The sequence below is a fragment of the Adiantum capillus-veneris genome, chromosome 2 (assembly GCF_014529385.1).
Source record: "Adiantum capillus-veneris isolate H3 chromosome 2, ASM1452938v2, whole genome shotgun sequence".
NCBI classification, from domain to species: domain Eukaryota; kingdom Viridiplantae; phylum Streptophyta; class Polypodiopsida; order Polypodiales; family Pteridaceae; genus Adiantum; species Adiantum capillus-veneris.
In genome coordinates, this window is record NC_140932.1 from 141,802,180 (window position 1) to 141,946,358 (window position 144,179).

Here is a 144,179-nt window from a genome sequence, read left to right on the forward strand (position 1 = left end):
AATAGGAAATGAGCTCATATGGAAAAATTAAATATACATTGATGATCAGAAGGACAAGGCGAACATGCACAAAAAAATTCATTCAAATTGGCAGATGGAAGCGGGAAGCTTAAATTAAACGACCAGGCCTACTTTTGCAAAATTCTTGTAGAATGAGCTACAGGAGTCCGATTGGAGAAATTTTTGAGTCTAACACAGATTTCACGGCCTAGTAGGAATAACAGGGAAATTTGGGGAAAAATGGTTCGGGAAGGCTGAGTATAGATATCCAGGGTAGTTTAAAATCACCTCATTTCCACTTATCGCCTTTGGAGAAAGAGCTTTCAAACTTCTTCGCGCACATTTTTCGGAGTCCATAGCCTGCCGTTTACAGCGCCCGTCTCACACGAGATATGAGGGGTAAGTTCTATACTTATCAATGATCCATTCAGTACGGCCGGTAGCTAGTCTAAACCCCAGAAAAAAAACCCTAGAATCAGAGCAGTGCATGAAGTCCTACGACCAAAAATTGACCATAGCGGCCTGCCAGCTCAACCAAATCGGACGAGACTTAAACTGTAGCATACCCCTACATAATAGAACACTTCTATATCAACAATTGACCATTCGATAGGGGTCGAGAGGGTCCCAAGTAGAAAAGCTAGGTTTTTGGCAGATGCCAGAATTGGATTCTGACTCCACAGACAGCTTATAGACTAGGTCTATATACAATGTATATGTTGGTTTCATAAAGTCAATCAAGGCAAGCCCTCGGAAAGCAGAAAACTGCTCGAAGGCTACAAAGCGTCAAGTTTAGCATACGAAGTCAAACTGACTCGAAATGGGCCAAAAATGGATGAGTTGCTTCAGGACTATGTAGCGGATAAGTCCATAGCCTCAAAAGTGACTAACCAACTCCACAGGCCTTGTAGTCACAAAATTCGGTGATTTCAGAGTCGACAAAGCACGAAGTGATTCCGGCAAGACTAAACTTTACCAAATTCAATTTAGGACTTGTTTTAGGTGTATTGAATATGTTTAGATCAAAATTTTCAAGTTTTGCAAAAAAAGTTGACTGGTGTAAATAATCGCGATTATTTACTTTTGTAATTTTTTGGCTTGAAAATGGTATCATCACCTCACTATCACTTGTGCACACCTATTACATGCCACATTTCAAGTATGAGCCAAAATGATCAATGATAACTTAGAAAATTGTCAAAAAACGCAAAGAAGTCCTTCCAATGCAGATTTTGAGTTATCAATCACATTTTTTGATCCAAATCACCTCATATCTCATACACAGGGTCTACATCATGCCTAGAACCAATTTTCATCAAAAAAATGTTCATTTTGATGAAAAAGTTAATAATCGCGATTATTTACTTTTTTGCCAAGATGGGGAAAAATTGCAACTTTGCCTTCATGGATCCAAAGCACATGATGTCCTAAGCCCACTAACCAAGATTGAACAAATTTGGAGCTCAAAATCTCAAAATCCCTTTAAATCTACTGTTTCAGAGGATGAAAGCCTAAATGTGGCACCATTTTCACCCTGTGCACTCAAATGAACCCATATTTCAATCAGAGTACCTAATTGATATGTATTTCAACCTTACGATGCCAAAATTGCAAAAATTTGAAAAAATTCATCAGCTGTAACTAATAGCGATTATTTACTTTTGTTGCAAATTTTTGCTTGGACTTTATGATTTTGATCTTTACATGTATTTATGCATCTATGCATGTTCAAAAATTGATTTGAAGCAAATTGGACTCAATTTGTCAGCAATTTAGACTGAAGGACATTTCAGAGCGAAATCTGCCAAATATTCTAACTTTGGCACTCTATTCACTTAATAGGAGCAATGCAAGTTGTGGAGAAGGCTAAGAAGAGGGTATCCCAAAAAGAGAAGCTGCAAGAGCTGCCACCCTACCAACTGGACACCAGTTCAGTAAAGACAACCAAGGCAACATATCTGTCCAAAGAGCAGCTTGAAGAGAACAACACCACAATTGGCAGGTTTAAAAGTGAAGAGGGACACCATGTAGAGCTGCAGCTCTTGCCAAAATAAATCTATGTGTCGCGGCAAAGCCTGACACAAAAGAAGCCAATAGAAGGCTCGGACTCAGAGAATTCTACGACCAAGAACCGTGTGGAGTAGACTTCTAGAAAGCCTATGAGCTCTTGTCTACAATCAAGGAAGACGGATCAACACAAATAACTGACCAACAAGGGCAGAAGGTAGAAGTGATAATAACAAAAGAAATTGTGGCCGAGGCTGTCAAGTTGCCAATAGAGGGGATGACAATGAGGGCCAGAGACAGAAAGACAAAAAATACCTTCACCAAGGAGACTGTTGCAACAACATTTACTGATCTCATTCAGAAACAAGTGGAAGAAGTAGCACGGTTGTATCACCAACACTTCCATTTTCTAGCAAAGAGACCGCCAAGGTACACAACACCCAATCACGTAGTTGCGACTGCCTTCACACAAGTGTTGAAATCGACAACCAGGCTGTTAGGAAATAAGACGTAGCTATATAGATAATTGAGTAGATTACTTAATGGAGAGAGACAAATTTACATACACGAGATTATAGAGTAGAGAGAGAGAGAGAGAGAGAGAGAGAGAGAGAGAGAGAGAGAGAGAGAGAGAGAGACAGAGAGTACACAGGATATACGTGGTTCACCCAATGTGGGCTACGTCCACGGGAAAGCAGCCACTCAATGGCTTTAGTACTTCAAAACAAGAAGTAGTTTACAAAGGGATTATACCCTTAATGGAGCTCCCGCCTTGCTTCACTCTCACCACCTCACACTCACCTTGTTGCATCAACTTCACACTATGAAATGTATGTAGAAATGGTCTCATTTTATAGGGCAAAAGGGCTGCCCTCTCTCATGAGAGGCAACCATGTGTAGCTGCCCTTGTGTAGATAAGTCCAAATTGGACCCTTCAATCCGCCCATGTGTGGCTGCCCTGGAGAAGACAAGTCCGCTTTTGAATTCGGCCACCGGCCATTGGCCATTGATTTCCGACCCCCGGCCACCGACCATTGACTACCGGCGACCGGCCAACCAACCGGTTGTTTTCCGACCACTTTTCGACCGCCGTCCGGCCATAATATTCCGGCAAAAAAGGAATATTCCGACGAGGGAAAAAAAAGGAATATTCCCCTAAAGTTGTCCCTGATGTTTGGCTGTGAAAATTTTGGTTTTCGACGAGTGATTTTCCTTCACGCACGATGGCTTCTCCTCATAATGGGGGCCTTACAAATGTGCGCTTTTACCACAGAAGATTACAAGGTAAAATCAGGCTCCATACTTAACACAGGCAACCCATTGATCACGCACAATATGTGCTATCCACGCTGAAGGGTACCAAGAAAGAGGGCAAGATCACTTACCTGAGGGCACCTGAGGAAGAGGTTCTCATATAGAAATGGAGTTTTTGGGTTATCATGTAGGTTTTCCTTTAGTTGTCCAACTTCCCTTGCATGAGATTTAAAGTGTTTGCATGAGATATTGGAGGTGTTTTTGTCATCCTTCCTCTCCCTTAGTGAAGTGGGCATAAGAATTATCTTCTAAATCATTTAGGATGCTGCCTTCTGAATAAGGGAGGACGTGAAGTGAAAGTTGGGGGCAGCCTTTTCTCCACTATTTGGGACTCGCAAAGATCTATTTTCTCTTGTGATTACATGCCATGTGGATCTTCTTGGTTGCTATTGACTTGCCACGCTTCTCTGGCTACGCATGTTCCTTTTTGAATTGGTTTTACAACTTTGATATTTGTTATGTTGTTGTTTTCTCTCCATTATTGCAATCAAAAGCCATACCTGGAACACTTGGGCAAGCCCTTGTGAAGTTTTCAAATCCATTGCATTTAAAGCATGCACCAGAAAAGGTGCCAAACTTAGGTGGAATTATGTTCATCAAGCCAACCTCAACATTTACTATATTAGGAAGGGAATGGGGTATATGAGGGCCTCTTTATTTGGTAGGTTAAGGAAATATTTAAAACTTAATCAAGCTTTGACCAAGGGCTAGAATGGTGGGGTAGATAGCCTAGACATGCCTATATAAAAATACTTTTGCTTATTTCCTTGGAGAATATATGCAGATTTTACTAGATCTGGTTGGAGTTATTCTCCCCCCAAAAGCAACTTTTCAATGTTCAAATATTAAAAGTTTCCCTCTCTTGTCCCCTCTTTGTCTTCTCTCTCTTCTTGTTTCTCCCCCTCCAAAAGTTTCCCAAGCTCTCTTTCTCTCCCCTCAGCTGCTGAAAAGTGCAGATATGCAATCTTTATCCCCACTCTCTCTCTAAAATGCCCCGACATCTGTCTCTCCTCCTCTTTTGATGCTAGGGCATCTTTTTGTAAAGTAGCCTACCATACATCATTCTACCTCTGTAACATCCCTTTCTAGATTTGCAACCTCCTCCTCCATAGCTACAACATCTCCTTCTAAACCTGCAACCTCTTCCTCTATAGCTACATCATCTCCTTGTAAACCTCCACCTCTTTCTCCATAGCTACAACATCTCCTTCTAGATCTGTAACCTCTTTCTCCACAGCTCCAACATTTCCTCCCAGATCTGCAACCTCTTTCTCCATAGCTCCAACATCTTCTCTTTTAGATCTACAACCTCTTTCTCCATAACTCCAACATCTCATTCTAAATCTGCAATTTCTATCTCCATAGCTCCAGGTTCCCAATCCACTTTTGCTCTCTTCCCAAGCTTTCATCTCTTTTTTGAGTTCCTTAACCTCTTTCTTGCTGTGCAACATCAACTTTCATACTCTAGCTCCCTATCTCTTTTCAAAAACCTTTTCACAGTTGTTGCAACATCTCCTTCTTTACCGTGTGTATGTGTGTGTGTGAATTATGCACTATGCAAGTAATTTCTAGCAAGAGTGTACTTGCTCATGGCTACCCGGCAAAGGATTACAATGCTGTAGAGATCTACTATACATGGTGCCAATGTAGCAGAATGCAAGGGGTGTATGTAAGGCTTATGAAGGGTCACAAGTTTTCAATGTTGGAAAGGATCCTAACGTAAGTGTCAGTTCCTGCAAAGCATGTGTGGTTAGTGTATTTTTTCCATGAATAACTTATTGGAGCTCTTTTTTCTTTGAAATTAGAAGTATTCTTTATTAATCATCTCTTGTTTTAGCAGATTCTCCTATATTCAAAAACATTGAAAACTGGTACTGGTGCCTCCAAAAGATTTATTTGAAAGCTGCTAGTCAATGGTTGGAAAACTTGACTCCAATGCATTTTAGCACTGTAGGCCACAATATGGGTTGGTCTAAAGTCAACAATGTTCAAATACTTTCTCTTGGAAGAGGTAAAGTTTTGAATGTTATATTGCAATCAAATTCAACTATGGATTTAAGAAACTCACATTGTATTTAGCTTCTGATATTGTAGATCTATGTGTTTATGTGTTCATATTTTATATGTAGAAGGTTTATCGCAAAAGTTAATAACGTGGAATTTCTTGCCCTAGGGAGATGTAATCAGTCACATTGTGGCTCAATTGCAGACCAAGAACTAACCAAGCCAAGATGGACATTCAAGTGTGGAACCAAATCTCAACAACCAAGAATCGGTTGAAAGTGTCTGCTGAACTTACAGCTACAAAGAAAGGTGTTGCAAATGGAAGGCAAGATGAAGGGGCCAAAAGACGGAGCAATAGAGTGGTAGTGAGAGAGAAAGAGTCTAGATTTGTTCTCATTTACGGAACACTGAAGTACACAACTCATATGCTAAGCCAGTGGGCTCATGTAAATGATTAATGCAATACAAACTTCACCATCTTATTGTGTCATCTCTTTACTTGCAGTAAACTTTGTCATTGTTTTGAAGTTACTTAATGTTGTCATTAAAGTTAATTGTGTGCACTTGTCTTGAAATACTATTGTTTCCCTCATTTTCTGGCCCCACAAAAAATTGTGTCGAGAACTAGGTTAGCCAAGAATGTTTGTAGTTGACACGTTCTTGTACATAATTGGATATCAATAGTGGCTAGTGAAAGGATGGTCACAAGGCACCATAAAACGAAGGAAAGCTCATTTTTTGTACTTTTAAATAAAGGACATGTAAATCTGAAATGTGAACATGAAACATATAGTTGCTAATCATACAATTAACCTTTATAGAAATTAGGAAGAGAATGGGATATAGGAGGGCCTCTTATTTGAAAGTTTAAGTAAGTACTTAAAACTTAATGAATCTTTGACCAAATGGTAGAATGGTGGGGTAAGTGGTGGACTTTAGGACATATGCACAAAAGTTCCTTGGATCAAGTTAGTGGCTTAGACCACTCAGGTCATGGTAGATTTTGATAATTTGACCATAACTTCTATATACATATGAAATATTCATGGAAGTATAGTTTTAATACGTTAAAAACATGATAAGACTTTTATTTGATTTCAAAGGACCCAAAAATGGATTTAAAAAAAATAGAAGTTTATGCAATAAGTTGCAATTTATTACTAAGCCTAAATGAGCATTGAATTCCATCAATCTTTATTGAGCTCAATATTGTAGAAGCTTCACAACTATACTACATACCTAATCTACCCCCGAAACGTGGCCTCGCATGGAAAACTCCAATTTTTTTTACCACAATCTGGTCAATATATTTCAGCAAAAGAGAATATTCCGAAGCTCATTGTTGCCGGAAAACTAAAAATCACTCGCTGGATTCTTGTCATGCATTGTATATACGCCCATCACTCTAGGGCTATCTATCTTTCCATTGCACATTAAGTAACACACTCTCTATTGTGTGCCTTGAGCTTCCTTCGTCTTCTCCAAGTTGTGTGCGTTTCCTTACAACCCTAATTCCAACAAAGGTCAAACATATCCAGTAGACCACACAAATCAATTTTGGTGAAATTTGGATCACAAAATTGAGACTTAAGCAAGATTCTTGAAAACTAAGTCTGTGGACACTAAACAGTTGATAACTTGAACAAATTTAGGTCCGGAAACACCCTTGACGCGGTTCTTTGGTGCAAAAGATGCCTGATTTGGTCATAATTTTTCCCCGAAACATGGCCTTGCATGAAAAAGTCCAAATTTCCACTCCGAAAATGAGGCATGCAACTTGATCATGGTGCAAAAAAAACCCCATACTTTGATGGACCCAACAAGTCCTGAACGCAACACACTCTTTTGAATCTTTGTCTCTTCTCCAAGGGAAAATGGGGACCACAAATTATTTTTTTGTGGAGAAGATAAATAGAGAACTAAACGTGCACTTGCACAACAATACAACTCTTGGATGCCATTTTCTAAAACTTAATTACTTTTAATGTTGAAATGCTCAAAACTCAAAAAATTCATGAAATACCAAAATAATCACACTTATAAAATTGAATGAAAGATTAAAAGAACTTAAATTAAACTTTACAATCAATAGTTATACACAGAGTTGGATGTAAAACAAAATTTTCATTAAGATAAGACCCTGTGTTTGAGCTTGTACGATTATACATCACGGAAATGACTCTTTTCTAGACCTAAAAAAAGAATATTATTCATGGATTGAGGTACTTGCAAAAATTGCCAATGTGCCAGTCATCATTGACACAACTTTTGGGAACAATATTAGTGTGGGGAAATATTTGAAGGTCCACAATCTCTTGAAAAAAAATATTGGAGTCGAGCGCCTCGCATACTCCCATTGTTTGCTTCCATTTTTTGTATGGAAATTTCATTGACAAGCCTTGCTTTGCAATATGGTATTTGCATACCAATTTTCACCAATAATAGAGCATTTGATGTGGCATACACGTGGCCATAGAGGAATCTCTCTTGTGAGGGAAGCTCTCAAGATATTCACTCTGCATATAAAAACTTGCCAAGGTCCGCATAAATAGCTTCAAGCCGCCTGTAAAATATTCCAATGACTCCCACTCTGCAAGGCTAGATGGAAAAATATATGAAAGGAAAACACACCAAATTATGCATATATTGAAGCAATCCAAGAGGTAAAAGAATAAATGGTACAATTCAAAACACTTAAATAGAAGCAGAACATGTACAATTTGCAAGAAACCTAGGTTGAGGCAAAGACATGTCAAGCATCAAATTGTACCTTTGGTAGACGCTTGCCATCTTGATTTTTCTTGAAACCCATGATCTTCCCATTCCAATGATGTGTCTGAGAAGCCATATGTTTGCTTGATACCTTGTGTAAACTGCATGAACTTAGCTGCATTTTCACCCACATAAATAAATTTTAGTCATGATAGCAAGTAAAGAACTGCTATCGTCTTGCACAATGGTACAAATTATTGAGCCAATAAAACTCCCACATTGACGAGCACCTAAAGAAGCCATGAAAGCAATGCAACACATGCTTTGACAAAAATGAAGATTAGTTAATATACATAGTTTTTATCAGTGTGGCATAACGAGAAATGCTAAGATGTGCATGGTGACTGTGTTCTTGAGCTCGATGGTTGAGTAGCCTATGAATGTAGAGGTTAGGTTTCTGATCATTGGCCCAAATTTTTTTGTTCGCTAAGTGAAAAATCTTGTATAGAACGCTTCCTCAAACATCAACATGTTGTGAGATGGCAAGAACATGCAGCAGGCATAGAACCATAAAGGACTTCTTCGGAAGGTTGGCCGATGAGGTCATAGCAAAGAACTTTATTTCCCTCGAGGAACGACATCCACGGTGCTCCTGCTTGCTCTGCCTCATGAAAAGCTTCAATGCATGTGAGCAGCATTCAACAAATTTTGTAGAGCATAGCACATGAGAGATCAGGGAGACTTTTGAAGAATGACATGGCGCCCGTTAGGGTTTTCACCAAGTATTCCTCTGTGAGCATTCCCTTTACTGGAGCTCGCAATCTCGGATAATTCAGCCATGTAGGCCGCTTCTTTGTCATTGCTTCATGTGCTTGCCACGTCCTTACTCTTGGTACATGACAAAAAGTTGGGTCTTTCTGAAGTGATGCAGGTGCTCTTGTGAACAGAATCAAGGATCTAGGATTCTTGTTCAGCCAACTCTTTCTCCACTTGGGGTGGACTTCTTCTGTGCCTTCTGCCTGCATGTCTTTATATAATCTTTCCTTAACCTGTAGCAGCTCTACCTTGATCAAGGGATATGGCAGTGATTGTTGATGCCATTGTGCATTGATTTGGTTGGGAGTGAGTTGAGTAACATTGACTGAATGGAGAACTCTCAACTCTCAATCAATCGCTGCTTTCCATTGTTCATTTGTCTCTTGAGGAACCTACTCCTTAAGTGCATCTTCTTAAGCTTTTGATAGTTGGACCATTGGCAGTTGATCGGCATCTGTTATTGGTACTCGAAAGTCTTCTTCTCCTCCTAGTCCTTCTGTCGGCTGTGTTTCCATCTCAACAAAAGAGAGTGAGGGAATTTCAATGTTTGGTTGCTCAGATGTACCTGCTTCTTCTTGCATCTCTTGTTGTCCATCTTGCAGCTGCTGCTGATTAACTCTCTTGAGCTATGCTATCTCCTTGAGCAGTTGTTCCTCTCTTTGTACCCGCATCAATGCAAGGTCTCTTCGTTGTGACCTCTCTAGCTCAAGATCTTTATTCTTCTTTTCCAGTGCTTTATATACTTTGTCTGTACCTTTGATTAAGGCAACTACGGGATTTTCTCTTATCTGTCGTCGCAAGAAGGTTGCCTGATCATTGATCCTTTGCTCTGAGTGTTGCAATGAAGCATTTGCTACATCAAGTAGCACTTAGATCTTTTGAACTAACAGAGTTGTAGTTAACAGTTTATTGGTAACCTTTGCTAGTCGTTTGTCTTTTGTCTTACAGGCATCTGTTAACTTTGTGAGAAGTTTACCTAATTCCTCCATTACCTTTTGCTGTTTCTCTGTGGCTAGCTGGTGTTGTTTAGCTTCAGCTCTCAGCTCTTGGATTTGTCTTTGCAGATCTGTGATGACAGTCATTTTGTCCTCTAGCTCTCCTTGGAGAGCATCGATAACCATCTCCAGCTCTCTAGCCTTAGCAGTGCGGCTATTCACATTTTCTCTGTCATCTCTTGCATTTGCTTGGCATGTCCGTTGATTTGTAGAATAACCTCATCATTTGTCTGTCAATCTTCATGATCTGCCGGCTACCTAGATGTTTCAACAATCTCTGTGTGTCGCTCCTTGGGTGGGGTTGTGGTTGCTTTGGTTGCTTTGTCTTCTTGAGTCTTGTGGATGCCTCTGACATTTCCTGTTGGGTGGTTATAGACGGTGTGGTTTCTATTTCTTGTGCCTTTGGTTGCTCAAAACTAGCAGTCTCTTGTGGTGCAGGACTTGCTGCTCTTTGTGGTTCTGGCTCTCTTGCTTTGGCTTGCTCAAAAGTAGTTGATGTCCATTGTTCAAATCCTGCTACTTCTTGCGGTTCAGGCTCCTTTTCCTTGGTTTGCTCTCCCTCAGCGGGTCTAAGTGCTGGTGAAGGTGGGGGGCTTGGCATGGGGTGCTCTTGTTGTTCTGTATATGGTGATGATGGTCTGGGAGACATCTCACCCTGTTCGTGATGGGCTTCACTTTGTTGGGCCGCTTCAGCTTGTCTTTGCTGCTCCGCCACATCTTCCTTTGCGTTTCTTTCGGTTTCTTGAGCTTCTTTTAGTTTGAGGGCTTCTACTTCTGCATACATTATTTCCAGAAATTTAGTGGGGTCCTCTGCCTCTTTCCTTGCAGGGTTCTTTGTTCTAGGTCCCTTTATCTCTTTTGGTACCCACTTTTCAGGGTCCTGTCCTGCAGGTTGGTGGATTCTTTCATAAGTGTGCTTCTCTCTTTCAAACCTTACCTTTTTCTGTTGAGGCTCTTCTTAGTGTGCGGCCACTGATTTTCTCTTTAGTTCTTCAATCTGGGCTCTTCTTTCCTTGTTGTCTAAGCTTTCGCTTCTATGTGCTTCGTGTGAGCTTTTAGCAGAGTCTTCATCGGATTCGTAAACTCTTTTTGCTGACCTTGTGGTTCAAGGAGATGGCTAGGTGGTGGAAAATTGTCTGCCATGCTGATAGCATGGTATGCTATTCTTGTGAGTCGATGTGCTTCGAGATACCAACCCCGAGAACCTCATGTCAACAAAGATGGTACTCCCAAATTCAAGTACTCAAGGTGGAGGAGTTTGTACCACTCTCTCAATGATGGAAGACGTCTCTATTCAGTCAGAACATGAAGGGCATCAAAACTTGCAAAAAACATGCCCTATTTTAGGATGTGATAAGGAAAGCTAGAGAGTCAACTGCTAGTCTATTTAAGAGCAACACCTAGATGCCTCCAGTAGAAGGAAGTGCACGTCAAAAAGAACTTGTTGTTTTATAAAGAGGTAAAAAATGGTTATAAAGCATCCTGACCATTGTGGATAGAGACCTTGAGCCAGAGGTGGTCCTGAACCATGCTTCTAGGAGAGTAATAGGGTTAATTTAACTGGATACGGAAGCCAATCATCATTACCCCTACTATGCCAAGAATAGAGCCAAATTGTGGTGTATCTTTGAGACTCTCTTGTTGATGATGATTGGTGCCTCATAGGAAACTTCAACATGATGGAGAGTAGAAAAGGCAAATCCGACTCCTCATGTCTACTAACAAGGTTTGACAAAGTGAAGATTGAAATGTCAAAGCCTGTGTAGAAGTGGGCATTGGTGGACTTGTGGTTGATTGGGACGTGGAATAGCACATTAGGCTTAACTTACACAAGCCTTCAATATGCATAAAATTCCTAACATCTTGATAGGTGATACTACTCCCATCAAGCCGTATGGGTCTCCTCTTTAGTCAAAATGAAGGTAGACACTTTGTAGAGCTTTTTGGATCACATATTGCTATCCCATTAAACTCACAAAAACTAAGGGGGGTGATTGGGTAAAAGCATGTAATGATGGAAAGCTATATTTGCTATCAAATAACATATATGGCATGGAAATGGGACCATGGCTCAATTTACACAATATATTGTAAAATCTGGTGGAGCTATCATTTTGAAATTATACACTTAAAGAGCTATCCATTGGTATATAACATGATGAAAATCAATACAGACTTGTATAAAAAACATGACGACATGCTTTCATAGTATGTATCCATGGACACGATTCCATTACATGCTTTTACCCAATTCCGAACCCAAAGGAACAAAGAAGAAGATAGTCACACAAGGGAACACATTTTCAAAGACCCTCTCTTCAAAAATCTGACTAAGAAAGCTCTAAGCAAGCTAGACAGACGCACTACAATTTAAAGAATAGGCCCTAAGGCTGAAGTAGGCTTACAAGCTAAAAAGGAAGTAGAAATGTTGAACGACAAAAAAACCAAATGTGTTTTGCGGTTCAAAGAAAAGGTAGCTCTTGGAAAATAGCAATAGGAAGAGGTAAGGAAGACAAGATTATTATCAAAAGAGATCTACCATGGTGGTCGGCATATTTTGTATATTTGATCTTGAGGATTATGCCTTTGAGAAAAGAATATTCTCTTCTTTGTGTGTGTGTGTGATGTGGGGTGTGTGGCGTTGATAAGTGACTCTCAATGTTGCTCCAAATTTGTGAAAATGAGCATCGCAATAGAGATTTTGGGAGAGGAATTTGTGTGGGGAGGGAGAGAGAGAGAGAGAGAGAGAGAGAGAGAGAGAGAAGGCTCCTAGGGATATCGTGCCATAATGCGGTTTGGATAGAGGAGATATTCCTATTGGTGTGCTCGACGCAACATGAGGAGAAATTTCCAACTCTAGGTCTTGACAAAAGTGTGTGTTGGGAGATTTGACTGGTTGAGAACCAAGAGATAGTCTTACTACTTGATGTATATTGTATGGATTTTGTGATCACACTTATGTGGTGGTCGACCTATTTTGTACGTTTAATCTTGAGGACTATGCCCTTGAGATGTTCATTTTGATATAAGGCCATGAGAGAGAGAGAGAGAGAGAGAGAGAGAGAGAGAGAGAGAGAGAGAGAGAGATCCATAATTGTTCTCAGAGGTCGCATGTGACCCATGGGACCGAAAAAGGCATACAAACAATGTCTCCTCTCTCATAAAGGAGAGGACGAATGGTTGATACAATTAGCAAGGGGACCCAAGGGTCTACAAGATTGGGTGATCCATGAGTTCTCTCCCCTTTGTTTGCGAGTTGTAAGAGGGTAAGCTCTTCCGTAATCCATACCTTGGTATCCTTGAGGAGGCAAGATTGTTGACGCAGACAAAGGCAAAGGTGGTCTTCGCTATTCTTAAAATGAAGAAGGGCGTGACCAACCGAGATGCACTCGTGCTAGTCGTCGCTCTTGGTGCTAATGCTTGGCACGTTGCTGGCATTGAGTCATATTTGTGGAAAAGTATGTTGGATGACCATCATAGACATGTAGAGGTCGCTCAAGAGTCAAGTCCAATGTCGTGAGGAGCCCTTCAATGCAAACCTTGAGTGAGTCCTATTGTCAGAGGTGTCGCTATTGGAGCTCAAATGATATACTTCTCCACTATTGAAGAGATGCGTGCGGTCGCTTTCTTCATCTCTACCTCCTCCACTTTCGTGACAGCACGATTTGCCATCATTTCAATTGTGGCCTCAATGGAGGGGCTGGCTTCTATGCCATTTACACATTAGTCTCGAAAAGCATTTCATGTATCCAAAGAGGACTATAATGCATGCATCTAGCACTTGTGCAAACATTGCAAAGAAGATCAAAGAGGACCACAATGTATGGCTTGAGAGAGATTTTAACAATGTAGGGCCCCAAGAGGCCTCAAAGATCCATCTGAGGAGTCTTCAAACCAAGACCTGACACGAGAGAGAGAGAGAGAGTCCAATCTATTGTGGCTACATGATATCGTTTCATAATGAGCAGCATCACACAAAACCCCAGATCAAGACTCCCATTGCATGATCACTCGTAGCTCCAGAACATAAGGTTTGCCCACTAATGGTACATTTGTAGATCTCAATTCCAAAAGACAACAATAGATGAAAAATGGCCCATTAACACTGCAGTTGCTAATCTCCATTGCTGCTCACAGTTTGTTTCAATTTACAACACTAGTGTTATGCTGGTGGGGTAAGCACTAACAATTTTCAAAAGTAAGAGATTTTCCTATTCCTCTTCAACCCTATCATTATTAATTAAATCTCTAATCTGTAGGACAAAGTTGAGACAATGGTAAGGCCCTGGTTCCTTGTGTGATCTTTTGTGACAAGGATAGTAGTGCTTTGAATACTTTTTTTTGTAATTCGGCCAGTGCTTCTTTAATCCTTATGTGATATAAGTATTTGACGTTTACAGGAAACACCGGTTCTGGCTTTCGCACCCAACACCATTTGAAAGTCGCTTGTATCCAAACAAAATGATTTTGTCTTCAACAAAGTACCAGCACTGCCTGCCTTGAGTCACATATGGTTCTCATCCAATTCATCGAAGAGTGACTGGCATATAATCACTTGTGGTCCTCTGCGTCTTCTCCCAAGGCTGAAAAGCAGAAGTACATCAGATTTGCAAGCATAATGCCACACTAAAGAAACAATGATAGCAAACAAACTCGATCCCCATCACAGACAAGGATCCATAATTACAGGCACTGAAAGGCTAAAACAACATTCATCTGCATCCCCTCTTTCTGTAGCAATGAGTTAAAAGAAAATCAGCTGCCAAATTGCTTGCACCTTGTGAACTATTTATAAGTATGTGTGAACGTATATAAGAAGACTTTGAACAGAAGTTAATATTTGAGCAAGCCTCCTTAGATTCACTCATCTCATGGAAAAATTTACAGCATGCAAAAATTAAAAAGCTATAAGGCATCCATAAGAAGACCAAAAGCCATCCTTACTCCTGTCTCCTACTATACAAAAAATAGCGTATCTACTTGTGTGGTGGAGCCCCCGTCTATTTTATTATTGAGTCGCCAAACTCTCTCGCTTCCTGATTCACTAAAAATCAGTGGACTGCTTCTCTCTTTCCTGCTGATTTTCTCTCTTTTAAAATCTGCACTAGCTTTTTTCTTCTTGTCAGGTGCACCAGAAGTGTTTAAGGATTTAGCTCGGATCTAGTACTCCGCACAAACACAAGGTTACTTTACTTCACTAGAAAGAACTGAACTGAGCTGAACTGAATGAAAAAGAGAGACGCACAGAGAGAGAGAGAGAGAGAGAGAGAGAGAGAGAGAGAGAGAGAGAGAGAGAGAGAGAGAGAGAGAGAGAGAGAGAGACGACAAGGCATGTCGGGTCCCAACCACCCTCAAGGGCTCCCTTCCTTTGTTTCCAGAGCAAGTACTTTCTTTATTTCTTGCACAAATGCTGATACAAAGACTAAATTCTGAGATGCTAATGGGTACTTGATGCTATTGATGAGGTATTGAAGGATACTGCGTAGATGCTTGATACTGCGAGTACTTGGTACTGCGGGGTATTTTGGTACCACTGGTGCTTGGTATTGCGGGTACTTTGGGTACTAAAGGTACTTGGGTACTAAGGACATTGAGGTCCTAATGATCCCGACGCTGAGCTAGGCAAGCCAAAACGCAAGGGGTACTAGATGCTTGGGTACTGCGATGACGACGACGACGACGACAATGAGGGGTACCTGTGCATTGGTCGAGATGCTTGGTACTACGACAACGACGAGGTTGTGGGCTGATCTAGTATCACCGGGGACGGCGATGGGCTGAAAACTTAAAACGCTGGTGATGACGGCTGGAATCTGAAAACGCTGGTCTTCAGGGCTGAAATCCACTAACGCCTGGCTGTATCTGGATGCTGAAAGGTGGAAACGCTAATGGTTGAAATTGCTGGCTGGCAATGGGCTGAAAACGCTGCACTGATGCTGCCCAAGCACTGGTACACCTGAGAAGAGGTACCGCGGTCTTCCTCTGCCTCCTCTAGCGCCCCTCTAGGGCTGCCTTTATAGGCATTAAAATGTAGGTCGACCACGCTTCTATTCAGCCCAATGACCATGGGAAAAAATAGGCTGAAAAGTCACTTAGTAATAAGTGAGCACATAAGAGGTGGTTCCCACGCGGTAAATGCTCATGTTGGACTGACTGTGCAAGAGAGGGTATGCAACTATGACCGGCCTGGACATGCACGTCCTGCTAGAGGCTCACAAGGGTGCCAGGTGAACTCCTCTACTAACTATGACTGGCGCTAGACTATAGCAAAAGCTTGTCGACGTGGCGCAAGTGTAGTGCGCATGTCACTAACTGTTGACGTGTCAAGCCACTAAACAACGGAGCCGACTGGGCCTTTAAATATATGTAAAGGGCTCAGTCTCTAGCACGCTTCAATGTGAAGGTGCAAAGCGCGAGTACCGGCATTGTACTGAGTTCAAGTAATATAAATAAATAGCGAAAGGGGCGCCAACATTGGGGCCAGTACTCTCTGGGGTAGAATTCCGCCACTGTGTCGCTTGTGCACTCTCTCGCTCTTTCAGTTCAGTTGTTATTTGAAGTGCTTAAAGTTATTTAGTCTGTTCTTTTCCGTTGGCACGTGGTTCCCGTCTCGTGATAGTCGTATCAAAGCATCAAGCGTGTGCTTTTCTGAAAGCATACTGGTCCTACAAAAAGAGCAGACAGAGCCAACAGGCCCTTCTAAAGGCTATTGGAATTTTATTTGAAGAATCTTCGTGCTCCAACCCCTGACTTATTAGCAACTCCCACCCTTACTTCATCGCGCATCGGGCACGCTCCCGTCTTCATCGCTTTGTCTTACAGGGCATAAGCCATAAAGATCACTTGCAAGAGAAGGATCCAAGGTTTGTTTCGAGCTGCTGTTTTTCTCAGATGCAATGCCATGCAGTGGTGGAAGTCTATAGCTACCAAGCCGCATGTTCCAAGGACTTCGGAAGCTTTCAAGAAATTTTTTGCCCAAAGTTATATGGTTTATGACATCTTCCTTCGGAGTGCAACTTCTGGCAGAGTGGGGTAGCCCACACACACACATACAAAAAAAGCGTAGAAGCTAATGACATGGCATCCTGTACGGAATTCCGCATTTCGCGCTGGCTTGCTGACGTGGCAAAGCTGTATGGATTTTCCTGCTTTTGTGCTGACAGCTTTTGGACCAGTTGCTTTTTGAGTTTGAATACTTTTCATGTAACTGCTTTTCAAGGCCAAGGGCCTTTAAATATGTGCAAGGGCTCAGACTCTGGCACGCTTCAATGTGAAGGTGCAGAGCGCAAGTACCGCCATTGTACTGAGTTCAAGTAATATAAAGAAATACCGAAAGGGGCGCCAACGGCAGTACTCTCTGGGGTGGAATTCTGCCACTCCGCGTCGTATGTGCTCTCTCTCACTCTCTTTCAATTGAGTTGTTATTTGAAGTGCCTAAAGTTGTTCAGTCTATTCTTTTCCATTGGCATGTGATTCTCGTCTTGTGATAGCGCACGTGACATCCCCCCTGTTAAAGGTGAGGCACAACTGCCAAACTTCTACCTGTGGATGCTTTTTGGACTTCTGATACTGACTACTTCTAATGCTTGTAGATACATAAGCCGATGAAAACTCCTCTAAACTTGTGGATACTGCGGATGTAAGTATTGTTGTGATATAAACACCGACCAACCGAGTTACTAGGTAGCCTTACTACTGTCGCAGAATACCAGCCTTGATGCTGATGCGAGCAAGTATGACCACTACAATAGTCTTGTCGTGAAAACATTGCAGGGTGAAGATGAAAGGTATTTCCAAGGGTTCCATGTCGACGGAAGTGGATGCATGCTACATGCGAATGCAAATGCGAATGCAGAAGAGGGTTAGGGATCCTTTCTCCAACTCCTTACATAACCGCACACAAGGCAAGTAAATCGTGATACTCAAGATCTGGATTTTCGTGTATCTGACGTCGATCTTTGTTCAAAGACATAGCGATGAAGACGGAAGCGCACCAGGATTTAGCTCGGATCTAGAACTCCACACAAACACAAGGTTACTTTACTTCACTTGAAAGAACTCAACTGAGTTGAATTGAATGAAAGGGAGACACACACACACACACACACACACACACAGGGGAGAGAGAGAGAGAGAGAGAGAGAGAGAGAGAGAGAGAGAGAGAGAGAGAGAGAGAGAGACGACATGGAATGTCAGGTCCCAACCACCCTCAAGGGCCCCCTTGCTCTGTTGCCAAAGCAAGTACTTTCTTTATTTCTTGCACAAATGCTGATACAATGACTAAATGCTAATGGGTACTTGATGCTACTGATGAGGTACTGAAGGATACTGCATAGATGCTTGATACTGCGGGTACTTGGTACATGGTACTGCGGGGTACTTTGGTATTGTTGGTGCTTGGTACTGCGGTACTTTGGGTACTGAAGGTACTTGGGTGTCCTAATAATCTCGATGCTGAGCTAGGCAGGAGCCAAGCCAAAACGCAAGGGGTACTAGATGCTTCGGTATTGCGATGACGACGACGACGAGGCTGTGGGCTGATCTGCTATCGTCGGGGACGGGGATGGGCTGAAAATCGAAAATGCTGGAGATGACGACTGGAATCTGAAAACGCAGGTCTTCATGGCTGACATCCACTAATGCTTGGCTGTACCTGGATGCTGAAAGGTGGAAACGCTGATGGCTGAAATCGTTGGCTGTCAATGGGCTAAAAACGCTGCACTGATGCTGCCCAAGCGCTGGTACTGCTGAGTAAGGCTGGTACTGCTGAGAAGAGGTACTAAGGTCTTCCTCTGCCTCCTCTAGCACCCTTCTAGGGCTGCCTTTATCGGCATTAAAATCTGGGTCGAGCAGGCTTCTATTCAGCCCCATGACCATGGGAAAAAATAGGCTGAAGAGTCACTTATTAATAAATGAGCACATAAGAGGTGGTTCCCACGCCGTAAATGCTCATGCTGGACTGACTGCGCAAGAGAGAGTATGCAACTATGACCGGCCTGGACATGCACGTCCTGCTAGAGGCTCACAAGGGTGCCAGGCTAAGTCCTCTACTAACTACGATTGACGGTAGACTATAGCAGAAGCTTGTCGACGTGGCGTAGAGTAGTGCACATGTGACACTTCTTTTCCTCTATTTTGATTGCTTTTTCCTGAATCCTGAGTATCCAATTCAGGGTCGAACGCGCCTAATACTTTGGAATGCAATCTTATAAAAAATGGCCCTGAATCTTGTGTATGCATATCTGGGAAGATAGCACTCTGTTCTGCTTGGCTGACATCTCATCTACTGTAATCATCACCAACTCTTGTATCTTTCAGTTGCGGAATAAAAAATGATACACCTACGAGAGTGTTGACTCTGGCATATCAGGGCTACCAGCTCTCTTGTGAGCAATCTAGCTTTGTTGTGTCAGATCTCTCCCCTCCTCTGCTACTCTTTCAAGTTATTTAGGTTGCTTGCAGTTTTTGTCAAGGTTTGTGTTCTAGGATTTCACAGTGCACGATCTACACAAGTGCCAAAGGCTTGTTACAAGTTGTTTGCAATTGTTGTAAAGGTTTTGTATTCTAGGACTCATAGTGCACCATCTACACAAATCCTTAAGTAGCAAGCACTTGTTACAATGATATTAGAGCCCAATACTTTTCTCGCCTCTTCAAGGAGGAGGAAGTAAGGACCTAGGGTTCACCACCCAACCATAGAGGGATAGAGAGTGTAGAATGCACCATACATGACATGAGGAATAAGACCTTAAAGCTTGGCTATGCAGTGGTAGCCGCTTGTAAATTTCTAAAAACCAAGCAAGCGATTGCACCAAGGTAGAGAATCAGCCAAAATATTTTCCTCTTCAAAAGACTAGCTTGAAAATATTCAAGATTCTGAAGAAAATAGAAAGCTATACAGACAATGACAATTGCGTAAGACTCCAGAGAGATTGTTAACTCATGAAGGCATGATTACAATCTCTTGGGCTAGAGCTTATATAGGATGAGGGTGTGAGTTTTCAAAGCAGACCGTGCTTGTGGTTTTTCAGTCTCAAAAAATTCTGCATTTAAGCATAGGGAGAGGTACAACAAGGGTGAAAGGAGGTAAATAAGAAAGGGAAAGGTGATTGTGTCACAAACTGCTCATGTGTCAAGCTATTGCAGAACGGAGCCACTGTGCAGATTCGGGCTGAGGGGCCTAAATCCTAACAATAAGCAGACAAAGGAAAAGAAGTTCCTACCAACTCATGGGACCCCGTCCCATGGGGCCGAAGTGACACAAGAGAATAAAAGAAAGCAGGACCCACGCACACACGAGTGGAGCTGATGACGTGCCAGAATTGTATGAATTTCCGGATTTTGCTCTGGCTGTGCTGACGTGGCAAAACTGTACAGACTTCCACATTTTGCGTTGTTGACGTGGCATACTATACGGATTTCCGTAGATTGCGCTAATTGTCCTAGCCTGGCAATTGTACGGATTTTCGAAAATCGGGCCAGATGTTTTTGTACCAGATGCTTTTGATTTTCATGTAAACTGCTTTAGGGCCTAGGGCCTTTACATATGAGGCTAGGGCTCATTCTATGGCACTCTTCGGGGAGAAGGTGCAAAGCATGGAGTACCGGTTTGTACTGTGTTGATGCAATAAAAAGAAATACTGAAAGGGACACCAAGGTTTGGGGCCACTACTCTCTGGGGTGGAATTCCGCCACTCCGTGTCGCGTGTGCTCTCTCTCTTTCAATTTCAGTTGTTATTGAAGTGCTAAAAGTCTGTTCAATCTGTTCTTTTCTATTGACACGTGGTGCCCATCTTGTGACAGATTGTATAAGGTGAAAGGAGGAAAGTTGAGAGGTACAATTAGAGTACTTTTCCTATTGGTGTAGGGGGTGGGGTTTATTGGTTTAGGTATAAAAACGGCTTATGGTTAACCAAGCTAGACTCTAGCTTGTTGAAAGCAGTTTATCGAGGGAGTTGGATGTAGTCTGTAGAACATTATAAAAATCAATATCCCAAGAGTAGAGGTTTAGTTTGGACAACTGAGCAACCCAAAAAAGGGGTTGAACATAGAGCTTTAGAGCTTGCATCTTCATATATAAATGTTTCAAGGGACAAAAAGTTTTGGTTACTGCAGGACCGAGATAAAGGGTGAGATTCTCAGTGTAAAGAGGATACGGCTTCAAGGTTATACTGACGAAGGATCTAGTCTACACATATATAATGACTAGAAATGGGTTAAGAGTAAAAGGAAAGGAGCTAGCTCTTAGCTGTATTTGCAACTAGGTGATGGGCATGGGATCAACTATCCTAGTTGAAAGGGGGCGCAATACAATCGCTTTGTCCGGGGACGTGGCAACTGTTAACTATGTCACGAGGACGTGGCAACTGCTAACTTTAGTTGTTGGTTTCTTTCCAAGGGGTTTTGTTTTATTTTTGAGACCCTCTTCTTGAAGTAGCAAACGGTCGGACATTGCATGGCCAATGTGAACGGTAGTTTCACCCGCAGATAGGTAGTGGTCGGCACTGGAATTCATATGGCAAGAGGATGTCTAGGCTCAGAGCAAGATCATATAGGTCCCCCCATCGCACTTAGCAAGTTGGTGGATACTAGGAAGTGAACTCAATAAAGGCCTAAAGTCAAGGTGTGACTACCAACTGAAACTATCCGATAGTTGGGCCACATTGCATTTTTGGATGCGGTCCCAATGAGGATAGATGGTCAGAAGACCAGTGGGAGCCCAACGGAAGCATCTCCTAAAATTTAGGGAACTGCTATTTTGGGCCGAGAAATGTGTTCGCGTCATTACCTCCGGTATGACTAGGGGAACATTTTACAACTCTGCCGCGAAGTCAACTGGGCAACCTGTTAGGATATTTTTAAGCGGCGAACCCGAAACGGGAAAATTCTTGTAAATGCGCCAAGTGGCACGTTTCTGTGCACTTGCCTCACAAGGGAAAAATGGGCGCTGATTTTTAAGCTGGGAGGAGGCCTCTTTTGCATTCTATCACAGGTTAAGAGCTATGGAGTGCTTCCTTTCCCTCTTATGCACAGTGCGGTGCCAGGAGTGATGCCCTGCACGCTACGCACTGCTCTCTCTCTCCCCTACGAGCAGTATGTTATGCCCCACTAGTGGGCTTTTCATTTGACCAATGTACAGTTACGTGGGTTCATGCGCGATTGCCGAGGCAAGAGCCTCTTGCACAAGTACTCGATTAGCTAGCGGCTAATCCCCCGCAGGTACAGGTGAATTCGGAGAGGTTTCACGCCAGAAATCTCGTCCGATTCAAAGGGCAAGTAGCCCTACACGTGCGGGAGCTCGAGGTCTTGCTACAGATGCGAACGGCACGCGAAACGGAGCCCAAAATCGGGAATTACAGCCTGCTGTGTATTTTTGCAGGTTTAGGGTTTCAGCCCTAAACGGACCCTAATTACCCCAGGAGGTTCGGGGACGCGAGGGGACTGATGTATAGGTGAATTGGGGCATTTTCGGGGCAGAGAACAGAGAATTCAGCGTGCTGAAGATTCTCGCCAGGTTTTGCAAACTGTCCGTATAAGTCAGGAAAGTCACCTATTGCGTGGGGATACTGACTACAGTGCCCATGTTGCAGACCATTCCGTATGACAACTTGGGGGCACTAGAGAAGCCGAAGGCTTACAAAGAAGGTGGTGCAGCGGTAAAGTTCAGTACCTTCAGTGGTTTCGAGGATAAGACAAAGGCCCTCACTTTCCTCCAGCAGTTTGATACAGCTTTATGCGGGAGGGAATTTTACAGAGGCCTCGAAGGTCAGGAAAGCTGCCACTTTCTTAAAGGACAATGCGCTTACATGGTGGACGACATTGTTAATGCAAGGATAGGCACCCACCACTTGGGTTTATTTCAAGCAAAAGTTTGCATCTGCTTGGCTGTCAAATGAATTTGAAGCCGACGTCGTGACAGATTGGCACTAGCTTACTTCAGCTTCGTGCAAGAGCTTGTTGGAGTACAATAGGAGGTTTTGTAAAGCGTTACTCTCAGTGACCTCCTACATATTTGTGCCATTGACAGAGCAGATAGAGAAGTATTGTTGTGGGCTGCCTAAAGGGCTTCGTGATTTCTGTACAAAGAACAGAGTGGCTACCCTTACTCAGCTTATGGAAGTTGCGAACACTGGTCTTGCCTTGTTGAAAGCAGAGGACAATGGATTTCCGAGCAGTGACAAAGGAGGGCAGCAAAAGAAAAATTCAGCGAAGAAGCCCTTTGTGAAAACAGCTCTTGATGCGTCACAGGGTCAAAACAGGCCACCAAAGACAAGGATTCAGCCGGGACTTCTGGAGCGCAGGCAAAGAAACAGAAAAGGAAGCCTTTTGTGCGCAAGTCGCTCGAGGAAAAGAAGGTCCTAATGGCTGCAAACAAATGCTTTATATGCGAGCAGCCTGGTCACTTTTCTATCAATTGTCCACAAAGGAAAAGACCAGCTGACTCAGAGAATAAAGAAGACCAGAGAGGCAAGAAGCCTAAACCCACGGCAAGTTTAGTGCCAGACATGGTGGGTGACAGGCCCAGCACATATGCCAGTGAGTTATGTAGGGCATGGGGTAAAGTTAGGGATCAGACGGCACTCATCTTCTTTGATCCAGGTGCCAAAGCCAACTTTATCTCACCAGAGTTAGCTATGAAGCTGGGCATCAGAGCTGAAGAGATGGGGTACTCAGCAGAGGCAGGGTTGGCATGTCCTGGCCACCCAGAGTGTGTTACTCCTATCATTGGAAAACTGCGTCTGCATATTCAGTCGTATGTGGACACTGAAGAGTTTTACATCATGCCGCTGGAAAGTTGTGACGCCTTGTTGGGGATCCCGTGGATGTTCCAAGTGCATGGAGTCTTGGATGCCTACAACAAAAAGATCATTGTACAACATAGGGGCAAAACTCACATCTTGGCTGTAAAGCTTAAAGGAGAGTCAGTCCCTATTGTATCTGCTTCTGCTATCACTTCTGTAATAAAAAATCATCTTTCTGTGTACTTGATTTTTGCACGTGATGTCTCAGATAGTGATCAGTCAAATTTATCTGTGTTAGAAAAAAAAGGTCATCATTTTTGCAAAAGTTTAGTGACTGTTTTTCTGATTCATTACCGTCGCAATTGCTGCTAGAGAGACCTAAGGACCATCGGATAGATTTGGTGCCAGGGTGTAGCCCACCAAATAGACCTCCCTACAGGGTTAGTGCGGCGCAGCACAAAGAGATTATGGGCCAGGTTGAGGAGTTATTAGAGAAGGGGCTGATTCAGCCTAGTTCTTCACCCTTTTGCTCCCCAGTGCTCCTAGTGCAGAAGAAGGATGGCTCATGGCGCATGTGTATTGATTACCGTGCCTTGAATAAGAATACCATCAAGAATAGGTTCCCTATTCCTAGAATTGATGATATTCTCGATCGTTTAGAGGGTGCTGCAATTTTCACAGGATAGACCTTAAGACTGGGTACCATCGGATTCGTATAAGGCCAAAGGATGTGCACAAGACTGCGTTTAGAACAACATTTGGTCTTTATGAGTTTCTAGTGATGCCGTTTGGGCTAACAAATGCTCCTGCCACGTTCAACAGAATGATGGACCGGATTTTCCGCTCGCATCAACAGTTTGTTGGAACGTTCTTTTTTCTTTCAAGAAAACTGCCCATAGGGCTACATCCACCTCTGCAGGAGAGGGCTACAACAAGCATGATGGGGAGACTCTCCCAATGAAAAAACAACATATATACAATGAGGCTAAATCAAGAGATGGGGGGAGGGAAGAGCCACACAGGTGGACAGTAGTGCCATCTGAGCACCCCCTGGACAATGGTGTAGAAAGGCCCAGGGCGCCAGAGTCGAAGGAAAGCCTCGCGGCACTCCTGCATGCGGTCGGAGCTGCCCTGTAGTCCCTCAAGCTGTCCTCTGAGAGTATGGATCAGCTCTAGCCAAAAGTCACGAACAGTCTCTGCTGGTGGCACAGGGCGAGCCTCAAATATGCGGAAACAGCAGGCCCGCCAAATGAACCAGAGAGCTAGGCCACTGATGAGCTCCCAACACTCCTCTCTCTCACTGCACCACTCCTGTGGAGTAAGATCTGTAGCAGGCTGGAGTGCAGGTCGCCCCCCCTGCATCACTATCATCCTGCTGGTGGAAGATAGCTCAAACTGAAGTACCGGGCCCGTGAGGGTGGACCAAGCCGCTGCCCCCCAAGTGAACTATCGAGCCGTGGAGAGGGCAGGCATCAGCCGAAGAACTCGTAGCCACACCTGCTGGGCTGAGGGACAGTCCCAAAGATAGTGACGCTGAGTCTCCACCAACTGGTCACAGACTACACATGCGGCCGAGAGACCACTATGCACAAGCCAGCTCCCTGCTGCTGTGGCTCTGTGTGCAACCAGCCACTGGAACAAAGTGACGTGCCTCGGCTGTCTGGAGTCCCACAGCCTCTGCCAAAACTCTGCCAAGAACTCGATTGTGAGGCCCTCCTCCTGCCAATGACGTGCTGCAGCGGGGCGGGCCTCTCTCTGTGCTGCAAGTATATGACGTCCAAGCCGAACAGTGTACTGAAAGAAGGGGAATCCTGGGCGGTCTCAGAAGAGAAGGGGTCCCTCTATAGCCACTCACCAAGATCCCACTGTACTCATGCCAGTGGACAGCACTCCCAAGCCCATAGTCTCCAGTGTCCTGTCTCAAGAGCTGCTGGGTCAGGGTCTATGACGCAAGTCCTCCCGCAGATGCCCAGAACTCGGATCCTTTGGAAATAGCACTCTGCTACCTGCGGGGCCTCTACTGCAACTCGCTGTAAACGTCCCCCACCCTGAAGCTCGAAGAACAGAGTTGGGACAGAGCAAGCCCTGACTGAAATGAGAACCTCCAGTCGTGTGAAGGCTCCCATCCACCGGGGTGCTACTGGCTCAAGAGGCGTGAGCCACTCAGCTGGACTGACTCTGAGATGTCCTAACACATGCTCTGCACCCCTCTCATGCCCTGTAGCTAGACAACCTGCACCTCCTTTGACAAACCTGTGAACTCTAGCCAGTCACCTAGAGAGCGCGCTGGACCTGCTGGACTGACTCTGAGATGTCCTAACACATGCTCTGCACCCCTCTCATGTCCTATAGCTAGACAACTTGCAACTCCTCTGACAAACCTGTGAACTCTAGCCAGTAACCTAGAGAGCGCGCTGGACCTGCTGCCATGGGACCCCAAGAAACATGAGGCCAACTCTCAACCAAGTGGCCTCTCTGAGTGCTAACCATGGGGTTCCAGACGAGGGGTTGCCGTAGGCGCTCCTCCGTGCACGTCGGCTGTCTCTGCTCTAGGCCACGCCATAAGAGCTCCCAAGATCGAAGCAAACTCACAGCGAATCGGTTCTCCAGTCTCCTGCTCAAACCAACTCGGCGCAACTCTGTAAAGATCCATCTGGTCGAAGGTTGCCAAGGGCCTCCTGACTGAGGCACACTGGCACGAAGCCTCTGCAGCAAGAACTCCTTCCAGGGCTCCTCGCCTGGAAGAAGTCCTCTGACGACGAACTACCCAAGAAGGGCTCTGCTTTGCTGTGCTGGATCAATGATCCCAAGCCCTCCCTGAGAACAAGCAAGTGTGATGACCGACCAAGCCACCTTGGCTCGGGCAATCTGAGTGTCGCGACCTGACCAAAGGAAGTTCCTGATCAGCCTCTCTACCTAGCTGATACAAGAACTCGAGAAGATCCAGCAAGAAGTGATGTACCAGATAGTCGCCAACAACACCTGGTTGGCAACTACTACTCTACCAGCCAGCAAAAGTCGTGCTGAGCTCCAATGTAACAGCTTTCTCCTGATGGACAGGAGAAGAGGAGCAATCTGCTGCTCGGGGGACAAGTCCAAACCAACCTGACAACCCAAGTACCGAACTGCAATCCCTGGAGGAATCCACCTGAAACCCTCTCCTGGCATCCAATCTGGCACAGGAGCACTGCCAACCGAGAAAGCCACTGTCTTTCTCCAGTTGATCAGTGCGCCCGATACACAGCAGAAGGTCTCCAAAGCCTGCTCACATCTGTGTAAATTGGCCTCCTTGCCCTCTAAGTACAAGGCTGAGTCGTCAGCAAACTCAGCGTCCAGAAGCTCATCTCCTCGTATAGGGAGTGCTAAGCCCCTCAGACCAACCTGCTGTGACACCAAAAATCTGCTCATCGCCTCCGCATAGAACAGAAAGAGAAAGGGGGCAAGAGGACAACCCTGTCTGACCGATCGTGTGAGCATGAAGCGCTCACCTCTACCTCCTACCAAAAGCACCTGTCTGTGAGCCTGTCTGTACAAAGCTGACACCCCTCTAATCCAAGCATCTGAGAAGCCCATCCTGCGTAACGTGCCCTCTAGAAAGTCCCAGTCAACTCTGTCGCATGCCTTCTCAAAATCGAGAAGAAGAATCACAAGGTCCTCCCCACGGAGTCGTGCCAGGGCAGAAGCCTCCCAGAAAGTGAAGATGTTGTCAAGGATACTGCGTTCCTTGACAAAACCTGTCTGAGTCCCATGTATAAGGCTCTCTAGAAGTGGCTGAATCCTCAAACTCAGAGCCTTGGCAAGAATTTTGTAGGCTGAGTTGAGGATGGTGATGGGGCGCCACTGTCCAATCTCATCCAAGGAGCCACCCTCCTTTGGAATGAGGTAAATCAGGCCCTCACTCATGCTATCGGCCCTCACTCATGCTATCCGGCATCACTCCTGGGTGCAGAATGTACTGAAAGGCACTACAAAGATCTGGGCCAAGCAGGTCCCAGTACTCCAAGAAGAAGCTGGGAGTCAGCCCATCCTCACTTGGACAGCTACCACGAGGGAGGGCCCTAAGAGCCGTGTGCAACTCCTCAAGCTGAAGAGGTATCTCTAGCCTCTGGCGCATCTCCTCAGTCACTAAACAAGGCATCTGTGCCCAAACCTGCTCCTTGCATGCATCCTGTCTCTCTGACTGGGGCTCAGCCGACAGTAACTCACGGTAAAAGTCAGTAGCAACAGCACGCATATCCCCGGGCTCACAAACAACTGACCCATCGGGTCTCCTCAACTGATTGACCTTGGCATGCGAGTGCCGAGGTCCCACTGTCTCAAAAAAAGCACCTGTCACTCTGAGATGCCTGTCGGTGAAAGGCAAACTCATGGCGCCTCTCCTCTGTGCAAGCAAGCTCCTGTCGAGCCTGCTGTAACTGCTCCTCCAACCATGGACTATCTGGATACTGCTCCTGCATCCTCTGTAGTGAAGCAATGCCTCGTCTGAGACGCTGCTCCTCCTCTCTAGCTGCAGCCCGTTGAGCCAGAGACTCCTGGAGAAAAAAGTGGCTAAGCTGAGCTAGGCCTAACGCCACTCTGTCTGCAGGCAGAGCCTGGCTGTCCATGCCCTCTGTCCAGAGCCTCTACCCTCTCTCTGAGTGCTGAGTCCAACAAGACCCGCTCTGGGATGCGCAGCATCGTGCTCCCACTCCTCTGCCTATCTGCCACTGTGAGGATCACTGGTGCATGGTCCGAGAAGGATGTCCCTACCAGGATGCCCACTGATCCCCCCAAATCACTGAAGTGGTCACTAGTGTAGAAGCGATCTATCCGCGATAGATTCACTCCTCCCACTCTGCGGTCCGATCTAGAAAAGGCAAGACTCTCTGGAGGCCTCACAAAGCCAGAATGCTGCCATGTATCCGAGACCCTCAAAGTCATACACAACCTCTCCCAAGCTGCTAACTCGACTCCATGCACAGTAGCATGGCTACCTCCGATCCTATCAGAAGGGTCCTCCAACATGTTGAAGTCCCCTTCTACACACCAATGGTCAACCTGTGGCAAAGACTCAACAGTCTGTGACCAAAACTCTGCACGAGCACTCGCCACATTGGGCACATAGATGTTCAGGAAGCCCACAAGGCCACCCTGAACCTGCATAGTAATCCACTGAGCCCTGCCTGGCACAATAATCCCTCTGCCCACAATGGCCTACTGCAATGAGTCCGCAATAATCATACATACCCCACCTTGGATGCCTCCATGTCCAAAAGCAACTGACCAAAAGGTATCATAACGTCCACGCAAAATCTGACCACATCGCCGAATGCGGCTCTCAGACAAATGGTGCTCCTGAAGCATAAGGAGATCAATCTCTCCTCCCACAAGGCAACGCTGAAGCTCCTAACGCAATCGGCCCCGCTGTCGCTGAAACTGGGGCCCACCTAGTCCCTGCATGTTCCACGAGACGATCCTCATGGGGAGCGAGAGAGAACAGATGCTGCCGCAGCAGCAAGACGGGCTATCTTCGAGGCTGGCTTGGATGGGGAGTAATCCGCATCCGAGCGTCCTCTAGATAGGCGAGACTACAGTGAGTGCTTGGCCCAAGCCCAAGCAGAGCGAGCCGTGCGTAAAGCAACCTCCTATGTCCAGGAGTCCTCATGAATGTATACATAGCAAGGTAAACACTGCGTATCAGCAAAAAAGTACACCACAATGTGCCTACATCCTGCTGAGTCTGGGGGTGTCACCGCAAACTTGGCTAGTGGCCACAAAGTCTGCAGCAAATCTGTAACTCCAAGTTCTCCCATGTGGTGAGAGAACTCGAGAACTTGTGTATGCAACCATCCAGCCACTGAGTCGAGGGACCACTCTGTCTCGGTCCTACCACAGAGGGGGAAGGAGAAACCAATTGCTGAGTCCAAGGCCTCTGCCCCCCTAGCGGCGAGGAACAAAGCGTGGACCCTGAAGTAGGCTGCCTCGTGGTCTGCTACGGAATCGCCGAGAAAGCGAGTAAACCCGTAATCAAAGAAATCCCAGCGGCGTCGGAGGTCAATGCTCGTCAAACCACGAGGGATAGCTGCAAGGGAAGATGTCTGAATCTGCAGAGGGGGCCGCAAGAAGGGCTGACCCTCTCTCGCTAGGCGACTCGTGGCAAAGGCGCTGCCAAGAGATCTCCTAGCCGCTGGCGAGGGACCAGTCTCCTGAGTCGACTGTGGTACTGAAGCAAGAGGAGGGGGAGAAGGAGCTGGGGGGGACGGAGGAGGAGAAGCGGGGTGGGGCGACAGAGACAGGGGGGCGAGGTGGGGAGTGGGCGGGAGCAGAGGGCGGGGGAGGGGATGAGGAGGAGGAGGGGAAATCTGAAGGTGGGGCGGCTGGCGAGGGTGAAGCTGAGGTGGAGGCTGGCGTAGGGGGCTCCTCCTGCTCAAGAGGACCAAAGCGGTTCCCCGTGGGAACCCACTGCTGCTGAGTAGGCACCTGAGGGCCAGGCTGTCGCTGTGGCCCCTGGCGTGGACGGCCACGGGCCTGCTGCCACCCCTCCTCCGCTGGAGCCCCAAGCTCGGAGGGTGGCTCTGACTCTGTGCGCTGTGCCGCTGGCTGTGGCTGCAGCCCAGCCTTGGCAGGCTGGGGCTGAGGCTGAGGTGCAGGTCGTGGCCTCCTCCGTGGACAGGCCTTCTCTAGGTGGCCCATCTGTCTGCAAATGAAGCACTGGTTCGGGAGACCCGCGTACTCCACACTCTGTCTAAACCAACCCCCACTCACCCGAGGCAGAAGGATGACCTTCGGGAGCGTGTGGGTATCTCTGACCAAAACTCGAACTGAAGGGATGTCAGCCGCCTTGGCAGCTACTGATGCTGCCGTACGAGGTGTCTCCAGAACAGTCCCGATGACGGAGCCAATCCTGGAGAGAAGTGGCAGGTACTCCCTCCGTAAACCCGGAAAGCAGACTGAGATGGGGATGTCTGCCTCCTCTACTAGCACATCCGAAGTCGGGTCAAAACCATGTCGCCACTGTCGAAAGTGGGTGCGTCATGCTCGGATGGCCAGTGGACTCATAGCTATGACCTTGGAGGCCATCTCGGAAGTCTCGAACTCGATCTAGTAGTACCCCGTCCGAGAATCTGGACATCCAAGATCTTGCCCACCTCTGCGAGCAGGCGGGCCTGGAGAAGGTCTCGCAGCTCTCCTTTGCTAGGACGGGTGCCGAGAACCTTGCAGATGACAGAAGTCGCCTGCAAGCGCCTTACCTCTACGGCAAGGCTCGCTTGCTCTGTCGGCGAAAGAGCAAGTCAAATGGTGGGCTCAGCGGGGTCGGGCGAGGGGACTTCAGGCGAGTCCCTCTGTGGCAGAGCTGGAGCCTCCATCTGTGTCTACTACTGAGTCAAAGAAGCGGACGGTGAAGAAATTCTACGACCGAGTACGCCGAGCACTTATCCGAAGAATAAGTGTTGCAGAGCCAGGTGCAGAAGACCTTCGGGAACGAAGATGGGGGGGGGGGGGGGGGGATGGGGGGACGGATAAAGCGGCGAGCAAGAGTTCAAGAGGCTGCGGGGGGGGGAAGGGGGGGGCAACGGACGGGCTTGGGGGCAGCAAGGGGCGAGGGCGGCGGGCAACAGAGGGCAAGGGTGGCGGGCTGGGCTGGGCGAGGGAGGCAACGCGAGGGCGAGGGGGACAGCGAGAGGGCAAGGGAGGCAGCGCGAGGGCGAGGGGGCAGCGCGAGGGCGAAAGAGAGGGGGGGGGGGGGGGGGGGGAGGGGCAGCAGCGAGCTTGATTCGGGAAGGTTATTGTTTTTGTTGGAACGTTCTTCGATGACATGATAGTGTATTCGAAGAATGAAGAGGAGCATAGGCGTCACTTGCCCATTGTGTTCGAAGAGTTGCGCAGTGACCCGCAGTCACAGGTTACTTGTCAATCCTAAGAAAAGTGAATTCTTCCTCGAAGAGATCCACTTTCTTGGCCACATAGTCTCAAAGGATGGTGTTAGAATGGATCCCGCAAAGGTCGAAGCTATCAAGACATGGCCAGACTTGAAGACTGTGCACGATGTCAGAAGCTTCTTGGGATTGTGTTCCTACTATAGAAGGTTTATCAGAAATTTTGCAGAGATAGCATCGTCTCTTCACGCTTTGCAAAAGAAAGAGGTCACTTTCAAATGGACCCAAAAAGAGATTTCAGCTTTTAGTCTCTTAAAGGAAAAGTTAACTTCAGATCCAGTTATTGTTTTGCCAGATCTCAGGAAGTCATTTGTGGTCCAGTGTGACGCGTGTGGCAGTAGCATCGGAGCAGTGCTAATGCAAGATGGACGGGTAGTAGCTTATGAAAGCCGAATTTTGCAAGGGCCAGAGAGGACTATGCAAGTCTATGAGAAAGAGCTCTTGGCCGTGATTCATGCGCTTTCTAGTTGGAAGCACTACCTCTTAGGTACTGATTTTGTTGTCCAAACAGATCATCATACCTTGCGACACTTCCTGACACAGTCAAAGTTATCCAAAAAGCATATGCGATGGGCAAACATTCTTTCCATGTTCCACTTCCAGATTATACATGTGGAAGGCAAGAAGCATGTTGTGGCTAATGCATTATCAAGAAAGCCACAAATTTCAGCTGTGTCAATTCCTTATCATCATGAGTTAGATGACATGAAGGAACAGTATATTGCTGAGGAAGATTTTGCAAGGATCTTTGAACAGTTACAAGAGGGGCAACATCACGAGCACTACCTCCTCAGAGATGGTTTTATGATGATGCATGGCAGACTTTGTGTCAATAGGCCACTGCGCCATAAGGTCATGGAAGAGAGTCATGTCCCACCGTATGCAGGGCATCGTGGCATTGATGCAACAGTTAAAGCGCTAGAGACATTCTTCTATTCGCCTACCTTGAGGAGAGATGTGGATGCCTTTGTGCGAGCATGCATAGTTTGCCAAAAGATCAAGTTTGACAGGCAACAAGCACCAGGTTTGTTACAACCACTGCCGATTCCGGATAGGCCATAGGAAAGCATTGCTATGGACTTTATCTTTGATCTTCCAAGGACACCAACAGGGAGTGATGGTATATGGACCATTATCTGCAGGTTTTGCTGTCAGGAAGAAGATAAAATCTGATCAGATGGCACGCTTGTTCATGTACAATGTGTTTAAGTACCATGGTATGCCACAATCGATTATCAGTGATCGTGATCCTCGCATGACCAGTTTGTTCTCGAGAGGATTGTTTGAAAACATGGGCACTATGCTCAACTTCTCGTCTTCGTTTCATCCACAAACTGATAGACAGTCAGAAGAGGCTAATTCTACTGTCTTAGATCTGCTGAAATGCTATGTGTCAAATAATAAGGGCAAGTGGGAACAATATTTGCCTATGCTTGAGTATGCATACAATAATACGGTGCATTCGTCGACTGGCAAGGCACCTTTTGAGATTGTTAAAGGCGGCAAAAAAGTTCCTCCCATTTTGCATACAAAGGACAAGATCTTTGAGGCAGATCGATATGTTGAGAACATGGATGAGATGTATAAGAAGATTAAAGTTGCCTTGGAGAAGACTCAGGCAAGGCACAAAAAGGCTACTGATCGTCACCGTCGTGAATGGCTGTTATCACCTGGTGATTGGGTTCTGTTAAGGTTCGAAAAGGCAAGGTTAAAGAAGATGAAGGGCAAGGAACGGCTGTTTCCTAAGCTCAGCATGCGTTACTATGGGCCTTTTCAAGTGCTTGACAAGATCAGCGATGTGGCTTACAGGCTGAAATTGCCTGATGCGTGGAAGATTCATAATGCGTTTCACGTGAGTCTTCTAAGACCCTTCGTGGGTGATGTGCTAGAAGATATGCCAGATGAGGATCAGCCAGAAGTTGAGGAACTTGATGAGATCCTAGTACCTGAGCAAGTTTTGGCACATAAGGACAGAAACGTTAAAGGACAAGTTGCAAGACGCTATTTGGTGAAGTTCAAGAACTATCCGCCTATGGAAGCAAAGTGGATGGAAGAGCATGAACTGTCAGAGTCACCAAATGTATTGCAGCTTTACCTTGAAGCCTTTGGCTTACAGCCTACTTATGCCCCAACCCAACGTGTGCAAAGGAGGGCTAATGATAGAGCTAGTACATCAAAGGTACATATGAATTCAATGTAATAGATGGAAATGACAAAAGTATGAAGGCCTCATTAAGTCATTTGTATCTATATGTTATGACCTTTCTTGCGGATACATGCGATGATAAAAGAGTGTTAATAGCACAAGATCATCAGTGGCGTGTATTTATGGTATGCAATCCAGGACGTTTGCGATTTCAAGAGGGGGGTATGTCACGGGGACGTGGCAACTGTTAACTATGTCACGAGGACATGGCAACTGCTAACTTTAGTTGTTGGTTTCTTTCCAAGGGGTTTTGTTTTATTTTTGAGACCCTCTTCTTGAAGTAGCAAACGGTCGGACATTGCATGGCCAATGTGAACGGTAGTTTCACCCGTAGATGGGTAGTGGTCGGCACTAGAATTCGTATGGTAAGAGGATGTCTAGGCTCAGAGAAAGATCATATAGGTCCCCCCGTCGAACTTAGCAAGTTGGTGGATACTAGGAAGTGAACTCAATAAAGGCCTAAAGTCAAGGTGTGACTACCAACTGAAAGTATCCGATAGTTGGGCCACATTGCATTTTTGGGTGTGGTCCCAATGAGGATAGATGGTCAGAAGACCAGTGGGAGCCCAACGGAAGCATCTCCTAAAATTTAGGGAACTGCTATTTTGGGCCGAGAAATGTGTTCGCGTCATTGCCTCCGGTATGACTAGGGGAACATTTTACAACTCTGCCGCGAAGTCAACTGGGCAACCGATCAGGATATTTTTAAGCAGCGAACCCAAAATGGGAAAATGCTTGTAAACGCGCCAAGTGGCACGTTTCTGTGCACTTGCCTCACAAGGCCTCTTTTGCATTCTGTCACAGGTTAAGAGCTATGGAGTGCTTCCTTTCCCTCTTATGTACAGTACGGTGCCAAGAGTGATGCCTTGCATGCTACACACTGCTCTCTCTCTCCCCTACGAGCAATATGTTATGCCCCACTAGTGGGCTTTTCCTTTGACCAATGTGCAGTTACGTGGGTTCATACGCGATTGCCGAGGCAAGAGCCTCTTGCACAGGTACTGGATTAGCTAGCGGCTAATCCCCGGCAGGTACAGGTGAATTCGGAGAGGTTTCACGCCAAAAATCTCGTCCGATTCAAAGGGCAAATAGCCCTACACGTGCGGGAGCTCGAGGTCTTGCTACAGATGCGACCCGCACGCAAAACGGAGCCCAAAACAGGGAATTACAGCCTGCTGTGTATTTTTGCAGGTTTAGGGTTTCGGCCCTAAACGGACCCTAATACCCCCGATTTCGGCAACATAACTGTACTAGGACGCTTCACAGTCAGTATCCCCACGCAATAGGTGACTTTCCCGACGCATACGGACAGTTTGCAAAACCTGGCGAGAATCTGCAGCACGCTGAATTCTCTGTTTTCTGCCCCGAAAATGCGCCAGTTCACGTATACAGTGGTCCCCTCGCATCCCCGAACCTCCAGAACAGGTGTTTCTTAGCCTAGATTGTGCGGGGCATCTTGTAGGAGATCACAAGTTTTATTCCCTCTGTTAAAGAATTAAAAAAATACCGAAAGGGGCGCCAATTTTGGGGCCTACAGGTTGTCGGTGTCTGCTCGGAGCATTCTAGCTTCCGAGCCGTGTGTGTACTTAGGTGTTAATCCTCGTTACAGGTTACCTTTGCAAAGTGCTCTGTGTGTGTGTCTAAAGTAAAGAATTTCGGGTGAAAGCCAACGTCTACCGCCCTACGGGCCGGTTTCACGCTTGGTAAAAACTAATCTCATCGGGACATCCACCCCCTCTCGTAAGTGTGATTTGAACCCGTACCCTCGGACTGAGAGCCCAACATCTCGACCAATATGCCCACCTGCGTTTGCTTGACAAAGAGACGAGCTTGTGGGAATACGAATCGGAAAAAGCTAGTCCGTGGCAAGTGTGGGAAGCTTCTCACGAATGGGCGGGAAGCTTCTCAAGCACTTTCCTAATAACTTCCTGAGTTCACACATAACCAGCCATGGATTTCATAAAAATGATCAATCAAAGAAAGTGAACTTGGGCGGCCAAGCTTGAATTGAAAAAAAATGTCATAAAAGAAACCACCCTCATAACCTGAAGTTGTGTGCAACCGCCAAGTCCCAAGTCGACCGCCTCTGTACCGCGACACGTGAGCTACACATAAGTAGCAGCCGCCCTCCGTTTTGCCGCCCATCATGGACACGTGGACAGCTCCTCGCTTGAGGCAGGCCCATCTGCATGTGTTCGGGCTGTGGGTGCTTCGCAGCAGCATGCGTTCAAGACTTACACGAGCTGCGTATACCATGGGGCTGCATGTGTTCGGGCTGTGGGTGCTTCGCAGCAGCATGCGTTCAAGACTTACACGAGCTGCGTATACCTCGAGAGTGACAAAGCCCATACCATAATACGTTCTATAATGAGAACCCTCATGACCTTGCCAAGTGTAGAGAGAATATCTCGCTAGGCCATCACAGCTTGATGAGTTCTAATGGTTTTATGCGTGTTGCCATGTCGAATGCACAAGCAGGAAGAAGCTCTGATACCACTGTTAGTTTCCATCCTGCACACTTGACATGCCACAAGCCATACAGACATGCCACAAGCCATACTCACACATAAACGAGCATAGAGAGCCGACATTAGGCTCACTCCCAGCCATAGAGCGAATACATGCTCATCCCGGAGCTTGAGAGCCTGTAGAGAACAGGCTGGCCTCTACCACAAGGGCTGGTGTCCCATACCACCAAGCCCACACCGATATGGGTGTGCAGGTAGAGCTGCCAAGAGCCTAGAGTCCAAGTGTGGTGATCACACCAGATAGCTCACAAATGAGCCTAGGGTCCTATTTATACGACTCCCTGACCATAGGGCCATGCTCACACTTGGCTGGACATAGATCACGCGCTCATCTTGATGTTTATTGAGGTAACAGAGAGACTACTCTTCTACATTAAATAACCTTGCTAATATCTTCACCAGATCTCTACCACACGCGACTTTGTTCCTTCATGCCGGCATGGATTGGTTCTCCATCTCATAGTTGAGAGGGGGTTGTTAGAGTGAAGGGGGGTGTTAGGAGTTTCATCTTCTGTTCGACGGTGGCTCCAGGAGTAAAATAGGGAGAGAGGACTGTTTTGTGGTTGTGTCTAGCCATATTTGAGGTAGACGCACCTTTTCTCGTAATACCAGCCATGTATTTGCCCACCCGGTAGGCTAGCATGAGGCAAGAACCCTCTTGTCACAAAGTGATGACGTGGCATGGCTGGTACTACGAGAAAGGGAAGATCTTGCCCGAAGGGCCTAAACCTTCTTAGAAGAAAGCCAAAAAAGTTATCACCAACTTGCAGAATTTGGCCGCGTGGCCCAAAGGGGGTTATGGTTACAAACCTAACCCCCCAAACTTATAGAACCTGGTCGAGGAGCCTAAACCCTATTAAATTTAAGCAAGACCTAAAAATTGTGTGGAGATGCTGACGTGACAGGCTGTACGAATACATGTAGAGAACAACGGAGGTACTAGTGGGAGTCGACCTCTTTCCAAGGAATCAAGAGTGGAGTATGGCCCTCTTCCGCCAAGTGACCTCGACGGGATGCAATCCAAACTTCAACTGCAGGTTGACATCTGCGCCAACCATATGCTCAAGTACGGCAAGGATCCATAGAATGCGAAGTTTTCAAAGAATCAACCACTTGACGAGATCCATTCGCGGTGGCAGACGGTCATTCACTCACCTCTCAAGTTGGCAATGAAATAGAAATCAAAGCAGTGCATATAAGCGAAAATTATACTTGCAAGATGAGTTCGACAATGCAGTAGAGCAGCAGGTCGATAAAGTAATGAAGGCTTCAAGCAGATCTCGAAAGAAAAGTCATGTTGCAGATTATCCCGGCTATTTAGGTCAAAAATCTACAATCAAGGCAGTCAGTAGATCAAAGAAGCGTGTACGCTTTGCGGATGGCCCTAATTCGTCTTTACCTTCAAATAGCTTGAAGAGTTCCTCTTCCTCCGGCTCCAGCTAGGAGGACGAGAAGCACCGGAAACGGAGAAAGACTCAAAAGAACAAGAAGAGTAAGAAGAACAAACGAACCGGGAAGAGCAAATGCGATAAAAGATCTTGGAAGCATCAAAAACATTCTGACAACTCTTACGAGGATACTTCGTCCTTGGACAATTCTGATTCGGATGAGTCAATGTTTGGAAACACCGGTACCGATGTCACAAAATGGTGACGTGGCATGACCACCCCCGGGCAGAAACTGTACGAGCAGATGTGCTGACATGGCAGTATTGACAGGTGCTGACGTGGCAGAAACCGTATGGACAGGTGTTGACGTGGCAAAAACTGTACAAACAGTAGTACGGAACCCCGCATATCGCGCTGACATGCTGACGTGGCTGTTGTACGGATTTCCGCAAATTGCGCTGATGTTTTTTTTCTCGGCAAATTTTTGGGTTCTGTTGCTTTTGGAACAAATTGCTTTAGGGACTATTTGCTTTTGAGTTTAATAGCTTTTGGGGCTCTGCTTTTGTCATCCCTTGTAAGAATAAAAGAGCCGTAAGGGCCTCACTTCTCAGAGCATCTGGACGAAAAAGTCTGAGAGTGGAGGACCCTTAGGGAGTTGTACTTTGCTCAAAGATTAATATAAAAGAAATACAGAAAGGGGCGCCAATCTTTGGGGCCAATCTCTCTCGGCACGCAACTACGCCGGGCCGCGTCGACCAAATTGAACTGTGATTTTGTGAAGTATTTTAAGTGATTCTCTCTCGTGTCGCGACAGAATCTAGATTTGGGGTGCTCAAGTTTGTTACAGTGGTATCAGAGCATTAGGCGTGTGCTTTTCTCAAAGCATACCGGTCCTATCAAATTGCAGACAGGGTACTCTTGGAAATTGTTATTTGAGGTATTTTCGGGTCCTGACCCCGGACTTATTAGCGACTCCCACCCTTCATACACCACGCATCGGGCGCGCTCCCATCTTCATTGCTCTGTCGGACATAAAGCAATAAAAAATCCCACATTACTTATGGATTCCAACAAGAATCAATCGACTTCTTTTGCATCTACTAATGCGGGAGGAGATCACGAAGAAGATTCTCATGATCAAACAGAGGAAGAGTACAGCCCACCTCGGCCTGCTCAGTACGAACTTGAAGAGATGGAACGTCGACAGCAAGTTGACGAGGCAACAAAGCAGATGATTAAAATTGCGAAGGATCCGAAATTTGCAAAATTTTTGTCTCAGCAATCCATCGCAGAAGTGCACACCCAGTGGCAGAAAGCCACACAACCACCCATCAAACAGGCGATCAAGAAGCCTCCTACTCCGAGAATGTTTACTGAAGAAGAACTCCATGATGCGGTCCAGGCCCAAATCAATCATCTTCTGTACACGAAGAAGCCGTTGGAAAAGTAACTGAAGCAACCTAACAAGGGAACTAATTTCCCCAGTTACTTGGGTCAAAAATCCACTTTTGAAAATGCCAGAAAGCAGAAGAAGCATGTATGCTTCGAAGGATTGCCAAGTTCGTCCTCATCTTCTGACAGCTCGGACACCTCATCTTCTTCTGACTCGAGTGGTGAGGACAGGAAGGGCAAGAAATGACGGAAAGATCACATGCTTTATGCAAAAAGAAAGCATTTTTTCACAACCAATCAATATAATTTCCTCGACGACAAGGGCAAAAAGCCCAAAAGAATTCAAAGAGGGAGGACAGGCAGTAAAGTTTGAGCACTTTTCAGGGTTTCGAGATGCTCCCAAGGCTTTAGCCTTTGTCCAACAGTTTGACATAGCATTTTTTTTAGGCCGCTATACAGAGCACTCCAAGATCAGACAGGCGGCATCCTTTCTGAAAGGCCATGCATGGACATTGTAATCCACTCTATTGTTAAGGAAACAAGCGCCGACAAAGTGGCTGAAATTTAAGAAACTCTTCATTTCTTCATGGCTCACACAAGAATACGAACGAGACGTAATTTCTGCCTGGAACCATGTTCGGATGGTCAAGACAGAGTCTTTGGATTCTTACTGTGAAAGATTCTGGGAAATTTTTCCACCTATTTCATCCTTTAAGAAGATCAGTTTTAAGGAGCAGATTGAACGATTTTGTTGTGGGCTTCCCAAAGAAATTCGAGACTATTGTCTCGAAAGAAAGTCAGAGTCTATACAACAGTTGATGGGACACGCGAAGTGGGGATTTGCTATACATTCGGGTAAATTGACTTACCCGTCAAATGAACCTTCAACAAGTCATAGCAGAAACAATCGACGAAGAGATAGACAACCTTCTCTCACAGAAGACCAAAGAGATGAATATTTCAAAGCAGGAAAGTGTTTTGAATGTGGAGAACAAGGACATATCGCTACACGGTGCCCCAAAAGGGCACAAGAATCAAGATGACTGGCAGATTGAAAGAACAGCAGGACGAGGCGATTCTCGTTCCAGAACAGATTTTTGAATTAACATTATTTTTCTTTATGAATTTATGAAACAAGACTTTTTGGAAGATGATTTTAAATTTTGAATAAAACTAATGTTTTATGAAAGAATCTGTTAATTCTAGAAAAAGAGAATGAGATGGAGCAGTAACAGCTTCTGAATGGACCTGATAACAAATCATGAATCACAACTGATTCAATGGAATACATGATTGGACCACTCTGTTCAGTATGAACTTAGTGATAAATTGGGATCCCCGGAAATGATTCTCGCACACAACAATGCTTGAGGCGACAGATTCTCGCACATGACAGTGCTTGAGGCGAATGACTACTTGCACACGACAATGCTTGAGTCGAAAAATCTCTATAGACATGATCGCAATATCGGATTAGTTAACCCGACATCAATGAGGTCCAGAATGGATCTAGATGTGGTTACTAAATACGTTGCTTGCAGCCATTGTCTGAGATTTGGAGTGAATGTTTCTGTGATTAATTGTCCTGTGATGTCATGTGCAGTGATGTGACTTTCGTCTTTGTACATGTGCTAGATGTGTCGTGTCTAGTGTGTCGGTACTAACAGTGAGTGTCTACTAAGACAGTTTATGGCCTCTGTCTATATTGCAAGCCTAATCGAGGGCGATTACAATTCTTTCAAGAGGAGAGTACGTCACAAAATAGTGACGTGGCATGACCACCCACGGGCAAAAAATTGTACGAGCAAATGTGCTGACGTGGCAGTACGAACAGGTGCAGACGCGGCAGAAATCGTATGGACAGATGTTGTCGTGGTAGAAAACTGTACGGACAGCAGTACAGATCTCCGCATATCGCGCTGATATGCTGACGTGGCTGTTGTACGGGTTTCCACAAATTGCGCTGATGCTTTTTTTCTGGGCAGATTTTTGGGATCAATTGCTTTTGGAACAAATTGCTTTAGGGACTATTTGCTTTTGAGTTTAATAGCTTTTGGGACTCTGCTTTTGGCATCCCTTGTAAGAATAAAAGAGCCCTAAGGGCCTCACTTCTCAGAGCATCTAGACGCAGAGTCTGAGAGCGGAGGACCCTTCGGGAGTTGTACTTTGCTCAAAGATTAATATAAAAGAAATACCGGAAGGGGCGCCAGTCTTTGGGGCCATCTCTCTGGGCACCGAACTACGTCGGGCCGTGTCGAACAAATTGAACTGTGATTTTAAAGTTGTGAAGTATTTAAAGTGAACCTCTCTCGTATCGCGACACAATCTAGACTTGGGGCGCCCAAGTTTGGTACAACCGAGCTGGTTCAGTTTGGCCATCTGAGAAGAAAGGTGGGAGACCAAGGATTTTAAAGAGGGTAGGCAAGCACTAAAATTTGATAAGGACACCCAAACACCTCTTGCTTTTTTCAATATTTTGACATTGTCTTTTCGGGAGGTCATTTATCCGAGCATTCTAAAGTGCGAAGAGCGTCTTCTTATTTAAAAGGGAACGCCTAGACTTGGTGGTTGACCCTACTTTTGCGCAAGGAAGCGCCTACATCGTGGATAAAATTCAAACGCGTCAACACTTCCCATTGGCTCACATGTCATGTGCAACAGAAGTGTTTAAGAATTTAGCTCAGATTTTTTGTTTTGTTTTCGGAGTCAGGTAGGGCACGCCCAGCCGCTCCCCTCATACACCAAAAAAGTATACAAGAAGAACGACCAGGACTATGCACCCAAAAACCGAAGGCAGACGCTTTTGTCACTAGTTTCATCTAAACTACGAGAGTCCAAAATTATCTACACTCTTAGGGCCATGACTAATCCCTTGAGAGACCCACTCGCCACTTGGATTTGGGCGTGACAGCGACCAAGTACCTTCGTTCAGAGGCCCAAGTACTGCGGGACTTGCTTCAGTCTTCCCTTGAAGTTGCCTCCTCTAGGTAACTTATCGCTCACCTCACTAAACTGCCTTTGAAACCCGACGGTTTCTCCCTAGGAAATGCCATACCCGCTTGGAAGGGCATCGGCTCACAGGTGGCGTCCGTTGAGGCTGGTAATGTCTCCCTTTTGCATTTCCCAACCCCTTTTAGGTGAAGTTGACCCCCCTGGGGGGGAATGGCACTTGGGTGCTCTCGTAGCTCATCTGGCTTCGCTTGGGGAGAATTACGTCATTTCCCCCGGAAGGGATCGGATTCAAATAACAGCTTAGGAAGGGGAGCATTATCTCCCCATCCGCCTATGCAGAGCGCCCAAATACTGGGGTACAACTTCACCGAGGAACTTCGCCACAGGCACGTGCCTTGCAGTTCCGTCCCTCGAGTGCGGATCACGACGTACCCAGAAGGGCAGTCGCTTCCCGCGAACCTCCCCCACCATGGAGGATAACGGTCCTTTCTTCAGGGTCCAATGAAGGGTCGAGTGCGTTGAAGGTGGAGTTGAATCGGTTTAGCCAACGCCCCCTGGAATCATCTGCCGCCGGACACCTCATCAGCAAATGCGAAAGCGAACAACCCTCTAACTGGGAGCGAGCACAGCGTGCAAATGCTGTGTCTGTGCATGTAACTATCAGCCAGTTTAAGCCCACCTACTCTCGCGAGAGCCAGCATTCTCTCCTCCTTTCTATTGACTATAGTGCTCCTATTGAGCTGCAGCAAGTATCCACGTGTTTGTTCATAGCCGGCCTCCTTATAGGGCTCCAACGCCGGGCACGAATGCCTCTCATCCCACTTGTCCCATGCGTGGTAGCGGACTGAGCTAAAGTCAGCCGCTGGGATATACTTATTCATCCAATTCTCGGTTCTTGTCGTCCAAGTCCACTCCTTGAACGGTTGGTTCTTAGGCTTCTTGTTTACCAAGGAGCCTATCCAAGAATTTAGCTCAGATCTAGTACTCCACACAAACGCAAGGGACACTTTACTTCACTTGAAAGAATTGAACTCAACTGAATCAATGAGAGAGAAACAAGAGAGAGAGAGAGAGAGACGACACCGAATGTCGGGTCCCAAACCCTCAAGGGCCCCCTTGCTCTGTTGCCAGAGCAACTACTGTTTTTATTCTTGCACAATGCTTATACAATTACTAAATGCGGAGATGTTGATGCTAATGGGCACTGATGCTATTGATGTTGGGTACTACTAAGATATTGAAGGGGAGAAACAAGCAACCTGCTCGCTGCTGCTGCCCGCACCTCCCCTCGCCATCGTTGCATTCTCTGCCCTCACGTAGCCTCTGCCAACCCCACCTCCTGCACACTGCCATCTTGCCCGCCCGATACATAGGATGCACAGGCTGGTTCTTCGACAGAGACCAGTGACTAGCTAGTTGATGGTTGGCAGCAGGTGCCTGGCCGCCGCTGTCAAGGGAGAGCTCACCCCGCTCCTCCTGGTGGTCGACCTGTTGTTGCAGCTCAGCAACACTGGGTTCCGACTGCGAACCGTTTTGAGCCCCTTCAGCAAGACCTGCTTGGGGAGGCCCCGTTCACTTCTGTTCCTCTACCACCGCCTCCTCCTCCCTCAACCGCCGCCTCCCCCACCCCCGCCGCCTCCACCTTCGCCCCCCGTCCCTCCTCTCTCCCTGATGGGGCCCACAGCCTCGTCTCCCGACCCTTCTGCCACTCCTCCTAAGACGCAGGGTACTGGCCACGCTTCTGCCGCGAGGCGTTCTCTTGGTAGTGCTTCGCACGAGCCATGTGGCTCGTGAGGGACAGCCCCACCCGAGGCCGTCTTTTTTGGTGCTCACTTCTCCCTTTGCAGCGGTCCCCAGAGGTCTGACCAGCTTCGACATTCGCAGACGTTGGGATTTCTTCGACTACAGCTTCACTCGATTTCTGGGTGATTCCTCTCCCGACTTGGAGGAGGCCAGCTTTCGAGTCCACGTCCTCTTTCTTGCAGCTACAGGCAGTGAGGCCCTGGACATAGCGGTGGGTTTCTCCTTTCCTTTGTGTGGTAGGGATGTCAGAGAGTGGACCAAGCACACAGTCCTGAACTGGCTCTAGACCCAGGCTACTAAGTTCTCACACCACACAGCGGACTTAGCAGTGATAGATCTGGTGCAGAAACTTTGGCCTCTTGCCAAGTTTAGCGTGACACCTCCAGATGCAGCGGGTTGCCGGCACATTGTGGTGCATTTGTTTGCTGACACTCACTGCCCTCCGTGTTATGTTTTTGTGCATGAGGATTCTTGGACAGAGGATGCAGCCCTTCGGGCTGCACGCTCGGCTTGGGCCTAGGCAGAACAATCACTTCTTGCACGCTTGTCTAGAGGTCGTTCGGATGTGGATTACTCCCCATCCAAACCGGCCTCAGAAATAGCGAGGTTGGCTGCTGTTGCACCATCTGTTTTCTCTCACCGACTCCATGAGGATCATCGGAATGTGCAGGGATTAGGAAGGCCCCAGTTTCAACGTCAGAGGGGTCGGCTGCGTCACGAGCTGCAGAGATGCCTTGTGGGTGGTGAGATTGACGTTCTTATGCTGCAGGAGCATCATCTTTGTGAGCGTCACATTCGGCATTGTGGTCAAATTTTGTGTGGTCGCTATAAGACTTTTTGGTCAGGTGCTTTTGGACCTAGAGGCATCCAGGGTGGGGTATGTATGAGCATTGCGGACTCTTTGCAGCAGGCCATTGTGGGCAGGGGGATTATTGTGCCAGGCAGGGCTCAGTGGATTACTATGCAGGTTCAGGGTTGCCTTATGGGCTTCCTGAACATTTGCACGCCCAATGTGGCGAGCGCACGTGTAGATTCTTGGGCTCACATTGCAGAGTCTCTGCGCAGACAGAGCAATGGTGCATTGGGGGAGACTTCAACATGTTGGAGGACCCAGTTAATAGGGTTGGAGGTAGCCATACTACTGTGCATGGCGATGAGTTGGCAGCTTGGAAGAGGTTATGTATGACTATGCGGGTTTCAGATGTGTGGCAACATTCTAGCTTTGTGAGGCCACCTGACAGCCTGGCCTTCTCTCGTTCGGACCGCGAGTGGGAGGAGTGAATCCATCTCAGATAGATCGCTTCTACACGAGTGATCACTTCTGTGACTTGGGAGGGACCGTTGGCATTTTGGCTGGGACTTCCTTTTCGGACCATGCACCAATGATCCTCACAGTGACTGATAGGCAGAGGAGGGGGAGCACAATGCTATGCATCCCAGAGAGGGTCTTGCTGGACTCTGCGCGCTCAGAGAGCGAGTGGAGGCTCTTTGGACAGAGAGCTTAGACGTACAAGACTCTCCTGCTGACAGAGTGGCCTCAGGACTTGTCAGCTTAGTCGGATCTTTCTTCAGGAGTCTTTGGCTCGCCTGGCTGCAGCGAGAGAGGAGGAGCAGCGCCTCCGACTTGGATTTTCACAAAGATGCGCAGAGTTGGCTTGAGCAGGAGACTATGCTCCATTCCTGGGAGAAACTGCAGCGAGGCCTGGAGCAGCATCAGCCTACTTGCACGGAGGAGCGCCTGAGACAGCCCCTTGTTTGGAACCCCATGGTTAGCACTCAGAGAGGCCACTTGGTTGGTAGTCGGCCTCATGTTTCCTGGGGTCCCATGGCAGAGGGTCCAGCACGCTCTCTAGGTGACTAATTACATTTTTCAGGCTTGTCAGAGGAGCTTCAAGGCATTCAGCTACAGGGCATAAGAGGGGAGCAGAGCATGTGTCAGGACATCTCAGAGGCAGTACCAGCTAAGTGGCTCACACCTCTCGAGTCAGTAGCACCCAGATGGAAGGGAGCCTTCACACGAATGGAGGTTCTCATCTCAGTTCGGGCTTGCTCAGAGACTATACCCTCCCTATTTTTCGAGCTACACAGTGAGGGACGCTTACACCGAGTTGCAGTAGAGGCCTCGCAACTGGCAGGGTGCTGTTTTCAAAGGATTCGCGTGGTGGGCATCTGTGGGAGGACTTGTGTCATAGATCCCATATAACCGGCCCGTACAACGTAGAGGGCGGTACTATTTCAATTACCTGTTAACTTTACACAGAGCACTGAGAAGGGAAGAGAACACAGTTGCGTCCAGCGACTAGAATGTCACTGCGCACACGAGACCGACACCCTGTAGGCCCCAAAGACTGGCGCCCCTTTCGGTATTTCTTTATTCAAATTAAGGTAGACGATCCGACCACTTAGCACAAGCTTTCACAAAGCTGTCCAAACCTGGCGAGGGCTGAAAACGCAGGTTTTCGACCGGATTTCGACAACATAACGGCGCAAAAACCCCTGTAGGTCAAAAACACCTGTCTAGGACGGATTCCCTCGATATCTGGAAGCTTTCTGGTGAGCTGTCACAGAAATTCAGCGGGCTGTAATTCTCTGTTTTTCACTGCCGGGAGCCCAAAAGCCTGTACACACATCCCAAGGCTCTCACGAGGCTCCCCCGATGTTCCCTTGCAGTTTAGGTGCGAAACCCTAAACCTGCAGAAAAACACAGCAGGCTGTAATTCCCTGTTTCGGGTCGTTTTTAGCGGAGCGAACACGCCTACGCGTGTCCCAAGGGCTTCCGCACGCAATGGGACAGTTCCCCTATGAATTGGACGAGTTTTCACGCGAGAAAACTCTCCAAACTCGCAATCTTTCGTGATGGAACTGTGCGTACCTGTGGGGGATTAGCAATTAGCTAATCCGGTTCCTGTTCAGAAGGCTCTTGCCTTGGCAAACGCGCATAAACCCCCAAAACTGTACATAGGTCAAATGAGAAGCCCACTAGTGGGGCATAACATACTGTACGTAGGGGAGAAAGAGAGCAGTATGTAGCATGCGGGGCATCACTCCCGTCACCATACTGCGCATAGCGGGCAAGGTAAATATTCCATAGCTTTTGTACCTACTACAATCCACCTGAGGCTGAAAATGGCGCCCCCTTTGTTGATATGCAGCTCGTTTTTGCCTCCCAGAGTGGCAGAATCGCTCACACGCTGACACGTCGCCCAGTTTCCGAGTTTGGGCTTTCCCTGCTAAAAATATCTCAACTGGTGCGTCAGTTGACTTGGCAGCAGAGCAATAAAATGTTCCCCTTGTCATTCCAGAGCTAATGACGCGAACACATTTTCCGGTCAAAAATAGCAGTTCCCTAAATTTTAGGAGATGCATCCATGGCGTCCCTATCGGTCTCCTGACCATCATTGAAGACTACCATTTGACCAACATCTACAGTGTGGGTTAATTTACTGGCCCCTTTCAACTTATAAAGTTGCAGTGACTTGACGAGTGGCCCAAATTCCAGTTTGGCGCACACGAGCTTCCATACTCATCAGAATTCAGTGCTAACTGGCCCGGGCAGTCCCTGTCTGACCGACCTAGATCCCCGATGTGAGAAACCCATTTGGCTGCAGCCGTTTCACACTGGCCATGCAATGTCCACTTGCACCTTTTCAAGGGTTTTGGGACAAACAAGTAAAAATAAAATAAATATATTTAATACTTATTTACGGAAGGCAACAGGAAAAATACACCTCCTGGTGACATCCCGACCCAACAGCTCTGGAGACTGGCCACTGGAGACTGTAGGCTTGGGAGAGCTGTCCACTGGCACGAGTACAGTGGGATCCTGGAGAGTGGCTGTGGAGGGACCCTTTCTCCTCCACAGATCATCCAGGTGTCCCTTTCTTTCAGTACACTATTCGATTGGGACGTCACATATTGGCAGCGCAGAGAGAGGCTCGTCCTGCTCTGCAGCACCTCATTGGCACGAGGAGGGTCTCACAGTTGAGTTCTTGGTAGCTTTTTGGGAGAGGTTGTGGGACTCCAGACAGTCAAGACGAGTCACTTTGTTCCAGTGGCTGGTTGCACACAGAGCTACAACAGTTGGGAGTTGGCTTGTACATAGTGGTCTCTCGGCCGCATGTGCAGCTTGTGACCATCTTGTGGAGAGTCAGCATCACTGTCTTCGGGACTGTCCTTTGGCACTGCAGGTATGGCTTCGTGTCCTTCAATTGATGCCAGCTCTTTCCACTGCTCGGCAATACACTTGGGGGGCAGCTGCTTGGTCCACTCTCACGGGCCCGGCACTTCAGTTTGAGCTACCTTCCACCAGTAGGATGATAGTGATACAGGGGGGTCGACCTACACCCAGCCTGCTACAGAGCTTACTCCATAAGAGTGGTGCAGTGTGAGAGAGGAGTGTTGGGAGCTCATCAGTGGCCGGACGCTCTAGTTCATCTAGCGGGCCCGTTGCTTCTGCATCTTCGAGGCTAGCCCTGTACCACCAGCAGAGACTATTCGGGATCTTTGGCTAGAGCTAATCCATACTCTAAGAGGACAGTTTGAGAGACTCCAGGGCAGTTCCGACCGCATGCGGGAGCGCAGAGAGGCTTTCCTGCGACTCTGGCGTCCTAGGCCTTTCTTCGCCAGGGTCCAAGGTGTGCTCAGATGGCACTCCCGTCCACCTGTGTGGCTTTTCCCTCCTCCCATCTCTTGATCTAGCCTCATTGTACATATGTTGTTTTTTCATTGGGAGAGTCCCCCCATCATGATTGTTGTACTTTCATTAACTAAAAGAAGGATCTTTTTCTCGGGAAAAAAAAAAAAGATTTTGAACGGTACTCCACGTGTTGATGGGTATTGAGTGGTACAGTACTGATGGGTTCTCTGTCGACGACAACGACGACGGCGATGGGTTCTATGTCGACAACGATGATGACGACGACGAGGTACTGAGCATCTGTGGGGTACTACAGGTACTGAGGATCCCTATGCTGAGCTAGGCAAGAGCCAAGCCGAACACAAGGGGTACTAGGTGCTGGGGTACTGTGTCGGTGACGACGACGACGACGACGACAAGGCTATGGCTGAATGCTGAAACTGCTAGCGATGCCGATGGATCGAAACTGCAACCATGGTGAGCCTAAGGGCTGAATTCTCATAGCGATCAAAAGCTGAAAACGCTGGCCTTTCTGGGCTGAACCGCTGAGGAAAATCTTGAGAGAAAACGATGGCATTTCTCTTGCTTCCTGCCTTCCAAGTGCTCCCTCCTGGCTGCCTATATACCCACCAAAGTTTGGGTCGAGCAGACCAAAAGGAGACCCCACGACCAGCTGAAAATCAATTAATTGATAAATGCCACGTTTGAGGTGGTTCACACGCGGCAAATTACCTACATGCTGAAATATTGTTATGTGCAAGAGAGGGTATGCAACTATGACCGGCCTGGACATGCATGTCCTGCTAGTGGCTCACAAAGGTGTCAGGCTAGTCCTAAGCTAAGACTCATGCTAGACTATAGCAGAAGCATGTCAACGTAGCGCAAGTAAAGTGCGCACGTGACATCCCCCCTGTTAGAGTTGAGACACAACTGTCGAACTTCTTCTGTCTAGTACAATGTAAACACCGACCATGCAAGTTTCTAGGTAGCCTTACTACTATCGCAGAATACCAGCCTTGATGCTGACTCTACCTTGCAAGAAAGTACTACCACTCGAATAGTCCTGTCGTGAAAACATTGCGGGTGAAACTGAAAGGTCAGGGTGCTCGGAGGTAATTCCAAGGGCTTCTTGTCGACGGAAGTGGATGCACGCTACATGCGAATGAGAATGCGAATGCAAAAGAGGGTTAGGGATCTTGTCTCCAACTCCTTCCATATCCGCATAAGAGGCAAGTAGATCCTGGTACTCAAGATCTAGGTTTTCGTGTATCCGATGTCGATCTTCCTTCAAAGACATGGCAATGAAGATGAGAGCTGGTACTGGATGCTTGATACTGAGGGTGTTGAGAGGCTAATAAGTCTGGTGTCACTAACTGGTGACGTGGCAGGCCCTCGAACACGCAAAAAAATACGCTGACAGGATGACGTGGCAACAACCCAGTAGAAAACCCGCCAGAAGTCACGCTAACAGGTTGACACGTGGCAAGCCGTATGGATTTCCGTCTTTTCCACTCGTCATGCTAACGTGGCAGTGTACGGACGTCCGTGAATTACGCTAGCTAACTTTTGGCAGCTTTTGGGCATAATGCTTTTAAGTTGAAGCTTTTGAGTTGGAGATTTTGAGGCTCTGCTTTGGGCAACCCTTGTAACAATAAATAGGTCTTTTGGGCCTCATTACTCAGAGCATCTGGACGCACAAACTGAGTGTGAGTTCCCAGGGACTCGCTTGTACTTTGCACACAGATTTATATAAAAAGAAATACCGAAAGGGGCACCAGTCTTTGGGGCCAATACCTCTAGGCACGGAACTACGTCGGGCCGTGTCGTCTTTTGTGAACTGTTTTAAAGTGAATCTCTGTTGTGTCGCGGTAGAATCTAGACTTGGGGTGTCCAAGTTTGTTACAGTGGTATCAGAGCATAGAAAGATTCTTATCCTATGGAGGATCCGATCCTTTTTGCATCGCACACAGTTTTTTGGGAAAAAATCTTCATGTCCCGATCTCGGACTTATTAGCAACTCCCACCCTTCATACCTCGCGCATCGGGCGCGCTCCCGTCTTCATCGCTCTGTCTTCCAAGGCATAAAGCCATAAAGAATCCCAGATTACACATGGGTTCTAGTAAAGAATCTGACAGAGATGACACCTCTCAGTGGGAAGGCAAAGAAAAGTTGAAAATCCGGCATTGGAACTGAAGAAAAGAATGAAGATTTGGACATTGCTTCATCTCTCAAGTAGGGGAAAGCCGAAAAGATAGACCAGTGCAGAAAAGCGGAACCTGTACTCGCAGAAAGAGATGGACAATAAGTCTTAAATAGAAGCACTTATACAGAGCCAACCAATATGACTTCCTCGAAGAAAAGAGAAAGAAAACAAAAGAATTTAAAGAAGGTGGGCAGTCGATTAAATTTGAATCCTTTTCTCAGTTCCAAGATGCTCTGAGGGCTTTGGCCTTCATTCAGCAGTTTGACATAGCCTTCTCTAGAGGGCACTACTCAGAGCACTCCAAGATTAGGAGGGCTGCATCTTTCTTCAAAGGAAATGCTCAAACATGGTGGTCCACTCTTCTTCTGAGAAAGGAAGCTCCAATCAAGTGGTTGAAATTCAAAATGCTCTTTATTTCTTCTTGGCTAACTCGGGGGTATGAACGAAATATATAAACCGCTTGGAACCATCTTCGGATGACCAAGGGAGATTCTTTGGACGCTTATTGTGATAGATTTTGGAACTCTTTTCTACCAACCTCTTCATTTAAGAAGGTCTCTTTTAAGGAACAGATTGAACGGTTTTGCTACGGACTCCCTACAGAGATCCGAGACTACTACCTAGAATAAAAGTCAAATTCTATTCAAGAATTGATGGGTCATGAGAAACGGGGTTTCACGATACATTCGAGAAATTTGACTTAGCCCACTGATGAGATCTCGACTCAGAGAACCCAACAGACCTCTAACAATGAAAGTAGAAAGAGAAAGAGTTCCCAAGAAAAGAAAGATAAGGATACACAACCCCGGCTCACTTTTCGAGAGAAAGCCAATTACATCAAAGAAGGGAAGTGTTTTGGTTGTGGGAAACATGGGCACATTTCTGCAAAGTGCCCCAAAAAGGCATAGCAAGAACAAAATGAAGACAAGCCAGAGAGTTCGAGAGCAGCAAAGGAACGTAGCAGAAAAGGCAAGATGAAAGCAGGATTGGTTCCAAATTACATGGGTACTGACCCAAGCCTGATTGATGAAAGTACAGAACTTCGCCAAGCTTGGGGCAAAGTGAAAGATCAAGAAGCCCTGATTTGCTTCGATGGAGGAGCCAAGGCAAACTTCATTCCACCCGAATTGGCGGCGTGGCACGAGATTACACCCATAGGATGGGACCACCAACAGAGGCAGTTCTAGCGACACCCGGATGGGACATAGCCATTACACCTGTCATTGGCAAGCTTCGGTTGCATTGTCAGGGGTATTTGGGTCACGAGGACTTCCATAATGCCCTTGGAAGGTTGTGACGTCCTCCTAGGAGTCCCTTGGTACCATAAGAACAATGTCGTGGATGAAGCAGAACATAGACACCATCTGCTACAGGTCTTTCAGGCATTGCGAGATCACAAGTTAGTTATCAATGCCAAAAAGAGTGAATTTTTCTTGCCGGGGACACATCATCTCAGCAGCAGGAGTACAGATGGACCCGGCCAAGATTGAGACTATACGTGATTGACCCGATCACAAACTGGTGACGTGGTAGGCCCAGGGACACGCTAAGAAATGCGCCGACGGGCTGACGTGGCAACAGCCAACGGAAAACCCGCCGGAAATCACGCTTACACGTTGACACATGGCAGGCCGTACATATCTCCATCTTTTGCGCTGGTCATGCTGACGTAGCAGTGTACGCACGTCCGTAAATTACGTTGGCTTACTTTTGGCAGCTTTTGGGCATAATGCTTTTGAGTTGAATCTTTTGAGTTTGAGATTTTGGGGCTTTGCTTTGGGCAACCCTTGTAACAATAAATAGGTCTTTTGGGCCTCATTTACTCAGAGCATTTGGACGTAGAGTCTAAGTGTGAGTTCCCACAGACTCCCTTGTACTTTGCACGCAGATTAATATAAAAAGAAATACCAAAAGGGGCGCCAGTCTTTGGGGCCAATACCTCTGGGCACGGAACTACGCCTGGCCGTGTCGTCTTTTGTGAACTGTTTTAAAGTGAATTTCTGCTGTGTCGCGGTAGAATCTAGACTTGGGGTGTCCAAGTTTGTTACAATGGTATCAGAGCGAGGCCGATTTCTCTTCTACCAAGAAATCCAATCCTTTTCTCGCGACACTTATAAATTCCAACAAAAACCATTCAATTTCTTCTGCATTTGCTAATGCGGGAGGAGATCACGAAGAAGACTTTGATGATTTAACAAAGGAAGAGTATGTGCCACCTCGGCCTACTCAATACGAACTTCAAGAGATGGAACGTCGATAACAGGTTGACGAGTGCACAAAGCAGATAATTAAATTTGCAATGGATCCTCAGTTTGCAAAATTTTTGTCTCAACTATCCATCGCAGAAGTGCACACCCAGTGGCAGAAAGCCATAGAACCACCCATTAAACTGGCAATCAAGAAACCTCCTTCGAGGATGTTTAAAGCAAGAATTACAAGAGGTGGTTCAGACACAGATCAGTTGGCTTTTGGAGGCAAAAAATCAATCCAAAAAAGCAAGTGAAAAAGCACAAGAAGGGGACTAACTACCCTAGTTATTTGGGCCGTCAATCTTCTTTTGCATCTACAAGAAAGCAGAAGAAGCGAGTACGATTTGAAGGACTACCCAGTGCTTCTTCTTCTTCTTCTACTGACAGTTCTTCTAGCTCTTCTGACTTGAGCGAGGAGGACAGGAAAGGCAAAAAGCGAAGCAAAAAGCAAAGCTTCGGAAAGGGCAAGAAAAAGGCAAAGAAACCCATATTTTGCAAAGTTTTTGAAAGTTCTATAGAGGAGTCATCCTCTCACAGTTCGGAGTTTGACGACCATATGTTTTATGCAAAGAAGAAGCATTTTACAAAGCCAACCAATATGACTTCCTTGAAGACAAAAGCAAGAAAGTAAAAGAATTCAAAGAAGGTAGACAGTCGATTAAATTTGAATCCTTTTCTGGGTTCCGAGATGCTCCGAGGGCTTTGGCCTTCATTCAGCAGTTTGACATAGCCTTCTCTGAAGGGTACTACTCACAGCACTCCAAGATTAGGAGGGCTACATCTTTCTTCAAAGGAAATGCTCGAACATGGTAGTCCACTCTTCTTCTGAGAAAGGAAGCTCCAGTTAAATGGTTGAAATTCAAAAGGCTCTTTATTTCTTATTGGCTGACTTGGGAGTACGAACGAGATATACGAACCGCTTGGAATCATTCGGATGACCAAGGGAGATTCTTTGGACACTTATTGCGAGAGATTTTGGAACTCTTTTCTATCAACCTCTTCATTTAAGAAGGTCTCTTTTAAGGAAAAGATTGAGCGGTTTTGCTGCGGACTCCCTACAGAGATCCAAGACTACTGCCTAGAACAAAAGTCAAATTCTATTCAAGAATTGATGGGTCATGCGAAACGGGGTTTTGCGATACATTCGGGAAATTTGACTTACCCCGTTGATGAGATCTTGACTCGGAGAACCCAACAGACCTCTAACAATGAAAGTAGAAAGAGAAAGAGTTCCCAAGAAAAGAAAGATAAGGATACACAACCCTGGCTCACTCTTTGAGAGAGGGCAAAATATATCAAAGAAGGGAAGTGTTTTGATTGAGGGAAACATCGGCACATCTCCGCAAAGTGCCCCAAAAAGGCACATCAAGAACAAAGTGAAGACAAGCCAGAGAGTTCAAGAGCAGCGGAAGCGTGGCACACATATTCACTTGGTTCATAATCTCTTCATTCTGGGCTCGGCTAACACGGTAAGGTGGCCAGTTCGGTGGTGTGCTTCCACGTATCAGATCAATGGTATGATCCTCAGGTCGAGATGGGGGCAACTCGCCTCTGGCAGGCCCTCAGAGAAGCAATCGGCATGAGTGTGGAGAAAACCTTGGCGTTCTCTATCAAGTTTATACTACATGGCATACCTGAGACAATAGTCTCTAACAGAGATCCCCGATTCGCGAGTTTGTTTTGGAAGGCTATTTGGGAGAACATTGGCACACGGTTGCAGTTCTCGTCATCATCCCACCCACAAACAGATGGGCAATCTGAGATTGCAAATTCAGTCGTACTGGATTTATTGAAGTCTTACATTTTTGATCAAAAGACTCAATGGGAAAAAAAATTTCCCTTTGTGGAATTTTCCTACAATAACACGATCCTTGGACTCTTCTACGGGGAAGGCCCCAATTGAGATCATTGAAGGTGCTCTGAAGGTTCCACCCTTCCTTAGCACGAAAGATAAGATTTTTGAAGCCGACCAGTAAACGAGGGACTTGGACACTGCATTTGCCAAGGTCCGGGAGGCTTTAGCGAAATCTCAGGAAAGACACAAGAAGGCAGCAGATCGACACCGTTGCGATTTGAAATTAAAGAAAGACGATTGGGTGCTCTTACGTTTTGAGAAGCCAAGCTTAAGAAAGAAAAAGGGAAAGGAGCGGTTTTGCCAAAGCTTAGCATGAGGTACTATGGCCCTTTCCAAATAAAAGAAAAGATAATTAAATTGAAGCTGCTCGATACTTGGAAGATTCACAATGCTTTTCATGTGAGTCTATTGAAGCCTTTTAAAGGCGATGTGCCCGAAGATGGGAAGCCAAATGAGCAACCCGAAGTGGAGGAAAGCGAGGAGATACTCGTTTAGATATTGGCACACAAGGACAGAAAGATTAAAGGTAAAGTGATTAGGCGGTTCTTGGTTAAGTTCAAGAACTATCAGCATTGGATGCGAAGTGGATGGAGGAGGACCTAGCAAATACTCCTCAGATTTTGGAACTTTACCTTGAGGCATTCGGTTTAGCATAGTCTACTCCAATAGAACCTTGATTTCAACATGGGTGAATCTAGTGCAGCGGGTTTGCGCAAGAGGGGAGCCACTCCGCTCCTTTGTCATCGAATTACCCCAATTTTGAATAGAGTCACTGATGTCCCCCTTTCGGTTTCAGGGATACTGATGGGCTGACAGTATTCTGCTATATGACTTTATGAATTGGAATTCCTGAAAATGAAAATGATTGATTTGTACTTGACTTGTTTGAGTGCAAGAACTGAAAGACAAAATGATTGCAGTATTTCGGTCTCATAAATCTCTATAGACATGATTAATCAGGCATCTGTGAGGTCCCGAATGGATCTAGGTGCGATTACTAAATACGTTGCCAATTAATCATGGTCTGAGATTTGGAAAGAATTTGTCTGTAATTTGTCATGTGATGTCCAGTGATGTCCGGTGATGTGACTGTCGATTTGTACAAGTGCTAGATGCGTCGTATCTAGTGCTTCGATACTAACAGTCAGTGTCTACTAAGACAGGTTATGGCCTCTATCTGTTTTGCAGGCTTGATCGAGGGCCAATTCTTTCAAGAGGGGGATATGTCACAAACTGGTGACGTGGTAGGCCCTCGGACACGCAGAGAAATGTGCCGACAGGCTGACCCCAGCGGAAGACCCGTCGAAAATCACGTTGACAAGCTGACATGTGGCAGGCCGTACGGATTTTCATCTTTTGCGCTCGAACGTCCATAAATTACGCTTGCTTACTTTTGGCAGCTTTTGGGCATAATGCTTTTGAGTTGAAGCTTTTGAATTTGAGATTTTGGGGCTCTGCTTTGTAACAATAAATAGGTAATTTGGGCCTCGTTACTCAGAGCATTTTGACGCAAAGACTGAGTGTGAGTTCCCAGGGATTCGCTTGTACTTTGCACACAGATTAATATAAAAAGAAATACCGAACGAGGTGCCAGTCTTTGGGGCCAATACCTCTGGGCACCGAAATACGCTGGGCCGTGTCGTCTTTTGTGAACTATTTTAAAGTGAATCTTTGTTGTATCGCTGTAGAATCTAGACTTGGGGTGTCCAAGTTTGTTACATCTGGGGTAGGGACGTGAAGCTTCTTCAAGGAAAAAAAACTGGGAGAGGTTCTTTTGGGTTCTTGGTTTTGCTTGGGTTCTTGGTGTCCTTGGGATACTTGGGTACTTGGGGTTCTTCCCTTGAGTTCACGTAGCTGAAGCACGCACAGAGCTCTGATACCAATGTCAGGTGCAACAGAAGTGTTTAAGCTATTTAGCTTGGATCTAGTACTCCGCACAAACACAAGGGACACTTTACTTCACTTGAAAGAACTGAACTAAACTGAATGAAAGCAAGAGAGGAGAGACAACACCGAATGTCGGGTCCCAAACCCTCAAGGGCCCCCTTGCTCTGTTGCCAGAGAAAGTACTTTCTTTATAATTGCACAATGTTGATACAAAGTCTAAATGTTGAGATGCTGATGCTAATGGGTACTAATGCTATTGATGTTGGGTACCACTGAGATATTGAAGGGTACTACGGGTACTCAGGTACTGATGGGTACTGCGGTACTGATGGGTTCTGTGGACGACGATGACGACGACGAGGTATTGATGGGTTCTATGTTGTCGACGATGACGACCACGACCACGAGGTACTCATGGGTTCTACATCGATGACGACGACGACGAGGTACTCATGGGTTCTATGTCGACGACGACGGACGAGGTACTGAGGTTCTGCGGGGTACTGCAAGAAGTGAGGATCCCTATGCTGAGCTAGGCAACAGCCAAGCCGAACACAAGGGGCACTAGATGCTGGGGTACTATGTCGGCGACGACGACGATGGCGACGACAACGACGAGGCTATGGACGAATGTTGAAACTGCTAGCGATGTCGATGGCTCAAAACTACAACCATGGCGAGGCTAAGGGCTGAATTCCGATAGCGATCAAAAGCTGAAAACGCTGGCTGTCTTGGGCTGAAAACGCTGGCCTTTCTGAGCTGAAGGGTTGAGGAAAGTCTAAGGGAAAACGCTGGCATTTCTCCTCTTCCTGCTTCCTGCCTTCCAAGCGTTTCCTTGTGGCTGCCTATATACCTACCACAGGCTGGGTCAAATAGACCAAAAGGAGACCCCACAACGCTGAAAATCAATTAATTGATAAATGCAAGGTTAGAGATGGTTCACACGGTAAATTACCTACATGCTGAAATACTGTTCTATGCAAGAGAGGGTATGCAACTATGACCGCCCTGGACATGCATGCACCCCCTGCTAGAGGCTCACAAAGGTGCCATGCTAGTCCTAAGCTAAGAATCATGCTAAACTGTAGCAGAAGCATGTCCACGTAGCAGAAGTGAAGTGCACACATGACATCATAGAATGATATGAAGTGGATGTTATCGCAACATGGAATCATCTTAGGATGACCAAGGAAGATACTCTAGACGACTATTTTCAAAAGTATTGGGATACTTTTCTATCAGCCTCTTCCTTTAAGAAAATTACCTTCAAGTAGCGATTTGAGTGGTTTTGTTGCGGTTTGCCCAAGGAGATACGACGATATTGTCTGTAGAAGAAGGTAAGACTCCATCCAGAAACTTATGGGGCATGCCAAGTAGGGATTCAGTATGTGCGCCGGCACATTGACATACACAACGGACATGCCAATGTCTGCTCAAAAGGGGCCAGCTCCCTTCAATGGTAACAAGAAGAAAGGGAAAGAGAAAAAGGAGCCAACCGGCCCTAGGTTGTCAGTCGAGCAGCGTGCTGAGTACTATAAAAAAAGGCAAATGCTACAGTTGTGGAGAACAGGGGCACGTTCTTGCGAAGTGTCCTAACAGAGCGTCCAACGATCAGGCCAAGGACAAACGAGAAAGTCCTAGAGCGGTAGAGGATCAAGCAAAGAAAGGAAATAGAAAGACAAGACTAGTTCCGGATTTTGTGGAGACTGACCCAAAACAAACCGACACGGCGTCCTTGGGATGGAACGAGTATTTGGTGCTGCCTTTTGGTCTCACAAATGCTATTGCAACATTCAACGGGATGATGGACAAGATTTTCAAAGAGTACAGGTCATTTGTGGGCACCTTTTCCGATGACATCATTGTATTCTCCGAGAGTGAAGCAGAGCACAGACACCAGCACTACGGCAACATAGATTGGTGGTTGATGGGAAAAAGAGAGTTTTTCTTGCCTGAGATCCACTTTTTGGGACACACTGTCTCCTTAGAGGGTGTAAAGATGGACCCGCCCAAAGTAGAAACTATCAGAGATTAGCCAGATTTGCATAATGTACATAAAGTTTGCAGCTTTTTGGACTTATGTTCGTACTACTTGTGGTTTATTCAAAAGTTTGCCGAGATTGCTTCTCCCCTACTCATTTTGACTCAGAAAGGAGCTCCCTTTGCTTGGGGACCATCAAAAATTGCCGCATTCAAGACTCTTAAGGAAAATTTGTCCTGTGTTGATTTTACCAGATTTGCAAAAACAATTTGAGGTTTACAGTGATGCGTGTGAACGCAGTCTGCAGGCGGTCTAAATGCAGGGGAGCCATGCTGTATACAGCCTTATAAGAGTAGAATGTTCTCGCAACCAAAGCCGATTGCATAGATCTATGAGAAGGAGCTGTTAGCAGTCATACATGCTCTTACTCCGTGGCAACATTTCCTGTTCGAAGCAGATTTTACATTGTTCGTTGATCATCAGAGTCTTAAGATACTTCTTGTCCCAAAAACAGCTGTCGGATAAGCAAATCAGATGGGCAAACATTTTGTCGCAGTTCCACTTTCAAATAGTCCAACTTATGGGAAAGAAGAATCCGGTGGCAGACGCGGTCTCGAAAGCCACAGGTATCGACCATTTCGGCGATGCACTGTCACCAGGAGGTGTATTTTTCTTGTTGCCTTCTTTAAATATGCACTGCATGTTTTTATTTATTTTATTTTTACTTCTTTTCCCCGGAACCCTTGAAAAGGTGCAAGTGGACATTGCATGGCCAATGTGAAACGGATGCGACCGAACGGGTTTCTCACATCAAGAATCTAGGTGGATCAAGCTAGGACTGGACACGCCAGTTAGCACTGTATTTTGATAGTATGGAAGCCTATGTGCGCCAGATGGAATTTGGGTCGCTCGGCAAGTCACAACTTTATAAGTTGGTGGGAACTGGGGAATTAAGCCACAGAGGCAAATTGGACACATGGCAAGAGGAGAGCAACCTGCAAGTCAACACACACTTCCAGAGCCTCTCATCCCAAGAGGGGCGCCCAAAACTCAAGTGGAGGCTGATTTTTTATCAGTGTGACCTACAAAGTGTGTGTGAATAGTGGGTGCCGGTTCACAACTTTAATGGAAAGCTTGCCTTCTCCTCTGTCTCATGTAGCGCGACGATTTGCTCTCGTGCATCTCTCTCCCCCCTTTGCACATATGGTAATGCCCCACTAGTTGGGCTTCTCGGTTGACTATGTACAATTCTGGGGGTTTTATGCGCATTCGCCAAGGTAAGAGCCTTCTAAACAGGAACCGGATTAGCTAATTGCTAATCACCCACACGCACGCATAGTTCCATCGCGAAAGATTGCGAATTTGGAGAGTTTTCTCGCGTGAGAACTCGTCTAAATTATAGGGGAGCTGTCCCATTGCGTGCGGGAGCCCTTGGGACATGCGTAGACGTGTTCGCTCTGCTAAAAACGATCCAAAACAGAGAATTACAGCCTGTTGTGTTTTTCTGCAGGTTTAGGGTTTTGAACCTAAACTACAAGAGAACACCAGGGGAGCCTGGGGAAGGCCTTGGCATGCTTGTATAGGGCTTTGGGCCCCTGGCAGTGAAAAAACAAGGAATTACAGCATGCTGAAATTCTGTTACAGCTCACCAGAAAGCCTCTAAATTGCGAGGAAATCCGTCCTAGTTCTTGCTAAATTGCGAGGAAATCCGTCCTAGTTCTAAACCACTTCTTCTAATTCTTGCTGTGTACATCCTGGGAGTAGGAGGTTTCTTTGGGTGGTTCTGTGGTCTGCCGCCATTGCGCGTGCACTTCCTCCAAAGAGGTCTTGCTCATAAATTTTGCCATTTTCGGGTCCTTGGCAAAATTGAGCATCATCTTTGTTGCATCACCGATGAATTGACGACGCTCCGTCTCTCGACGCTCCGCCTGAGTAGGACGAGGCGGGCCATACTCCTTGCCGGATTTTTCGTTGTGATCCCTTCCTGCATCTTCGGATGCAGAGGGAGTTGACTGATCTTTGCCTGAAGCCATAGGTGCCGCGGAGAAAAAAATTGGGATCGGATTTCTCGTAGAAGAGAAATCGGCCGTGCTCTAGTACCACTATAACAGACTTGGACACTCCAAGTCAAGAATCTACCGCTACAGCACCAAATAACCACTTTAAAACAGTTCATAGTTCACAATTGATTCAACACTGGCCCGGCGGCGGAGTTCCGTGCCTAGAGATATTGGCCCCAAAGACTGGCGCCCCTTTCGGTATTTCTTTTTATATTAATTTGAGTTCAAAGTACAAGAGTGCGGGCAGGCGCTCACACTAAGACTCTGCGTCCAGATGCTCTGTGTTGTGAGAGGCCTGCTCACTTATTTAAAGTTACAAGGTTTGCCAAAAGCAGAGCCCCAAAAGCTGAAAATCAAAAGCTCAAAAGCTTGGCAAATAAAGTAAAAGTTCTCTCTCTCTCTTTATTTTGATAAATAAAGCAGAGAGGCTTTCTCTTTCTCTCTCTTGCTAAAATAAAGCAAAGAGGGTTCTCTCTCTCTTTTTCAATAATTTGCGTAGAAAAAAGCAACGCCAAAAAGCTGCCCAGCTTTCCGTAAGTCACGCTGATGTCCAGAAAATCAGGGTTAGGGTTAGGGCAGAATTAGGGTTTCTGATTTTAGGGTTAGGGTTAGGGTAGAATTAGGGTTTTTGGTTTTAGGGTTAGGGTTTCTATAGAATTAGGGTTTCTGGCAGCCACGTCATCACTTTGTGACAGTGCCTATGGTCAATTTAGAGTGCCTAAAACACAATTTGGTACGGCTGGTTTTTGCAGCCATATGCCCAAAATGCAAAATAACAGGTGATGTGAGTTTTGGAATGGACAATCCTGGAGCACCACTTTTGCCGGCACCTGTTTATGACAATGTGACTCCTTTGAGTCAACCTAAGGATTGCAAGGAAGGTGGGTAGGTAGTGAAGTTTGAAAGTTTCAGAGGAACTGAGGATCAACTGAAGACTTTGACCTTCATACAACAGTTCAATGCTGCTTTTACTCGAGGAAGCTTCACAATGTCTTCGAAGATACGCAAGGCTGTCACTTTCTTTTTTTTTTCCGAGAAAAAGATCCTTCCATTAGTTAATAAAACTGCCCATAGGGCTACAATCACCTCTACTAGAGAGGTCTATATCAACAACAAGGGGAGACTCCCAATGAAAAAACAGAATATGTACAATGGGGGCTAAATCACGAGATGGGAGGAGGAAAGAGCCACAAAGGTGGACGGTAGTGCCATCTAGGTGCACCCTGGACCAAGGTGAAGAAGGGCCCTGGGCACCAGAGTCGCAGCAAAGCCTCTCTGCGCTCCCGCATGCGGTCGGAAATGCTCTGGAGTCTCTCGAACTCGCCCCTGAGAGAGTGGATCAGCTCCAACCAAAAATCACGAACAGTCTCTGCCGGTGGAAGAGGGCGAGCCTGGAAGATGCAGAAGCAGCGGGCCCGCCAAATGAACCAGAGTGCCAGGCCACAGATGAGCTCCCAACACACCTCTCTCTCGTTGCACCACTCCTGAGGGGTAAGCTCTGTGCCAAGCTGAAGTGTAGGTCGACTCCCTGGATCACTATCATCCTGTTAGTGGAAGCCAACTCAAACTGGAGCGCATGGCCCGTAAGAGTGGACCAGGCTGCAGCACCCCAAGGTGTACTGTCGAGCTGTGGAAAGAGCTGTTATCAGCCGAAGAACCCGAAGCCAAACCTGTTATGCCATGGGGCAGTCCCACAGATAGTGTCGCTAAGTCTCCAAAGGATGACCATAAGCTGCACAAGCTGCCAAAAAGCCACTGTGTACTAGCCAGCTCCCAACTGTTGTAGCTCTGTGTGCAACAAGCCAATAAAACAAAGTGACTCTCCTCGGTTGTGTGGAGTCCCACAACCGCTCCCAAAAACATGACAGGAACTCAGCGGTGAGACCCTCCTCCTGCCAATGAAAAGCTGCAGCAAGATAAGCCTCCCTCCGTGCTGCAAGTATGTGACGTCCCAATCGAACCGTGTACTGAAAGAATGGGATCCCAGGGTGATCGACTGAAGAGAAAAGGTCTCTCTAGAGCCACTCTTCAGGGTCCCACTGCACTCGTGCCAGAGGGCAACTCTCCCAAGCCCAAAGCCGTCAGTGGCCTATCTCAAGATCTATAGGGTCAGGATCTAAAGCTGTTGTGCATAAAAACAATGAAAGGAATATCGCGAGAAGAAAGCATCCATCTTCTGGTACCATGCTCAGGAAGCTTGCTTCAAGCCATAGAGAGACTTCCGCAATCTATAAACCTTGTCGCTCCATCCTCGAACTGAGAATCTCATCACATACACCTCCTCTAAGTCACCATTGAGAAAGGCCAACTTGAAATACATTTAAAAGACAGCCATAGAGCAAAAACAATTTGAATCATCATCATCTCCACACATGTAGTCGATGTAAAGGTCTCATCATGGTCCACTCTTGGTCGCTAAGAAAAGCCCTTGGGTACTAAGTAAGCCCAGTGCTTGTCCAATGAACCATATTATTTGTTCTTTGTCCTGTAGCCCCCCTTGACACAAAAGACCTTCCGCGTCGGTGACATCAGAACCAAATCCCATGTGTCATTCCTCTTGATGGAATCAACCTTTGGCCTCCTTCCACTTCGACTATGAAAGTAACTCCTTAATTGTGAGATGTTCTCTATCCTTCGCCACTGAGAACGTCACGGCATAGTTCACCTAGAACGCCATTTGTCTCACCTTTTAGCAACCGTCAAGAGTATTCTGAGCACACCAATCCAGTGGAAATTCTATAATTGTAGCATCTTGGATTCTCGGCAATGTATCCAACAGCCACCTTGGTAACTTGATAGGTTTGCCCCCATTCTCGGGAGCTAGTCGTATCTCATCATCATCATCGAAACTGTGATAAGAACCATCATCCATTACATCATCTCGAGATCATGCATCACTTTTGAGAGCTTGAGGAACAAGAATCGGAGAAGAAGGTTCATTACTGATAGGAAAGAAATCATCAAGATCTCCTAGAAGAGGCAAATTTGAGGATAATGTGGGAGACTTGGCAAGCGAAGCCCCTCTGAAGGAATATGCTCATTGAAGACCACATCACGGCTCACTACAATCTCCTTCTTCTCTCAATAAAATTGTCAATTGTCACCAGGAGGTGTATTTTTCTTGTTGCCTTCTTTAAATATGTACTACATATTTTTTATTTGTTTATTTTTGCTTGTTTTCCCTAAAACCCTTGAAAAGGTGCAAGTGGGCATTGCATTGCCAGTGTGAAACCGCTACAGCCAAACGGGTTTCTCAAATCAAGAATCTAAATCAATCAGTCAAGGACTCGTCGAGCTAGTTAGCACTGAATTTAGATGAGTATGGAAGCTTCGTGTACGCCTAAATGGAATTTGGGCCACTCGACAACTCACTAACAACTTTATAAGTTGGGAGGGGTTAGGAAATTGAATCATAAGGGGCATAGTGGACACATGGCTGAAAGAGAGCCATTAGCTTGACAACGAGGGCCTTATGCTTATTTATTATGACAAGATATTTCACAAGTCATCTTTATAAGACATTATCGAAATGAGGGTGCCCTGGCTTTTGCAGTACTCATCTCTCCCCCTCAATTTGATGCCCTTATATAGTACACAAGCTTCTTGACCAAAGATTCTTTCGAGAGCCCTTCATTGTTTGGTTGATGGTTCATTCGGAAATTTGATGAAACCTGAAATAAGTCCTATCGTTTATCAGTCGTTCTTCTTAAGAGAAATTACTTAGCCTAGAGCAAGTATTGCAAGTATGTTTGTCTTTATCAAGATCATTGCAAAGCCTCCATTGCCAAAGGGGAAGGCCATTGGTGTCAAGTGGGTCTAGAAGACTCAAGTTAAATGGAACGTTCAACAAGCACAAATGAAACGAACACTCAGAGAGGATCTGAAATCAGCCCCTAGGGCGGTAGACTTTGGCTTTCACCCGAAACTTTATTTTAACTTTACAACACAAAGAAGCTTCACGAATAAACCTATGACTGGAATTCAACACTTCAAGACATTTCACGACTTGGTAGTTAGAGCGCTACCAAGCAGACAGCAACACCCTGTTGGCCCCAAAGACTCTCGCCCCTTTCGGTATTTCTTTATTCTTATTAAACTTGAGAAAAACCTGTAAACTTCTACAAGCTGCTCCACTTTTATCGGGCTGAAATTCCTCTACTCTAACCCAATTTCGACAAGATAAACACAGTAGAAGTCTCCACGGACAAAATCCCAAGTACACGGTGACTTTCCACGCACTTTAGAGCACTTAACAAAACCTAACAAGAAATTACAGCACGCTGAATCCTCTGTTTTGCGCTCCGATTCGTGTGTCGATCACTTCTGTGGATAGCCACCGAGCTCTCGCACCTATAGGGTCACTTGCCCCTTGAATTAGACAAGATTCCTCGCGGGATCTCTCTCTAAATTGTCATGTACAAGCACCCAATGCTTTCCCGAGGCTCCCCTGGCAAATAAACAATTCAAACACTTCCACCTAACCCTCACCAAGCTGTTCAAACCTGTCCATGGCTGTAATTGCAGGTTTTTGACCCAATTTCGCCAGCATAACAACGCAAATATCCTTGTAGGTCAAAAGTACACGTGTGTCAAGGACAATTTCCCTTGCGGTATGGAAGCTTTCCAATGAGCTACAGGTCAATTTCAGCATGCTGTAATTTTCTGTTTTGCCACTGTTAGGAGCCTACTGCCCTGTACACCCATCCCAAGGCCTTCCCGAGGCTCCCTTGGCGATTCCTTGCAGTTTAGGTATGAAACCCTAAACCTGCAAAAAAACACAGCAGGCTGAAATTCTATGTTTTGGACCGTTTTGTGCGGAGTGTGTGTACCTGAAGGGGATTAGCAATTAGCTAATCCAGTTCCTGTACAGAAGGCTCTTGCCTTGGCAAACGCACATAAAACCCCTTGAACTGTACATGGTCATCTGAGAAGCCCAACTAGTGGGACATTACCATATGTGCAAAGGGAAGAGAGAGATGCGCGAGAGCAAATCGTCGCGCTACATAGAGCAAGGGAGCAGGCAAGCTTTCCATTAAAGCTGTGATCACCTCCACCCACTACTCACACACACTGTAGCACACTGTGAAGCAAAAATCAGCCCCCTCTCTCAAAATGGGCGCCCCCAGCTGGGATGAGCTTGGCAAGTGTACCTGGAGCCGCCAAATGTCCAGTTTGCCTCTTTTGAGTTAATTTCCTAGTACCCACCAACTTATGAGTGTAGCGAGGGGCATCTTTGGGTATCTTCAGATAAACCCATTGTCCCACATCTAGAGTCCTTGGAGATCTCTTTATGATTAGCATAAGTAGTAACTCGACCCCGAGCTGTCCTTATATTATCCTTAGCCAATTCAAGCATTTCCTGCATATCATACAAGAAATCTTGAGCTTAGCAATCTTTGACTAGCCAATGGCAATAGGAGATTTAGGCTCAAATCCATACATCAGCATGAATGGACTAAATCCACTAGCAGAATGCTTGCTACTATTGTAGGAAAACTCTAATTGTGGAAGGTACCTTTCCCAATCAGATTGCCTATGAGAGACATAAGCTCTCAACATGTCTTCTGGAGTCTGATTCAACCTTTTCAGTTTGTCCATCGGACTCACGATGATCAGAGGACGACATACTCAACTTCGTTTGAAGGTGAGCAAACACACCTCACCAAAATCGCCCGGTGAACTTGGTATCTCAATCACAAATGGTATCCTATGGCAAGCCATATAGCTTATAAAGCTAATCGACAAATAAAACCGCCAACTCATGGCTTTTTATTGTCGATTTCGTTGGTATAAACTTTGCCATTTTTGTGATTCTATTGACCACAAGTGTCAAGTCAACAAGGCAGAGCGCCTTAGGAAAGCTTGCTTGGTACATCCATTGGAAATTCCTCACGCCAAGTGGCACAGTATTTCATGGAGTTTATTGTTGGTTTGCCAAATACTAGTCGTGGCAATTATGCCATTTGGGTGAGTGCATCTCTTCACATAGCTCTCTTTGTAAGAGCGCATCCTTGGCCAGTAGAAATATCGTTTGACCAATGCTAAAGTCTCTGGATCAAAGTTACCCGGAACGGGAACGGGGAACGAGAACAGGGGCCTCCGGAACGGGGGCCCCCCCAAAAAGCGGAACGGGAACGGGGGCCGGAACGGTAAACTCGAATTATGCTTAAATTAGGGTGGATTCAACCTATATGTTAGTAGAGAGCCACACACACTCATTACTCCAAGTAGAATCCTATTTAGGCATGCTTTGCAATGATGCTTAAGTCTTAAGGTGCGGTCATATCTCATGACACGAATCCACCATTCACATGACACAGAAGCATCTTGATTCTTCATAGAAAGGACATTAACTTAACTTAAAATTAAAAGAGTCCAGACTCCACACAAAAGCTTGGAGCAAAACAATGATACTAGATAGATCATGACGATGGCTTACAAGGCCAGCCAAGGCGCTACAAAAAGATATAAGGAGCAATCAGTCATGACTCATGAGTCATGCTTGAGAAGAGCCTCCTGCCTCCCAATCTGTAGTGGTGTCCTGGATCTCATGAATATCATCCCAATCCTCCTGCATAGGCTCATCCTCATGTGTAGATGATGCCGCCTCTCCAAGCACCTCTGCCTCTGCCTCCATCTCCCACTGTAGAAAAGGGTCTGTCACTTTAGATGCTGACTTGCAAAGCATTCGTAAGTTTGCACTGACAAAAACAAGGTCATTTGCTTTCTCCACTCCAAGTCGGTTCCTCTTTCTAGATGCAATGTGGCTGTAAACACTCCACAATTGCTCCAAGCAAGAGGAGCTAACCGCTTGGCTGAGAATGCGGATAGCAAGTCGCTGAAGATCGGGACCATCTGAACCATTTTCTTGCCACCACAAGACCGAGGAAATCTTGGTGCGATCAATTTGGGCATCGGCAGTCCCAAATGATCCTCGCATATCCCTGTAAAATGCAAGCTGATCCTTGATTTTGCGTTGCATGTCTCTATCAGGGTGAAGCCTCTTCAAAATAGTGTTCCAATGTGTATTTACCTCTGAATCATGCTCCTGTCCTGCACCTTGGAACTCTGGATCCAACACAAAAGTTGCACCATGAAGAGGTGAACTATAGGAGTTCCACCTGCTGCTGCATAGGTCTTTGATTTCTTCAAGCCTATCTGGGTCCTTCTTAAGATCTCCAAGCGCCTCCACCATGCGATCCATTGCTTCATAAACCTTGCCAACACAAGGTTGCATACCATCTATCACTCTAAGCAAGTGAATCACTGGTTTTACCATTTTGTCAAGAGTCTTGAGAGACTCCCAGAACTCTGGATCCTCTACCTTCTCTGTACAAATGATCCCTGCTGCTGTACGTGCATGGGAAGTCTCAGCAAACTCTGTACTGATGAAGAGCTGCCGCACTGCACTCTGACACTCCACAAATCGGCCTACCATAAGAAAGTTGTAGGCAAAGCGGGTCTCACAATACTTGAGAAGAACTTTCCCCCCGACCGCTTCAAGAACTCTACTCGAAGGACGTTGTGGTTGTTGACAAAAGAAACCACTTTGGCTGTAGAGGCAAAGAGAGGCTCTATCCAAGGTAGTTTGCCGAAATCCTTCAGGAGGTTGTTAAGGCAATGCGCCATACAAAAGGACACCGTGATGTGGGGGTATGTACCTTCTAAAATAGCCCCGGCTGCCCTGTTCGATGCCTCCCCATCAGTGACTAGCCCTATCACAAGTTCGGACCCAATGGTCTCTATGGCGGAGGCCCACTCTCCTGCAAGGACATCGGCTGATTTTCCTGTTTCTGTAGCATCATGGGAGTGGGCAAAATACATTTCCCCTTTGGAATAGGCAACAATGCCATGAATGGATCTCCTCCTGGTGTCGCTCCATCCATCCGCAATGAGGGTCACTCCATACTTGGTCCATTGCCTCTTCATGTTAAGGGTTGCCGTCTCCACAACGGCCTTCTCTCTATCGAGTAGAGTAGTGCGGAGGGCCTCGGAAGAGGGTGGCACATATCGTGCCCCATACTCTCCTATCCTTGTGCACATAGTCTTGAAGTACTCCGACCTACACATAAGAGGTAACACATAGGTATTAGGATTCAAAGTTAAATTAATAAACTGGTCAATATATCTAAATCCAAAAATGGAGGAATGTCTTACCGAGCCTTTATGAAGGGAATGTTGTCATGATAGAAGAAGCGTGCAACACTTGCATCCACATCCTCCTTCCTTTTCGGATCCCAAGTGGCATGTAGAGTGCGTTGGTGCGGCTTGGGAGTGGAGACCGGCGTAGTATTAGGGGTTGAGAAAGGCGATCGAAATGATGTCGCCCCCATCTCCGCCGTCGCCGCATTACTATTACCACCGATGGATGAAGAAGGTGTAGAAGAGGGAAAGAGCAAATCGTTGGGGTCGATTGCGGGGCGCTTCGGCTTGGCCGCATCCTTCTCTTCCTTGTTGGCTTTGATGGCGGCATCCTTGGCTTGAAAGACCTTCAACAAATGCTCGTTGACCTCCTTGCATATTGCCACTTGTTGTCCCTCTAGCTTAAGGAGGTGAGCGCGGACTTTGGTTGTGCCGGATTGCCTCTCGAAGCCGCATAGTTTGCACTTCCATGCACGGGCACCACCGGACTTTCCCAACACTCGGGAATGCACTTCGTCCCACCATGATACTTCCTCCTTCTTCTTCTTCGCACCCAAGGGCACATGTTCACTTGATGCGGAAGCTTGCGCCATGTGAGACTCCAGAGAGGGAGGGAGCTTGAGAGAGAAAGGGAGAGGGACTCGGGAGAGATAGGGAGAGGGAGAGGGAGAGATGGAGTGATAGGGAGAGAGAGATGAGGGAGATATGTATTATGGAGAGATGGCGAGCCGTGAGAGAGAGAGGAAAAGGGAGAGATGGAGAGAGGGAGAGTGAGCTTTCACTTGAGCCTTGAGGCTTAAAGCCTTGAGGCCCAAGGGAGAAGGAGAGAGAGCTTGAAGCCTTGAAGGTTGAGCCTTGAGGCTTGAGGAACTTGGAAGAGGCTAGAGCCGACGTAGAGAGCTTGAGCCTTGAGGGAAGGATGAGGCTATGAGCTCTCAACCTTGCCCTTGAGGCATTATATAGGAGTTAGAGTCTACCCCTCCCTCAAACGTTCAAAAACAGTCCCTAAACGCCCCCTGTTTTTTTTTTAAAACGGTCATTTTTTTCAAAATTTGAAATCTACCGTTCCCGTTCCGTTCCGCTCACGCGTTCCCGTTCCGGTTCGTCCGTTCCCTGCCCGTTCCGGTTACACCCGGGAACGGAACGCCGTTCCGTTGCCGTTTCCGTTTCGGGGACCCAAGTTGGCCGGGAACGTGTTCCGGGAACGGGAGGGGTCCGTTCCGCCCGTTCCCTGTTACTCTGCTCTGGATACCTGGGTGCCCAACGCTAGGAACATCATGGCATTCGAACAAAATCTTTTGTTGATCCTCATCTATTTCCGGCACACAGACTTTTCCATTTCTAAACAATAGTTCACCTCTAATGGAATATTGTCACTGTCTCATCTCTCCAGCACAACTCACTTGGGTCTCCGGATCACCCAAGCCTGCATGCAAGTCACGCCCCACTTCTATCTCGTTCCATATCTTGCTAAAATAGCTATCAGAATGACATAACCCTCGAGTGCGCGCGCGCGCACACACACAGATTTCAGCCATAGACAAAGCATTCACCTCAAGAATCTCGTTGAGTGCATCAATAACTCGATTGCTAGATCCTTTCCTGTAGTGAATCTCAAAGTCAAACTCTTGCATAAGTTCAACACATCTAGCCTTTCAGCCTCCTAGATCACCTTGATCACAGACATAGCGCAAAGAGTGATGATCCGTCCATGCAACAAAGGTAGAGCCATATAAATAATGCCACCACTTCCTTAGTGTGGACCACAGCGTAAAGCTCTTTTTCATACATTGGATAACACGCATTTCATCTGAATGTTTCTTACTTTCAAACGCAACAGGACGTCCATCTTGATACAGCATTGCACCAATCGCATAATCACTAGCATCCGTTTCAACTACAAAAGGCTTGCTAGTATCTGCAGTCACCAAGTGTTTGTGTCTGAAAGCCCTCGTCGAGACGCTCATTCCAAACAATGGGGGAATTATCTTTACAATGAGGTCTCGAAGTCTTTGGTCTTTTCACACACCTCCCCCCCCCCCCCCCCAAAAGTTGGTAAGCATAGTAGCAATGTCACAAACTGATGACGTGGCAATACTGCCCGGACAGTACAGCAGAGGGGGTGGCAGAAAGTACAGGCAACGGATAACGTAGCAGAGCCTATACGGACAGGCCGCATATCGTGTTGACAGTCTGCTGACATGGCAGTAAGGACCTCTGTAAAATGCGTTGCTGACGTGGCAGATTGTACAGATTTTCGTAAATTTGCGTTGATTGCTTTTTTGGCAATTTTTGGAATCAATTGCTTTTGAAACACTTTGCTTTTGAGTTTAGAAGCTTTTGGGGCTCTGCTTTTTGGGCATCCCTTGTATCAATAAATAGACCCAAGGGGCCTCACTCTTCAGGACATTTGGTCGCAGAGTCTGAGAGCAGAGGAACCCTTCCGGAGTTGTTACTTTGCTCAAGCACTAATATAAAAGAAATACCGAAAGGGGCGTCAGTCTTTGGGGCCAATCTCTCTGGGCACTATGCCGGCCCGTGTCGACCAAATTGAACTGTGATTTTAAAGTTGTGAAGAATTTTAAGTAATTCTCTCGTGTGTTTTGTCAGATTCTCGTCTTAGGGTGTCCAAGCCTGTGACAGTAGTATCAGAGCATCAGGTGTGTGCTTTTCTCAAAGCATACTCATCCTATCAAAGAGGAGACAGGGCACTTGGGCACAATTTTGGAAATTGTTATTGAAGAATCTTCGTGGCCTGACCCTAGACTTATTAGCCACGACACAATTTTGGAAATTGTTATTGAAGAATCTTCGTGGATCGATCCTGGACTTATTAGCGACTCCACCCTTACTTCATCGCGCATCGGGAGCGCTCTTGTCTTCATCACTCTGTCTTACAAGGGATAAGCCACAAAAAATCCCAGATTACTCATGAATTCTCGTGGAGAATCTGACAGAGGTAACAACTCTCACCGTAAAGGCAAAGAAAAGTTGAAATCCGGAGCAGAAAGCTGAATGGATAGACGAGTGCAGAAAAGTGGAAGCTTTACTCGCAGGAAGAGCTGTAACAGAACTGTCGACCAGAAGATGAACCAGATACTAGAAAGGACACTGAAAGGGATATTGATGTATTGACAATCTAGTTGTTTGTGACAGATACCCGAAAATAGGAGCGAGGAATTCGCATCTGTATGGATTGGAAAGCATGGAGCTGGACATCCACACTTTTGCAACGAGGTGAGCCATCTCCTTGCCTGTTTTGTAGGTGAAATCGAGGATGAGATGGTGAGATCAGGAGCGATGGAAGCTTAAGAATGGATCCGTCGAATCAAGATAAGAATGATGAATTTGAATGAATGGATGATGACGCATGTTGAATGATTCTAGTGCATCAAGATGCCCATATGAATGAGATGACTGGATACTGTGGTGAGCGCATCAAGAGTTCCTGCAGGATGAGATGGCTACACAGGGATCTAAGTGTATCAAGACTTCTGGACGGATGAGATGACTAGATGATTGAAACATTGTGTTCACTATGAACTAAGTGTTTGAATGAAGAACTTTGAAATAGGAATTTCCCAAGGATGAATTTGATTAATGTATGATATTAATGTTCTCTGGAAGAACTTGCTAGATGTGTGCACATAACACGTGAAATCGATGATAATGGATGACGAATTCGAAGCAATGTCAGCTTCAGAATGAACCCGATAAGTATCATGAATTTTGAATGAAACTAATGGAAGAACCTCCTATTTGCAGTGTAACAAGGAACGGGCAGAACACAACCCAAACGTTTTGAAACGGCATTCGGGACGAGTCCCATTCCCGAAACAGAGTTGGGAACGGAACGCCGTTCCGGAACGGCGTGTAACCAGAACGGTGTTCCGGAACGGAGGGAACAAGGTGGAACGGCGAAACACGGGGCGGAACGGGTAAAAGTAGGCATTTGGGGGCAAAAAAGTAGGCTTTTGGAGGCATACTTGGGGCTGTTTGGGAAACATATTTGGTGCAGTTTGAGGGCTGATTTGGGGACAGTTTTGCGGTTGTTTAGGAGTTTATTTGGGACTAGTTGAATGGAGGTAATTCAAGCCTTGCTTTAGTCGACCGTTCCGGCCCCCTCTCCTTCTCCATGTTCCCGTCCCGTTCTGGACCCTCCCGTTCTTGTTCCCCGTTCCTATTCCGGGTAACTATGCCTATTTGTGAACAGATAACAAGATTAAGAATGAGATTATCATTTTGGAGCGCAATGACAGCTCCCGAATGAACCTGATAACGAAACATGAATATTGAATCACAACTGATTCAATGGAACTGTCGTGAGCGCATCAAGAGTTCCTGCGGGATGAGGTGGCCACACAGCTAGAATTGAATGATTGAACCACTCTGTTCAGTATGAACTTAGTGATGGATTGGGATCCCCGGAAATGATTACTCGCACACGACGGTCTGGAGTACAGATGGAATGATCACTCGCACACGACAGTGCTGGAGTGCACAAATCTATGGACATGATAGCAATATGGGATTAGTCAATCCAACATCAGTGAGATCTGGGATAGATCTAGATGCGGTTGCTCAATACGTTGCCAGGAATCATGCTCCTAGATCAGAATCGAATCCATGGACTTGATCGCGATATGAGATTAGTTAATCGACATCAATAAGGTCCGGTGTGGATCTAGATACGATTGCTAAATACGTCACCAAGAATCACAGTCCTAGATTCTATTGGATGTCATTTGAATGTGATCTCATGTGACTATCGTCTTTGTAGAAGTGCTGGATTTGTGTCGTCTAGTGCGTCGGTACTTAGAGTCAGTGTCTACTGAACTGGTTTATGGCTTATGTCTGTTTTGCAAGCATAATCGAGGGCAATTACAAGTATTGCCCGGACAGTACAACAGATGACGTGGCAAAAAGTACGGGCAACAACATGGTAGAGACTGTACCAACAGGCTGACTGTACGGATTGCTCGCATATCGCACTGACAGGCTCTTAAAGTGGCAATACGAACCTCTGTAAAACGCGCTGCTGGTGTGGCACATTGTACGGATTTTCGTAATTTGTGTTGACTGCTTTTTTGGCAGTTTTTGGGATCAGTTGCTTTTGGAACACTTTGCTTTTGAGTTTTAAAGCTTTTGGGGCATTGTTTGTTGGGCATCCCTTGTATCAATAAATAGACCAAAGGGGCCTCACTCTTCAGGGCATCTGGTCGCAGAGTCTAAGAGCAAAGGACCCCTTCGAGAGTTGTACTTTGTTCAAGCATTAATATAAAAGAAATACCGAAAGGGGCGCCAGTCTTTGGGGCCAATTTCTCTAGGCACGGAACTACGTCGGGCTGTGTCGACCAAATTGAGCTCTGATTTTAAAGTTGTGAAGTATTTCAAGTGTTTCTCTCGTGTGTCGAGTCGGATTCACATCTTGGGGTGTCCAAGCCTATGACAAGCAACTTTAGAGTAATCCTTGATAAATTTGCGAAAGAGTCCTGTAAAGCCTAGAAAGGACTTTACTTGGCGCACGTTCCTTATGATGGGTCTATTTCGCACTTGATCCAACTTCTCGGGGTCAACGTGAATTCCATCACGAGTAATAATATAACCCAAATACATAAGCTCTTTCTTAAAGAAATTCACACTTAGAGGCTTAAGCATAAAGCTTCTCAGCTTTCAGTACTTCGAGAACAGCGCGTATATGTGTAAGACGTTCGGAGGAACTTCAGGTGTAACTCAAGATGTCATCGAGAAATACAACAACAAAGTTGCCGAGAAGCGGTCTCAAAAAATCATTCACCATCTGCTGCAAGAGTATAGGTCAAACCAAAGGATAGGACCAAAAATTCATAGTGACCATAGCGTGTATGGAAACCCGTTTTAGAAACATCTTCCAGTTTCATTCGTATTTGATGATAGCCTAATCGTAGGTCTATCTTTGTCAAGTATAATGCTCCATGGAGTCGATCTATCAAATCATCTATACGCAAGAGCAGATTACTTGGCCGAACAAAACCACTGTCGAGAAAATCTTTTAGTTGTCCTTAAATCTCATCCTCTTCGGTTTTAATAAACCGATACGATTGGCTTTGAAAAAGGCCGACTACCAGCCACCACTTCAATGGCATGATTTACTCCTCTTAAAGGCGGTAAGCTAAGAGGTAGACCATCAAGAAAAACGTCCTTGAAATCAGTCATGATTTCTTGGATGAGGGTGGACACGCCAGAATCCGGAAGTTCAATGGAAGAACACAATACATTTTTATGAAATTGAGTGACAGAGGTAACAAGCACCAATAAATCAAACAATGCAGATGGTATACACTGATAAAAGTCGACATCAAAAGCCTTTATATCCTTAAAACATTTCCATGGCAGTAACAATTGGTATAGCAAATCCATTATTTATAGAAATTTGATTGCAAAGCGAGACACACACATGAGGCATGTCCTGTTTAACAAAAACAAGAGAGTAATATACACTGATGAACATAGTCTATATACGATGTATCTTGTTTATCATAAGACCATGGAATTCTAATGATAACATTTGCTCTCTCCAAGCGCATGATGTGTAGATCCAAGTTCTCTTCGTAATCAGCTAGCTTGAGCATCAAGTCAGGAACCATCTGATTCCATACATCCGTATCTTCGCCACAAGCCATCTTCACGCGATACTCATGGTCACTGTCCCGTGTCTACAAGCCCAATTTCTATACCAATTTTGCATGTGAGCTTCCATTATCAAAGGAGTACACTCACATCGTGACCATTGATCTTCCTGGGAAAACGGAAAGATCGTGCTTGTCAAACACTTTGCTGCTAAACGTGCAATTAGTGCATGAACTATGCGCTAAGTGATGGATTTGAACTTGAATAAAATCATAGTTACCTGAGATCTCGTGAATTTGAACCGAAGGGCGTCCTTGCGGTTTCTTAGGCTTCTTCTTGAGGCAGTCTTTAATTTGGTGGCCTGTATGGCCACAACCAAAGCAAGCATGCTTTTTCACTGCATCAACAATGGCAGCTTCCTGGCTTTCTTCTTCTCTTGAGCACCACGAGAGGTGGTGTCGAGAGAAGGCCTCTTCGGCAATTTCAACTTTGTTGGAATCGGGGCTGCTTCCTCAAAGTGTCCTCACCAGATTGGTGATCAGAGCTTATTTTCTTCTCATAATTCGCTCCATTTATCAAATGGAACGTCTGGCCTTTGCCACAGCATCCTCGACATGAGTCGAGGCTTTGTCCTTAATCAAGGCCCAACGGTAATCTTCATGCAAACCCAATAGATACATATGCACAGCATGTGTGGAATTCACCTTACAGAAGGTGAGTGCTACCGCCTGTAGACATGCGTTGAACGAACCACCCGACCATAGCCACCATCACGCAGCTCCCCCGTGCTTGGGACTAGCGCTAAGGACAAAGGCGTGCACCTATAAGACCGAGTGTCCCATACCACCCGGCCTCACCCCCTTGAGGTGACCTCGCGCACTCCTAGCCTCATAGGCTAACCACTGGCACTCTACCAGTGGGGGTCGATAACTACAAATGAGGCCTTGGCCTCCCTTTTATAAAAGTGGCCGCCACACTGGTCGAGTTCACACTACGTCCGTCCAAACACCGGTCGCCCATCCCGACGGTGTCTTAGACTAGATCCTGTAAGCAAGATATAACAACGGTAGCGAAGTGCTAGCTCAATAGCTCAATATTGAATTTTATAAGCCTTTTGATCGGACTACACGGACTGAAACTGACATTGATACTTAGTAGGAAGTTAGAGCAGTAGAAGACTACTCGAATCACAAAAGGACTTGCCAAATCAGAGACACGATTACTTTGATGGAGCAATACAAGACACCTACATATTGCATAGGAGAGGCATAGCTCCGTTGGAGAGAATAGGTTCCAATGACAACATGCGACGACCTCAACTTCACCTCTCATTCAAAGAAGTAAAAATTATCACCTTTGTCATGCATAGCTTGGACAATATCTATCACATCCCCTACGCAAGCCATCCATACCCTTATGCATTTGCAGGTTTGTACAGAGTTAGTTCCTAACTAAAAAATACTTTGCCCAACCATTTTCCATTTTTCTGATGCCAGGTTTGGGCCTACTTCATGGAGATAAAGAGGGACCATAAGTTCAAGTGCATTGAAAGGTTGCAAGTTTATAGAAGGTACAGGCAGTCTCTTTATAAAATTTAGATTAGCTTCAGAAGGATTCCACTAACCTTGGGCTTTGGTGGCAAACAAGACAAAGAAGGACGTTGATTTGGAACTGGAGGCTTGTCATTGATGTTCTGCAAACCATGGCACGTCATCAGTAAAATACTTTGACAGGCTTTATGAATACCTTAATTAACAAATCAAAGCAGTCCCGAAGAGGGCTCCAAACCTTGATTCCTGGAGGAGTCTCACCACGTTCTAGCATAGCCATAACCTATGCCACCATGAAAAGAAACGTTAAAATTCTGCACATAATAAGAATTGAAAGTTGCAGCATCTTTGCAGACCCCTGCTGTGGGCATGGATTGCACGGCAGAGTCTCATGCCAGACAATTACCTCAAGAAAAGTTGGAGACTGGGCAGTGTTGTTTGCTGTGCTAGAATGAAGTGCTTTTGCATTCTCACCTGGAAAAAAAGGCACGTGGCTTAGCAGTCAAATAACTTCCTTTAAGGAAGAGGATAGCTAAGGCAAAACGTATACATTCATCAACAAGAAAAGCATTTTCCAATCACATAGCGAGAATGGGGTCCACCAAATCAAGGATCCCTGCACTAGCACATCCCCCCGGCAGTGCCAAAAAATTGCCAACAATTCTTGAGAGGTCTAAACATAAAAAATCAAGGACTAAAGGTGTCTTTTCTGGTCATCACCAAGGACTACTTTGTTAAAAAAGGTAGGTGAAGTCATTTTTAAGCAGGCTTAAACTTTTCGGGACGATGTCACTATAGGTATGCAATAGAGCTATCACACTTATATGATATCCACATAATGACTGACGACATTTAAAACTCGTCCAAGTTAATCATAAAGCTGGAAAGGTGGATTTTCTCTTTTTGGACATTTAATTTCAAAGATGGCTCAAATTACTAAAATCCTGACATGAGACAACAAAATTTTAATAATTTTAGCCAAGATAGCCTAAGAATATAGATCACTACCCAGCCAATTAGGGACTACACCAAAAATCAACACTTCAGACGTAATTATTACCCAAGAATATTCAATCAAATTGAACTTGGGTCTTCACACTAAGAAGCTCTCTTTTTCAAATGCTCTTCTTGGCATGCCATGGTTTTGCAACACGAGGAGCTGTTCTTGATTCCAGAAAGAAGTTAATCACACTTCAACAGCATGGAATAACATCATTTATATGTGAAACTGCAAGAAGACTAGTCTGATGATGCTTGTCTGGCAGATTTCTCCATCTCTTGAGAGGAATGTTTCCTCAATTTTTAGAGCAAAAAGAAATTTTAGGCTGAATGTAGCCTCAAACCTTGGATTTCTGAAGTTTTGTTTTATAATTATGAGGGTAGAGTTTCAAATGGGACAAACCAACACTGGATACAGGGCAGTAGAATAAAGTGGCAAAGTTATGACATGGCAAGGTGATGATGTGGGACTGTTCAAGTGGTGCCTGATGGAGTGGCAGGCCACCCAATGCAACATAATATCAATGGAGACCTCGAGTAGAGGTTTTCAAAAGGCTAGGGACGCACTTGGTACTCACGTATGTGGCTACCAGCTTAGATTGGAATCAATTACTGTTTGTGCCACTTCATAACACGCAAGTTGTGTTTGAGACTCTTAAGAGAAGAGGTGCACACTCACTATCTCTGAGTTTCTTGTATCCACAAGCAAAAGCTAGATGCTCAGTACAAAAAGAAAATATGGCAAGCATTGAGCACCATTTGGGGCCAAAACCACCTTTCTAGCATCTATTGTTGGTGTAAATTGAAGTGTAGTATTTATTCTGTGATTCAAGTCTTCTTTAGTTTCTTATCGCTGTCAAGTGTCGCTGGCCGTTTTCACTAGGATCGGAGCTTGCTTTCTTATCAAGGAAAAAGACCGAAATCTGTAGTAGCAGATATTATCATGGAGACAGATCAGAACCAAGTGCATGCAAAGAAGGCAAGTATGAAGAAATTAAGGTGTGAGTTGAAGACGGAAAAGAAGAAGACCGAGATCAAGAATTAGCACCTGACAATGGTGGGAAAAGCATCTATTGAAGCCCATGGGAGAGAACACTCAAAAGACTGTGCTCAGCTGGTCATAAGGTGTCAGCTGCAGTAGTGTTAAGTTTGACAATTTTTATGGAACTCGACTTTTATCCAGCTTTTGAGACTGATTTCTCTAGAAGCAATCATTATGAAAGCTTCAAAAGGCCAAGAAAGCTGCCTGTTTTTGAAGAAGAACACAGTTCAATTGGTGGTCTACATATTCTACAGGGACACGCTTCAAAGACTTGGTTCAAATTTAAGTAGCTTGTCTCATCGCTATGGCTAACTCCGTCTTATGAGGCTAATGTGCTTCCTGCATAGAAACAGTAAGTGTTTAAAGGAGATACGCTGTAAATCTAACTGCCCGAAGTTCCCTGATGCTCTCTTACCCAAGCCTCTTACAGACTTGTGACTTAGGGGCACGACTAGAGAAATACCACTATGGGTTTTCATTGAATTAGTATTCTAGTGTATAAAAAATAAGGCTATCAGCATTAGGGGATGATGGAGCATGCTCAAGACATGCTTAAATTATGTGGACCATGACCGTGTAGAAAACCAAAACTAGTAATAAGAAGGTTCCATAGGAGTGGAATGGGAATGTGAAGAGCCACACAAGTTAGCACCGTGCCCCCTCTGACTGCCTCTGTCTTCTGCATCTCCTTTTCTTTGCCTCTCTTCTAGGTCTCTTTTTGCCTCTTGATCCAACTCTGCTAGAAGTACTTTCCCAAAAGACTCCCTCAAAGCCTTCTACCTCTCCTGCTCCTCTGCCCAAGTGCCTAAAAAATAAAGGCGGGGCCTCAATTGTAAGATAGCATTTGTGAGTAGGGTGAAAGAACCATTGTAATCATGACTGTTAGTTAATAACCTAAAGAAAAACCACCAAGAGCACCTTTTTTGGGGGCCAACAGGGAAACTTCACCCCTTTCGTGTCGTCTTCGGTTTTCAAATGTGAAGTGATTTTTTACTCTTTTGAGTTGTTTAAGTATGGCATTAAAGCTCAGAAGTTTGCTATTCTAGCAGGCAAACAAGTCTTCAATCTGCTATAAACTTGCAACATGGAAGCGAAACCGCACATAATGAAGATGGGAGTGGATAAGAAGATGATGATGCCATAATGTCAAAAAGAGAAGAAGAACAAGAGACTTTTACGGAGATATCTGTATTATTGATATCTGTATGATAGCTGATGATGAAAGTAGTGGGGAAGGAACAGATTTTACTGGTTCTTGACGAGTTTGACTAGCATAGACTAGCGTTAACCACGACTTGACCAAACGTTGACCGACGCAGAAATTCATGGAGGAGCGCACATATCGGGAATCATCTCCACACTTTTTCCATGGCGTTTTTGCCTTAAAGAGCATGAAAAGCAAGCTTTTTGACCATTTTTTGTGTTTCAAACTACTCTAAAATCTCCAACAGTTGAGAATTGAAGTCGCTACACAGAAGCCAAAGTTAATCCTCTCAATGAATCCTACACATTGATCCGAATAGATAAGATTTTGAGCACCACCAAAAATTAGGGTTTTCAGTAATAAATTAGTTTTTGTATAAATTTCCACAAATGTTCGATTGATATCTCTCCATACTCTTCTTGTTTGTCCATAGATAAGAGGTAAAGTGAATTGTCCTGAACCAATTTACAAGCATTTGGAAGGATGCAGAGATGGACATCCACTCCTATCGATAAGTGGAGAAGTATCTATTTCATATTTGATTGAAGACCTGATTGAGAATCTACTTTTCGCCATTGTTTTAACTTGTCTAGACTTATTCTAATTGAGATTATTTAAACCTACCCGAATCTGTCTAAACATGTATGGCTTTGTTTGAACTTGTTTAAGCCTCTTGAATTTATGAGACATGCTTTGAGTGATTTGGACCCTGTATAACGGTTGGACCGAGTCCAAGACCCGTTACAACGGTTATTTGTAGGGTTGGACATATGTCATAACCCCAAACCCGACATTTTATGGTTTAGGCCCCTTGACCAAAGTTCTCTAAGTTGTTAGGATTTTTAATCCTAACCCATGCCACTCCGCCGGTCTTCAAATAAGTTGGTAAGTTCTTCTGCTGTTTCTACTACGATTTTAGGGCCCTCGGTCGGGATCTGCAGGTTGTCTCGCATTAGGATCAGGGAGTCCTAGCCCCTCTACGTCTTCAATGGTTGACACGTCGTCATTTTCAGACATGCCCCCTTCTTGGATCCATTTGGAAACCAATAGAACAATAGCGAATGATTTTGGCAAATTGCATGTCATGATAAATTGGAAGGTGAATTTTTGTATTGGGTTTTTCATCCCTTGTATCCATAACCTTTTTTGTTTGAAACATTTCCTTTCCTCAACAAACAAACAGTAACCTACTGTGTATACTTAAATCTACAAAACACAATCAAGTTAGATCAAAAAATATCAGAGGGTCAATCAATTTTCTCATTCCATATCGGAGCTCTTCAACTAAACGCTCCCCAAACTGCAACCTGTAACATTCAAAGGGTCTACAACTAACATGAACACTCCTCCTAGGAAAGCCCAAGCTAGGAGATATTCAAACATTATTAAGCACAATGGTTTTTTTTTCCTTCTTCAATGGGAAAGCCCAAGCCATGAGTAAATCACCTGTATCAAAACCAGAATCGAGCAATCTCAAGTCGGCACCAAAACAAGTTCAAAACATATAAAATCCATTTCAAACAATTGTACAAAAAGTATTTCCAAGACAAAAGTATCTAAATACAAATCAAACTTAAAATCATTCGGGGTTGGTCTCTATCAGTCAAACTAAGTAATGACGTGGCGTGCCCAACTCGAAGGAAGGTGGCCGAGAGGACAAGGCAAACCTAGCCCAGAAGAACTTGCAGATGTTTTGGGTATAGGGCCTAATAAGAGTGTTAAATATCCTAACCCAGACAACTTAAATAAATGGAGCATTGATCGAGGGGCTAAAATCTAAAGTACCAAAAGCTTGATCTCTGGCCGTGATTTTCAAAAATCGCGTTGATTGTTGACGTGGCAGGCTGTCCAGAAATTCCGTGATTTACGATGGTCTGCTGACATGGCACAGCTGTGCACATTTCCGCTTTTTATGTTGCTGGTCACCGGCAGCTTTTACGTGGGCCTTCGGTGCAAGTGCTTTTGGGGTTGCTCTGCTTTTAGAACAAATGATTTTTGGGGCTTTGCTTTTGGGCATCCCTTGTACTGTTTATAAAGACCCTTGGGGCCTCAAACCTAAAGTACCAAAAGCTTGATCACTGGCCGTGATTTTCGAAAATCACTTTGATTGCTGACGTGGCAGGCTGTACGGAAATTCCGTGATTTACAATGGTCTGCTGACATGGCACAGCTGTGCACATTTTCGCTTTTTATGTTGCTGGTCACCGGCAGCTTTTAAGTGGGCCTTCGGTGCAAGTGCTTTTGGGGTTGCTCTGCTTTTGGGCTTTGCTTTTGAGCATCCCTTGTACTGTTTATAAAGACCCTTGGGGCCTCACTTTGCAAAGCATCTACACACAAAGTCTGAAAGCAGAGGACCCTTGAGAGTTGCATTGTTGCGACTTAATATAAAGCAATACCAGAAGGGGTGCCAGTCTTTGGGGCCAGTGCATCTGGGCGCGGAACTACACCGTGCCGTGTCGACTCCCCTTCTCTCTCTCTCTCTCTCTCTCTCTCTCTCTCTCTCTCTCTCTCTCTCTCTCTCTCTCGTCAAGTTCAATGATTTTGCAGTTTCTGTTCGTATGTAGCTATTGATTTCTCGCTTGGAGCGTCCAAGCCTGTAACAGTGGTATCCGAGCTCAGAAGATTCTTCCTCTACAGAGCATCCGATCCCTTTTGCAACACACATGGGTTCTCGCGAAGAATCTGACACAGACAAAACCCCTTCGCGGGGAGTGAAGAGAAGTTGAAACCCAACACAAGAACTGAAGAAAACAACGAAGATTTGGAAATTTCCCGCAAGGAACTTTGCCAGAGTGGAGTACAAACATCAAATGCACGTTGACAAGTGTGTAAAAAGATAAATGAAGTACTCCCAAAACCAGAAATATGTGAAGCCTCTAAAGACTTACCCGATGGATGAGATTCACTCGAGATGGCGAGAGGCCATTGATTCTCCTCCCAAGTCGGAAAGGAAGCTGAGAGACAAACCGAGTGCAGAAAAGTAAAAATTGTACTCGTAGAAAGAGCTGGACAAAGCTCTTGAAAAGAAGATGAACCAGTTAACGGAAGGCTAGAAGCACTCTCAAAAGAAGAGGAAATCGACGGTCGACTTTCGAGGTGGCAAGCAAATCCAAGAAGCGTGTTCGTTACGAGGATGACCCAGATTTTTCTTCGTCTTTAGAGAGTTCCGACAGTTCGTCGTCTTCTAGTTCAGGTGAGGATGAGAAAAGGCGGAAGACGTAGAGAAAAAGCAAGAGAAGCAGACTTCTAAAAATTCCAGAAGGCATGGGAGGCCATCTAACAGAGTAGGAGAGCTCATCCTCTTCTGGCAGTTAACAGATGAGCAAGAAGACCAAGGAGTTCAAGGAAGGGAGTCAGGCCGTCAGGTTTGACACGTTTTCAAGCTACGAGGACGCCCATCGAGCCCTTGAGTTTATACATCAGTTTGACGTCACCTCCTCAGGAGGTCATTTCTCGGAACGCTCCAAGGTGCAAAGGGCAACATCTTACTTGAAAGGAAATGCAAAGACATGGTGGTCTACTCTGTTGTTACGCAAAGAAGCACCTACAACGTGGATAAAATTCAAGAAAATTTTGACGTCAACTTGGATATCAGAAGAATACGAAGAAGATGTCATCACGGCTTGGCATTATCTGAGAATGACTAAGAAAGACACATTAGATGACTATTGTTACAGGTTTTGGGATACCCTTTTGCCAGTGTCCTCGTTTCGGAGGATCACGTTGAGGGACCAGATTGAGCAGTTTCAACAGTATTGTCTACAACAGAAGTCTGACTCTATTCAGAGACTTATGGGACATGCTAAGCAAGGTTTTGGAATGCATGCCGGCTCATTGACTTATCCTACGGACAGGCTAGTGTCCGCCTCAACAAGGCAAGAGTCTTCTAGTGAAGAGAATGAATTAGGGGAACCAAATGCAAGTTCATCAAAGGATTCCAGAGAAGAAATGGAATCAGACGATAGTGCATCCGAGGGTTCCGACGCACCAAGGGAACCAACTGCAAATTCATTTGAGGATTTCAGAGAAGAAAGTGAATCGGTTATAGTGCATCTGAGGGTTCCGACAAAGCAAGGGACTCAGTCGATGGTTCCTCAAAGAACTCAGACAATTGAGATTGAAGTGACAGTGAAGAGGGGAGGCCAACGAGGCTTCCAACAGGTCCCAGGGCACAAGAAAAGAACACAAAGAGAATCAGTTGGTAGATCAAAGAATTCCAAAGATCCAGATTGCAGTGCCAAGGACAAGGGAGGCCAACGAGGCTACCAACAAGTCACAAGGCACAAGAAAAGAACAGAAAGGTAAGCTAGGTCCACCGGATAATTCGGTCAAGGGTAGTTTTTGGCCCTCTATGCAAAGTGGATGAGGGAGGAGAATATCGCAAATTCCCTTCAGAGAGAGTTGTACCTTGAAGCTTTTGGGCTACTAGCAGTGTCTACTCCAAAAGTTATCGATAAATCAGCAGGTTGAATCTGGTGCGGTGCGGACTGCACAAGAGGGGAGCCACTCCACTCCTTTGTCACAAATTGCCTAGATTGAATAAAGTCACTAGTTTCTTTTTAAGATTATAGGGGTACTGACGGGCTGACAGTATTTTGCGGAATGACTTTATGACGTGTGTATTGTTAGATGTAGAGAAAGATGGAATGTCTGCAGCACTTTGTCTAATGAATGATTTAAACTTAGTGCATCTAAATATCTATTAGAGATCAATGTGATCTGGTTGTGATAGCTAAGTGAACAAGAACTAAATGTGAACTGAATGAGATTCTAGTACATCGAGATGTCTATCTAGATGAGATGACCGAATACTGTTGTGAGTGCATCACGAGTTCCGAAAGAATGAGATGGTTGCACAATGATCTAGGCACATCAAGAGTTCTAGATGGAATGAGATGGCTAGATTGAATGATTGAAACACGGTGTTCAATGTAAACTAAGTGTGTGATTTTGTGAACTACATGCTATGTGAATATACTGTTTAGTACATCAAGACATCCGTGAAAAGATCAATGCAATCTAGATGTGATTGCTAAATAGGTTACAATGATCATCAATTGTATCTAAGACCCTTGCAAAAATGTGATTAATCATTGACTGATGTCTTTGTGAAAGTGTTGGATTTGGTGGAGTCTAGTGCCCGAGTACATAGAGTCAGTGTCTATTGAAGAAAGTTTTTGTCCTTCGGTTGTTATGCGGATGTAATCGAGGGAGATTACAATTCTTTCAAGAGGGGGGAATGTCACACAATGATGACGTGGTATGCCCAACTCAAAGGAAAATGGCCGAGAGAACAAGGAAAACTAATCCCAAAAGAACTTGCAGAAGTTTTGGGCGTAGGGCCTAAACAGAGGGTTAGGATTAAAATTTAAAAATCCCTTATCTCGGACAACTTAAAGAACTTATGGAGCACCGGGCAAGAGGCCTAAAACCTAAAGTACCAAAAGCTTGATCTCTGGCCCTGATTTTTGTAAATTGCAATGACTACTGACGTGACGCGCTGTAAGGAAATTCCATGATTTGCGCTCGTCTACTGACAAGGCACTGCTGTACGGATTTTCGTTTTTTACGCTGCTGGTCACCGACAGTTTTTATGTGGGACTTTGGTGCAGGTGCTTTTGGGGTTGCTCTACTTTTAGGACAGATGATTTTTGGGGCCCTTCTTTTGGTCATCCATTGTACTCTTTATAAGGACCCTTGGGGCCTCACTCTGCAAAGTATCTGGACACAGAGTCTAAGAGCAAAGGACCCCAGGAGTTGTACTGATGCGACTCAATAATAAAAAAATATCGGAAGGGGCGCCAGTCTTAGGGGCTAGTGTGTCTTAGCACAGAACACCACCATCCCGTGTCGACTCTCCATTCTCTCTCTCTCTAGTCAAGTTCAGTGATTTTGCAGTTTTTGATTTTGCAGTTTCTGTTCGTGTGTTGCTATTGATTTCTCGCCCGGAGTGTCCAAGCCTGTAACAGACTAGCTTTCCATTTTTCTTCAATGGTCCCCTCATTGTGATCGTGCTAACACGTGCCCAAAAGAGCGTCACAATGCCCTAACAACACGATGTGAAAGTCTGCCTTGCCATGGTACCCTTGTATAGTGAGTGGAAGAGCATCAATGAGTGGTACCACTTTCTGAGTTTGCCTTGTGGCTAACTCTGCCTCTAGTTCTCCAAAAAATTGGTCGTATCCAAAGTCCATTTGTTTGAGAAACTCTAGATGGATGAAATTTTTGGTGGTCCGGGGTTGAAGAAAATAAGTGCTTTAAAGCCCTTGATTTTTCCATATGCTCTGCACAATTCTTTAGTACCATCCAGAGAGATACCATAAATGTCGAGAACAAGTCCGACCGTAGTTTTAGCTTTCTTAGCAAGAGGTTGCTCTAGAGGCTTATCCCCCCTAGTAGGGCAGTAATAGTAGTTTTGTCCCTCGAAACATTCAAAGCATTCTGCCTTCTTGCAATAGGGGTTCTCGTTGGTGAGATGTCAAACGAGGTTATTAAGATGAAGTGTCGCGAGAATCCCAAGAATTTGTTCGTGGGAGTGGAGGATTATGAGTGTTTGTCGGTTGATCTTCTGAAGCAAATACCAATTTTCTCTTCATAAGGTTGTAACCAATAGGCAGCATGGTCCATAAGTTCTTGCATAATACACTTGTTTAGATAGACAGTATTCTTGTAGAGATGATGGCAATCCAAAGATATAGTGTTCGCACTGATCCTCCACGGTTATCAACTTAAAGAAGGACACCGAAAGGTAAACGTCGAGGAACCTTTGGTTGTTGTCCGCCATGGTTTCCGTGGCAAGCATTTTCAGGTTACCCCAATCTGCCAGAATCTGTACTTTAAATAGGGATGTCATGTGGCTCCGAGTAAAAATATTTTTCAAAATCCTTAAGAGCATGCAGTTTGGTAGCTATAGAACTCCACCACTGCATAGCATTATCTTTCAGAAAACCCACGGCTCGAGATCTTTGATTGATTCTTCCATGTAATTCCCCAGGGCATAGATGTTATCGAACTACTACAGGAACTGCAAAGCTTTCTTTCTATCTTTCACGCCTGAAAAGGTGAAAAATTTTATTGTAGATCCCCATCCTTGAAGTCCTTAGGCTGATGCGGTGCAAAGCCAAGATATAGGTAGTAGGGGTAGACATACGGACTTTAACCGTTGTATCCAGGAGGTGGCAGTGGCAAAGGCAATTGCACAGGGTCAACATCAAATGGTTCCACCATGTTCCTAAAAACTCCCCCAATCGGAATAGAGGACAGAGTAGGTTATCGGTTAGAGGCCCTTGTGCTTTCTGCTGTCGGAGCAAGAGGAACAGCCTGAGGCAACAGAGGAGGCAATTTGTAGTTCAAAATTTGTCGAAAGCTCTGCAGAAATTGGAGGTTCTGTTGAGGATGCCTCGAGAGTATTTTGCAGAGTTCATTGAGGAGAAACTGCAAATACACCGTAGAATCCAAAAATGCTTTCCGAAAAGTATACACCTGAGGCTTGGATACCAATGCAATGGGACGGCACCATGTGCCAACTGAAAGAACTAACTGGAATAGACGTTTCACAATTCAAAACAACTTAACTGAGAGAGAGAGAGAGAGAGAAAAAGAGAGAGAGAGAGAGAGAGAGAGAGAGAGAGAGAGAGAGAGAATCTACGCAAGAGGACACGGAGCTGCTGAGTTCCACTCCCAGACTACAAGGCCACAAATTGTGACGCCCTTTCGGTATTTCTTTATATACCTAAATGAATCCAGGATAAGCCTAGATTCACCCTTAAAAGGAAAGTGCAAGGTATAGACCCCATGGTAGTCACCCACAAGACAATATAACCATCAGCTCCATCATGCATAGTATTGACTAAATACCACGACACCCCCACTAACGTAGTCGGTGCCCAATAGTGGGTGTAGAACTAGGTACTAACATATGCTCCCAGACACAACACACACCACACGCGCGCACACATGAGCATACATCAACACAAAGTTCAACGTACTGAGTTTCTGTCATGACTCCAGAGATCAAGGGCAAACTCAGCCATAATGAAGCCTAGCACTAAAAGAAGCATTAAATCGGAAAAATTAGCACAAAAATGAGGTAGTTGATAGGGCATACACACCACAAACGATAAAAAGAATTAGCACAATCGGACGAAAATTTCACAATGTGAAGTCTGCATGTCCGCTATACGACTGAAAATATACCTAGATGAATCCAGGATAAGACTAGATTCACCCTTAAAAGGAAAGTGCAAGGTATAGACCCATGGTAGTCACCCACAAGACAACATAACCATCAGCTCCATCATGCATAGTATTGACTAAATACCAAGACATCCCCACTAACGTGGGTGTAGAACTAGGTACTACATATGCTCCCAGACACAACACACGCACACACACGAGCATCCATCAACACAAAGTTCAACGTACTGAGTTTCTGTCATGACTCCGAAGATCAAGGGCAAACTCAACCATAATGAAGCCTAGCACTAAAAGAAGCATTGAATCTGAAAAACTAGCACAAAAATGAGGTAGTTGATAGGGCATACGCACCACATACGACAGAAAGAATTAGCACAATATCAATTGGTCGTAACTGGAACGAAAATTTCACAATGTGAAGTCTGCATGTCCACTATACGACTAAAAAATATAGCTAGATGAATCCAAGATAAGCCTAGATTCACCCTTAAAAGGAAAGTGCAAGGTATAGACCCATGGTAGTCACCCACAAGATAATATAACCCTATGGTCCAACAAGACAATTTTCTTTATATTGCTCCAACAAAGTACAACCCTGTGGCTCCGGTGTGCATCACTCGCGAGTAGAATGCCAGAGAGAGACCCCATAGGGCTTATTTAAAGGGCCTAGGCCCATCCAACAGCAGGTTACATGAAAAGCGCAGCTTCTAAAAGCTATGGGTCCAAAAGCAAGCACCCTTTGGGCAATCCGTACAACGCTGCCACATCATCAAAGCTTTCCGCAAATCGCAGGGATCAACTCTTTACGCGTGTGTGTCATGATTTATTTTAGGGTTTACGCCAGAGTAACAGGGAACGGGCGGAACGGACCCCTCCCGTTCCCGGAACACGTTCCCAGCCAACTTGGGTCCCCGAAACGGAAACGGAAACGGCAACGGAACGGCGTTCCGTTCCTGGGTGTAACCGGAACGGCTGGGCGGAACGGGCAGGGAACGGACGAACCGGAACGGGAACGCGTGAGCGGAACGGAACAGGAACGGCAGATTTCAAATTTTGAAAAAAATGACCGTTTTTAAAAAAAAACAGGGGGCGTTTAGGGACTGTTTTTGAACGTTTGAGGGAGGGGTAGACTCTAACTCCTATATAATGCCTCAAGGGCAAGGTTGAGAGCTCATAGCCTCATCCTTCCCTCAAGGCTCAAGCTCTCTACGTCGGCTCTAGCCTCATCCAAGTTCCTCAAGCCTCAAGGCTCAACCTTCAAGGCTTCAAGCTCTCTCTCTTTCTCCCTTGGGCCTCAAGGCTTTAAGCCTCAAGGCTCAAGTGAAAGCTCACTCTCCCTCTCTCCATCTCTCCCTTTTCCTCTCTCTCTCACGGCTCGCCATCTCTCCATAATACATATCTCCCTCATCTCTCTCTCCCTATCACTCCATCTCTCCCTCTCCCTCTCCCTATCTCTCCCGAGTCCCTCTCCCTTTCTCTCTCAAGCTCCCTCCCTCTCTGGAGTCTCACATGGCGCAAGCTTCCGCATCAAGTGAACGTGTGCCCTTGGGTGCGAAGAAGAAGAAGGAGGAAGTATCATGGTGGGACGAAGTGCATTCCCGAGTGTTGGGAAAGTCCGGTGGTGCCCGTGCATGGAAGTGCAAACTATGCGGCTTCGAGAGGCAATCCGGCACAACCAAAGTCCGCGCTCACCTCCTTAAGCTAGAGGGACAACAAGTGGCAATATGCAAGGAGGTCAACGAGCATTTGTTGAAGGTCTTTCAAGCCAAGGATGCCGCCATCAAAGCCAACAAGGAAGAGAAGGATGCGACCAAGCCGAAGCGCCCCGCAATCGACCCCAACGATTTGCTCTTTCCCTCTTCTACACCTTCTTCATCCATCGGTGGTAATAGTAATGCGGCGACGGCGGAGATGTAGGCGACATCATTTCGATCGCCATTCTCAACCCCTAATACTACGCCGGTCTCCACTCCCAAGCCGCACCAACGCACTCTACATGCCACTTGGGATCCGAAAAGGAAGGAGGATGTGGATGCAAGTGTTGCACGCTTCTTCTATCATGACAACATTCCCTTCATAAAGGCTCGGTAAGACATTCCTCCATTTTTGGATTTAGATATATTGACCAGTTTATTAATTTAACTTTGAATCCTAATACCTATGTGTTACCTCTTATGTGTAGGTCGGAGTACTTCAAGACTATGTGCACAAGGATAGGAGAGTATGGGGCACGATATGTGCCACCCTCTTCCGAGGCCCTCCGCACTACTCTACTCGATAGAGAGAAGGCCGTTGTGGAGACGGCAACCCTTAACATGAAGAGGCAATGGACCAAGTATGGAGTGACCCTCATTGCGGATGGATGGAGCGACACCAGGAGGAGATCCATTCATGGCATTGTTGCCTATTCCAAAGGGGAAATGTATTTTGCCCACTCCCATGATGCTACAGAAACAGGAAAATCAGCCGATGTCCTTGCAGGAGAGTGGGCCTCCGCCATAGAGACCATTGGGTCCGAACTTGTGATAGGGCTAGTCACTGATGGGGAGGCATCGAACAGGGCAGCCGGGGCTATTTTAGAAGGCACATACCCCCACATCACGGTGTCCTTTTGTATGGCGCATTGCCTTAACAACCTCCTGAAGGATTTCGGCAAACTACCTTGGATAGAGCCTCTCTTTGCCTCTACAGCCAAAGTGGTTTCTTTTGTCAACAACCACAACGTCCTTCGAGTAGAGTTCTTGAAGCGGTCGGGGGGAAAGTTCTTCTCAAGTATTGTGAGACCCGCTTTGCCTACAACTTTCTTATGGTAGGCCGATTTGTGGAGTGTCAGAGTGCAGTGCGGCAGCTCTTCATCAGTACAGAGTTTGCTGAGACTTCCCATGCACGTACAGCAGCAGGGATCATTTGTACAGAGAAGGTAGAGGATCCAGAGTTCTAGGAGTCTCTCAAGACTCTTGACAAAATGGTAAAACCAGTGATTCACTTGCTTAGAGTGATAGATGGTATGCAACCTTGTGTTGGCAAGGTTTATGAAGCAATGGATCGCATGGTGGAGGCGCTTGGAGATCTTGAGAAGGACCCAGATAGGCTTGAAGAAATCAAAGACCTATGCAGCAGCAGGTGGAACTCCTATAGTTCACCTCTTCATGGTGCAGCTTTTGTGTTGGATCCAGAGTTCCAAGGTGCAGGACAGGAGCATGATTCAGAGGTAAACACACATTGGAACACTATTTTGAAGAGGCTTCACCCTGATAGAGACATGCAGCGCAAAATCAAGGATCAGCTTGCATTTTACAGGGATATGCGAGGATCATTTGGGACTGCCGATGCCCAAATTGATCGCACCAAGATTTCCTCGGTCTTGTGGTGGCAAGAAAATGGTTCAGATGGTCCCGATCTTCAGCGACTTGCTATCCGCATTCTCAGCCAAGCGGTTAGCTCCTCTTGCTTGGAGCAATTGTGGAGTGTTTACAGCCACATTGCATCTAGAAAGAGGAACCGACTTGGAGTGGAGAAAGCAAATGACCTTGTTTTTGTCAGTGCAAACTTACGAATGCTTTGCAAGTCAGCATCTAAAGTGACAGACCCTTTTCTACAGTGGGAGATGGAGGCAGAGGCAGAGGTGCTTGGAGAGGGGGCAGCATCTACACATGAGGATGAGCCTATGCAGGAGGATTGGGATGATATTCATGAGATCCAGGACACCACTACAGATTGGGAGGCAGGAGGCTCTTCTCAAGCATGACTCATGAGTCATGACTGATTGCTCCTTATATCTTTTTGTAGCGCCTTGGCTGGCCTTGTAAGCCATCGTCATGATCTATCTAGTATCATTGTTTTGCTCCAAGCTTTTGTGTGGAGTCTGGACTCTTTTAATTTTAAGTTAAGTTAATGTCCTTTCTATGAAGAATCAAGATGCTTCTGTGTCATGTGAATGGTGGATTCGTGTCATGAGTCATGACCGCACCTTAAGACTTAAGCATCATTGCAAAGCATGCCTAAATAGGATTCTACTTGGAGTAATGAGTGTGTGTGGCTCTCTACTAACATATACGTTGAATCCACCCTAATTTAAGCATAATTCGAGTTTACCGTTCCGGCCCCCGTTCCCGTTCCACTTTTTCGGGGGGGCCCCGTTCCGGAAACGTTCCAGAGGCCCCCGTTCCCGTTCCGGGTAACTTTGGTTTACGCCCGTTGGACAAAGTTCCATAAGTTGTTAGGGTTAGGATTATAAAATCCTAACCCAATTTGTCTTTAGGCCACTCGGTCGGTCTTCAGTAAGTTGGCAAGTTCTTCTTCTTCTTCTTTTGTTTCTCCTAAGGATTTTACGCCCCTAGGCCGAGATTTGCAAGTTGGCTAGGGTTAGGATCAAGGAGTCCTAATCCCCCCTTCGTCTTTAATGGTTGTGAAACCAACCCGTGGGGCGGTAGGCTTTGGCCTTCACCCGAAATTCTTTTCTTTAGACACACACAGAGAGAGAACGTGCAAAGGAAACCTGCGACGGGAATTAACACTTAAGCACACACACTACTCGGAAGCTAGAATGCCTCGAGCAGACGTCGACAACCTGTAGGCCCCAAAATTGGCACCCCTTTCGGTATTTCTTTATTCTTTAGGAGGGTAAATTACAAAGAAGTCCTTGGAATCATTTATCTGTATCGAGCTAGATACCACCTGTTTTGGCCAAATTTCGGTAGCATAACAACCCCAAAACTTGCGCAAAACCAATTCCCCTGCTGGAACTCACTTCTACTGGCATATACCCTCTGATTCCTATCCAAAAACAGTAAATTCAGCACGCTGTATTTACTGGTTTTTGCCCTGTTTTCAGCCCTAAACAGTCCCCTAACTGTCCTCTACCAGTGGGGCACTATTCCCAAGGGTTCTAGCGTCCGTATGGCTGAAAAACAGTCAATTTACAGCGCATACACAGCGCTGTAAACGCACCTGTACGGTGAGGTTATGACCTCACCGGTGCCTGCTTTGGAGTAGTAGTTAGCTACCCCTGTTCCTGCTCAAGGAGACTCTTCCCTCAGCACAAAAGCATGAACCCACACAGCTGTACATCAGTCAAATGAAGAGCCCTCTTGTGGGGCATCACACAACTACACATAGGGGAGAGAGAGCATTGTGTAGCGTGCAGGGCATCACTCCTAGCACCACACTGTACATGGGAGGGAAAGAAAGCACTCAATAGTTCTTAACCTGTGACAAAAACCAAAATGAGGCCTCCCTCAGCTAGAAATTCAGCATCCATTTTTCTGAATGGGGTGAAAATCTGCCACCACTTGGCGCAATTACAAGCTTTTGCCCGTTTCGGGGTTGTTGCCTAAAAATCTCTCAACTGGTTGCCCAGTTGACTTCGCGGCAGAGTTGTAAAGTGTTCCCCTGGTCATACCAAAGGTAATGACGCGAACACATTTCACGGCCCAAAATAGCAGTTCCCTAATTTTTAGGAGATGCTTCCATTGGGCTCCCACTGGTCTTTTGACCATCTATCCCCATTGGGTCCGCATCCAATAATGCAATGTGACCCAACTGTCGGATACTTTCTGTTGGTGATCCCACCTTGACTTTATGCCTTTATTGAGTTCACTTCCTAGTATCCACCAACTTGCTGAGTGCAACAGGGGGACCTACATGATCTTGCACTGAGCCTAGACATCCTCTTACTATACAAATTCCAGTGTCGACCAACTTCCCGTCTGCGGGTGAAACTACCGTTCACATGGGCCATAAAATGTCCGACCGTTTGCAACTTCAAAAAGAGGGTCTCAAAAAATAAAACAAAAATCATTGGAAAGAAACCAACAACTAAGGTTAGCAGTTGCCACATCCTCGTGACATAGTTAACAGTTGCCACGTCCCCGTGACATACCCCCCTCTTGAAATCGCAAACGTCCTCGATTGCATACCATAAATACACGCCACTGATGATCTTGTGCTATTAACACTCTTTTATCATCGCATGTATCCGCAAGAAAGGTCATAACATATAGATACAAATGACTTAATGAGGCCTTCATACTTTTGTCATTTCCATCTATTACATTGAATTGATATGTACGTTTGATGTGCTAGCTCTATCATTACCCCTCCTTTGCACACGTTGGGTTGGGGCATAAGTAGGTTGTAACCCAAAGGCTTCAAGGTAAAGCTGCAATACATTTGGTGATTCTGACAGTTCAGCCTCTTCCATCCACTTTGTATCCATAGGCGGATAGTTCTTGAACTTCACCAAATAAAGTCTTGCAACTTGTCTTTTAACTTTTCTGTCCTTATGTGCCAAAACTTGCTCAGGTACTAGGATCTCATCAAGTTCCTCAACTTTTGGTTGATCCTCATCTGACATATCTTCTGGCACATCACCCACGACGGGTCTTAGAAGACACACGTGAAACGCATTATGAATCTTCCACGCATCAGGCAATTTCAGCCTGTAAGCCACATCGTTGATCTTGTCAAGCACTTGAAAAGGCCCATAGTAACGCATGCTGAGCTTAGGAAACAGTCGTTCCTTGCCCTTCATCTTCTTTAACCTTGCCTTTTCGAACCTTAACAGAACCCAATCACTAGGTGATAATAGCAATTCACGACGGTGACGATCGACAGCCTTTTTCTTCTTTGCCTGAGTCTTCTCCAAGGCAACTTTAATTTTCTTATACATTTCATCCATGTTCTCAACATATCGATCTGCCTCAAAGATCTTGTCCTTTGTATGCAAAATGGGAGGAACTTTTTTGCCGCCTTTAACAATCTCAAAAGGTGCCTTGCCATTCGACGAATGCACCGTATTATTGTATGCATACTCAAGCATAGGCAAATAATGTTCCCACTTGCCCTTATTATCTGACACATCGCATTTCAGCAGATCTAGGACAGTAGAATTAGCCTCTTCTGACTGTCTATCAGTTTGTGGATGAAACGAAGATGAGAACTTGAGCATAGTGCCCATGTTCTCAAACAATCCTCTCCTGAACAAACTGGTCGTGCGAGGATCACGATCATTGACAATCAATTGTGGCATACCATGGTACTTAAACACATTGTACATAAACAAGCGTGCCATCTGATCAGATTTTATCTTCTTTCTGACAGGGATAAAATGGGCCTACCTGCTGAACCTGCAGATAATGGTCCATATACCATCATTCCCTGTTGGCGTTCTTGGAAGATCAAAGACAAAGTCCATAGCAATGCTTTCCCATGGCTTATCCGGAATCGGCAGTGGTTGTAACAACCCTAGTGCCTTTTGCCTGTCAAACTTGACCTTTTGGCAAATTATGCATGCTCGCACAAAGGCATTCACCTCTCTCCTCAAGGTAGGCCAATAGAAGAATGTCTTTACCGCTTTAACTGTCGCATCAATACCACGATGCCCTACATACGGTGGGACATGACTCTCTTCCATGACCTTATGTCGCAATGGCCTAGTGACACAAAGTCTGCCGTGCATTATCATAAAACCATCTCTCAGGAGGTAGTGCTCATAATGTCGCCCCTCTTGCAGCTGTTGAAAGATCCTTGCAAAATCTTCATCAATAGCATATTGTTCCTTCATGTCATCCAACTCATGATGGTAAGGAATTGACACAGCTGAAATCTGTGGCTTTCTTGATAAAGCATCAGCCACAACATTCTTCTTGCCTTCCACATGCATAATCTGGAAGTGGAACATGGAAAGAATGTCTGCCCATCGCATATGCTTTTCGGATAACTTTGACTGCGTCAAGAAGTATCGCAAGGTTTGATGGTCTGTCTGGACAACAAAATCAGCACCTAAGAGGTAGTGCTTCCGGCTAGAAAGCACATGAATCACGGCCAAAAGCTCTTTCTCATAGACTTGCATAGTTCTCTCTGGCCCTTGCAAAATTCGGCTTCCATAAGCTACTACCTGTCCATCTTGCATTAGCACTGCTCCGATGCTACTGCCACACGCGTCACACTGGACCACAAATGCTTCTTGAGATCTGGCAAAACAATTACTGAATCCGAAGTCAGCTTTTCCTTTAAGAGACTAAAAGCTGAAATCTCTTTTTGGGTCCATCTGAAAGTGACCTCTTTCTTTTGCAAAGCGTGAACAGACGATGCTATCTCTGCAAAATTCATGATAAACCTTCTATAGTAGGAACACAATCCCAAAGCAGAAAATCCGGTCCTATCATTCTGTTGAACGTGGCAGGAGCATTTGTTAGACCAAACAGCATCACTAGAAAGCAAAAGGGTGAAGAACTAGGCTGAATCAGCCCCTTCTCTAATAACTCCTCAACTTGGCCCATCATCTCTTTCCGCTGCGCCACGCTAACCCTGTAGGGAGGTCTATTTGGTAGGCTACACCCTGGCACCAAATCTATCCGATGGTCCTCAGGTCTCTCTGGCGACAATTGCGACGGTAATGAATCAGAAAAACGGTCACTAAACTTTTGCAAAAATGCTGACCTTTCTTTATCTAACACAGATAAATTTGATTAATCATTATCTGAGACATCACGTGCAAAAATCAAGTACACAGAAAGATGATTGTTTATTACAGAAGTGATAGAAGAAGCAGATACAATAGGGACAAACTCCCCTTTGAGCTTTACATCCAAAACATGAGTTTTGACCCTATGCTGAAGGGTGATCGTCTTGCCGAAGACATCCAGTACGCCATGTACTCTGAACAACTAGGGAATCCCAAGTAGCGCATCGCACTCTTCCAATGGTATGATATAGAACTCTTCTGTGTCCACATACGACTGAATATGAAGACGCAAGCTTTCCAATAATGGGAGTAACACGCTCTGAGTGGCCAGGACATGCCAACCCTGCCTGTGCTGTGTATCCCATCCCTTCAACTCAGATGCCCAGCTTCATAGCTAACTCTGGTGAGATAAAGTTGGTTTTGAAGATGATGCCATCTAATCCCTAACTTTACCCCATGCCCTGCATAACTCACTGGCATATGTACTGGGCCAATCACCCACCATGTCTGGCACCAAACCTGCCGTGGGTTTAGGCTTCTTGCCTTTCTGGTCTTCTTTCTCATCCAAGTCAGCTGGTCCTTTCCTTTGTGGACAATTGGTAGCAAAGTGCCCAGGCTGCTCGCATATAAAGCATTTGTTTTCAGCCATTAGGACCTTCTTTTCCTCGAGCGACTTGCGCACAAAAGGCTTCCTTTTCTGTGTCTTTGCCTGCGCTCCAGAAGTCCGGGCTGAATCCTTGTCTTTGGTGGCCTTTTCTAACCCCTGTGACGCTTCAGGAGCCGTTTTCACAAAGGGCTTCTTCGCTGAATTTTTCTTTTGCTGCCCTCCTTTCTCGTTTCTCAGAAACCCACTGTCCTCTCCTTTCAACAAGGCAAGACTAGTGTTAGTAACTTCCATAAGCTGAGTGAGGGTAGCCACTCTGTTCTTGGTACAGTAATCGCGAAGCCCTTTAGGCAGCCCACAACAGTACTTCTCTATCTGCTTCGTCAATGGCACAGATCTGTAGGAGGTCGCTGAGAGTAACGCTTTACAAAACCTCCGATTGTACTCCGCAAGCTCTTGCATGTAGCCAAAGTAAGCTGGTGCCAATCTGTCATGACATCGGCTTCAAATTCATTTTACAGCCAAGCAGATGCAAACATTTGCTTGAAGTAAACCCAAGTGGCGGGTGCCTGTCCTTGCATTCACAATGTCGTCCACCATGTAAGCGCGTTGTCCTTTAAGAAAGTGGCAGCTTTCCTTACTTTAGAGGCCTCTGTAAAATTCCCTCCTGCATAAGTTGTATCAAACTGTTGGAGAAAAGTGAGAGCCTTTGCTTTATCCTCAAAGCCACTGAAAGTACTGAACTTTACAGCGGCACCACCTTCTTTGTAAGCTTTCGGCTTCTCCAGTGCCCCCAAGTTGGCGTAAGGAATAGTCTGCAACATGGGCACTGTAGTAGGCATGATGGGCACATCTTGGCCATTAACATTTTGCGTCGGAGGTGCGACATCTGGCTGGTGTCCAAAAAAACCAGCCATGCCAAAATGACCCTGTGGCACCCCAAACTGGCCCTGGTTGCAATGAAAACCTTGCTGCATGCCGATACTACCATACATAGGGTTTGGCATCATGCCTTGCATACCCCCAAAACTGTTCTTGGCATGTACGGCTGACTTCATGGCGCATAACCAGCCATAATTTGGAACATTGATCCACCCCCGAAATACCCAGGATGTACCGTGGGTGGTGGAAAAACTGGGTGCATGGCCTGGTAACCAGTTCCCTGTCCATTCAAGACAGCATGCGGGCTCTGAAAGGTGGCGGGCTGAACTGGCATAACCTGTGGAATAGGCGTTCTAGCCACCTATTCAAGTGGGGGATGAACCTGTTTTGGAGTCCCTGACTCCGCAACATGCGAGTGTTCCCTATCTAGCTGAGTCGCATGAAGTACCTGGGCTTGAGCCTCAACAAGCTCTGTATGCGGTATAGGTTGCCTATTTTGTTGTTGCACTGGTTGCGCTTGCAAGAACTTCATAAACCTTGGATTTTGCACCAGTTGCGACATTCACCGCGGCAACTAAATGAGTCATGAACGCATCATCCTCAAGTTGCCCAATCATAAAGCCTTGTACGGGAGGGACATTCACATCGACAGGAGGTACAGACTGACGTGGCCGTGAGCTCTCGCCAATCTCGAAGACCATAGAGATTTCCTGTCTGTCCTTCAAAGAGGAACCCTCTTCCATAATGCCCTTCCCTTTGTCGGCCATAGTGTAATCCCGCGTTCCTGTACTCTATGTCTTTACCCAAAACAATCGAGGCTCACTCTTTGAGGAAAAAGTGATTGATGTCCCGACAACGGAACCTTGAAACCGGCCCGTTTGCAACTTCAAAAAGAGGGTCTCAAAAAATTAAACAAAAATCATTGGAAAGAAACCAACAACTAAGGTTAGCAGTTGCCACGTCCTCGTGACATAGTTAACAGCTGCCACGTCCTTGACACGTTATCAATTTGTGACATCTTTTCGCGGATGTCTCAATCTATTAAATCTCGCTACCATCACATTCACATGACCTGTCAAGTGAAACAAGTAAAATACTACAGCAATTTCATCTTTTCAACACGTACTTAAACAATACACACATGAAAGAGCACATGTAGCAAAGTTCATTACGTGAAACAGGTAAAATGCTACAGCCATTTCATCTTTTCAACACGTACTCAAACAATACACACATGAAAGAGCACATGTAACAAAGTTCATTTCATGAATTCCAATTTCAATGTACATCTTCTCATAATGTCATTCATGATTCCACAGAATACCGTCAGCCTATCAATACCCTAAAAATCTCATGGAGAAATTAGTGACTTTATTCCATTCTAGGAAATCTGTGACAAAGAAGTGGAGTTGCGCCCCTCTTGTGTAGCATGCACTGCACCAGATTCAACCCGGTGATTCAACCTGCACTTAAGAAAACGCCCTGAACTTGGTCAAGTCCAAAACCATTGAATTGGCCATCTCTGACTGTACATTTGTCTGTGGATGAAACGACGACGAGAATTTAAGATCAATGCCTATATCCTCCCACACTGCTCTTTAAAAAAAACTCGTAAATCTGAGATCTCTATATACCAGTACCCATGCCATGTAGTCTGAAAACTGTGAGACGAACAGTTTAGGCAAGTGCCATATAACCGGCCACTACATAGTAGAGGGCAGTACTAATTCAATTACCTGTTAACTTTACACAGAGCACTGAGAAGAAAAGAGAACACGGATGCATCCAGCCACTAGATCGTCACTGTGCACACGAAAACCGACACCATGTAGGACCCAAAGAGTGGCGCCCCTTTCGGTATTTCTTTATTCAATTGAAAATAAACAATCCGAATACTTAGATCAAAGTCTCACAAAGCTGTCCAAACCTGGCTAGGGCTGAGATTGCAGGTTTTTGACCCAATTTCGGCAACATAACAACGCCAAAAACCCTGTAGGTCAAAAGTACATGCCTGGAAAGGATTCCCTCACAATTTAGGAGCTTTCTGGTAAGCTGCAGGTCAATTCCCGCATGTTGTAATTATCTGTTCTGCCACTAACAGGTGCCCAAAACCCTGTACATGCATCCCAAAGCTTTCTCGAGGCTCCCCTGGTGTTAAGTTTAAGTGCGAAACCCTAAACCTGCAAAAAAACAAAGCAGGCTGTAATTCTCTGTTTTGGATCATTTTGAGCGGAGCGAACACGTCTACACATGTCACAAGAGCTCCCGCATGCAATGGGACAATCCCCCTGCGATTTGGACAAGTTTTCACGCGAGAAAACTCTCCAAATTCGCAATCTTTCGTGATGGAACTGCACATACTTGTGGGGGATTAGCAATTAGCTAATCCGGTTCCTGTTCAAAAGCCTCTTGCCTTGGCAAACGTGCATTAAACCCACAGAATTGTACATAATCATCTGAGTGGCCCAACTAGTGGGGCATTACAAAGGGGAGAGGGAGATGCATGAGAGCAAATCATCACGCTACATGAGACAAGGGAAGAAGGCAAGCTTTCCATTAAAGTTGTGAACCTGCACCCACTACTCACACACACTATAGATGCACACTAACTCAAAAATCAGCCTCCACTCTCATTTGGGCACCCCCTCTTACAGAGGTGTCCTTCTGGAGCTTTGTGTTGACCTGCGGGTTGCTCTCCTACTGCCATGTATCGAGTTTGCTCCTTTTGGTTTAATTCCTAGTACCCACCAACTTATAAAGTTGTGACACCCAATTCCATTTTGGCGCACACAAACTTCCATACTCATCAGAATTCAATGCTAACTTGTCCAACCATCCCTGAATGGCCAACCTAGATTCCCAATGTAAGAAACCCGTTCGGCCGCAACCGTTTCACCCAGGCCATGCAATGTTCACTTGCACCTTTTCAAACCTTTTCAAGGGTTTCGGGGAAACAAGTAAAAATAAAATTTAAAAAAAAAATGTAGTACATATTAAAAGAAGGCAACATGGAAAAATACACCTCCCAGTGACAAGTGGTATGCTTTCAATGTTTTCTTTACTAGTACGAAATGAGCTTGCTTGCTGAATTTGTCGATTATGGTCCAAATACCATCATGTCAACACTGAGTCTTCGAAAGATGAAAAATAAATTCCATTGCTATACTCTCCCAAAGTCGGTCAGAAATAAATAAAGGTTGTAGGAGTCCTACCAATTTGTGCATGTCAAACAATACCTTTAGACACACCAAACAAGTGTGCACAAATTTGTCCACGTCCTTCTTGAGCTGAGGCTAGTAGAAATACTTTTCCACCCCTTTCAAGGTACCCTCGATGCCTCTATGCCTAACAAAAGGAGGAATGTGACACTCCATCAACACCTTGTGCCTCGATCCACATGTCACACACAACATGAATTTTCACATTAAGTAAACTTGATAGTATAATTTGCGATTGTTTCCTGTCTTCATCACCCGAACTAAAAAATTCGACCTTGGGGTTTTCGACTGTTCTGATTTTAATTGCAGTGTCTGTCTCTACAAATTATGAATGAAAAGAAAAGAAATAAGTTGCACTAATGGAAGTCCTGAAAAATGACAAGTTAGTGCTCAAAAAAAGCATTTTTACTAACAAATACTTAGTCTTCTATAAAATACAAATCGCTTAATCAACAGACATCATTTGTGCATTCATTGGATGCTTTTGCGTACAAATACCTAATGCTAAGAATTTCCAAAACAGCGCTCAATGCAAGTCATCATGCATTACGTGGCTTAAGGGGTTCTTTGTCCTTTTTCTTATAAGGCTCATCGACCTTTTGTCCATCTCTCTCTCTCTCTCTCTCTCTCTCTCTCTCTCTCTCTCTCTCTCTCTCAACAAAACCTTCTACACAATTTTTGGAGAAAGAGCAGACTTATAGGGAGAAAAAAAAGAAGCAAAAGGCACGAAATAATTAAAGAAATTCAGGTTTAGAGAGATAATCAGCTCTCTAGAAAGAGCAGATTGAAAGAGAATGTGTGGCACAGGAGGGATCTTGCTGTGACTCAGTTTAGCATAGACCAGCTTTCCGAAGAAAGAGTATATATGACTAGTCACACCAACCCAAAGGCCAAATAGTATACATACATCACTCGTGGACATTGTATGCTCACAAGCAATCAAGCACTGCTGTAATGTGTGTGGCAGGTAAACCGTGAAACTAACCTAGTTGCAGACATGTTGGATGCATTTAAAAATCTGCCTGGGGCCAAAATTCATTTATTCCCAATAAACAATGCATGATATTGACAATCCTTCCTCATACTTCTTTTTTCTGAACTCAAATGTTTGTAACAAGTGTCGCAAGGTCTGCTAGTCCTTTGCTGTAAAGTGTCCTGACTGATCTCTAGATTGGTTTCAAGGCAGTTTCTTCAAAGAATGAGTCCTTCTTCATCATGTGAGAGCCGATTTGGGCATGAGCCATAAGTTGTGTCATATAGGCAACCAGCTTGCCAATGCAATAATATCGTAGTGTTGGAGTGCAATAACCTCTAGTGTTGAAGGTTGTCTTACTGCTAATGGTCATCGTGACATTTTTTAATATGCCCTTGAGTACCAACGTTATATTATTTTTCAACAAGAGATTGAATGACATGGGGTCCCACACTAAATTAATCATTTCAGCCAGAACCTGCCATTCCTTTGTATCCTATACCCCTTTTGTTAGGTGCAGCGGAATGATTGTTGCGCTTTGCTCAAGATGAGTGCTCCGAACTGTGCTCAAGGTTCCTTTTAGTTCTTATGGAAGGGAGAGCCTTCCGTTCTTAATGGAAAGTGCTACGATCACAAACAAAGTGAATGAACACGGTGTGTGCAAATGTATGAGACTGAGAGATGGAGAGAGAAGAGAGATACGACACCAGAGACATTGTAAAACCCTCCTCCGAAGGCCCCACTCTCGTCGGTGAGAGTGGTCTACTTATTGATTGCACAAAGTGGTACAATGACGATGCATGGAAACTGATGCAACTTGGGACTATGCCGGTAACGACGACGGGGATGACGACGACGACGACTTAAGGGCTGAAATCTGCGGTCTTCTATCTGCTGAATTTCGGGGCTGATTCGGACTGCTCAAAAACGTTGATTTGCTGCATTTTTTGGGAGGCTGAAAATGGGGTTCTCTTGCAATGTCTGGGGGCTAAATCTGCTACTGTCTTGAATGCTGAAAACGCTGCTGCCAATGCTTCGATTCAGGCTGAAAATGGCAGATTGGGGTAGCGCTAGCAAAAACGCTAGGCAATCTAGGAGTTGGCGATGATGCAAAGCTGAAAAACGCCAGGGGTCAGGGTTGATGGCGATGAGGGGTTGACCAAAACGCTAGGTACTCGTGGGTGCTGAAGATATGACCAAAAACGCTAGGATGTAGAGGTTCTTGATGGTTCCTGCTGAGAAGGTGCCTGTTGAGCGGGGAGCTCCTGCTGCCTCTTCTGCCATTGAGTGCTAACTTGGGTTTGCTTATATATTAACTTAGCAAAATTGCCCTACCTACTTTTGTGGGAAGTCACTTAAATTAATAAGTGAAAAATGCCAAAAATAGGTAAGATAGGCTAAATGCACTAGACAATTCCCTTAACTGATTTTGATGGATTCTGATGGGAATGCTTATGATCATGCTGTGTGCAACCAGAGGATATGCATCAAAACTAAGTGACCGGGCATGCACGGTCTACGAATAGACTCACAAAAGTGCCAGATCACTTTCAAATCTAGACTGACTGGACTAACTAAACCCTGATCATGCTATAGCTTGTCCACGGACACATAGGGTTGGATGTGTCACGTGACACCTTTTGCAATGATCCTTCCTATCCCACCCAATTCATCCTGCTCTTACTTCTTTCATGTAGATTGACATCCTCTCAACATTTTTTTTACCAGGCATACTCCTGGTTGTACCAAATACTTTTTTTTGCCAACTCGTCCAAGGTCGTCCAAGCCTCAACCACCTGAATATTCGTGGGTCTTGGATCCAGCCGAGCAAGCTCTACTTCTCTTTCTTCTCTTCATAGGGCATCCAACAATCAGTAACCTAGTATAAGGGAGTAATGTTCTAATTACAAGATAGATCCCTTACAGGTCTCCCCTCATAAGGCTTTATATTAGTACCAACCCTCCAGGCAAGTTCTGCTTTTTCACTTCCGTCATTTTTCTTTGTAACCTCGTGCTTTTGAGCATTGATTGATCTTAACAATATATTGTTTTTTTTCAAACCAAAAAGCAGAAGTCTTTCAGCATGAAGCATTTGCAAATTGGAGGCTGTGGCAGCACAAGGCAGCCCCATCCATCTCTCACATTCAGTGTTCCTTTCTTGTTCGTTTGATACACATCACCTTGAGCACAATCCCCTTTATATTCTTACTGTAAAGCATGCTAGGCAATTGTAGTGAGCAAATGTGCTGAACAGCCTCTTCTTTTCCACCATAACACTTAGCGCACCTACAATACAAATATCCCTGACAAAAACCTCCAAACCACTATCATGATACCACCAAGGCATTCATCATTGAGAAGAACCTCCACAAATTTTCAAGTTACACTTAAGAAGCAATCTAGCCTTTCCATTCATCAGTAAGACAATGCCTCATGTCCATCCTCTCCTGTCTCTTACAAGATCATGTATTCCACACACATACATGTTACATGTTTCACAAAATCTGAAGAAATAATCAAAGAACCAGATCAAGAAGCACCAAAGTAAAAGGGCATACCATTTGTGGCTGATGGCTGCTTTCTTCTGTGCATTTCCTCCACAATACCTCTTGTAGTCCCCTCTATTTCAGTAAGCTTCAATTGTTGTGCTTGTAAAGCTCTGACAATGTTCATGGCACGCAGCCTACCTGTTGACCATATGGGATGCAGGCAATGTAATGAAAGCCGACTATATCAAATAAGCGGTAAATACAGATTGCCCCTCCAACCTTCGGATTGGATTCCTAACATTACTTGACTTAATTTTGCGACTTCAGTGGCCACAGAAGATGCAGCCTTCACAGCAGCCAATGCTGGCATTGCGACGGCTTCATCCATATCTCTAGAATGATTTCGCACAATAGAATTCCAAATCCACCATCTCATCTTCTGAAATAAAACCCTAAGCACCTGCGTTTTGATCAACAAGACCCTTCCGTAAATTCAGAAACGTTTACTAGAACGGTGAAAATACTGTACGCGAGGGGAAACTACCTGATAAAACAGACCCACTCCAGAAGTAGCCGCCAGCAAGAAGCTCAAAAGCCGAGCCACGCGAGTCACAAGTGGCAAGGGCATCGCTGTCGCACAGACAGCGTTTTAATCTGCCCACTTCACGCGTTTATAGGGTCGTCCTGGACCAGGACCGGGTCCACGGGAAAACCCTCCACTTGAAGGGATCAAATTGAAGTTGCCCTTCAACTCCGAACGAAGAACATTTGTCCGATCCATGATTAGAAGGGCTAGCCATACAATTGCCCTTTAAAAACCGACGACAAAGACTATAGAATATTCAGGGTATTTTGGGAATTTCTTGAGCCGATTAGCATGTTGTTGATATGCCTGAGTCTCTTGTCGTTGCCCATCGTTGTGCGCTGAGTCTCTTCGAGGCACGACCTACCACCTGGTTGAGCAGCCAGCTACGTTGCAACCTGCTACGACCTGCTATCTTCCTCTCAACTCAGGACCTGCCGCAACCCGCTGCCTCTTGGAGCCTTTTGCGCGTGCTGTAACCAGTTAAGAGCCTCATCTCCTCGTCCCGACTTCAGCTTCATTGCAGGCCATTGTGAGACCTTAATTTTATTTTTTTTTTGTGGTCTTTAAAGTTGTGAGTCATGAGAGTGTAGGGGACGGACCTATAATAGTTACCACATGCGTGCATGTGGGGGTATGTTGTGACGTAATGCACCCAGAAATCTCTTGTTTTTTAGGTCAGAATTTGAAGTGTTTGCCCGATGTTTACACTAAAACATATGTAATTTTTTCGGTTTTACTTCAAGGCAAGCTCAAAATCTAATCGGGATTTTATGATAGTAGCTCACGGTTTGAAGCATTTGTCAGTAATTACACTAAAGCACTGTTTGAAGGCATAGTTTACATTAAATAGGTCTTTAGATCACAGTTTGAAGCATCTGCCGGTACTTACACTAAATCTTATCACATTTTGTCAATTTTTTTCAAGGCAAGCTCAAAATCTAGCCTAGATTTTGCAAGTTAGTGATAATCTATAGAAATTAAATACATTGTCTCAGTTTTCAATGTCCATTAAACAGTTTAATACGCCGCAATCTTTTTTGTTTTGGTCATACTCACATTTTGAGTGGTAGTGTTGTATTAACTCAATAAAGAATGTACATTTAATCTCAAACTGGATGTGTGACATCGTAGCGTTAAAGATTTTAAGATTTTTAGTTTCTTTTCCATGTAGTTACAAATTCTATAGTCTCAATTTTCCACATGGTCATATGGCTTGACCGGATGTGTTATCTTGAGCTATAGTTTCTTGCAAGACACGTCTAGCATACCTTGGGTGTGTCTATGTGTCTCACTTACACAATGTCTTTATTTTGTATACAATTACAAATATAGTCTCAATTGGTCACATGGTCATATGGTTTGACCAGCTGTGTCATCTTGAGCTATTGATTTTTACCTTCAATTCTTCTAGCTATCCATATGGCTTGACCAGGTCTCTTGAGCTATTCAATCTTACCAAATGTTTAGTTGTGCCTCTTTCTACAATAAAAAGCGTTATAGATTTTAAGATTGTTAGTTTCTTTTCTATGTAGTTATAAATTCTATAGTTTCAATTTCCCACATGGTCATATGGCTTGACCGGGTGTGTTATCTTGAGCTATAGTTTCTTGCCAAGATACGTCTATCATACCTTGGGTCTGTGTGTCACACATACATAGTGTCTTTATTTTATATGTAATTAAAAATATAGTTTCAATTTGTCACATGGTCATATGGCTTGACTAGGTGTGCCATCTTGAGCTATCGATTTTTACCTTTAGTTCTTCTAGCTTTCAAAGTGATATATGGTATACCAATGTGTCACATTAAGTAAATGTAGGAGCCTTGATGTGATAGTTTGAAGTAGACTCAAAACTATCTATATATATATGTAGGTTGACATAAATGCTTCTTTTTTTTAATAGGATATCTATATCTATATAGTCACTATGGCAGAGGGTAAGAAGAAGGCATTTCTTTTACCTCTAAGGTCAACTCTTTGTAAGATGATTAGTGAATTACTGGAGAAGCAGGTGCAAAGTATCATGCAAAATGGGACGCTCATAGACAAAATGCTTAAAAAAGCAATTGTAAGTGCGGTCTCCAAGGAAACCTTTGTTATAAGTAAAGACAAAGCTCACCAGTCTGCTTATAGTATCATTGGTGACATGGAAAAGTGTGCCATTAATTATATAAAGCTCTTCCCGAAGGTGTTCAATTGATAAAGCTCAAGTTTTGGAATTGGCTTAGCGTGCAAAAAGAGAGAAAAGTAAGCGTGCCAAAGATATAGATACACAATATGTGTTATCTAAAAGCTACGAAGGGAGCAAGTCAACCATGCCCAAGAGAAGACAGAGTCAGAGATAGAATGCCATGGACATCCAGCTGCAAACTCTTTACAGAGGTCTACGAGAAACTTGGAGTGTATCTTGACACTTGGCATACCACATGATACTATCACCTATTTACAAAACTTGGGTGTCGACTCCTTTGGTACATGCTTCCAAGTAAGAACTAATGGTATTTGGTATCTTCCAAGTGAAAATAGGTACGCAACGAAGCAGTATTGAGGAATGCTTGGACAAAAATTGAAGTCCTTTAATGATGAGATCAGCTTTGATCTTCGACACAGGGGGATTGTGCGCAGTATTGCACATACATGCAATGAGCCTTTGGTAGCCATTCTTCCTTACTTCAATGGAGGAATCATTCGGAAAATGATACGCAGTTTACCTTTTGAGAAAGGTACCTTTAGTCGAATTCTGAAGAAGGAAGACAAAGATGGCACAAGTTCAAATAAAGGTAAGGCAACTAAACTGAATCAAGGAGAATTAACTCGTGTTATGGCCTTTGTGAACAATCTACCAAATATCATAGTTGCTTGAATACACACAGTGGCCTATACATCAATTGGGTATTGTTCATTGTGACCTACATTATTTCAATGTTATGTTGGATTTTACAAGGGATTGAGATCCTCGAGTTGGCATCATTGATTGGGGATTAGCCATGAGGCCTGAATCAGAGAGGCGGAAGTCACTAATTGTTCTCAAAGCAAAGCCGATAAGCCTAAACCTTGGATTGCTCCAGAGCTATTGAAGGACACACATAATGACCATGTCTATGCATTAGCATGGCTTATTGATAAAATGGTCAAGTTTTGTATGGAGTTTTCTATGGAATACAATACCGAGTGGCTAGCATCTTGTTCAGCAAGTGAAACATACCATCTTCAAGAGATTGTAAAAGTTGGGTATCTTCTACAAGAAAAGAATAGAAAATCATTTGAAGAATTCTATGCAGACCTAATCCACATGCACTTGGATGGAAATAAATGTCTGCAGCCATTGGTAGAAATGATGCCAGCCCTTTTGAGTTAAACTCTTTTGCCTTTGTGAAAATTTTTGGCCATCAAAGGTGTAACTTTCTTTTGGATTAGATGTTAACCATCAAAGATGTATTTTTTTTGTTTCAATCAATGTATCGCAAGTGTTTTTATTCTGAAGGTTTGATTTGTATATTTTAAATTTATCTTTTATAGTCATGAAGATAGTTTATACTTTGTTTTTGAAATTTATTTGTAGATGGCTCATATTGGATGACCTAAGCAAACCAAAAAGTAAAGGACCATTCAACAAGTCCTTGGCTTGCATAATCCTCAACTCTCTCTTGACAAACAGGTTGGGGAGGTGGCTACTACAGATCTAGATAGCAATGGGACTGAAGGTAGTTCTATCAAAAAGAAGTATAAACGACAATGGATAGAAAGTTCAAAGATACCTCATCCTTGGGATTTTTCATTTTTTGATAATGATGGAAAAGAGAGGGTGAAATGTAAGTGGTGTATCTTCGCACATAGAAAGTCTCAATTTAGTGGAGAAGGTTCTTTAACCTTACAAAGGTCTGATTAGATGATCATGCGACGTCACGTCCGCACTCTAATGCGAAGACAATGTGGGATGCTCACATTATAAAAACTACAGTTCCTATAGAGAAACACATTGAAGTGTTAGTAGATGAGGAGAGAGAAAGAATCATCTCAATCATGCAAACTTTGTAGTATGTGGTTCGTAGAAATTTTCCTTTTGATGAGTTTTCAAAGCTTTGCAATTTTTAGCCTTTTATGCAGACACAGAATATGCCAATTGCAAGTGAATATTCAGCTTATACGAGCGCACATGGTGGGAAGGAGTTTGCAAATGCCATCAAACAAGTCTATTGGGAGAGACTAAAAAGGGAAATTGGTGCTAGTCCCTTTTATTCTTTGCAAATTGATGAGAGTACAGATGTGAGCACTCAACAATGAAGGAGTACGAGCGGAAGTGCGACGCGAGAGAGAGTGCGAGAAGAAGAGCACGACGATATGGTGAACTCGCTCTACTGTAATGTGTAGAGCATAGTGAGTTCTTATTAGGTTTTTACAAAAGAATATGTGTACATACCTGGCGGCCCGCCCACTTACTTGGGCGACCACATTGGGCTTTATACCCCAACAACCTCCCACTTAAAGTCCAATGTGGTACTTTAAGTGTGAGAGAAGCTACTATACAAGCTAATATACAAGAGATGTAGAGAAGTGATGTACTACCCTACACCTAACTGCTTGCGAAAATGCGCAAAGCTCTCTGAGGGAAGTCCTTTTGTAAGTAGATTAGCAGGATTTTCTGTGGTGTGAACTTTGACAAGCTGAAGTTGCTTATCTTCGAGTTTTATCCCCTTGAGCTTTATAGGTTTTATCTGCTTCTTTTGTACCAACACGTGCCAAATCTGCTTCTTCCACAATGGGAAATTGGTTCCATCCAGCTTCTTGATATTGTAAAGAGCAGTGTCCTGTGATCCAGCCATATCTACGCTTCACAGTAGTTTACTTTCCTAGGAAAAATTCGGCAGAGTTTCCACTGTAAACTGACCTCTGAACCAATATCAACCTGTCAAATGAACCAAGAAAGCTTCAGATTCTGCAGAAATTTCGGCGCAGTCTCCTTTGTAAAATGGCTCTAGTGTACTCAAAAACAGACCAAAAAACAGCTCAAAAAACACTGTCTCTCTGACACTATAAGCTGCGGGTAAACCTGTCCTGCACCTGTACTGTCTCTCACTGTCCTGTCACTGTCCTGTAAGCATAGACCGTGACAATGCCTCAACGTCAGTAAAGCAAAGATGCAATCCCAACTGTCTATCTCATAGTCAATACATCCTAGCTGCCTATCTAAGGGTGCTCGAGGGATCGCTCCAAGACCTGTATCACCGAAAGGATCTCAACATTCGAGAATCCCCCAACTCAATAAAACCTCACTCGACCCTCAACAAAGGCTGCAGTAAATCTGACAGTACATAGACTTCCCACAAAGTCATACATCCACAAATTTCCCACTGTATGCTGTAACCGCTGCGGCGGTTGTTTGCTGCGTGACTCACAGCCAGCAAACCCTCAACAAACATACATCATCTCTGACAATACATCCCATGTGGAAGTACCTGCAATGTCAGGATGAAATCTGGAATATCAAGTAGCAAACACAAGCTACCTGATGAACTAGTGGATGTCGCCTACAGTCTGTGTGTAGATGCGCCCGTGTCGTATGTGACACGCCTCCAAGAACTGTGAGCCGTCCTTCGATGTGTAGACAGCCACAAATCAACACTCTGGTAGTGTCGATATCCTCAGCACCTGCAGTAGTAGGCCGAAAACCCCAAATTTGCAGAGTCGGGTCCGCACCCGCTGAGACCACGTAGTCGAAAATGGCCTGCGCAGACCTTTGTCGAAGCCGAACGATGGCCAAGATGACCGAGATTTGGGGCCGTGTCTTCGCCTGTCGAATTTCACTCCAATTTGAGTTGGTGACTCTAGCCTCCTGCAGTGCTGCCCTGAGCCTCAATCTGAGCTCTGATACCAGTTGAAGGAGTACGAGCGGAAGTGCGACGCGAGAGAGAGTGCGAGAAGAAGAGCACGACGATATGGTGAACTTGCTCTACTGTAATGTGTAGAGCATAGTGAGTTCTTATTAGGTTTTTACAAAAGAATATGTGTACATACCTGGCGGCCCGCCCACTTACCTGGGCGACCACATTGGGCTTTATACCCCAACAAACAATACATGATTATTTATGTGACTTACATGCGGGATAATGGCAATGGATCTATATGCACATCGTTTGTGGATTTGTTGCATGTCAAAAATGATGAATCTGAAAGCTTGTATACCAGCTTGACGGCATTTCTGATTAAAATGAAGCTCCCATTGCATAAACTGATATGCATTGCAATTGATGGTGCTAGTGTTATAATAGGTGCTACTAATAGTGTGGTTTCGAGATTAAAGAAGGATGTGCCGCATCTTTTGAATTTTCATTGTGTAGCACATAGGGAGTCCTTAGCTGGAGGTGATGCATTCAAACTATACAAGGAATTCAAATTTGTGGACAAAGTGACCAAAAAGTTGTATGAATGGGTTTCCAGATCCACAAAGCGACATCTATCATTGGCAGAAGTTGTAAAGGACTTCAATCTTGGTCGTAATGGAAAGCTGAAGTTGTAAAAAATGCACGATGTTCGTTGGCTCTCAAAAGGGCAAGTTATGATAAGGGTAGTGCGCTTAATGCCAACTTTAGTGACAGTCTTGAAGGCATAAGAAGCCGATTTATATGCATCTCTCACAAACTACAAAATACAATTTCTTTTGCACTTCTTTGCATATGTCCTTAGAGAGCTCAATGTCTTGAGTTGTAAGCTTCAAGAGGATTATATTGATATTTCTGTTAATATCGGTAACCATTTGAAGGCTGCTATGGAGTCTTTGCAAATGGCTTTTCTAGTGAATGTAGTTGGATGTGAGGCTAGGTATACTCAACTTTTTTTCTCAAAGGCGATAAATCAATATGGCATCATTGATTACATTCCTCAGGAAACACACATTCTCATTCACTACATCTTAGCCCTATGTCTGACGAGGATGTTCTTGATCCACATGAAACTTTCTAGGGGGTGGTGAATAATCTAGCTTACATGCAAATTATGTATATCAAAGGTTTGGTGGATTCATTGTCAAATCATTTTAAGGTTGATTTTAATCTCTTTGAGGCAGCAAAGTACTTTAGCCCGAAGGATTATGATCAGGACTTACAAAAACTAGATTTCTTTACCATAAGGTGTCTTGATATATTGTGCAATTTTTTTTGAAAGAGAGCCAATTCTTTCATCAATGAAGAAGAATGCAAACGAGAACGCGGATCTTTTATCACACGCATTCGTAATTGCTTCAAAGGTAAGAGTATGCATTCAGCTTGGCAAGATTGTTGTAACCATGACGAATGGTAGGTATCTTTCCATGGACCATGAAATTATGGAGAGCTCTGCTTCTACTTTCACATTCATCAGTTGCCTGTGAAAGGGGCTTCTCAAAAATTAAGATAAAAAACAAGTCTCCTAATAGGTTGTTGCTTGAATCATTGGGCTTAGCAATGTTTGTTGGGCTCAATACTCCGAAAGCTTCATGTCCTCAAGATGTATTGTGGGAAGAATGCTTTGATTCATGGAAATCTATGAGGAAGCGAAGGATATCAAGCTTGGAAACAAATTGATTGTTGCTATGGAGTTTTATTTGCTCGGATATTCAAGCCTGACGATATAATTTTGTATCCAAGGTTATTTTGCATTGTATTAGTATTGAATGACTTTTAATCTTCTTTTTAAAGTAGTTATTATTCTCCAATTTGGTACTTTCATGATGGAAACGAACTCATATTTATTATGTCATTGATTTCGTTTGCTCTATTATTTTGTAATCTTTAAAAATTTACCAAGTTGTGATTCCTAGAGCGTGGTTTGAGGATACATTGTTTAAATAATGAATTTTGTCAAAGTTATATTAAAAGGATGGTTTAAATGCATGGAGAGTGTGAATAAGTGAAATATTAGTGTATGAGATAAGTGACATATTAACTTGTTTAATGATGAATTATTTTTTGGGCATTTTGATGTAGATGGGTGCAAATTTTTCTTTTTGTTCATTAGAAGGGCATAAGCTACACATGCCTGTCATTAGACATTTGGGGCAGCCCTTCAAATCCTATCACTAGGACTCCTGGTCGCACAAGAACAAAGTTGAATACGCTTGGAAAGTGTGAAAGAATTCTATACTAAATATAAAAGGGGAAGGGATGCCGACAATCCCCCTCCCCCCTCATCACTAAATGGCAAGGCGTCTTTAATGAAGACCCCGTCATGGGATCGATGACGGACAACTGAGCGCGTGGATCTCAAAGAGATCTGATGGCAAACAAAAAATTGTCCGCGAGTCTCTCCTCCCAATTTCGAACTCAGATGGGTATTCTAGAAACCCAATGCCCTAATTGGTCGCACGCGTGCATTTTGTTGAAATGTGGGTGTGTTTACATTTACTTATGCTTGTTTGAGTTTACTCTTTGGATGTCTGAGTTTACTTTTCCAAAATCGGACTTCACCGTGCATCTTTGCTTTTGTGCTTGAACTTCTCCTCCATGGATCCCATCACCGGGGGGGTCATATAAGACCCGGTGTTCTTTAGTCTTGAGGCCCCCCCCCCCCCCCCCCGTATCTCCAATTACGTTCAGGCCACACAGGGTGAGATAGTGAACAGCTAAACAATGAGATTGAAAGAGAGAGAGAGAGAGAGAGAGAGAGAGAGAGAGAGAGAGAGAGAGAGAGAGAGAGAGAGAGAGAGAGAGAGAGAAGTGTTGCCATCGGAGGCGGCACCTACCAACTAGTACAAGTAATTTCTCTTCCCCTCTCTCTTGTCGTATTAAAGGATTGGTGAGTTTAGTATATACGACTAAGAGCTCATCATTCGCTTGTTGTCTCCCTCTCCCTCTCCTTCTCTCTCTCCCTCTCTCTCTCTCTCTCTCTCTCTCTCTCTCTCTCTCTCTCTCTCTCTCTCTCTCTCTCTCTCTCTCTCTCTCCCCCCCCCCCCCCCCGCCCCCCCGTCTGGAGGACGGGTCATGCACTTGTGATATTATCGATGGTGCGTTGAGACACCTTTTGGAGGTTTATTCGTTATGTTTTGATGCACTTGTGCTTGTGTTGTTTTACCCAAATTCAAAGACAAGATTGTCAATTAGAAAACTTGTTAATAAAAGATGCCATGCTTGGCAATGCTTTGATCAAAATGTATGTTGATCCAGGTGTACTCTTGCAAGCAAATCAAGTTCTTGATAAGCTTCTTGCTCGAGCTAGGGTCTCTTGAGCTTGGTGTACTCTTGAAATCACAACCATTCATGGCGAGATTCTCAGTTGGGGGCCATTGTGCAAGTGTAGCATTGCAAGGGCAAAGAAATTCATGATGAGATTGTTCGTCACAGGCAATTGTCCAGATGATGGGAAAACAAATTCATCACAAGATTGTCAGTGATAAAAGATGCCAAATCTTGGTAAGATCGACATGTATGTGACTATGGTGTACCCTTAAAAGCACAATAGGCTCTTCACAAGCTTCTTACGTTGAATGTAGTCTCTTAAAATAAATTGTTTACATGTGATACAACCAACAAGGTCACGTAGACAATGGTAGAGCTAGGAAGGTCAAGCCCATTGCAAGTGTAGCATTTCAAGGGCAAAGAAATTGATGATGAGATTGTCAGTCAGGAAATTGTGCAGATTATGGGGAAACAACAAGATTGTCAGTGATAAAACATGCCAAAGCTTGGTAATGGTTTGATCGACATGTACCCTTAAAAGCACTGTAGGCTCTTCACAAGCTTCTTACATTGGATGTAGTCTCTTGGAATGCATTGTTTACATGATACAACCAACAAGGTCACACCGACAATGGTAGAGCTACGAAGCTCAAGGTTGGTTTCATGAGATGCAAAGCAAGGGCTTCTCTTTGTAGTGCAGCCATATAGTAAACAAATTCATGAAAAGATTTGTTAGTATACCTGTAATGCCCACCTGTCAGTTTGGTCCACTATCATGTATGTTGCATACTTTGTAAGGCCCCCATATGAGGAGAAGCCAATAGTTTACATATATTTGGTGGATTCTAGCTATAACACGTTGATGAGGTCTTTATTAGTGGTCATGGATGGTACGAAGTTAATTCGAGAGCCCAACCGGGTATATGCCATTAATAATAATGCCATGATTTGTGACCGTGGATGGTACGGAGCTAATTCGGGAGCCCAACCTTGGGGTACATGCCATTAGTACTAATGGCCATATGTACATGCCATTCGTACTATGACATGTGGCCACAGACCGATGGTTTGGCATGGTCAATACCACACATGCCACACACACACACACACACACACACACACACACACTTATCTACCACCCACACATACAACTATATAAGGAGGCCATCTCCATGAACCATGGCATCATATATTGAAGGATAGCCAACCCCTTGGACTCATGCCTACTAACTCTACTTGTCTATATCACCATCTAAGCTCTACCTTGAGAGCGCATGGATGTTGCTAATCTAAATTCTGATTTGCCACAAATCTACTTTGCATCCTATCCCTCTCTACTCTCCTTGCTACAAGATTCTATTTTGTTCTACATTTCTTACAAGGTATCATATCTGTAGGTGCTCGTAGCTAAGATTTTACGAGAAGTACTTGTATTACCTTGCAAAACCAATCCCTTATTAAGTCAGCATCTTCAAATGTTGCTGCCAATTCTCCTCCGCTTTGCATTCGTCCACCAACCTTCACGAAACGCAAGCTTGATGGCACCCACTACACTCTATGAAAATTCAAACTTTTTGCAATTTTAGATTTGTATGAGTTACTAGATACAATGTTGGGGAAAAATGGTGCTGACCCAAAGCCTCCTCCAACAGCTAACTGACAAAATCCAAGTCTCGTAACTCCTCCATATACTACTGTTCTACGTGCTTGGAAGAGGAGGAATGCAGATGCCTTGTGCACCATTTTCATGTGTATAAGTGATTATGTTCTCACTTTGATTCACCATATCACTAAATCACATGAAGCATGGAGCATCTTAGCTCGCCCATATGAGGCGCACAATCACACCACAATACAAAATCTGGAATATCAATCAGCTTGCTGGTAAGAAACTTGTTGTGACAAAGAGAAGGTGTTGGCCTTTATCAGGTGAATTAAGAATCTCCAAGATCAATTAGTTGTTGTTGGTGTGGCCATTTCTCCAAAAGATTTAGCTTGGCACTGCATTCGCATGCTTCTAGCGAAATATGATGGTCTTGTTACGTCACTCAAAATTCAAGTTTGCCCCCTCTTACATTTGAAGAACTGAGTGCAATGTTGCTTGAAGAGGAGCTATGACTCAAGACTAGGGATGGCGGGGCTGATGCTGCTTTCATGAGTAGCACAAAATACAAGGGAACTATGTCAAATACCTCTAAAACAAAGCCCAAGATTAAGAAATTAATAGGTGGCTAATTTTATTGTGATAAGAAAGATCATGCTATTAAAGAATGTAGAAAGAATAAAGCAGATGAGAAGAACGAAAAAATGAAACCTTCTTGGAAGGAAAGAGAATCCGCCAACAATGTTGAGACAGAGGTTGAACTATTGGCCACCATAGAAAAGGTATGCTTATCAACACAAATCCCATTTGTTGATGGTTCTTGAATTCTAGATAGGGGAACATCCTGACATATGACTATTAAGAAAAGATTGGTATAGTTCCTAGAAGCCTCTACAGGAACCCATGAATGTAATTGTTGGGAATAATTCAAAATGTCCAACAGAATGGTCTAGAATATTTTCCTTTTTAGAATCTACAAGTGAAACCAAGTAAATCTCTGATGTGTTGTACATTCCCCAAATCAAGAAGAATATTCTCTCAATTGTTGCAATCATTGATCGTGGTCTTGAAGTTTATTTTAAGTAAACCTGGAGTAGAAATTTTGAATTCTCAAGACAATACAGTGGGAAAGAGACTAAAGCACAACAATCTTTAGGAGCTTTCTACATTTATAGTAACTACAGAAAAAGGTACAACTCAGTTATTGCATGAGATATTTGGTCACATAAATATTATTGTGCTAAAAGAGATGTAGAGATCTGGGATGGTTGCATATATGATGCAAATCTCATATATGAATGAAGTATGTGAGGCTTGCATAATGGGCAAGCAACAACGGAAGGTTTTTCCACAAGAGACTTATAATCGAGCACAATCTCCTTTAGAAATAGTACGTGCAAATCTTTGTGGTAAAATGTCTACTTTTGCATGGGGTGGATCTTTCTAATTTTGTTGTAAGTCGACAACTTAGTAGAAATATATGGGTGTATTTTATTCATGAGAAGTCTAACACTTTTGGAAAATTTAAAGTGTGGCACAAGCGTATACAAAATGACACAGGAAAGAAGGTGTTGGGAAGCACGGAAGCGTGCTGCCTAATCACCATTGGCATAGCATTAGGTAATGGAGGATTGAGGCTTAGCTTAACCATGGTGTTAGGGTTAGGGTTAGAGAGAAGGAGATTAGGGTTAGGTTATGCCAAGTGCAAGAGCATAGAGAGAGAGAGAGAGAGAGAGAGAGAGAGAGAGAGAGAGAGAGAGTAGACATAATGATAATGTTCAAAGTGCAAATATTTCATTAGAAAATAGCCTCTTAAATAGGCTTAGTGCTTTACAATCATTGGCTAGAGAGGTTTCATCCTTTTGGTATTGGACCATGTCATCCTTTATCCTTTCCTAGGTGGCTAGAGGTCTTTCCTATAGTGGTGCAACAAGTTGGGCTTACCTTAACCATTGCCCCCTTAAGCCAAACTTGGAGTTTTACAAAGATTTCATGTGTTCATGTCATGGTGCACTCCTAGGCTAACATGATTCATCTACGTGATATATCATGGCGGTTCTCACTAGATATAACACTTCACAATTCTCAAATTAATACATCGTGGCAATTCTCATCGAATTCAATGACCATGGTTCAATGTCCCATAATACATCATAGCGGTTCTCTACCGGATTCATCGCTATGGTTCACAAGTGGTACTTAGTAGGTTCGCTAGTAGTCCTAGGTAGTACAAAATTATTCATTTATTGTGTGAATAGGTCATCATGTGTGGCCTCTTCAAAATTGTCTTCATTTTGTTGTCATTGTTGTTGTTTGATTCATCTTCATGTTGTATTTTTCTACATCTTCAAGCATTGTCATCATATATTCATTGGTCCAAAATGTCGAGGGTACAACCTTCTTGGCTAATGTCATAAGACACACATACATTGCATTTTGTGTGCTTGTGTGTGTGCTCATGCTCAAGTCTGAGCATCTTTTAGGGAAGGTCTTACCACATTTAGTGGCAGCGTCTAGACCATGTCATATGTTTAAAAAAAACAAAATCATCTTGAAAGAGAGTGAACATACATGGAAAATTTAGTGTTATGCACATATGAATTCATTTGAAACTCAATTATCTTTTAGACTATGAAGCTTGAAAAGCTATTTCTTATGCTTGATGTAGAACTTCGTTTGAAAAAAAAACCCCTCGCAGGTTTTCATTTGAGGTCTTTTATTGAACTTGGCCCAAGAGTGTTAGTTTGCAACTAGGAATGAGAATGGGCACTTTTGAAGGGGCTTTGAATGTGTGTGACAACCCGTTTAACAAGAAGAAAAAAACTTTTAAGCTCAAAAAATGTCAAAGTGCAGGAGCGCATGGCAAATGTGACTCGCAAAAAATGACGAGCATGAGCCAGTGTGTAGCGCGGCAATTGATGAAAATAGCCACAGGCAAAAAACTCTTAAGCAACACGATGCTGGCTATTGATTGTGTTGGTGAGCACGTGGGTAGAAGATGTGGTCGGCTAGTTGTAGCAGGTGATGACAAGGAAAGTATGGAAACAAGTGAATATTGCACGATGTGCTAATGGGAAAAAAGACCCCAGCAAGTGATCATGGGGCTGGCATAAAATGCAGTCGGTAGCGCTCTGGGTGATGAAAGTTAGCAAGGCTCACAACAAGTGCTTGATCGCTTGGTTGGAGTCCATCGGGCATCCTTTGAAGATATGGATGCCCTTTTTAGGGTTCTTTCTCTTGGGCTCCTATATTTAGGAGGTTCTCACATTGAAGAGCCCACAAAAAAGGTGGTGATGTTAAAAAAGGTCGCTAACTAAGCAGTTAATGCTTTAAAAGCTACTCACACACACAACTTCAACTTTTGGGTCTATTGGACTGCAAAGAATTCCAGAAGCTAATGATGCCCTAATTTGCAAAAATTAATTGAGTAATCAAATGCACATATGAGACGGGATTAGAGCGAATAGATATTTGTTAAAGAGCTCTTTCCAATGGCTTCACACACACGAATAACACAAGGAAATGATGCCTACAATGAGAGTAATGGTGCGGTAAAGCAAGCTAAAAATGACACAAAAAAGCACAATAATTAATATAAAAAAAACACAAAGATTTTGGACACACAATGAAGATCAAAACTTAGATCAATTTTTGCGCTTAGGGGCTCTATGAAATGGTGTCAGGACGCAACACACACACACACACACACACACACACACACACACACACACAAATTGTACAAGGTGATACTGATTATGATGAGAATTATACTAACCCTAAAAATGAACATGAAATTCATACACACAATTAATGGAATGCCACAAATCACCAATCGATTGTTGAAGAAGGGTAGTGGCTCATTGGTATTTCCAAGAACATGCGCGAGCATAATCAATGATATTAGTGATTAGGGAGAGAGAAATTAACTAGGCCTATGTGTGAACCATCGGCTCTGTTACCACTTGTTGGGAAGCACGAAAGCATGTTCCCTAATTATCAATAGTGAGCATTAGGCTATGGAGGATGGATCCCTAGCTTAACCATGGTGTTAGTAGGGTTAGAGAGATGGAGATTAGGGTTAGGTTATGCCAAGTGCAAGAGCATAGAGAGAGAGAGAGAGAGAGAGAGAGAGAGAGAGAGAGAGAGAGAGAGAGAGTAGACACAATGATAGTGTTCAAAGTGTAAATACTTCATTAAAAAATAGCCTCTTAAATAGTCTTAGTGCTTTCAATCATTGCCTAGAGAGGTTGCCTCCTCTTGCTAGTGGACTATGTCATTATCTATCCTTTCCTAGGTGGCTAGAGGGCTTTTCCATAGTGGTGCCACAAGTTGGGCTTACCCTAACAAAAGGTCAAGAAACTTCACATAGATAGAGGAAGATAATTCATTTCAAAATTAATTCAACAACTATTACACCAAGCATGACATCAAGCATCACCTTACTACTGCTTACACACCACAACAGAATGGAGTTGTGGAACGTGCAATCATATTGTGGTAGAGATGGCACGATGCATGCTCAAAGCCAAGGATATGCTTGACTCCTTTTGGGCTGAAGCAATAAATAGAGCAGTTCATATCCTCCATCAAAGCTACACAAAGGTTTTGCAAGGAAAAACACCTCAAGAAACCTATTCTAGTAAGAAACCTTTAGTCTTGCATTTCAGAACTTGTGGGTGTTTTTGTTATTCACATGTTCCTGATTCCAAAGCAATAAATCTAGAAGCCAAAAGCAAGAAGTGTGTACTTCTAGGATATAGTGATTAGTCTAATGTTTACATACTCTATGATCTAGAGGCAAAGAAGATACTCACTAGTCGCGATGTGATATTTGAAGAAGGGATTCAGTGGAGAAATTGAGTTCGTCCATTTTCTCATCAAACAAAGAAATAACCCAACTTGTGTCAGATCAAAGTCAGGTAAAAATTGAGGAGGAGGAGTTGTCTGATTATGATAACTCAAACAAAACTAACCAGCCTATTGTAGCAATATAGGAGAAGCCACTACCAAAGCTGGCTCAACAAATGATCAAAATCCTCATAATCACAATCCTCGTGAAGAAGAAGATGGTTTCAAGGTCAAAGAGAATAGAGGAGCAAAAATGATCCTTCGAACACATTGTCAACATGGCTCTTATACCCAAAATTGTGGGCTTCGTACATGAGCCAACCTCTATCAAAAAGACCATGGTTGATCCATAGTGGAAAGAAGTAATGCAGTGAGAGTATTACAATATAAGAAAGAACAACACATGGGAAATAGTGGATCCAAAACCAATGAAGAAGGTCATTGTCACCAATTAGGTTTACAAAGTCAAACACGAGGCTAATGGCTCATTAGAAAAGTATGAAGCAAGGTTAGTAGCACAAGATTTTCCACAAATGAAGGGTTTGATGTGAGTGAAACCTTTGCTCTCACAACTCGAATGACCACTATTCACTGTGTATTTCTCTGGCTGCTATATTTTGTTGGGTTGTTTTCCTTTTTGAATGAACTTCTCAAGGAGGAGGTTTACGTAGAGCAACCACCAGGGTTTGAGTTGCCCCATTCAAAAGGTAAGGTTTGCAGGTTGAAAAAGTCTTTATATGGCCTAAAGCAATCACCAAGAGCATGGTATGCCAGGATAGGTAGGTTTTTCAAAAATCTTGGCATCAAAAGGAGTGCTTCTGATGCAAATTTGTATGTACTAAGAGAGAACAGAAAGTAGGCCATTGTTATCTTGTATGTAGATGAATCAATTATCACACATAATCATGAAGATCTCATTCAACAAACTCAAAAGAGTTTGAGCTTTGAGATTGAAATGACAAGATTGGCACTTTCAAATTTGGTTTGGGGATTGAGGTTTGGAAATCCGCAAAGGGCATCTTCATCTCTCATCAAAGGTATGCAACAAAAATTCTAAAAGCATTTGGGATGATGGATTGTAAGCCTGTACACACTCCAATGGAGGTGAATGTGAAACCCTCCATGGAGCATTCTTCTCGCTTAGTCAACATCAAGAAGTACAAGAAGCTTGTGGGAAGTTTGTTTTTTTGTGCAATATGAGACTAGACACTTGTTTTGTAGTTGGTGTTTTGAGCAAGTTTTCCAACCCTCCTTAAAAATCTCATTGGAAGGAAAACATGCATGTTCTAAAGTATATTAAAGGTACTTTCGGCCATGGCATTTTCTATGGCATTGGCAAAAATACCCAAAGAGGGTATTGTGACTCTGATTGAGTAGGAGATTGTAATTCTAGAAAGTCAATTTTTGGATATTGTTTCTCACTTGGTTCTGGAGTGTTTTCTTGGATTAGCAAGAAGCAGCCAACTGTCGCTCTTTCTTCAACATAAGCGGAGTATAAGGCTACTTGTTTTCTAGCTTGTGAAGTAGTTTGGCTAATAAGACTTCTCATGGACTTGGGGTGTTCATGTTGGTTCAACAACAACATCAATGTGACAACCAAAGTTGCATGGCGATTGCCAAGGACTCTCTCTTCCATGCACGCATAAAGAATATTGAGGTTCAATATCATAATATTTGAGAGCTTATTGAGGATGAGATTGTGTAGTATGAGTTAACAAAAAAATTTGATAAAATAAATGAAGGGTTGAAGTTGTCTTTGCATGGCCAATTCTATAAACTAATTTGGTAAATTGCGTATAATTTTACTAAATGACTCAATTGTAGAACTTTTTTTTAAAACAGACTCTAACTTCTTTGAAAAATCCCTCAATAGGTATGTAATGAACCTATCACACTTCTTTGTTGCTTACATAAACACTGACCACATTTACTACTCGCCCAATTTAAGTAGTAAATTATAATTTTATGCAAAAAGGCTCTTTAAAAAAAAACTAAAAACTTTATTTTAGCATTTTTAACTCAAATATAACTCTCAAAAGTCTTAGACACATCGTGACAAGATGCTCAAGAAGTTCCATGAAGTTGTTATGTCATATGTTAAAATTATGATTAAAATATGAGAATCTAGGCGAGCCACTTTTATGGCCCATTACAAAACTAGTGCTAATAGCCAACATCTTCTTGGAGCATGAATCCGGGATGCTTGAGGTGTTTCCATTTTAGCATGCTTCTATGAGCAAGAGCAATATGAGTACCTTGATCCACACATTTGAAGCATCAATTATCTTTGTAGTATTGAGCCATCTCTTCAAGAGAGAGCCAATCCTTACCTTGTCAACTGCTTTTGTCCTTTGGCTCACCGTACTTGGAAGAGGAATTTGTGTTCTTCCCTCTCTTGAAGGGTTTGGCTTTTCCATTAGTAAGCGTACTTCCCTTTTTGGTCACATCTTGAAAATTGATGTTGGAAGCAACCATAGTAAGATGAATAGCTTGTGAGATTGTCTTGGGTCCTTGAGCATTAAAAAATGCTTACATGTCTTTTGGAAGCCCTTCACAAAATTGTTGCTTGTGTGTAGAAAAGTCTATTCTCTTATAGAAATTATCTTGGAGATGTAGGTCTCGAAACTTGTCTACACATACCTTTGCATAGACTCTCCTTACCAAAGCTTGAGGATTTTCCATCCTATGAGGACATCATCTTCAGCCTCACTTAAAAGGAATTGCTTCATGATATCAATTATGCACGCTTTCAAGTTTTTTGGAGCTTCTCCTTTGGAGCAAAGGCTTGTCCATCATTTATGGGCTGATTTTTTGAAGACATATGGAGGCATGAGAGCTTTAAAGAATCTATGAAGTCTTCATCTCCAAAAGCAGCATAAAACTATTGGGAAACTAAGAATCTTATAAGTGTTACCAAAAATTTTATCATAGGAGAGGAAAATTATTATTCTTCCTCCTGTCTTGAACTTCTTTGAGGGTGAAATCATTGTTGGGATAAAGGGCCACGTGCCCGTCCGCACCCTTATTAGGTGGTTGTATATTTGCACCCTTATTGGGTGGTTGTATAATCCTAAACTATATCTATGTGAAAAACCTAAAGAGGTACAACTCTTTTGTACCCATGAATGTTGTGTCAAAGCTATCCTCTCCATCTCTAACTTCTACTACGTGCATCTCCATCACTTTATTGTTGTGTCTGATTATGCAGTCTGCTGCGTCTGATTTCTATAGACTACCGAGTCTAAATCTGACAGACTGTTGATGACAGACTGCTAAGTCTGAATGTGCAACAGACTACAGAGTCTCAATCTGCAATTCGAGCTTCACTCGATCCTTACAAACTAGTATCAGAGGCGTTGGTTTCACAACCTAGTGTGGTGAGTGTGGATCAGCATCAGAATCGTGTTTCAATAGCAAATTTTTTATTAACCATCAAAACTCTGGTTCAACATCAAAGTAATATGAGCTTGGAGCTCTCACATTTGTAAGCTTGGTAACTCAGTTTTGAGTTAAACAAGGAGCAAGGGTTTCATAGAGTGTGCTAGAACCTTTTTTCGGTGCTGGCTGGATTTGATTTTTGAAAAATTCAGTTTTGCTCAAAAGTTTTGATTCTAAAAGTGTAGAAGATCTAAAGTTGAGTTGATAAAGTTGAAACCAAATTGTTGAAGCTAAATCAGATTGCTGCAACTGAATCGGATTGCAGAGTGGCTCAGAACAGTATGAGTAGCTGATCTTGTGCTTCTTTGTCAGCGGCTATCAATGGGTGCCACAAACCAAGTTTGATATTTTGGTCAATAAAGGCTTCAATTTCCTCTTTTTGGCTGAAGTCATGGCAAGCAACAATGATAGCAGCAACCTTTTGCACATCAAGAAGCTTGAGGATACACACAATTTTTCCATATGGCAGAAACACTGCTACAATGTCTTGGTGCAAAAGAAATAGGTGAAGCCTATACCAGTAGACATACTGTAATCGGATTGGGAAGATATGGACGAGCTTGCATGATCTATTATAGAGCTTTAAGTTTCCAACTCTTTACTATTCAACTTAGAGAAGTTGAATTTTGCCTATGCTATGTGGACTAGACTTGAGGAGTTGTATGATTAGAAAAATGCTGCTATTAAGGTTTTTTGGTTGAAGAAGTTGATGGACCTTCAAATGAAGGAAGGTACAACCATGACTATACATCTTAATGAGTTCAACTCAGCTTTCATCCAACTGGTTGATTTGAAATTCAACATTGATGATGAATTCAAAGCTACTTTCCTACTATGCACTTTACCTGAAAATTTGGATACATTCAAGAAAACCATGAGCAACTCCAATGCTATGTTGATGTATTTTGATGTAGAGGGCTCTTTGCTAATAAAATAGTTGAATAGATAATAATTCTTCCAGTGCATTGCATACTAGAGGTAGATCTTAGCAAAGGGGGAAATTGGAAAACAAAGGCAGCAACAAGTCTCGCGGGAAAGATGTTGAGTGCCATCATTGTGGCAAGAAAGGATTGCTTTAAGTGGCAAGAAAGGATTGCTTTAAGTGTGATTGCTTTAAGTGGAAGAAAAAAAGGCAAGGGTAAAAAGTTTGATGATAGCAGGGATGACAAAAAGGACGGTCAACTTGAAAAGAAGAGCATGGTTAACATAGAAGAAATCAATGTAGTCAATCATGTGGATAGTGGCAATGATATTCTTTTTTGTTTCTTCTTTTAATGCACAATCTTTGGTTTCTGATTCTGATGATGACATGCACACCTGGATTTTGGATTCAAGTGCTTCATTCCATGTGACACCACATCGGGAATGTTCTCTAGCTACAGTGCTGCCAGGTAGGGTGTTGTTCATTTGGGGGACACCCATGCATGTGATATTGAAGGAATTGACAGTGTGCAACTAAAATTTCAGCATGGACCAAATTTGGATTGCATCATGTGAGGCATGTACTCGAGCTCAAGAAGAGTTGTGATAAGCACATGGCAGCTAGATGTTGATGGCTATCACACTACCTTTGGATATAGCAAGTGGAAAATCAGCAAGGGATACACGATCATTGCTAGAGGTCCTAAAAGTGACACTTTGTATCCACTTCATGTAACTAGTGTGTGGAACCATGCACTCTCCATAACCAAGAAGCCAAGTGTTTTCTTGTGGCATGGTAGGTTGAGACACATGAGTCAAACCGGAATGAAGGTGCTTTCTTGTTTGGGGTATTTACCATGTTTGAGGTAGGCTGATTTTGACCATTTGTGATCATTGTATATATGGTAAGCATGCTCAAACTCCTCACAAGAAATCTCTTTCATTGAAAGCTTCTCCCTTGGAATTGGTACATTTTGATGCCAAGGCTATCTCTAGGGGCAAAGCAGTATTTTGTTACCTTTGTGGATGATGCTACCCGTAAGGTGTGGGTATATCCAATCCAGCATAAGGATCAGGCCCTAGATAAGTTCAAACAATTTGTGGTACTTGCTGAAATCAGGTCAGCAGTAAGGTAAAGTGTCTACGTTGTGACAATGGGGTGAGTATGTGTCAAAGTCTTCTTGGGACTTCTATGACAATAAAGATATAAAGAGGGAGCTCACTGCAACTCATAATCCACCCCAAAATGGTGTTGCAGAGCGGGTGAATTGGACTAATCAAGAAAAAATCCGATGCATGCTATCTCATGCTGTGTTACCCCATGTTTTTTTTGACAGCTGTACATTTGATTAATCGATCACCACATAAGTATTTGGGTGGAGGAGTTCCTCAGGAAGCATGGATAGACAAGCCACCTTCATAAGTTCATTTGAGAGTGTTTTGTTGCGAACATTTTGTGCACATTCAAAGGGAAGACCGCAACAAGTTGGAGCAAAAGTACTGTAAGTGTGTATTCCTAGGATATGGTGATGATGGTGAAATGGGATATAGATTATGGGATCCCAAAAAGAGGAGAATTGTTTGCAGCCATGATGTAATCTTTTGGGAAGATCAATGCACAAACAACTTCAAAGGACTGAATAAGTTAGAAGAGTTGTTTTCCAGGAAGATGTACCTTTTGGACAATAGTGTATGCCCAATGGTCAACAACAAATTGTTGATGATGTTCCCAAAAGTGCACGGAATGTTGCTAAAAATGCTCAGCTAGAAATTGCCCATCTTAGTCCATAGTCAGAGTAGCACAAATCAGGACAATAAAAAATGACAGACTCGCATGCTCCTAGGACTTCATGCAGTACAATGAGACTTTGGACAATCTGAATCAGTTGGTCAGTTTAAAATTTCTAGATAGTAAGCTACAGATTTGCAAACTAAACAACAAGCTGGAAATCTGTGTTGAAGCTATCCTCTCCATCTCTAACTTCTGTTGCGTGCATCTCCATCACTTTATTGTTGTGTTTCATTATGTAGTCTACAACGTCTGATTTTTGCAGACTGCTGAGTCTAAATTTGGAGATTAAACAGACTACCGAGTCTGAATCTGCAGTTTGAGCTTTACTTGATCCTTACAAGCATATCCATTGCTATATAACATTTTAGTTTATTTTACATGTAAAACATGAAAATGTGGTCTGTAAAGTGCTATCAAAGGACTATCCAAGACACCAATTTTTAGTGCCCCCAACACATGCTTTTTCCCTTGAACAACGAGCTCTTTTCCAATTGCATAAGAGTGATATTCCCTATATGCTTAGGCTCGATGAACAACTGCTTTCTAGGGCATGATCAACTCTTTGAATCATATGAGTTTGAAGATGAAGGAGAATAGGAAGGGGACCTTTTCTTCCTTCTCTTTTTTTGAGGTTTTCTTCCACCTTCCCCAATATGAGAAGAGGAATCAAGACTTAGTGACCAATTTTTCTTGGGAGGAGAAGGAAATCTCTTTTGTGTGATGTTTTCTTAGGTGAACTTCATCCTTTGCATTCATAGGACTCACTAGCATCCATAGAATCTCTCTCTCTCTAGAAGTTAGAGAGTTTCTGTACTTTTTGAAAAGATGCAACTACCTTCCATGAGTGAAGAGATTCTTCCTCAAGAAAAATGATGTTCCTCATTTGCACAGTGAACTCTCCTAGAGGTCTCATGTTGAGTCTTCTTAGGCATTTCTTCTTCTTGAATAGTAGGAACCAAATTGTTGTCATGGAGTTTTGTTTGCAGTTAAGAAATAAATAGCGGCTAAACACATTGCACTTCTAATATAATTTATCAAGTGCAAGAGTGCTATCCTCACCCCACAATTACAAAAAGGGTTTGAATACACCACCACCAACAAAAACAACCTTTGCATCAAGACAAGTGTTCAAGGCACTAGTAAAGGATACTTAACAAAATATTTGGCAATGAGATTTATAGACAACAACAAATTTGTTATGTGTTCAACATCAATTGGAGCAACTATAGTGCACTTGTGAAACATTGCCACAATAGTGCATTCATTATCAACTTAAAAGCACTAGGGGCTCAGATCCAACACTATCAAGGATTCAATGAGCCCAAAATATGAGAGGATCACATTGATCAAGGAGTTGATGTGATCATAATAAATGAGATACTAATGTTGATTTTAAACACCACATTTGACATCAATGGGGGCCAAATATTCAATATCGCTAATTCTAGATGGAAGTTTATTCTTCTTCCAAAAAGGCCTTCTATTGTGGATCAAGCTCATGATGTGACATGTACATTCAATTAGGACCATATTGTCTTGATTTTATGTACATATTTATTATTTTCAATTGCTCATGGTTTTGCACTTTGTAAAGTAGAATCTCATTAAGTTTAAGGGCTATTAGCTCCCATTCATTTTTTAATGTGGCTTTTATCAACAAGTGGTTAAGAGGAAACCTTCAGTGTGGTGCTCGAAATGGTATTATATAAATCTTACAAGTTGAAAAAGTTCCATAGCTACTATTTTGATTGCATCATGCTTCCACTTTTCTTATTCTTCAACATGTTATATGATACCAACCTTTGCCTTAGGGAAGGTGGCCATGAGTCAATGTATTCAATAGCTTCACTATCGACATTATTGTATCTTAAAGCATATGAGTGAAAACTCTACTACATGATATAACTTATTGATGTGGCATTGACACACATATTTACCTTGACTAATCCATGGAGATCAAACCTTGATAAAGTTTTAGTTGAAAGACTCGATCAAGTGATTGGCTCTATCTTCCTTGCATATTTCTTGAAGAAATGAGATATGGATGAATCACACTTTAGATGTTCAAGTAAGCTCTCCCTAGAAACACAATTGTGGGATGGTATGGAACTTGGATGGTAGTAAAACCACCTCAATGATTGTGGATTCCATATTGGTTATGTTTGTGTTGATGAATTGTATTGGGCATTGTTTCCCCATAGTGCCTCTCTACCCATAACTTTGCATGAAAAATTGATTAATGATTTTTCTTTGTCATCACAATATTCAAATCATCAGAGCATTCACTAGTAGTATTAGGGGGATGACACAACAATTAGCCATTTGTAATCAAAATGAGAATGAGCATCAATTTCATTATTCATGAGATGGTAAAAAAGTGCTCCTTATCTGGGTAAAGTGAGAGATCATAACTCCACTTGCAAAAATATTCTCATCAATAGATGTAGAGGTGCACATTTGACTCTTGCACATGGCTAGTATACCTTTACGGTCTTGGATGACTTACGAGAGATACTCATAGGACTCACGGTGGGTACATCATACTTTTTAATACTCATATAATGGCTGATCAGTTGCACATTCACACTTAAGGTTGGAGCTGTATGACATAGCCCATCTCCAACAACCCTTCCATTTGACTATGATGGATGATTGATAAGACACTCATTCCACAAAGGGCTCTAACTCATAATGCCTCAAAAAAAGCTCATTGAGAGACCAAGCACCCCTATTCTAGTTCAAAAAGAAAAAGGAGTGAAAGAGGTAGAGAAAATTATAAACGTTGTCTTTTAGAGTACGACAAAACCTTTATCATAAGAGAAAACATGCTTGTTGCTTCCTTCATCTTAATTTTCTTTGCCATTTGCTACATTTGTTGGTGCTCTGTGCTTCTTCTTGTTACAGTTATTGGTAGTGGTTCTACTCTTTGGTTTGTCTTTGAGGTAAAACTTATAATTGGATGACCCTTCATTTCACAATGAGTGTAGTTGTTGTTACAATAGGGATTAACCAAGTGTCCTATCCCACCACAAATATAACATTTGCGAAACTATTAAGTAGGACAAAGGGCAGTGGATTTTGATCCTTTATGTTTCTTTCTTTCTTAATCTTTAAGTGGATTGGATTCATCTTGGAGTCTTGGTGCAGATTCTTTCTCTTCAAGAATCGTTACAATGTTATGAGTAAGCACTTAGAAGAAGAAGAAATTTATCATCATTAAAACCATGACATTTAACATCCTCCCCTTCATCTATTTTTTAGTTATAGAGTTGTTTCTTTGGACTTACCTTGTTCTTCTTATCTCTTCCCTCAACTATCTTTTCAATACCTTTCCAAGATTTGAATGCATTCATCAATTAAATGAACATAATTATCATAAAGTGCAATGATGAGTATGTCGAATGCTTGCAATAAGTATGCCATAAGTTCAAAGAGTGATGCTCTAGTTTGGGTTGCATTTGGCTTAGGTTGTAGATCTAAGGGTGCTTTAACTAATGGTCAATGACTACCTCTAAACAAGTGCACAATCAAGAAGGCACATCTCCAAAGACACATATCAAGGCATAAAGTTTCATTTTTGAATGTAATGCTCAATGTATCATATATATATACTCAATTGGGAGAAAATTTAGAGAGGAATACACAACTTTTAGATAGAAAAAATACTTGCTAGTGTGATACATCCCTTGATTAATTTAGCACTTGCAAATGTCCTTCAACAAGCCTTGAATCTGGGAAATGGGCTTTGATAGAGAAATTTGAGATATACCCACTTGTCCACATTGGGAGATGCCCTTTGAGCCTAAAGAGATAAAGTTGCATGACATGTCCATGCCTACCCACAAGCCCTCCCCTAAAATAAGGTTTGAAGGCCTTGAACCCTAGTGCATCAAAGGGTGATCCAAGTGGGCAAGCCATTTGGGTGTCCAAAGGAGAAAATAAAAAGCCAAACTCTCTATTTAATAGAGTTTCACATGCACCAAATTTGTCCACTAATTACATCATCAATTGAGAGGTCAAAGGAGGATGATCATAATGAGGGATAAAGGTCCCTACTAAAAGCTGAAGAAGTGAGCTTCTCTCACACACCACCAATGCAATGAAAAGGCCACAACATTGCGAGCTGCAACCTTGTTAAAATGGGGAAAATTGGCACTAAAAACAACACGATATTGACCCAAAGTTGATTCCAAGCACTTGATCAATAATACACTTTTGGTCAAGAATGGCTCCACAACCTTGTCCAACGAGTGCACCAAGAAAGATTAGGTCTACAGTTTTATTTGGAAAACCTAATGAAGGTGAAGTAACAAAAACCCTAAATGCTAATGCAAAGGCCTAACCTTCACTAATCAATGGAAAGGTCATTAAGGAGAGTAGTGGCTCATGGGATGCCCAAGAACATGCCCACACTTGATCAATTTTTCATGGATTAGTAAGTGATAGTGAAAATTTTCCTAATTAACTAGGGCTTACTAGGATTAGGAGATATTAGTTCTCTCAATTCTTTGATACGAATAATTGGATTAGTGAAGATACAACATTGAGTCATAATGAAAGGAGTGCGAGTGTGGAAACATCCATGCGGTGAGGAATGTATGGTGGAGTCTATAGTGAGATAATTCTATTTGACCCCTTATTCATATTGTATATAAGAATAAGGTGATTTGTGAATTATTATGGGTGTGTCTGTGTCTGGCTAGTCATATTGGTTGTTACCCCAACAACCTGCCACTTAATGGTCGATGTGGCTAAGTGGAGTAAAACAATATATGTAGAAAAACCTCTACAATTATGAAGCATGACATTGGATTCACCCCACACTCATCAGCTCTATGCAATGTTCAAACCGCTCCATAACTAAGCTCTTGTTTTGGAATGAAAAACCAAATTCTTTGCCAAAGCAATGGCACTCTGATGAGACTCTGAGTATCACAAGATTACCCTTCTTGGTCATCCAAGATCTAATCCCAAAGACTGTAGTGTACCCCAAATCATTTAGTTGTCAAGTCATATCAAACTCTTTGCTAGCTTGGGTACATGTTTGACATTGCATAGAGTAAAGCTTTTGCCATTCTTCCACACCAACTATATCAAGTGTATAAGAGTTTCTTAGCTTCACTATGCCTTGAGTCTTTGCATAAGTAGAGAACCAATTTATATGCAGTGTAAGATGGAAGCTTGCACCAGAATCGATTACCCAATTTTGTGCAAAAGTGGAAACCTGTGTGACAAGAGCATCCATGCTAAGATCTGCTATGAATATCAAAATATGTGAAACATTGGTCTTGAGAGACTCAGCCACATTGATCTCCTCAAGCTTAACAGTGTCACTACTAGAGTTCTTCTCATCCCGAGGCTTCTTCTTGTCTCTCTGCCACCATGATCTACAGACATTCTTAGAAATCCCCTTTCTAATAGAAATAATAGGATTCTACATTGTGCATGGAACCACGAGATTTTTTGCAGGAACTCTTACAATCCTTAGAGTCCTTGGCACGATCATAAGTGCAGCCTCGCTGCATATGCATTACCACCTTTGATAGGCTCCATAGACTTTGTGCAAATCTCTTCAATGAGCAGACTATTGAGTACAACATTGTATACCAACTTGCCCTTAGGCACACAATTACTTATGGCTATGTAGAAAGTGTCCCATGAGGAAGATAAGAGAGCATAACAAGAAAACAAACTGCACCTCTTTTCAAAATCGAGTCTCTACGATGTCAACTGGCTGAAAACAACATTGAACTCATTTAGGTGTCCAAAACTATGTCGCCTTCTTTCAACAAAGCTCAAATAGCTTCTTCATCAAGCAAACTTTATTACTTGCAATTCTTCTCCCATACATACAACACAATTTATCCCATTAGGCTTAAAAGTAGCTTCACTAGAAATAGTGAAATACACCAACTTTGCAAAGTGTAGACAAATAGTGGGTGTGGCTTTGGCATCAAGCACTTTCCATTGTGCATCCCTGTAGAGCCATCGCCTTGTTGGCACTCAAATAGTGGCTCCAACTAACCTTTTTAGATCCTATATCTACTCGTTTAATTTATGGAAAGGTTCATGCCATTGAACTTGTTGATGTTATAGATGTATTTCTTAGAAAAAGAGGCCTTAATTAGAAGAGGTAAACATTCTGTCAAGAAGATCAAATTTATGGCGATCTTAAGGAAATCTTGGTAGAATAAATTCATCACTGAACTAAACCAAATAGGCCATCTACACGGGATCAAAAGCACCTAGTCCTCTCTATACATAACTTATGACAAAGCCTCAAAAAAGGGGTGCTCCAACAAACCTATATCACTCAAGGGATCTCAACATTTGAGAATCCCCCAGCTCAATAAAACCTCACCATGACCCTCCAAAGGCTCAACAGATTGGACTATAGTCAAGCTAAGCAATGACCATCTTCAGACCAAGTCTCATAAATGGCAAGGACTGTCATAAGTGACAAAGAATGGCTCCACAAAAGTGTACTATGGTAGTAATTGCAACGTACATCAAAGTATTATCGATGCTAATGATAGTAGGAAACTACACACAAACATGCACCAATGAATGCAAGAATCCTTGTTAGAGTTTCATTCTTCTCTCTCTCTCTCTCTCTCTCTCTCTCTCTCTCTCTCTCTCTCTCTCTCTCTCTCTTCCACACACACACACGGTATCACATGTTCATGCCATACCCTAATGTTTTCATCTTGCATTGCCCTAAGACAAAGAATCCATAGCATTTTCAACCAAGGAGGAGTCGCCTTGGCATTTTGGAGGACTTTGTCATGACAAAACCTCTCTCTCTCTCTCTCTCTCTCTCTCTCTCTCTCTCTCTCTCTCTCTCTCTCTCTCTCTCTCTCTCTCTCTCTCTCTCTCTCTCTCTCTCGCCCCCCCCTCCGCCCCTCCATGTTTTGGCTCTTGGCTAGTGTGATTCTTATCTCCAAGCCTAGCGTTGACATTCGTGGAAGGTTTTATTGTGAGATAGCTCCACCTTTCCCTTCCCTCCCCTTGTGATTTTGTTGCTACCCTAGCATTTTTGGATTGAGATGGAATTTTTGCCAGAGGCAAGCAGTGCCAACACATTGGATCTCTAGCACATTAGAAGAGATCGTTTTCTGATCATGTTGATCCCATCCCGTTTGGTTTATTTAGGCATCTAGTACCTTTGATTGGATGAGGTATTTATTTTTCCACATCCTTTTTGCTTCTTCTCTATTCGCAACCTTCCAATGGTTGAGAGGTATGAGATCTACCTTCTATACACCTCTTGCAACATGCCCACACCTAGCATCTATGTACAAGAAGGCTTAAATTTGATGATCGACAATATTTTTGAGCCCTAATAGGTGGTTTTTGGAGTGGACAACAGGCTAGAAATTATCATTGGTGATTGGATTTGTCAACCTAATGACATCACAACATCTAATGGTGGTCCCTATAGTCTATTAATGACTACTGTAGCATAAGATAGCCTCTACTTTGGCCTGATCTCTCATACGGGAGTGTGATCCTTGGATCTATTCATTCAACTCCGACATTGGTGGTCCTTGAATGGAGAAGGGGTACTTTTTATGGATGCTTTAGAGATACTTGTGCCACCTACTTTGACATGGCATCATCATCACATGCTTTGCCTACTTTCCTAGCTACAGAGAAGTTGGATGAGACCAAAGATAGCATTTGAAAAACCAAGATTAGAACTGCAGAGCATATTTGACGAGTATAAGGAAGTCCATTTCCCACATAGTTTGTCTAGAACCTCAGTTCTAGAATGTTGAGTACAAGCAATTCAACTCTCTTGAGAGGTTTGTGATAAGATGCCAGACATTTAGAATGATCACATCATGGTTGGTGATGCTTTGTCTATGGAGCATATTGCAAGGCTTCTACTCTTCAAGCTTTGCAAGTTGTTTGATCCTTACTTCTAGACTTTGCTCACCTCCAAACCTGCAACATTTCCTACCTAAAACTTTAGTTTGTTGGGTTGTCTCTTGTCTACTTTTGAAGGGAGAAGATTGTCTTGTTGCCCAAGAAGATTGAGGACCACTTAGAGTATGAAGCTCAAAGGGTTGTTGGAGCAGATGGTGCCGTTATTCTAAAGGGCAGTGGTGGGTGGCAGAGGTAAGAAGAAGCAAGACGTGGGTTTAAGAAGAAGAACAAGGACATTGATGTTAGGAAATAAGACGTAGCTAAATAGATAATTGAGTAGATTACTTAATGGAGAGAGACAGATTTATATACACGAGATTATAGAGTAGAGAGAGAGAGAGAGAGAGAGAGAGAGAGAGAGAGAGAGAGAGAGAGAGAGAGAGAGAGAGAGAGAGAGAGTACACACGATATACGTGGTTCACCCAATGTGGGCTACGTCCACGGGAAAGCAGCCACTCAATGGCTTTAGTACTTCAAAACAAGAAGTAGTTTACAAAGGGATTATACCCTTAATGGAGCTCCCGCTTTGCTTCACTCTCACCACCTCACACTCACCTTGTTGCATCAACTTCACACTATGAAATGTGTGTAGAAATGGCCTCCTTTTATAGGCCAAAAGGGCTGCCCTCTCTTATGAGAGACAGCCATGTGTAGCCGCCCTTGTGCGAATAAGTCCAAATCGGACCCTCCAATCCGCCCATGTGTGGCCGCCCTTGAGAAGACAAGTCCGCTTTTGAATTCGGCCACCGGCCATTGACTTCGGCCACCAGCCACCGGCCATTGACTTCCGCCCACCGACCATCGGCCATTGACTACCGGCCACCGGCCAACCGACCGGTTGTTTTCCGACCACTTTCCGACCGCCGTCCGGCCATAATATTCCGGCGAAAAAGAATATTCCGGCGAAAAAAAGTCTCGGGGGCCTCCGCCCCCAAGGCCTTTAAAGTTGCCCCTGATTCTTGTCCGTGACAATTTTGGTTTCCGGTGAGTGATTTTCCTTCACGCACGATGGCTTCTCCTCATAATGGGGGCCTTACAAATGTGCGCTTTTACCACAGAAAATTACAAGGGTAAATCAGGCTCCATACTTAACAATCTCCCACTTGGAGACGGATCTCCAAACCAAACTTGTGACTGCTTTCCATTCTGGCATCTTATCCTTGAATGCCGATTGAAGATGAGCAAAAGCTCAAGTTCTCCTTGTTGACCACCTTTGTAAACATGTCTGCAGGATTTTCACTTGTATGCACCTTTCCTAGCTTTAGTTGCCCCTCTTCCAAAAGAGTGCGTATGAAGTGATATCTCACCTCAATGTGCTTTGTCCTTGAATGAAAAGCTGAGTTCTTCGCAAGATGGATAGCGCTTTGGCTATCACTGTACAAGACACAAATGTCTTTTATGAATCTTCTAAGAATCTGTGATGCCACAGAATTTCTTTGCTTGCCTCCGTCATTGCTACATACTCTGCTTCCGTGGTAGAAAGTGAAACCACTTTCTGCAGCTTTGAAGCCCAGCTTACCGCTGTGCCTCCAACCGTGAACACATAGCTAGTAGTGCTCCTTCGAGTATCTTTGTCACCTGCCATATCTGCATCAGCATACCCTTCTAGAAAAATATTAGTTCCTCCAAAATACAAAGCATTTGTTGTTGTCCCTTTTAGATACCTAAGTATCCACTTCACAGCTTGCCAATGCTCTTTACGTGGGTTGTCCATGAACCTACTCACAACTCCCACTGCATGTGCAATGTCTGGCCTTGTCCAGACCATAGCATACATTAGAGAACCTACCGCTGCAGCATATGGAACTTTAGACATATAGGCTATCTCCTCTTGTGTCTTTGGACACATATCCTTCGTTAGTTTAAAATGACCAGCCAAAGGTGTAGAAACTGGTTTTGCATTTTGCATTGCAAACCTTTCTAGTACCTTCTTGATGTAATCTTCTTGAGATAGCTTTATTGTCTTCTTCGTCCTGTCCCTTGATATTTTCATACCAAGTATCCTCTTTGCAGCACCTAAATCTTTCATTGAAAAAGATTTGGACAGCTCCTCTTTTAGGTCTTTGATGTCCTGCATGTTAGCACTTGCAATCAACATGTCATCAACATACAACATTAGGATGATGAATTTCCCATCTCCCAAATTCTCCGTGTAGATGCAGTGATCCGAGTTGCATCTTGTGAATCCATGATCCAACATCCATCGATCAAACTTCAAGTACCATTGTCTTGATGCTTGCTTTAAACCATACAAGCTCTTCTTTAATCTGCAAACCATTTTCTCCTTACCTTTTACTTCATACCCCTTTGGTTGAAGCATGTAGATTTCCTCCTCTAAGTCACCGTGAGGGAATGCTGTATTTACATCCATTTGCTCGAGATTTAGATCATGAGCAACCACAAGGTTTAAGACAAGCCTAATTGAGTTCATTTTTACAACAGGAGAAAATATTTCATTGAAGTCAATACCTTTCTTTTGAGAAAAACCTTTTACCACAAGCCTAGACTTGTACCTTTTCTTCCCACCTTCTTCTTCCTTTAGCTTGTACACCCATTTGTTTTGAAGTGCCCGCTTACCTTTAGGCAACTCAACCAACTCCCATGTTTGGTTGCGATGTAGTGAGTCCATCTCCACTTGCATGCTCTTCATCCATTCTTCTTTGGATTCATGTTGCATAGCTTCTTCATATGATTCCGACTCTCCAGAATCTGAGATCAAGAGATGGTTGAAGGAAGGAACAAACCTTTCTGGAGGTCTACTTGCTCTTGTAGATCTTCGGGGAATAGGTTGAGGCTCCTCATTTGGTTGACGTTGTTGCACATTGTCACCGTTTGCAGTCCTTGAGTCTTCACCGTCCTCAAGCTCCATGTACTCATCACCTGTTTCTTTTGTTTGTTTTCTTTCCAAGTAATCTTTGTACATATTTTGTTCGTTAAAAATTACATCCCTACTCCTTAAGATTTTACCATCTTCAGGATTCCATAGGCGATACCCAAAGTCTCCTTCTCCATAGCCAATGAAGAAACACTTTTTGGACTTTGCATCTAACTTTGATCTTAGGCTTCTATCTATGTGCATGAAAGCCTCACACCCAAACACTTTGAGAAATGCATAATTCACCGGTTTACCTGTCCATGCCTCTTCTGGAACTCCCCATCCAATGCCGTTGAGGGTGACCGATTGATGAAGTACACAGACGTACTTACAGCTTCCGCCCAAAGCTCAAGCGGTAGGCCTGCATGTAGCCGCATGCTTCGTGCTCGTTCCATGATTGTCATGTTCATCCTTTCCGAAATCCCATTTTGTTGAGGTGTCCTTGGGGTTGTCCTTTGCCTCCGAATGCCATTGCTAGCACAAAAGCTTTCAAAAGCTTGGCTGCAATATTCGCCTCCATTGTCGGATCTGAGGCATTTAACCTTGGTACCTGTTTCATTCTCCACAAAGGCTTTCCACCTTTGAAATATGGAAAATACATCGGATTTATTCTTCATGACATAAACCCATGTTTTTCTAGTCGCATCGTCTATGAATGTTACATAGTACAATGAGCCACCAAGTGATGGTGTACTTGCAGGACCCCAAACATCAGAATGAACCAACTCAAGTTTTTTATTTTTTCTTTCATTTCCTAATTTTTGAAATTTTACCCTCTTTTGTTTACCATAAACACAATCTTCACAAAACTCTAAGTCCACTTCTTTCAAACCTGGTAGAAGCTTCTTTGTTTGAAGGATTTGCATTCCTTTGGCACTTATATGCCCAAGTCGGTAGTACCACACCGCACTGTCAACTTCTGTAGATGCTGCACAAGCTGAAGGTTGCGTGCTAACAGTACACAAGTAAAGTGTACCGACTTTTTCACCCTTGGAAACCACCAAAGATCCCTTTGAGATCTTCCACCGTTTGTTTCCGAATGCAATGTTGTGACCTTCATCGTCCAATTGTCCTGTAGAGATCAAATTTTTGCGAAGAGAAGGAACATGCCTAACATCTTTAAGCTTCCATTCATTTCCGTTAGCAGTTTTGACAGAAACTGTACCTTTGCCGACAATCTCACAAGCTTCATCATCTCCCAAGTATACATACCCAAAATTACCTTTGGTGTAGTCTTGGAAATGTTGCTTGTGTGGTGTCACATGGAATGAAGCTCCGGAATCTACTATCCAGGAATTAGACACATTGTCTAATGAGAGAATTAGAGCATCTTGCTCTACTTTACCTGCCACATTGGCCTCCGATGTTGGCTTGTTGTCTTGAGACTCTGTCTCCTTCTTCTTCTTGGACCAGCAATCCTTCTTGACGTGGCCCTTCTTGCCGCAGTTCCAACATTCAAGAACTGACTTTGTGCGTGACTTGCTCCGCCTTGAGCAATCACGACCCTTTTGGTTTTTGAACCTCTCCTTAAGCCTTCCTCTTGTTTCCACTGATAGTGCAGCACTTGATGATTCTCTTGTGCTTCTCCTTCGCATTTCCTCGCTTAGGAGAACACCCACAACATCATCAAACTTAAGAGTATTTGTGCCAGAGATAGAATTACTTACAGCCATCACAAGGCTGTCCCAACTATTCGGTAGAGATGATAGTATAAGGAGAGCTCGCACTTCGTCATCGAAATTGATTTTCACTGATCGAAGTTGACTTATTTTTGTGTTAAAGTCATTTAGGTGTTCTGCAACTGAACCATTCTCTGCCATCTTTAGATTGAACAAGCGCTTCATAAGAAATACCTTATTGGATGCCGATGGTTTCTCGTAGAAGTCGTGAAGTGACTTCATCAAGTTCTCCGTGGTCTTCATCTCCGAAACATTGAAGGCCACCGTTGACGCCAAGCTTAACCGGATTGTTCCCAGTGCCTTTCGATCAAGGACAATCCATGCTTCATCTGCCATTGTTGCGGGCTTCTTCGCAAGACCGCCTAGTGGCAAATAGAGGTCCTTCTGGTAGAGATAGTCTTCAATCTGCATCTTCCAATGTTGGTAGTTTTTGCCGTTGAACTTCTCAATCTTGAGCTTCCCTTCCTCCGCCATAGCTCCCACTCAATTCAAGGAATCCTTTCCTTGAGATAATTTAGCTACGAGCAAACCTTGCTCTGATACCAGTTGTTAGGAAATAAGACGTAGCTAAATAGATAATTGAGTAGATTACTTAATGGAGAGAGACAGATTTATATACACGAGATTATAGAGTAGAGAGAGAGAGAGAGAGAGAGAGAGAGAGAGAGAGAGAGAGAGAGAGAGAGAGAGAGAGAGAGAGAGAGAGAGAGAGAGAGAGTACACACGATATACGTGGTTCACCCAATGTGGGCTACGTCCACGGGAAAGCAGCCACTCAATGGCTTTAGTACTTTAAAACAAGAAGTAGTTTACAAAGGGATTATACCCTTAATGGAGCTCCCGCTTTGCTTCACTCTCACCACCTCACACTCACCTTGTTGCATCAACTTCACACTATGAAATGTGTGTAGAAATGGCCTCCTTTTATAGGCCAAAAGGGCTGCCCTCTCTTATGAGAGACAGCCATGTGTAGCCGCCCTTGTGCGAATAAGTCCAAATCGGACCCTCCAATCCGCCCATGTGTGGCCACCCTTGAGAAGACAAGTCCGCTTTTGAATTCGGCCACCGGCCATTGACTTCGGCCACCGGCCACCGGCCATTGTCTTCTGACCACCGGCCATCGGCCATTGACTACCGGCCACCGGCCAACCGACCGGTTGTTTTCCGACCACTTTCCGGCCGCCGGCCGGCCATAATATTCCGGCAAAAAAATAATATTCCGGCGAAAAAAAAAAGTATCGGGGGCCTCCGCCCCCGAAGCCTTTAAAGTTGCCCCTGATTCTTGTCTGTGAAAATTTTGGTTTCCGGTGAGTGATTTTACTTCACGCACGATGGCTTCTCCTCATAATGGGGGCCTTACAAATGTGCGCTTTTACCACAGAAAATTACAAGGGTAAATCAGGCTCCATACTTAACAATTGAGTGCCATTGTTTCAAGAATACAGGGCACATGGAAGCTGAATGTTAGAAGACAAAGAAGGATGAGGAAGGTAAGGAGAAGCAATCTCCTTCTGAAACAATTTGCAAAGTCTACAAAGGGCATCTCTTGCTCCCTACAACAAAGATGGGTCTCACGATGTCCCGTTTCAGACCTTGGATTGTGTACAGTGGTGCTACGGCATTCATGACTCTGATGAGGGAGTGGTTAAAGGACTCTAGCCTACCAAGTTTAATAAAAACTATAAGGAGCCACTTGGAGGTCTTGAGTATGGCATGGTATGGCCATATGTCTCACACTATCAAACTCTATGGCTAAATTGCAGACGAGATAGCACAAAGCATGCCGCAAAAGCTAAGAGTCACTAAGCAAACACTTATAAAACACAACATCAATTCCCTCACGATCTCAGACTCAAGACCTCACACACCTTCGAAGATGGTGAGAGCTAGCGGGGTAGGAGAGTAGATTGAGAGGAAGAGGAGTAGTCTTACGAGGAAGAAGTATATCTCCTCACATAATCACTCATAATAGATTAGCATAGGCTTAGTAATTAGCATGGTAGAGGGGATGAGGATGCATTGAAGCTTGGCTCTTGGTTGGATTTGCATCACAAAGCCAAGAGTTGTTGGTGTAGGCCTCCCTTCTCACAAGCTTGGAGTAGATGATGAGCTTTCCATTAAAGCTTGAGAAAATGAGAGAGAGTCTTCTTGATTCCCACATGAGATTGTGTAACATTTAATGGCCTAAAATCTTATGTGTAGCGGAAATTAGCATGAACATAGTGAGCATTTCATTAGAGTTGATTTATAATGAGAATTACAAGAGTGCTTGGGTGGAGAGAGCAACAAAAAGCATAACACCTAGTTAGATAGCATCGACAATACTTTCAAAAGAGAGAGCAATTAAGCTATTGACAACAGTTGAGGACCGGATTTGCATGGAGCCGGTCCCCCCTCCAAAAGGCTTTGTATTATGGTTTCTCCCATCAAGAGAGACATTGTACAATACAATTCTTTGTGTTCCTTCAAGACGAGTTAGTGAAATGAAGATGGAAGCTTCATACACCAAGCAAAACACTTAATCAAACACAACTTGAATTATCCCCGTTCTCAGACCCAAGACCTCACACACCTTCGAAGATGGTGAGAGCTAGCAGGGTATGAGAGTAGATTGAGAGGAAAAAGAAGTATCTTACGAGAAAGAAGTACATCTCCTCACATAATCACTCATATTAGCATAGCTTAGCTTAGTAATTAGCTTGGTAGAGAAGATGAGCATGCATTGAAGCTTGGCTCTTGGTTGGATTTGCATCCACATGCCAAGAGAGTGTTGATGTAGGCTTCTATCTCACAAGCTTGGAGTAGGTGATGAGCTCTCCATTAAAGCTTGGGAGGAGATAGAGTATTTTCCCTTCACACATGGTCAAGTGTGAGAATGTGAGAGTGAATGCCAAGCAAAAATCAGCCCCCCCTCTCTCTTGGGCGAGCCCTAGCTGCTAAATTAGGCTGGCTTTTGCCTCATTGGACCTCCTCAGGTCAAGCCAATAGGGATTAAGCAGCATAAGTGATAGCCTTCTGACATGTGTCCCCCTTTCCCCTTTTGTGAGAGCTTTAGATAATTAAATAATTAAACTAAACTCTCATTGGACCCCTTTGCCTCCTGGCCAATAGGAATCAGGCAAGCCATGGGGCTCCTGAATGCTCATTGGACCCCTTGGGAGACTGCCCAATAGTCTTCTAGGACACTTAATTCTTATTGGTTTCTTTTATTAAATGTTTTTAAATTAATTAAACTAGATTTACTCTAGCCTAATTCTCATTGGTCCACTTCAAGGGTCTTCCAATAGGAATTGGGTATACCTTGTGGGCATCTGGCCTAGGGAGCTGACATGTGTCCCTCATTCCCTTTGTGTAAAGGGAGCCTGTGTGTGTGTGTGTGTGGTTTTCTCTCTCATCCCCTAGCTTTGGGGCTCGCCCCCTCCCATGTAGGGATGCAGAAAGACTTTTTGGGTACACACTAAGCATCCAATTTTCCCTAAGGTTAACCTTTGGACACAACCTTTGAATTTTGGAACCTTAGCATTTTGGAAGTCTTAATGGGCTGAACCTTAGGGTCTTTTTAGCCCGTTGTTTCACATGGCTCTTTTGCAGATGGCCCCCCCTTTGGATCCCTATTTTCCCTCCTTTGGATCCCTACTGTGGCCGGTCTGCTAACTTAACCAATATTCTAGCTTTTTCTCCCTTGGCACTTCCCCACATTAAATGATCAGTTTAATATGAGAAAATCATTTAGGAGAATTAGATATTGATTATTATGACATTACCTCTCTCTTGAAATCATAGTCGTCCTCGACTATGGTGTAGAGAAGATAAAGCATATGCATGAGTCCTTTTCTTAGCGGGTAGAGGATCCCTATGTTACCCTACGACATCATTCCATAATGGATGACTAGTCCATTTGGCGCTTGAGAGCCTGAGGCTGCCGCAAGCATGTCTGCACATTAGTCCTATCAATCTTCCATAGTAGAGTGACAAGCTCTACTTGGTGTTCGGGAGACGTCGTCTCCGCAAACTTGATCTAAGCATGCATACTACTTCATTTTTGTGCACAAATAAAGAAAAAGAGAGTCTTATAAGACAAAAAATTTTTGTTCATTTTTAACATTTTGTACATTTGCTTACTCTTGGGAAGCATTGTAAGCATTGACAAGGTTTAGGTTATCCTTTAATTGTATGCCTTGCATCCATCTAGCATCTTCAAAAGGATAATTCTTAAACTTAATAAGATATCGTCGGATAGTCTTACCGCCTCTTAATACCTTGTCTTCATGTCGGAGAATGGACTCGGGCTGCAGCACCTCCTCGTGGTCCTCGATCTCCGGTGGGTCTTCAATAG

At 44.1% G+C, this 144,179-nt stretch overlaps 4 protein-coding genes and 2 pseudogenes across 5 annotated transcripts; 3 read left to right on the forward strand and 3 right to left on the reverse strand.

Moving 5' to 3' along the window:
- Positions 1–4,380: 4,380 nt before the first annotated feature.
- LOC147463760 (uncharacterized) lies at positions 4,381–4,598 on the reverse strand (annotated as a pseudogene).
- A 9,333-nt stretch (positions 4,599–13,931) lies between these two features.
- On the reverse strand, positions 13,932–105,725 carry LOC147463761 (peroxisomal membrane protein PEX14-like). 2 transcript variants are annotated; one of them, XM_086490706.1, is made up of 7 exons: positions 105,567–105,725; positions 105,302–105,482; positions 105,092–105,220; positions 77,355–77,422; positions 77,187–77,231; positions 77,023–77,091; positions 13,932–14,431 (listed from the first exon to the last, which is right to left on the reverse strand). In XM_086490706.1, exons 1-7 carry the CDS (start codon positions 105,648–105,650, stop codon positions 14,375–14,377), a joined length of 633 nt encoding a protein of 210 aa, XP_086346832.1. In that variant the 5' UTR covers positions 105,651–105,725; the 3' UTR covers positions 13,932–14,374. The 2 variants fall into 2 exon arrangements, with proteins under 2 accessions (XP_086346832.1, XP_086346840.1); XM_086490714.1 differs by lacking the exon at positions 13,932–14,431 and having other exon boundaries at positions 76,993–77,091.
- Positions 67,007–68,118, reverse strand: LOC147463762 (uncharacterized). Its single transcript, XM_086529490.1, has one exon. It carries the CDS (start codon positions 68,083–68,085, stop codon positions 67,144–67,146), a length of 942 nt encoding a protein of 313 aa, XP_086385616.1. The 5' UTR covers positions 68,086–68,118; the 3' UTR covers positions 67,007–67,143.
- Positions 91,350–92,420, forward strand: LOC147463763 (uncharacterized). The gene has a single exon (XM_086529492.1). It carries the CDS (start codon positions 91,355–91,357, stop codon positions 92,135–92,137), a length of 783 nt encoding a protein of 260 aa, XP_086385618.1. The 5' UTR covers positions 91,350–91,354; the 3' UTR covers positions 92,138–92,420.
- A 4,000-nt stretch (positions 105,726–109,725) lies between the features above and the next one.
- LOC147463764 (uncharacterized) lies at positions 109,726–112,169 on the forward strand. The gene is given in 3 exon segments (XM_086529494.1): positions 109,726–109,885; positions 111,678–112,138; positions 112,140–112,169. Coding segments are annotated over 3 exon segments (651 nt in total).
- A 424-nt stretch (positions 112,170–112,593) lies between these two features.
- On the forward strand, positions 112,594–113,168 carry LOC147463765 (uncharacterized; annotated as a pseudogene).
- The last annotated feature ends 31,011 nt before the right edge of the window (positions 113,169–144,179 follow it).

Coding starts and splice junctions, on each gene's coding strand:
- LOC147463761 (XM_086490706.1), bottom strand. CDS start 105,650: ATGCCCTTGCCACTTGTGACTCGCGTGGCTCGGCTTTTGAGCTTCTTG. Junction 105,483..105,566: donor GAGTGGGTCTGTTTTATCAG/GTAGTTTCCCCT, acceptor ATCAAAACGCAG/GTGCTTAGGGTTTTATTTCA. Junction 77,423..105,091: donor GCAGCCATCAGCCACAAATG/GTATGCCCTTTT, acceptor CTTTTTTTCCAG/GTGAGAATGCAAAAGCACTT.
- LOC147463762 (XM_086529490.1), bottom strand. CDS start 68,085: ATGGTAGGCCGATTTGTGGAGTGTCAGAGTGCAGTGCGGCAGCTCTTC.
- LOC147463763 (XM_086529492.1), top strand. CDS start 91,355: ATGGTAAAACCAGTGATTCACTTGCTTAGAGTGATAGATGGTATGCAA.